At 40.7% G+C, this 144,179-nt stretch overlaps 3 protein-coding genes across 4 annotated transcripts; 2 read left to right on the plus strand and 1 right to left on the minus strand.

Moving 5' to 3' along the window:
* Positions 1–1,546: 1,546 nt before the first annotated feature.
* On the minus strand, positions 1,547–83,518 carry OXCT1 (3-oxoacid CoA-transferase 1). Its single transcript, XM_066571434.1, has 17 exons — positions 83,309–83,518; positions 79,733–79,841; positions 78,320–78,410; positions 67,167–67,302; positions 62,864–63,013; positions 61,062–61,168; positions 54,477–54,537; positions 38,794–38,901; positions 36,116–36,227; positions 35,658–35,752; positions 34,946–34,994; positions 31,715–31,787; positions 30,871–30,946; positions 16,287–16,376; positions 11,495–11,575; positions 9,355–9,456; positions 1,547–3,174 (listed from the first exon to the last, which is right to left on the minus strand). The coding sequence occupies exons 1-17, from the start codon at positions 83,375–83,377 to the stop codon at positions 3,139–3,141; spliced, it is 1,545 nt and encodes a 514-aa protein (XP_066427531.1). The 5' UTR covers positions 83,378–83,518; the 3' UTR covers positions 1,547–3,138.
* A 14,166-nt stretch (positions 83,519–97,684) lies between these two features.
* RIMOC1 (RAB7A interacting MON1-CCZ1 complex subunit 1) lies at positions 97,685–101,185 on the plus strand. Of its 2 annotated transcripts, none has more exons than XM_066571437.1 (6): positions 97,685–97,760; positions 98,036–98,136; positions 98,518–98,661; positions 99,056–99,187; positions 99,375–99,489; positions 100,759–101,185. In XM_066571437.1, exons 1-6 carry the CDS (start codon positions 97,691–97,693, stop codon positions 101,046–101,048), a joined length of 852 nt encoding a protein of 283 aa, XP_066427534.1. In that variant the 5' UTR covers positions 97,685–97,690; the 3' UTR covers positions 101,049–101,185. The 2 variants fall into 2 exon arrangements, with proteins under 2 accessions (XP_066427534.1, XP_066427535.1); XM_066571438.1 differs by lacking the exon at positions 97,685–97,760 and adding an exon at positions 97,778–97,883.
* A 179-nt stretch (positions 101,186–101,364) lies between these two features.
* On the plus strand, positions 101,365–108,631 carry FBXO4 (F-box protein 4). The gene is made up of 7 exons (XM_066571436.1): positions 101,365–101,523; positions 101,631–101,866; positions 103,488–103,708; positions 104,669–104,744; positions 105,245–105,423; positions 106,242–106,417; positions 107,447–108,631. Exons 1-7 carry the CDS (start codon positions 101,365–101,367, stop codon positions 107,534–107,536), a joined length of 1,137 nt encoding a protein of 378 aa, XP_066427533.1. The 3' UTR covers positions 107,537–108,631.
* Positions 108,632–144,179: the final 35,548 nt, after the last annotated feature.

A 144,179-nucleotide genomic window follows, 5' to 3' on the forward strand; every position in this document is an offset into this window, starting at 1 on the left:
GCACCATGTACTTTCGCTCTCTTGCATTAACACTGACACAAATAAGACACAGAACTCAAATGTACAGCACATATGACAGTCTTCAAGTACTCTTCCACACTCTTGATCAAGTGTGATCCCCAAGCTGAAGAGAAACAAATAACCTCTTGCACAGACCTTAGCTTCTTATTCCTCACAACATCCCTGTGAGGTAGGAAGAAAAACATCCCCTTTTCCAGCAACAGGAGACAAGGCAGAGAACACAGCTGTCATTCCACAAGGCAGTTAGTGGAGAACCAGAAAAGCTGGAAATCAGGAGTTCTTGGGTCCTAATTCTTTGATTCAGAAACCAAGGTGCTAAACTCCCAGACATTAACAGGTCATTAGTCTTTTTATAGCCATGTATAAACGACAACAATAGCTTCTGTGCGTGTACCAGCAAAGCAAAGTTCTATGGCAGAAGCAGTGTACACCTGATCCTGCCCTCAGACACTTCTCCTGCACTTCATAGATGTGTAAATGTTCACTGGAATAAACTAATCAGTCCTACAACTAATGTAGCATAGGTAATTGCAATAGAGCAACATTTTCATTTATAGATTTCTTTAAGACTCGCCCATCTATTTAAATGTTTGTGTTCTTTGGTCTTTTTGGTTTTGTGGGGTTCTATTCCTCTGGATAAGTTAACAGTAACTGCCCTTCCCTGTACAATAGTTTTTATAATTCTCCCCTAAAACCATCATCCATTTTGGGTACTCTATACAAGAGCTTTGAGTGAAGATGAACAAAACACCTTCAGGGACTACATCCATTCCCTCAGAGTAGCTCTTCAGAAGGCAAAGACAGGCACCTTTTGCTGTGTACACACCACCACAAGGGTCAGAACTGTCACTGAATTGTCTTCATAGAATAGGGAAGAGGCCTGTGGTCTGCTCTATTCAAAAGTGAAACTGTTTACAGTGAGCTGAAATAGTCAGGTTTTATTATATACAGATTTTTAATCTTCAAAACCTCTGTGAGCAGAACTTGAGTCTATCTCCACAGAAGAAAAAATGGTCCAACTTAACTTGTGTGGAATGAGTGAGTAACACAGGGAATACATCTAAATAGCCTAAATAGAGAAAACATGTGAAAATTATCATGCTGTGTTAAGATATCTTGGAGCACTACAATAAATGTAGTTTCAAGTCTTCGATGAAAATTACCTATCAACCAAATCACTTGTTTACATTAGTCATGAAATTAGCCCTGGTCTTTGTACAACACACTTTTTTCCCACAGGCCCAACATCAGGTCTTGCCTATAGATTCAGGCTACACAATGGCCTACTACCCACCAGCAGCCACGAGTTCAAGTCACAGTTTAGTATTATGGGAATACTTTTGTACTGGCATAATGGTGTTTACAAAGGCATTTTGTTCATTTCTTTCTGGGATGAAGGGTAGTTTGTTATGGTATTGACAAGAGATTATTGAAGAACTGTTTAGGGTAAGTGCAACTATACAACATAATACCTCCAATTGAAACAGTTTTATTGCTGCAAAACCCATGTATGGATCAAAACCAATTTTGTAGCTGCTTCTATGAAAGAGAAGCAATTAATATTTTAGAATGGAAAAATGCTGTACGAAGGCTAGTACAAGAGCTAAATATTGCACAATTTAGCTTGCCCAAGAAATGTGTTACATTCCTTCCATTACACACATTGACTATGGTGAATCCCTTATTCACTTAGTATTAGAATGCTTTTCTATGTCATGTGCTAAACATGCTTATTACATGCATGAAAGGCATTATATAAACTTCTTGTGTATCTACATTTTACTTGTTTTTCAGTCACTTAATATGCTCCACATATAGTCCTGATGTCACACATTATGTCAGGAATTATTTTAACTGAAGTGTTTTACATGTTCCTATTTATATAAATGACAGAAATGACAGAAACCATTATATTGGAGAGAACATTGTATTTTAGTAGATGTTGATTTCCAGTCAATTAATGCTCTGTATAACAAATACATATTGTACTGATTTGGTATGTGAGATCCAAAGCTGTCATATTATCTGTTTGCAAAAGTAACAAAATATAAAAATGATTTTGTAATTAACAGGGAAAATAAGGCCTTCATCAAAATTACTCTGAGATAATGTCTTTTCATTTTGATTGTCTCAAGATATGATGAAATTGGGTTCCAAACTCTAGATTTTTCTGGTGCCTTGACTGAAGTGGTGCATATTGCTTTTACCCTTAACCATCTGTATTCCCTTCAGAAGACTCTTCAAAATGTCCAAACCTTCTCTTCTCCTGTTTCTCTATGAGGCACTGAGAGGACAGAAACTATATTCATTTGCCTTTGACTGGGAGCTGAGGAGAAGCATTATATCTGGAGAACAAGAGCAGTTCATGTGGGAAATTGTGCAGCTACCAGTTGCCTCCATGAGGACAGACACTTTTTCATCTTCCTCCTTCATACTAGCCCCTTTCTAGTTTGTATGACTGAAATATGAAGGGTCACAGTTGGACTTTGGGAGGTGTAGACCTCTCAGTACCAAAAAACACACACTGTGGAAACAGCAGATATATTTAGGTCCCAATTATTTCCACTGGTTTAAACAATTTTGTTACAGACTGATGAAAAGGTTCAGGAAAAGGAATGTCCATACTCCCAATATCTCTCTACAGATACATATATTTGTTATAGACCACTCCAGAAAAGAAAGACCCACACCTTTACAGGAGAATGGACGTGGTAAGTGCTATAGTTCCAGAGCAAAAGATATCATCAAACAAAGAGGCAATCATAAGTTTTGCATGTTGTTTTTTTTTTCTAATTCTGTGTAAAAAAACCCTAGCATTTGGCAAGAGACTACAAGGCATTTTTTTTTCTTTTTTACAACAATCATTAACATTTCACTATAACATGATTCAAAACTTAGAGAATATATTCACCATTCCATTAAAGCTGGTAATGTTATGAAAGCAGAATACAATTAAACATTTAGTCAAGCCTGAGTTTAACTATCTGGAAACTACTTAGAGAGCCCTTAAAAAAAAAAAAAGTAAAAAAAAAAAAAGCAACATTGCAAGACGGTCATCAATTTATTCCTTTTGGAAACAGGCCTTCTGGCGAATTTAGCCCAGTCTGTAATTCGCAGTTAAATCTGCCTCATTGGTATTAGTTTCGGTGAAACCTAGCAAAAAGAAGGGGAAAAAAACTCACAAAAGTTGTCATACAGGTAAGATCTAGCAGTACAACCCACCATTCACTTCCACCTGTACCTACTATATACCACTAAAGACTTGAGGCATTGTACTTATTTAACCTGCCATATTTGCATATATTAGAGATAAACACCACCACAACTAAATTTTCTGATGCAAGAATACAAGATGTGTGTGGTGCTAGTATCCAGACTCGCAGCTTCATTTATTTTGAGATAGGTTATTGGTGTAAGGATGCAAGCATATTAAACTTGGGCAGATGAATCTGTACTTGCCCCCTGCAGTCTTCTGTGCAGTTATGTCAATCTTTTGGAAGATGCATGTGAGCAGGGGATACGCAATGAAAGGTACACATATGCAAAAACACTCTGCAAATATTGTATATGGATACATTTGATGGGATTGTTTTATGATGATATCAAATTTATATTTCCTATTTTTAAATGTCCTTCTTCCATTCACATTCAATTTTATTTGCTCAATGATTATATAGTTAATTAATTCCAATTTTGCTTTTTTCTAAAAAACCTTGCATTTTCCCATTCACAGTAATTTTTGTGTAATGACACATTTATGTATTCTATTATTTTAATTCATTTACTCACAAAATTCAATTAGTGATATTATAGGATGTACAGCAGGCCAAAAATAAAACACAGTAAGCCTAAATAGGAAGGTAGATGAGGAAAGAAGGTGTAAATAGTAACAATACTTTCTATAGCAGCAGTGGTTAACATTTGCTTGAACTCTCACTCAGGTCTACACAAAATCTCTGAGGAATAGGTCTCCACAGAAGGTCCAAGCCTCTTTAATTATCTCCTGTTTCCAGCCTGATGCCTCAGGATGAAGAGCAGAAATAACTCATGTGATCTTACTTTTTCAGGATGAAAAACAGTTCTGTGGGTAATCTGGCCCCTAGTTGATAAATGCGCCCCATGGAAGCATCACCTACTGCATCCTCCTGCCTCCTTAACCCATCTTTTTCAGCTAACAGTACTCAAGAAACTAACTCATGAAAGAATAATATATAAATGCCTTTTCAAGCATTAATGCCTCTTTCTTTTAGAGGTACAGGGCTGTATTTTCTGTGCCACTTAGATTTCTACATGATCTTTCCTCCAGCCACCATGTATCATCATTTATAACCTTATGAGACTAGCCACTGAGGAAAACTTAGTTCATGAAGAATGTGTTTACTGTATCAAATGCTAATGAAATGTTTTCAGTGGATAGCGACAATTCATTGATTTTTTTCCAAGTTGTGTGTGAACTAGGATAATAAATAGATGTAATATGTACAATGCATCAGCATTCCTGTATTAGTTCCAGAAATGTTTCAACATTTCAGAGTCCAAGTTGCTATGTGGCCCACTTTATTTGGGCTTATTTGTGCCAGACAGGGACAGTTCCATTCAAGTAAAGCTAAACACTGGAGGATGAAGATAGAAGCACTAAAATCTGTATTCTGCAAACAACAACAAAGGCAATTACTGTAGAGATTTCTATTTTTTCTGATGTTGTTGATTTCAGTACCATCAAAACATCAAGTGTTTTACATTTGATGAGCATATTCCATTAAATGTGGTGTCTGCACATCTGACGCTAACAGCTGTCATTTGTGCGTACCACTATCCACTTCAGATGGGTCTGATGTGCCATAATGTCTGCTCAGGATAAGGAAGGTGGTGAGAGCCCAGCACCACTCAGAACTGGACCCAAACACAACTTTTGCTCTACCTAAAATGTGATTAAATAAGCAGAAAAATGCCAATGAAACAAAACAGATGGTTTGTGCTTGGAAAACAAGAATTCAAGACTGAAATGTAGAAAGCATTTCAGGACTCCCTGAGTCCACTAGAGACAGTCAATCCAGCATCACTCTGTGCTAAGAGGACAGCATTTAGTAAGGGCTAAAGGGGCTTGATGCAGACCATATTCACAGTGCACAGCTTCAGAATTGCTAATGGTACCTCCTAAGCAACACAGTCTTAATATTATTTCACTTACAGGAAGAACACCTGATCTTGGAAGCTTCAAATACTTTGTTAATGTTGAACAGGTAGGTGTTCTGGGAGGAGTTTGCCTGTGTAGTCCAGTATGTGGCCTCTCAGCTGGTAAGAAGACACATGGGCTCTGGGGCTTGTTACAGTCCAAGCCTGTTAAATCTCTGATTTCCAACCCCAAAGTACCCTTTTCAGCTACACAAACAGCCCTATGCTTATTTCATTGAATTTCCATGAAGCAAGCACTACTTCAGGTTCTGATTCTGAATAAGGCTGAATCCTGTTAAGTTCCAAGTTAGTGTTCAAAAATTTAAAACGAGCCCTTAAAAAACAAAAAGAAAAAAAGTGCCTATTTGTTAAATTAATAAAAGTTGCTTATATCTTATAACACCTATTTTTTAGTTCAGAGAAATGCAAACCACAATTCTAACATCAAATATATATCTGTATATATATGATACAAAAATCTCTTCTTAATGGTTTTTGCAGCAGCGGTGATTGATCAGGAAAAAAAACCCCACAGCTTCCATGTAATAATCAACTCAATCTTGCAACAGCCTCAAAAGAAAATGTTCCTCAAAGGAAAACGTACTTCCATAAAATATAAAATCTATATCCTGTATCATTTTTAACTCAGTGGTTGAACTTGGACAGACAATTCCTTATTAAACATACACTAGACGTGGCAGATACTTTTTCTATACATTAGCTTTGAACATTTTGAAAAAACAAGCTTTAAGATTAAGGGGAAAAAAAAAGGTTGTGATGGGGATTTGTGATTTATCCTGATTATTTTTATAATCAAATACATCTGCAAAAGTATGTTCTGTCATGGTCTCATCAATGGTAAAAGGCAGTACAAGCCCAAACAGATTGCCTGCCAAGGTGATCTATATGCTAGGCTACAGCAGATCTTATTTAAGCATGCAAGATAAGCCAACATTTTGTCTTCACAGCACAGTAAAATCGAGGGCGAATTGTTTATTTTTTACATGATGCCAGTCTATAATGAAGATTGTTGACTCTAAATCATGTTTCCTTTGACATTTTGTTTTGCAAATGTTCTTTAGGAGATGTTTTTCCAAGTAAGTAAGCAGGCTGTGAAATGGAACTGTATAGTCAAATGTGTCTTGAATATGGCCATATAGACTATGAATTTCTCCTCTCCAAACAGGAGTAGTCTACATGGGCTAAGGCAGTTACATATAAAGATATACCCATCTCTTAAAATCTCATTTCTAGTGAATTCAGAGAGACATTTGTTTTAGTTCAGATCATACATGGCATCTACTGAAAAAAAGCTACTAGAAAAAGGGGTCAGCTCCTCATTTTCCCCTGATTAGCTCTGTTTCAAACTAGTAAAATATATGATCCTGCTTTTACTGTGGCAATACAGTATCACTAAAGCTCCTGTTACCGATATAAATAAACCCAAGATGTCTCATTCAGTGAACATAAATAATCACAAGCACAACTGTTACTCTTGCAAGAAAGCCTGAGGCAGAGTTTTGAAATGTGAAAAAAAAGGACCAAGGATGCTGCATTCTGAGTAACTGCCAAACACTATCCTCAAATTCCTATTTTCTGAAATTCAAAACTAAGCAAAGAACCTGTAGCTGTTTGCTATATATGTAATTCAGGCCATCAAGGGTCCAGTATTACACAACAGCAACCCAGTCTTGCTGTCAAATATTTCCACAGAAGATTCGGTAAGGATTTCAATGACAGCAGGACTGGGACACTATGACCTGGAAACATTCTTTACAGGATGTGGGAGGAAAAAAGGAAAGAAAGGGCTAGTGCACTTCCATGCCACAGGTTTAATAAACAAATAATTGAGGTTTGTGTCATGCTTTCAATCTGCAGTGCTGTAGGGACTGTGGGCACTTTTGTAAGGAGCCATAAGTAAATCACACCAACACCTGCACGTGCTCTGGCAGAGGTACATGCTTTGCAAACAAGCATTGCTTTGCAAGCATTTATGCAAGCTTTCAAGGTAAGTACATGTAAATGCATAAACTAAGAAGCATCTACATTTTTCATGCCCACAGCTCGTGATTTCATGCATGACTGCAGCAGCCGAAGAAAGCAGACTGTGCTGGAGTTTGCTTTCTGGAGAACTAGGAAATGATGCCTGTGAATTGTCCCTTCCTGATCTTAGAGAGACATCCCAGGGAACCAGACAGTGAATTGTTCCAATACCTCTCATCAACTCCTAACTTCAGGCTACACTAAAGAGTTTAAGTTTATATCACTTGTTTGAAACATTTCCAGGAAAGCACCAAGGAACAGTGGGTGGCGTTAATCTTTTCTTTGGACCTAACTGCCTTGCCCTGTCATACCTGCTGCAAAGCTTAATCTCATGGCCCAACAGTTTAATCTTATCACTTCTTTCTCTGAATTTTTTGCTTGCTTCTGCTTTCACTGCCTTGAGCATAGGCAGCTAGCCTTTACTTTGGGAAACACCACTTAATTGAATAGATATCTCTTGGTCATCTCAACCAAAAAAAAACCCAGGTCTTTTCAAACAAGCAGGTTGGAACAAGTAAGGAGTGTTTTCAGTGACTTCTGCAAACAGAAGTCCTTTGCTGTAGTTCACATCTATTTAAAAGCTTACTAAAAATTGCACTTTCAAATTCATCATGAAGTTACTCCCCAAATTAAATCCAAAAGAACAAAGCAAAGTGACTGACTGCGACAGATAAATACATATAAAGATCATTTTTATGTTTTACTTCTGGATGCTAGCTGCTTGACAGACAGATCAGGCCAAGAAAAAGAAGTCCTGGCATTATCAAAGTTTTAAAAAAATGATAATTTTTTACTAGAGCAAAGTCAGAAGCTGATTGAATCATTTCATTTCCACACAGAACTGCTGTATATGGAAGGTTGCTTCCACTTTAAATTAAGAAATAATAATGACTTCCCTAAAATATGACATGGAAAGCTAGTAACGTAGCATTGTTATGTTCAGCAAAGTGATTCTGTAGCACCTTCCTGCACTCTGCAGTTGCAGGCTACGAGTCCTTAAATCCAGCATCTTTTTCTCAGATAATTAAAGGTATTTTCAGCAGTTAACAGACCTTTATTGAAAATAGCTAAAGAGAAACACACACAATCATATTTAGTTATCAGAAATACTCTCTTATGAACACAGGAAATAAATGAAATTTCACAGGTTCATTGCTCAGCAAGTTTCCTTACTACCAAGAATATGCTCAAAGCCTTAATAAAAAACTCTCACACATACTAAATGCTCTGCAGTCTCTCAATAAGGCGCCATAGCCACGCTATGAAACTCTGCAAAAAGGAGTATTTTACTTCATTAGTAAATATTCCTGAACTATTTTTACAGCACAATTTTTACACTGTCATACTTGTTGCCCCTGCCAAAGGAGGGTTGAATTTCCCCAAAGGACTTCACAACACAGAGGAAAAGATGCTGTATTTTAAAAATTTGAAATGCTGATGTAGGGACAGGCCAAGAAGAAACTGTATTATCAACTACACATGCATTCAGTTACACTCTAGAGTGCTACAGCTTTCCATTAATTACGTAGTTTTGTGTTTTCATTAAGTAAGACTTAAGAATGAATGTGAATGTCAAAAGGCAGGGGTTTTCTGGATTAATGCAGAGCATAAGTTCAATTTGTACAAGGCAGTTCATTGATTGGCACTACTAAAACAGAGGGGAAAACTGTAGTCACTTCTGTCAAGAAGACTCACAACTCCACCTAAAGACAGCATGGAAAGTCAGCTACAGAGAGTTAGGTAAACTAGCTTATACAGTGAAAAAATAAATATTTATCCATCTTTTAGAGATGAATCAATTCCCATCTTCAAAGCAAAGAAATTTCCTTTACACTTGTCTTTTTACTCTAATTTAAACTTTATTTAACTTTTTAAACTTTACTCTAATTTAACTTTATTTCTCCATCTCTCCTGGTTTTCCTAACTTCTGATGCTTCTGACATCATCATACTATATTAGCTCCAAATTATCTTTCATTGTAAATCCCACATGTAATCTATTCAGTCCTCATGTATAAAGAAGAAACTTACTTCAACTACAAGCCTTCAAGTGATAAGTATTTGTGGAGAATATTTGTTCTGACTCCAAACTGTACCAGTTTGTACAATTACTTACTGCGAAGTCACAGCCAGTGCTTTTCTTGATATCATCTACTGTCAGTCCTTCCCAGATTTCTATGAGGGTCAATCCCTTCTTCTTGTCCACATCAAACACTGCCTGTTAAGTTAAAAAAGCACATAATTTTTTTAAAATTATTATTAAAAGAGAAAATGAGGATGTAAATGCAGTAACACTGAACTAAATGGTGTGCTGAAGTAGATAGCATTCCTTCAGTAACATAAGATGCTACTTTTCACTTTCATAACTGACTAATACAGGTTTCTGCTACATTTATTTGTACTGAGAAAGAGAATCTAGAATGTGTTAGAATATCTAGAATCTAGTACGTAGTAGAATCTAGTAGTAGTTTTGTGGGGGAAAAAGTGCAACTGTTCATCACTGCAGGAAATGTGGACCATGCCTGCTGCTCCAATCTGGTGAGAATGGGAGGTTCAAAGGAAAGGGCTGAGATGTTCTTTGCTGTAAGAATATGTCCACCAAGAGACCACAAAAGAAACAGGGCAGAGAATGTCTTCCCATTGTTTTATTTCATTTCATGGCCAGTAGAGAGATCATCTTTGGCTGACTATAAGTTTCTCCAACAGCTACTGCATAACGAATACAAATGCTAGAATTCTTAGAAGCTAGCAATGAAATAAAAGATGCCCTGCAGTATTTTTAAAAGAAAGCCTGAGAGGAAGAGGCTGAAGGAGCAAAGGCTGCTCTGTCTGATGTCTTTATAAGATATGCACTCCACCTCTGAGACTTACAAGTGCATCAAATAAAAATACCTGTAAAACAACGTGCACTTTAATAGTGCCTACCAGAGGGACATGCACAGGTTGCAATCTAGTTGCCAGGGAAACCATAAGGTCTAAAGTAATTTTCCTTAAAAATAAAAGTTTAGTAGCAAATAACCAGCAAAGCTTCAACTTGAAATGAAAGTGAAGTCGTAAGCTTGTCACAGAAGTGTCCTGAAGCCTAGTGGTCCTTTGGGCACATGAAACTGCTTTTTATAGGACTGGAAAAAGACAGCTTCTTTAAGTCCTAAAAGAAACGCAGGGCATAAGGAACACTCTAGGATGCTAATGTGGAAACAGAAATTGCAACACTATCCAAATGTTGTTGCACATTTATATAATTTCCTAATAAAGCCACAAGATCTGGTAATTGATAAATATTAGAGACATTTTGACTTGTTTATTTTCTGTTAGTCCTTGTTCCCTCTCGTTTTCTTTGCACCTTACATTTGTACGTGGCCAGTTGGTAGAAGAATAATTTTAAAAAAAGAAAACTTCCATATTTTAATAAATTTTCCTTTACTTCGTGAAGAAAACTCCTTTAGATATAGCAATATACAACCATGAGAAAGCAAATTCTTCATCAGCACCTTTGATGCATTGTACTTGATATGACAGATGGCTCACAGAGGGACTACTCTAAGTCCTTAAAAATGTAAACACCAAAAATAAAAGGAGCATGATTACAGCAAAAAACCTTAAGTCACTTATCCTTTGCTGAAAAGATCCACTAATGTACTTTGAGCAGCAGCAGTATGAGATGCTCGTATGTACTTACACTTATACTTTCCAGAATAAATTGCTTTACAAATGGAATCAAGTAAGGACAAAAGAACTAAAGCTCTGCTACAGCCACAGGTTTCTCTGAAACAGTATGTAGTATACATGAAAGAAGTTGCCAATTACCTATGTCTGCTCTGCTGGAAAAAAAAAAAAAAAAAAAAAAACAAACAAAACAAAAGGACAAAAACAAACTAAACAAAAACCTAACAAAAGCAAACAACAATGCACCTTTGCCTCCCAAGCTGTGATTACAGCCGTATTAGAAAACTGGCATGTCACAGCAAATTTTCAGAAATATTTTGGGGGAAAACAAGGAGATGAACACTTTTCATGCCTGTCATATGTGGCATCTTTGTTCTGAAGGCATCTTAGGGTACAGTTCAGTATGCTAGATGTCAAAACTTTAAAAAGAAAAATATGAGCCCCAAGACCTCTGTATCGGAACCCCAAGGCCATCTTTTCACTTCAGGGCAACAGATACTGAAAATATTCTTCAGTTTTGCTAAGCTTTGCTATTGTTATTAGGGATAGAGGAGGAAATTATTAACAAGGAGTCAAGGAAAGTACTTTACCTTTTCTGTAATGATGCGGTCAACACATTGCTTCCCAGTAAGTGGTAAACTGCATTTCTCCAGGATTTTATGGACATTTCCCTGTGTTTAACAATATACATATATCAGTTTTTTAAAAAACTCAAATATGTTCATGAAAATCACAGCCGTCGCCATTCAGTGCTATTTTAATACTCAATGTGCTCAGAACACTCTTCAAATTCACTTCAATGGCTGACTAGTAAGAATCTTACTGTACCACTGAGTGGACGCCTGAGTTTAAAAGTCCTGCACACTGCTGCTTAATAATCTGCCCTTGCTGCTACGATGAGATATGGAACAAGAGATATATGGAACCTCACTGATGTGAGAACAAAAATTAGGGAACAACACTATGGGCAACATATTTCCCTGTCTTATCCTTTATCACAAATGGTATGTGCAGGATCAGCCACACACAGAGCAACTTCAGATCCCCAGAGTTCAAGTGCAGAGTCATGCTGTCAAAATAGTAAATCCAGTTTATTTATTCATATTGTCTCTGGGAAAGTCCTTGGTTTTTTTTCCATTCTTCTTCATTTAAAAAATATAATAGTTAATAAAATGTCTCTTGATCATACTAAGTTAATGTAGGCTGCAAGAGCCATGAATGGATGCAAGGTAGATGGATCATTACTTTTTTGGTCAGTATTTGTGTTTTACAGAAGTAACATTAAGTGCACACTTCTCTCATTACCCCATGCTTTTAACTTTTTGTCTAATTATCAATTTTCAGTTATGTGTTTCAAAAGTCTCAGAGTATAACATGTCTCATTTAACCATTTAGAATCATCAGTTTACCTTAAGGCTTAATCAGGGGCCATCTCACAGCCAGTTTGACTCCTGGGTGATAACACAATGAACAATCCATGTGCTTTTGAATTTATCTTTCACTGTGAGGAACTATTTTTTCATTCCAGTTACCTTCAATTGATCTACTTTTATATCCTGTCCAACGTGGGAATGTCCTTGTGCAATCTGCCTAAGAGCCAAGATGAATCTGTGCTATTTGTAATATCTTCATCAACATATCAGATACACTTTTCAGCCATGTGAAATGAAGTGTCTCGTCATGGTACCTAATTGAGATTGAAAGGCATGGACTTATGGAGGTGACAGCCTGAATGGCTCCTGTGACCCTGAGAACTGATACATTTGAGCTTCTTAACACTTGAGCTGAAGATTATTGTATCACCAGCTAGCCTTAAAGATGAAATGCATTTCCTGATCTTTTCAAAGGTTAGACTCAATGATCTTGGAGGCCTTTTTCAACCTAAATGATTCTGTGACTTTTGGAATACATCCATCAGGGCACTGTAAGAAGAGCAAATTAAATGGAACTGCATGATTTTTACCCTCTGAATTTATTCAGATTTATTCGGGATTTGTTCAGATAAAGGAAAAGACTATTGTGTAGATACATAAAACCTTAGGTGTTCCAATCTGCTTTAAATAAAAAATTCTGTTGTTGAAGAACAAAAATGTCCTTAGTCTTCCACAACACGTTAAAATCAGAACTTTTCACAGAAAGGTATTTTCAATTCAGTGTTCTACATTTCAGTCATGCCCAAATCAAGTGCTTAAAATCAGTCTCCATTCTGTTTTTCTGAACAGTGTAGGCAACTCATTTCACAACATGGAACAATTACCAGCCTTTACACTACTATGTTTTGCAAAACATGTCAATGATGGTATGGGGGTAAGGACTTGACTTCTAAATTCTCTCAGGCAGTACTTAGCAAATGAGACATAAATGCACAGGGACTGTTTTGGCATTAAATAACAAGCTTATATTATATTATTCTTTTCTTCATGGCTATGAAAGAAGAGGTAATTTAGAAAAAAATACATTAAGAAAAACTAATGAATTTGACAAAAGGTCCATTTGCCAAGTGTCTCTCGGTGGCCTAAGCATATAGAGCAAAAATTGAAATATCCTTCTGCAAATATGCCCTCTTGGTTCCTGATAATGCTGTAATGCACAGATTTTCTGAGGCAGAGACTGTTTCCAGGCAGTGCTATTTAATTGCCATTGATGAACTCAACCTCATAAAATAGTTTAATTCTTTCTATATAGACTTAATTCCTTGAGATTTTTGCATCATTCTGCTATCATCCACAACTTTATTAGCTGGCTGTGGAATGTGTTTCTTCTTGTTTAAACTAATTTCAGTCAGTTATCCCACATTGTTTATGAGGCAGTGGCAATTCTGCATCCACCTACCCCATTTCATCATCATTTTGTGTACTTGTCTGTTACCCTTCCTCAACAGCAGTTCTTAAGCTGATGATTCTTCCACAATGCTGATTTCATGTTGTCTCATCTACCTTCTGTACATTTTGGTTTTCATTACATGTAATTTAAAATGTAATTAACTTGGGACTGAGCATATTTGTTTTTATTTTTAACATACTTCATATCAGAGTTTTAAAAGAGTAAAATTCTTTGAGTATTTATTTGAGTGGTAAAAAAGTTACTAGTTCCACCATCATGATTCAATGTAAATTATATTCTGCCTGTGCTGCAAGGACTCAGCCTATTTCTATGTTTAAAAACTGCAACATGTCTACTGAAAGGAAAAGGGCTATTAAACTCTTTAAAAACTTACTTTAATGTTTAACAAGTCATCACTATTATCAAAACAAAACAACCAACCAAACTTGGAAAGGATTAGAAGGTCCTTCACAAGATCATAAATTAGACAAAACTAGCACAAGAACTACCTCTTGCAGCACCTCTTGCACATGTCCAGTGAAGGCACTGCCCATACCCCATATCTTCCACCATATTTCCATTCATCAAATCTTGACTGTTGTTGATTTACAGGAAATTTTAATGTCTGATGGTAGAGTTCCTATTTATTTGGAGCATAAATTTACAGAAACGTCCCTTTACTAAAGAGCCAGCAGACACAAGAGACTGTCTCAGTACTTGCAAACTGTTCTTTCACTCAGTAGCACACTGGGCTTTGAGCAGGATGAAGGATTGCTCCTCTGATGCAGAATTCACAGGTAGTAAGTCTGATAAAATATTGGGTGTAAAGAATTGAAAAGCTATGAGTAGAAAATCAGCTCTGGAAGATGGAATCACCCCCAACAAAAGGTTTCTGACTTTCAGAACTGGCTTCATGGGTGCTATATTTATTTGACTATTCAAAAAAAAGGGAAAAAAAAAGGAAGAGCGCCTGAAAACTCTAACAGCAGTTTTGATCTCTAAACACTAGATTTCTATAGGACATAATCCTCACACTTGAGCAAGCAAGAAGTATCAATATGAAGACCCCAGAAGGAGGCTAGGTAATAGGAAAAAGTGTCACTTTAAAATAAGAATAAAATAAAAATATCACATGTTGTTAATTTGGCAGTGCCTTTGCACAAAAGCTGAAGAAATGATTTATGAAAATCTGTAACTGCAGAAGTGCACACTAGGCACACCATGCACAAAAGTGGACAAAGTAGGTATACATACACCAAAATAAATAATTCTATGCCTGACTTGCTCATAACAGTGAACCTATCTCCATTTTCCTTCTTTTCTTGTTTCACTACTCCTACAGACAAAACAAAAACAACCCAGCAAACAGTTTCCAAACACTCTTTTGGAAAAATATTTTAGCAATAGTACTTTTAGGAGAAAAACTGGTTTGATTATATTGAATGTGGACTCTAAGCCTTAACCAAATTCCACAGTAAGTAGACATTTAGCATAAATATTTATTCAGATCACATGAATACCTAAAGTGTGTGTCTGAGCAAATGGATAACTCCCTATGTTACTACAGTTTTTGGGAGGCTGTGTGATAGTAATGCAAGCCATGAAGATTAATTCATTTAATATTTTCATTTACTCATATATGCATATGAACATGACAACTATCAGGTTAAACTCAGCCCTGTTACTCAAAATGTGCTCCTTGAGATCACAGTTTAGTATAAATTGTGAAACTACAATATTTTTCAATATATATTTTTGTTTATTTTTAAGTGAAAATTAATTTTTCAAATCTCATTTAAAAAACACAGAACAGTTAATACATTTACTCTCACATTTACGTATTTACTACAGTTTACCATGCAAATTCTGACAAGAGATATTACTTTGGAAAATACAAAATTAATTCTTGTTGCAGACATATAATAACTTTGGAATAAGAGAAACACAATAATTTAAAAAAAAAGTAAAGATTTTTCTCCTTCAGTACATTTTTCTCCTGTGTTAGAAGTTTCAAATGCAAAGTTTCCTATGATCTTTTGGGGGGCACTTCTATCTATAGCATATACCTATATCAATGCCCTCACAAAGAAGTCTCTAGATTAACTACTTAACACATGATGTAAGGCATCTCATCATGCCAAAAAAATATATTCTATTAAGCTGTAAGTACCAATTTGACTGGCAACTTCAAAGGTAAATATCTTTCCATCATAACCATGGGAAATCTCATTTTTCAAATTATTCTGAGGCAAAGAGTAGAGCAGCAGCTACTATAGCTTCGGCAATGGCTATCCCCATTAAATTTGCATGAAGTAGCTAAAGAATATGTGTGCAGCTTTTAAACTTGAAGTTAATATTTCATTTTTTCTCCCATGGTGAATGATTCACTTACTAGAGGAAAGGACCCATATTAACCCAGCCTCCAGTTGCATCACCATAATAACAGCAAAACTGTCAAATCCTCACAAAGCAGCAGAATGGATATGTCCTTTTTTCCTGTTTATTTTTTTGTCTTTTGTGCAGCACAAAACACTGATTTAGAAAGTGCCAGAGCCTTACCTTGGCTGAGTGTTCCATGGTGACAACCACTTTGGTCTGTGCACTGGATACCAGGTCCATTGCACCCCCCATTCCTTTCACCATCTTACCCTAAAATGAAATTTTTAATGGAAATGTAATATTATTTGTTGGGTTTAGTTTTTTTTTAAAGATAATATTGTGCCTGCAAGTGACAGCACGAGATAGTCAACATTTCCTGCATTGAAAGCCCACCTATTTCATAGCCACAGTATTCAAACACCAACAGAGGGAAACGAGCTGTCTCATTCTTGGCTCTATTTGATGCATATAGGAGAAGAGTGATGAGTAGAATAAGGAGAGCCACTGCCATGGCTCTTTCCTTGAGTGTAACCAAAATCTGAGTAGTATCATCAGCTTAGTGAAAGCACTGACACTGAGAAGCAATGAATTTAGTTCCAATGGTTTTGTCCCATGAAAGCAAAGAGTACATCTATCTGTTGATGGAAATGTTACTGCTTCCTCAAAAGAAATCTCTACTTATAAATGCAGCAACAAGAACATCTGAACACTGTACATCCACCTCACAGTTTAGAAAGTCTCTTGCCACTTCAGAAAGCCATGCTTTGTATCACTATATCAGCAGTAACCAATTGGGTTTGGTCTATTCCAGATGTCTGTAGAGGTCATTTCAGAGTATGGGTAAATACATAAATGTGGCTCAGTATTCGCTTCTGTTTGTCCCTCAAAACATGGATTGCTCTCAGCCTCTGGACTCATTCTTCTGTTAAAGTGGGATACAATTGCACATGTTATCCCAGCAGATGTCTTGTGGTGTGGTGTTCAGCTACCTCTATTTTTACTTTCTGTAATGCTATGGCATTTAATCCTGCCTGCTTCCATTACCTTAAACTGGATGCATCTGATCTTGGAAGGTAAAGAGGTCCAGACCTGACACACTACTGACAGGAGATGATCAGATGTACAAAGCTCTGTGAGTATGAGCAGAGCAATCACTTTTGAAAAAGCTCTAGACCCCAATAAGTAAAGACGGCAACAACCTCACATGCCAACCAGAGCTGCCAAGGAGGAGAGAAAGGGGAGTGCAAGAGGGGCTAGTAGGAAACATGACATAAGGAGGGCAACAAGGATGGTGAAGGGCCTTGAGGGGAAGCCATATGAGGAATGGCTGAGATCAGGTCAGCCTGGAGAATAGGAGGGGACACCACATTGCAGTTACAACTGTCTTTATAGAGGAAGAGGAGGAGCAGGCACTGATCTCTTCTCTGTGGTGACCTGTGACAGCATGTGAGGGAATGGCCTGAAGTTGTGTCAGGGCAGGATTAGGTTGGAGATCAGAAAAGGGCTTTCCACCTAGAGGGTGGTTTTCACCCAGGGCACTGGAGCAGACTCCCAAGGAAGTGGTCACAGCACCAAGCCTGGCAGGATTGAAGAAGTGTTTGGGCAATGCTCTCAGGCACATGGTGTGACTCCTGGGGATGGTGCTGTGCAGGGCCAGGAGTTGGACTTTGATGATCCTTGTGGGTCCCTTCAAACTCATAATATTCTTATTCTGATGAAAATAAATTCATTTCTGCCTCAAATGGTTTCCATTTGCTTTTGAGTGGTTATACGGACAGTAATACAACATTTACTGTTACAGATATAAAACCTAAAAGGTTATGATTAAATGCCTGGAAAACTTCCTAGTGCAAAGCTCTTCTCTTGTGCTTCCTTTTATCAGCTATGTAATCCAACACCTTACAAGTATCAGCACCTAAGGTCCATGATAAAAAACATATGGAAGAGACTTGTCTCATTAAACTGCCAGGCCAGCTACTTGTTAGTCTCTAGATCATTATGGTCTCTAATGTAATGAAGGCAGTTGTATTGGTTTGGCATGGCCTGGTTTTTGGTAGCAGGGAGTCCACAAAGATGGTTCCTTGTGAGAAGCTGCAAGAAGCTTCCACCGTGTCCAGCAGAGCCAAGCCCTGATGGCTCTGAAGCTGGCCAAACCGGGCCAATGAGAGAGGTTGGTAACACCTCTATGATGACATATTTAAGAAGAAAATCAAAACAAAGTCATAAGGTTTCAGCTTCTAGTCAGAGAAGAGAAGGAGGTAAGAACACGTGAGGGAAACAACTTGGAAAACACCAAGGTCTTTGAAGAAGGAGGAGGAGGAGGTGCCAAGATTCCTCTGCAGGCCATGATGAGACCAAGGCAAAGCAGCTGTGCCTCTGCAGCCTGTGGGGATCCACAAGGGATGCAGAGATCCACCCTCAGCCCATGGAGATCCATAGGGATGCAGAGATCCATGCACAACCTGTGGGAATCCATGGGGGATGCAGAGATCCACCCCCAGCCCATGGAGATCTATAGGGATGCAGAGATCCAGCTGCAGTCCATGGGGATCCATGGGGGATGCAGAGATCCACCCCTAGCCCATGGGAGGATCCATGTGGATACAGGGGATGCAGAGATCCACCCCAAGCCCATGGGGATCCATAAGGGATGCAGAGATCCACCCCCAGCCTGTGGGGATCCATAAGGGATGCAGAGATCCACCCCCAGCCTGTGGGGATCCATAAGGGATGCAGAGATCCACCCCCAGCCTGTGGGGATCCATAAGGGATGCAGAGATCCAGCTGCAGCCCATGGGGATCCATAAGGGATGCAGAGATCCAGCTGCAGCCCATGGGGGAGTTGCCCATGCAGGAGCAGGTGGGTGCCTGGAGGAGGCTGTGATGGGAGACCCAGTGGAGAGACAGGGCCCAGCTTCCAGGCTGGAGCAGCCTGTCCTTGGAAGACTGCACGCCATGGAAGAGTGACCACGCCACAGGAGTTTTGGGAGGAGTTTCTGCCCGTGGGAGGGACTCACAGTGCAGCAGGTGTGGTCTGGCTGCTGCTCCTGGGAGCGAACCCACACTGGAGAAGTTCACAGAGAACTGTTCCCATGGGAGGGACTCCATGGCCTCACAGGGGAAGGATTCCTCTCCTGGAGCAGTGGAAGGAAGTCTTGGTGATGAACTGACCAAAACTCCCCTGCCCTGTATCCCTAGCAGTGGGAAGGAAGAAGGGCCTGGGGGAAAAGGTGTTTTAAGGGTTTATTTTACTTCTCATTATCCCCCCTGATTCTGTTAGTAATAAATTTCACTTTGCAACTAAAGTTGAGCCTGTTTTGTCCTTGAAATATTTCTCCCAGTCCTTGTTTCACTCATGAAGACTGTGATAATTTTTTTTTCCCTTTTCTCTCCTTTGCCCAGCTGTAGCAGGGGAAGGTGAGCAAGCAGCTCTTGTGGGTGCCTGGTGCTCAGCCAGTGTCAAACCACAACAGCAGTACTTACACACACACACACAAAAATATTCCCATTTCCCTGCTGTTGGCATAGTGAGGAAGAAATCACATCTCCCTAAATCTATAAACAAGCCCTTTGGCACTGTTCAGTCAGATTAATATATTTATCACATAAATTATCATTGCTACTAAATATTTCTTTGCAAATAGAAATCTGGAAAGGATTTATCTCCGTCCTTAACTTCCTGACACTGCTCAGATCATTCTCTATCCTGCCTGGAAAAACATAGCTCTCACAGAGACTGGAGTGACCTCCAACCTGCCTGCCAGAAACTCCATGACAAGATAATGCAGAATATTTGAAGATTAGATATTATCTCCACAGTAACTCAGAATATGTTTGCATTGAGGATCAGGCTATCAATACATCTATCCTGACAATGCTATCAGCTCATTTTCCAGGCCTTTTCATTCTATTAACTACAAAAGACTCACAGTGATAAGTAAATTCCAGAGGAACTAAGTGCTGATGAAGGTCAACAACAAATGTACTGCTGAAGAAACCATCATACAGAACTGAGGGAAGAGACATTATCCCTTTGTGTGTGAAGAAAGAGGAAAATGCAAGCTGAAGAGAAGGATTTCAGGATTTTAAATTGCTTCATCTACTCCTCCTCTTTAGGAAAACTTATTCACCACTACAGGGTGGTGCCTAGTAAAGCAAATCGATTCAGCATTAAATGCAACTAGCCAAGTAATTACATGCTTTTATTTTGAGGAAGATCCAAAGCATAAGAGACTTACATTGCTCTCAGTGCACCTACCAAACTCTCTGTCCTAGGTTACAGTCTGTCTTCAAGAGCTGCTGAAACCACGATGGGCATATTTTTTTCCTTATCTCCTGTTAATGGGCCCATCAATGCCTTTCTACATGACTCAGAGATTACTCCCTCTGGGAGCCGTTTCTGTTTAGTGGACCCACCACATGACTCACAGAATGATACCAACCCATTGTGAGATGCTCCACCCGGGGGGAGGAGCAAAGCATCCCCACCTGGATATAATCTGGGGTTTGGGACAGAACAAGCTGTCTTTCCGCTGGATTTTCAGAGGAACAGCTGCCTTCTTCTACTGGATTTTCAGAGGAAGACTACATCCTTCTACAGGATCACTGCTCCAACAGAACCACATCTGCCACTCCAGGAGGACTGCAGCCACCAACTGGACTGGTACAACACCCTGACCAAGAGAGTGTCAGGTTGTATTCTGACTCTGTCAATAGTTTTTCTTTTGTATTATTGCATGTATTTTGGTTTTGATTTATTTTCCTTTTCCTAATAAACTGTATTTCTGACTTGGAGCCTCTCACTGGTTTTGCTTTCAAACCAGAACACTACCATAATGTGCATTTTCCCCCATTTCCCCCCACACCACACTGGAAAAGGGGACAGCCACATTCTAAATTTGAATTAAAATATTCAAGGCTAAAAAGTGGTTCCAAAAAGACACTTCACTCATTTTTGCCCTATCCTGCTCCCTCGATTAATTTATTTAAGATGATTTTTGTTAGTTTTTAATTACAACAGTGTTGCTAGCTTAAGAAACTATTAAGAAAGAAAGAGTGGTGTCGTAGAGCACTGGTAATTTGAAGCACTTTTATAAAACCCATTTCATCAGACAGAGCTTGAAGTAACAATAAAAGATTTTTGGATTAGCCATGCACTTCTGAGAGGTCCAGTGTTGGCAGTTATTTATACAGAGAGTTGGTTAGAGAACAGACACAAGCTGACAATTTCCTTGCAACTTCTCTGTTATAATACAAGTTGGGAATTCTCCTTTTCCCATTGTGTTTTCATCAGCAGTTTCCTCTAAGTCTCAGTCCAAATAATACTAGAGTGCAAGACATGGAAATTTTGGACCTGATACTTTGGGTTTTAATAGACATCATCGGCTGTCCTGCCTTCTTTGTGTAGACCTACATAAATGTACACAGTATTAGTGAAATTTCTTATAATGACTACTTATTGCAAAATGAACTGTTTTGTTATTGTGGTAATGGGGCATCTTTCAGAAAAAGAGAGAAAGGTATGTATTTTCTCATCTATTGCATTTACATCTGAACATTATTTGAGTGGTCAAAATACAACATGAAAGACCTGAGGAATTGATTTAGCCTAATAGTCATTCCTAAACAGGAACCTTCGTATTTGTTTGGTCACCTACTCCACCCAAGACAACCTGGCATTCCAGTGGAAACTTGTGAGTACTCCAATGTGGGCCAGACAATGAAGATATTTTTCAAGAGAATGTGAAATTTTGCCTAAATGGTATTTCAAACAAGTTAGAAAGGTGCTACAACAAGCAGGAAACAATTAATAAGAAAATTCAAGCAGATAAACGGCTGAAGAAGAGCTGGATGAGAAAAAAAGAGAAAAATTCAGGAGCCTTCTAATACTCTTAAGGTCTTGAATCCACGCTGGTGCCTTAAAACCTTCCTCTACATTCCTGGGGGACGGACTTTTCTTCTGTAACTGAATTTTATAACTGCTCCCAACATTATATGAAAAAATACACCTGAACTGTTTGCTTAAGTTAAAATAATGTGATCTTTTGAGATGAACAGGTATTGCATCAACAGTACAGCAGAGCAGATGCTAATGATGAGTTCAAGAAACAATGAAAACTTGTTAAATGCATCTTGAATGCATACCATGGTAAATGCATCTTGAATAATTCCATTCAAAACTGAATATCAAAGCACAGTAAAAATGTACCCCTGCTTGGAAAGGAATCAAGCCACTTCTCTCCTAAGAGTCCTTGCCCGTGTTTCCAACTGCCCTAATACTGTATTAACAAATAACATTCAGTCTGAAATTTCTCTTTCCTTCCATTAGATAAAAAAGTACACATGCCTCACACTATGCTCAAAGTTAGTGAAACTGCTGTTTCAAAAAGTCTTACAGAAGATTACAAGTGCTTCTAGTTCACACTGCAAGGTTCCGATTTAACCTCAATTTTCAGGCATCCCCCTGAAGACTGAACAAGATGCATAGGAGGAGAGAGCAAAGATGTCAGCATTGTCTCTCCTGTCCACAGACACATATGAGGTGTCAGATATGAAAGGAAAAAAGCTATGGAAGGCGTCCTTGTCAAAGGAAATTATTGTATCATGCCAGGGACAGACACTAAAATTCAGAGCAACTGGAACAGTATAAGATTCACAGAGAAAAGCAAAAGCTAAGGTAATGTAGTGGCTACATGGTACTGCCATCACAACCATCAACTGTGGTAATGATGCAGTCAAAAGGATAAACTGAAGGCTCCTTCAAAGATCTCTGCTCTGCCCCTCTCTGCAGTACTGCTAACACACATCAGTCACACAGGTCTCCCTCTCTGCATGGACACTGTCTGCCAGCACTGATGTGTCAGCATCAAGCAGCACAGCACAGCAAAGGAGGTCGTCAGATCCATACCTAACGATCTCATCAGTTGTGGGGTTACACCTGGTTGGTTTGGGAAAGCATGTATTAGCTCAAAACTTTGTTTTAGGAAAAAAAACACAAAACAATCAGAAGGTAATATTAAAGAAATACAGATGCATAAATCTACTCTAGCTTCATAAAAATGTAGATGTCTCCTTTGCCCCTTGGTAACAGTCCTGTTCCTGTATTTAAAGGACAGGTATATTTGTAGTTGATTCTAAAATGAAAGTCACAACTCTTCAGATCTCACTTTCCATTTTTCCAGTGAAAAAGACTGCATGAAGATTGTATGAAAAAAAAGATGGATAAAGCTCAAGCATTCTGAACTATATTTCCTTGTTCTATTTTATACTGATTTTATGTCCTTACATATGTCCCTCTTACAGAATTATTGTAATTATACTGTCAACTAGGACAGCTAGATTAGATCTTACTCTGAGGAAAAAAAAAAACAGTGGGAAGTCATTAAGAGGATTTTTCATTCAGAAGAGTGGGTAATGCAACAACACAACAATAAGTTGATACTGGCAGAATACAACAAAACGAAGCACACTCTACATGCACAACAGGATAAATGTATTTTTTTAAGATACTAAAAAAACCCTAGTTGTATGGTTTTGCCATACAAGAAATAGCCTGGTTTTGAAGAATGTTAGCCAGGTATCTCCTCGCGCATACACAAACACACAGTGAAAAATAAAATCAAAAAGTAAGTCTAATTTCTGAAAGAATGGAGTATAAGTTCTTGAATGACTTCTTTTTCTTAGCAAAATGTAATAATAACTCTACCCTAAAATTTAACATACACAAATACATGCACTAATTGTATTTATATTTTATTTTTATTTTCCATAATCAGAAAATTAGGGTTGCATGAAACACATGCAAAGAAAGTTGGGCAAATTTAATTCCTTTATTCTCCCCTAAACGTAACTTGAAATAACCATTGGTAACAGATTTGAATGACAGAGTAAAATTCAAATGAATACACTGAGAAGCTGCATCTCAGGAGCAATGCAAAACAGTCCGTGACACGCTTCATTGAAATGGATTTGCTTTACAGTGATGAATGTTATTTCAGAGTAATGGGACAATTAAGTTGTCCATTTACCTTTGCATACCATTTCCAAAACACATAGCATAGCATCCAATAATTAAATTTTACTGCCAACATAATACTAGTCTCACTTGAAAGTGATGGCCCAATATCATAGTAACAGTTCTCACCACTAACCCACAGATCAGAAGTCCTTTGACATATACTTATATTTCTGAGACAGGCAGAATTTCTTCAGCTGCTCTCATTATCCAGAAAGCAGAGCTGCCACTTCCCCTACTGAAAATTTAGGAGTATGAATAAAATACCAATAGGGAGCTCCTACATTCCTTCTATGCAGTCTGAAGAGAAATAAGCATGAAGAAAATTGATAGAAAAAGCTATCAAAACTGTGGAAGAAGTAGAGCCAACACAATACACTCTGTTTCTCCTCTTTGGCTGCAGGACTTTTGCAATAGTGATAATTTTGTGTTGCAAAGGCTCTGCAGGGCTTTCAGGCACATGTTTGTTGGGAGATAAGCAGTAAACTGGTATATTACTGTAGGTGTAATTTCAAGATGTGTGTCTGCAAAAACCTAATACATCTTGATACTAAACCCCTTTCAATGTCCTATTGAAAAGTAGATTTCCAAGAAGTCTCTGGCTCACTGAAAGTCCCATCCTTCTCCTCTGTTGAAATACTGATGTAGCCCTACTCATGTCTTTGACATCAGACAACTTGATAGCATTACTGAGAGAAACTTGGTATTAATACTAAAAGAAAACAGTCATTAAGCATATTTAATCTGCATACTTTCTATTCATACAGATTTTAGCCCATTTTTAGTCCTTCACACATTTCACAGTTAATAGGTAAAGTACTTGCAATGCTGTACATCTTGAAACAAAACACTGAGTTTAATGCATTCAATGCCACAGATATACTAGGAGAACTAGGAGAGTAAGTAGACAATGTGTTAGGATTCAAAATGAAAATATGCCCTATGCAAGACATTCCTACCCAAGCAAAGTGATGAACAGGCTGCAGTAGGGCTCCTCAGAGAAGACCTACAGCACTCTCAGGCAGTCAGGGACGCAATCAGGCATAGGTGTTTTTTCTTCCAGCATTAAAAATGATAATTTTGTATAAGAAAAACTCTTGGTGTGGAGACGTCCATTTCCAGGTTTGCCACTACAAATAGCTAAAGGGGAAAATAAAACCAAAAAACCCTAATGCAGACACTGAGCTGGCTGGTCTCTGCCAATTTACCTTTACATTAAAAAACATCTTTACTAATGAGGTCTGAGTGTCCAAAACTGTGCAAAATATGTACTTTGAGGCTCTGTAGAAAAGCTACCAATAACGTATAAAATCATATTCCTAATGTCTTAGGTTATAATAACCTCTACGGACTGTACATTAAAGGATTTATTATTGAATTTGAATGGGTTTCCTCATTTCTTCTTTTCAGATAATCTTTGATAAAGCTTAGAATTTTTTTGTAATTTTATTTAATTCTTAATGTTTTAATCATTTAGGTTTGGCTACTCCAAATTAGAGCATTAAGATCTCAGGCTGCTGAATCTAAAATTTAAGGATTTTTTTTCCCAAAGAATGGTACAGATTTATGTATCCAAACTTCACCCCCTGCACAAATTACATCACTCTCTTCTTTTCTTAGTGCTACCTTAGCTAACTGCACTACCTTAGCAATCTAAAAATTAATTTTTAATTTTCCAGTTGAAGAATATACAAAGCTAAAGTTTATTTTCCTGGTTTGTATTGTTTGTAGAGAATAGGGATGCTAAATAATGTCAGGTCCTGTATCATCTCTGAGGCTGCTTGCTAATTTCTGGACGCTAGGCTTTGAGCCTGCTGCCTTAGGAAATGGCCAGCTTCTTTTGGATGTATTCTGTCTGCCCTTGTGAATTTACACAAGTCCAGTCTATTAACCACTCCTCATTCCTCTTTGATGGTGGGTACCATGTGCTATATCTACACATTTTCCAAATACCTCCAGAGATGCTGACTCCACCACTTCCCTGGAGAATCTGGTCCAATGCTGGACAACCTTTTTGGTGAGGAAAGCATTCCTAATATTCAGTCTAAACCTGCCCTGAAAACCCTTGAGGCTGTTTTGTCTTGTACTATCAGTTGCTGGGAGAAGGGGCTGATCCTACTTAGCTACAACCTCCTTTCAGGGAATTGCAGAGAGCATTAAGATGTTCCCTGAGCCTCTTTTTCTCCAGGCTAAACACCCCCAGCTCCCTCAGCTACCCATCACAAGCCTTGTGCTCCAGACCTTTACCAGTTTTGTTGCCCTTTTGTGGACATGCTCCAGCACCGCAAAGTCCTTCCAGAACTGGGCAGCTTTCCAGCCACTCTGTCCCAGGCTGTGGCACTGCCTGGGGTTGTTGTGACCCAAGGGCAGGACCCAGCACTTGGCCTTGTTGAACCTCACACCATTGGTTTTGGTCCATCAACACGGCCTGTCCAGATCCCTCTGCAGAGCCTTCCTGCCCTCCAGCAGATCAATACTGTCACTCAGCTTGGTGTCACCTGCAAACTGACTGAGGGTGCACTCAATGCCCTCATCCAGATCATCAATAAAGATACTAATCAGGGCTGGCCCCTACACTGAGCCAGCCTCAGATGGACATAACTCCTTTCAGCACCACTCCCTTTGCCCAGCCACCCACAGTTCTTTACCCAGCCAAGTGTCCCTCCATCCAAGCCCTGAGCAGCCAGTTTGTCCATAATTATGCTGTCAGAAATTATGTCAAAAGCTTTACTGAAGTCCAGGTAGACAACATACACAGCCTTTCCACCATTCACTAAGCTGGACACCCTGTCATGAAAGAAGATCAGGTTCTCAAGCAGGAACTGCCTTTCCCAAACCCATCTATCTGATGCCCTGGTTGTCCTGTATGCCCTGCATGATGGCAGTCAGGATGATCTATTCCATGACTTTCCCCAACACTGACAGGGAAGGTCAGCGTTGCTGACCTTTGCTGACAGACCTGCAATTCCCTAGATTCTCCTTCTGGCCCTTTTGTAGACAGCCATCACACCTACAAACCTCCAGTCACCTGGTACCTCCCAGGTTAACCAGGACTGCTGGAAAATGATGGAAAGTCTCAGTGAGCACATTCACCAGTTCTCTCAGTACCTTGGGATGGCTCCCATCTGATCCCATACAACTGTGTGAGTCCAAGTAGTGTGGCAGGTCAGTGACCAGCTCCCCCAAAATGTAGAGGCTTTATACTGCTTCACGTCCTTTGTTTTCCAGCTCAGAGTGCTCAGTACCTGAGGAACAACTGGTCTGACCATAAAAGACTAAGGCAAAGAAGATATTAGGTACTTCAGCTTTTTTCATGTCTTTTGTCACTATGTTTCCCCCTGCCTCCAAAGAAGGATGGACAACTTCCTTAAGCCCTCCTTTCGTTATTAATGTATTTATAGAAGCACTGTTTACTGTCTTCTGTGGCAGCAGCCAAACTAAGTTGGACTTTGGCTCTTCTGATACTCTCCCTACATAACCTCATGATATCCTTGTAGTCCTGCTGAGTGTGCTACGTTCGCATTAATGATTTACTGAATAGTTAAGCTTTTTCCCCTGCACAAAGTTTCTGCCTAGTGGAATATGATGTCATGGACATTTAATCCATTTTGTGCTTTCAGATTCATCAACTTCCAGCTGCAGGGACCCTCCACTATTGCTTCAACACTTTTTCTGCTGCTACAGTGTGTCAGCTGTATCAGTAGTCATATTAGGGTTGTTTAATGATATGGGTTGTTCAGAAATGCATATTAAAAAGACAGAAGCCTTGGTGTCACAAGGGAACATGGCAGAAGTTCTGGTGTTTTGTTTTGACCTATTCTCAGCCTCTGATAACATGTCACAACAATAATCATAGTTACTTGTGATGTCTTAGGAAGGATGGGGAAAAAATAGCACTACTCTGTGCAAGCTGCAGCTGTAGTACTTTGTAGTAAACTTGGCCCTTGCAGAAGGGCAGCAGAAACTGTTTCATGAATGCTTCTGTTCTTAGGGTTTCAAGAAGACATTAGTTGAAAGGAACAGAAATGAAGCAAGTACATGCAGGGATATGTGCAGCCAATCCCACAGCTTTTAAAACCACATGTGAGACCACTAACGCTGCTGCTTGGTAAATGCTGGGAAGCTGCCCTGCTGGCAGCAATTTCCAATATTAACTGAGACACACAGATAGGCTACAAGTGTCCTGCACTTGTGTAATGAAAGGTGGCTCCATCCAGTAACAACCAGCAGCCATGGGTTATCTGTTCTGGCCTGACCTACTCCATGATCATGACCTCCATGTTTCTCTTCAAACTCTCTTGGCCAGCTTCTCACACAGATTTATTCTGTTCCCAGGGGATTCACAGAAATTTGCCTCCTTCTCCTTTCCCTCCTCAGAAACCCTCTTGTAAGTTGGAGAAATACCAAAGTGAGGAAGACAAAAAGCCATTAAGTAGTAGTGCTTAATGGAATAAAATTACCAATAAATGCCAGTATTTAGGAAGTAACTTCTGCCTAAGCAAACAGCATTGTTTACTGCATGTGCTTAAAATATTCACACCCTCTTCTTCCTTTACTCAGGGGATTTTTCTCTCCATTAGAAGTCAGCAGATGAGAGCAAAGAAAAGGCTATAATTACTGCAGTGAGACTTCCTCAGCTCAGTTCCTAATAGTAAGTGCATGTACACACACATGCACACACTAGGCCTCAAGTGTTATCAAGCTCTTATGGGACAGAAAGGTCTGCTTCATAATGGCACTTGCTCAAAACATACAGAGCTATTACTTGCCTCTGAAATAATGGCAAATATCATCAATACAAGAATCCAAAACTACAGTGTATAAGAAGTATTTAACCAAAACGAAGTGAAAAGTGAAAAATGTTAGAACAAAATACAGCTTGAAGTTTCCTTACACTATGAGTTTTCAACAAAGTCAATCTTTGTATCATCCACACACAAATCTTGTGACTAAAAAAGGAATACATCTTGCCCATAATTAAATTTAACTGACAATAATATATCATCTTATTTACAGGAAAAGTAGGGAGACCTGTATATCGATGGGCTGTTTAATCCCATTTTTAAAATCTGTACTGTAGAATAGCAGTAACACATCAATAAAGTAGATTAAGAATCATCCATCCAACAGATCTCCATAAAAGTAACCAAAGAGAAATTACTGCTGCTTGGAAAGGCTCCTGGTGGATTTATGAAGTGTCATTGGCATATTTACTCACAAGTAAATACAGCTCACTGCAGAGTAAATTTCCAAACAGCCAAAGATCAGTAAGAGAGGAAAATGACAACAGCAAAAGTCACGAGGATCCATCTGATGTATGCTGTAGTATGTAATAACAAGGTACATCTCAAAGGTAACAAAAAGTCAAACAGTCTTGAAAGTTGCACTTTATACTTTCCTGTTTTGAAAACATACCTGTTATTCATAAATTTGGGGTTGCACAGAACTGAGAGGCAACTTCATAGGTAAGATAAGCAACACCAGATATAAAAAATAATCTTTTTGATATATATGAATGCAAAACTAAAATCACTATCTTTTAGAGAACATAAAGCACTGAGGGAAGAACATGTAAATCTGCACCATTTTGAGAAGGATTACAATCAATCTTGGCTTCAATGTTTCAAGAAATACATGTGTAAATGAACCTTGTTGTCAGTACAAAATGCTGTCTTCATCTTTTGATAGTTCAGATCTTGAAAGGCTCATTTCAGCCTAGCCATAACCCTTCTCACTCCCCACAATGACTCACACAGACACCTGGATTAGCCCTTCACATAACCCTTTCTCCCACATCTGCTTGTATGGCTCTCATGTCAGACCATCCCCTCTCAATAAAAGCACTTTGTGCTTCAGCCACTGCTTCATGACTTCCATGCTCAAAGGTCTGCTCACAGACTTCTGGGTTCAACTAATGCTTCTCCAAGAGACAAGGACATTCATTTGGGTTTTTGTCCCCCTTTAATCATCTTTCAGTTTCCCAAGGCCCTAAACACTGCTCAGGCAGATAGAAATATGTTCCATTACTTTAAACAAGGCTAATAGGGAAGTTTGCTTCTAGACATCTCTGATACATACCATATCTGAAAGTACCATATTGAAAGCCATTGAAAATATCAAACTTGCCAACAGTATGAAAGTCACTAATGTTTAATGCTAGAACATAAAGTTCAAAGAATGGCTTAATGTTATCCACTGCTTAAATAATGCTGGAATTAGCTTATATTTCTATCATTGAAACCTGCAGGTCTGTTTGGCTAAATACAGTACTATTGCTTTTTCCTTAATGTATTTGAAAGGGCAATGCTACAATCTTTTGACAGAAATACAGAAAAATAATGCAGGCTCTTTTTATAATTTTATAATGAACTACATCCTGGTTTACACTTTCCTCCAACTTACTGCTCCAGGAACAACCATACAAGAGTCGCCACTGTCAAGAGAAGGCATCACTCCTCAGCCAAAAAAAGAGACATTTGAAAGGCATGGACATAAAAGGCAGAAAAAAGACTTGCATAAATAACATTTTGCTTTTCACAATGCACAAGAATAATTTTAGAAGACTGACTTCTGATAATGGATTGCTTGGTGCCAGCAGTATGCATGAAAAATACACATATCCTCTATTTTACTACTTTTAGCTTCACAACTCCCATTCTACTTCTGCCCTTTTTTCCTTTGCCTGGTCCTCAGCTACATTTATGTTATACTAAATACAGTACACTGCCAGAAGTTCAAAAACCTACTTACAGGAATCATCCAGTTGGCCAGGTCACCGTACTTAGACACCTGCATAGCTCCAAGCATCGTCAAATCAACATGGCCTCTGGTAACAGAAAGTGTGTAATTAGCATATCATGTTCAAGTAACAGCCCACAAATCTTAACAAGCTTTTGTTCATGCTCATTACATAAATTTTAAAATGGTGGCATTTGACAAATGTAGCAACTGTTTGTAACACATGTAGTTGGGTTTTTTTTTCCCCCTAGATGTATCACTGATGCAAATGTCTCTCTTTATGCCTACCGAGCCTCAGAAACGTTCCTACTTTTGTCTGGTTTGGTTAATTGCATGTGCAGTCAATCATCTCTGAACTCGTACTTTTTAGTGCACTCCTTAACATATTTACATGCACCCATTATCTTTTCAGAGCCATTAGGATTTAGTGTTTGTTTGCATCCAAACTCCTTTCCAAAAAACAAACAAAAAACAGGTGCAGATGTTGAATTTCCATTAAGGAGGTGGAATGAGGATCACAATTGCAAGCTGAGCAAAGAAAATACACTGAGTGCAAGTACAGATTAGATACTTGGAAATGACCAAAAAATAGTAGTTAAAATGTCATTACAAATGTGTTTATAGATGGCCAGGTGGTGGTAGGCACAAACATCACCATGGTATCTATTAGTGCAGTGTTTTTTTACTTCCAATAGCTAGATTTAACCCTCTGTAAACCATAACTGATTAAGTCCATGATAATTTTACAGGTTGTTAAATGCTAACCACATTTGGAAGAAATACTTGTGAGTTCTGCCACTGATGCAGTTTATTCTTTTCCTGTTTCAAAAAGATCAGAGTTTGTGTTGTTACATACCCTCTTATCATTGCAAATGATTCATCGCTAGAGAAATAGGAAGAACCTGGAAGAACAGTGACTGTCTCCTTACCTGTAAAAGAAACAAGATACAGTATGCATTTTGTTTCTTTTACAAATGAAGTCACAGCTATTTACCAAGAAATAAGAGGTTTTTATAAAATTTCTTTGGATTCAGTACAGCTACAGCCTGGTTACACTTACAACATCCCATGTAAACCTAATCAATCCTATTGAATTGTGAAGCAGTTTGTTAGAGTTTCTAATGATAGGCTTGCCTGCTGTTTGACCACCAGCAGTTCCAGGCAAGCACCAGGAACACCAGAATGTAGGAAATATCTATAGACTTTAGCTTTCTGCTCCATTTACAGAAAAAGTGAGAAGTAACTGTCTTTTGAAACAGAGGAAGATAAAGCCTTCAGGACACAGAGAGGCTGCAAAGAAAAGCAAGCAGATCAGATTGAACTGTTTATAGTACTAATGATGAAAAATACAAAAAAATAAATGACAGGTCTAGTCTATTCTTGCTTTTTTTAAGGGGCACAAGAAAATGTGCTTCTGTGTTCTGTACTTTGCTCTGAACAATGCTTGATGCAAGCAATGGAGCACACCTGGAAATGTCTTTATTTTGACTCTGTTCAGAGCCCTTCTCTTCCTCTTCTGCCTGCTCTTTGAATCAGTCTAAGCAACAAACATTTACAGAGGGTGCCTCTGATAAGTCAGAAGAAACACAGATGAAAATGAAATTATAAAAGAAGCATGGTAAACTTGAGAGAGGAAAAAAAAAAAAACCAAAATATTTTAGCAAGATGTGACATACTGTAATACCAAAGGGGAAGGGGAATGATGCATCATTAAACAGTTTCCAGAAAACAGAGGAAAAAAGACAATGAGATTAACTAAGAGAATGGGAAAAGGGAAAGAAACTTTAATTAGAGATCTAAGATATGTGCTTTAATTACTGAACTCATCTGAGGCATATTTTATGCCATTTGTATGGAAATTAAATGGAATAGTATAGAATTAAGGTCATACAAGTGGTCATGCACACTTCTCAAGAATTCACCATGCTAACACTCAGACCTGCTGAGACAGCCTGAATTATCTTTCCCTACAGGACAGCCACCCAAAGCAGTGAGAGAGAAAATAGGGTTTCCAGGCAGCGACATGGAGAGAGAAGCCCAGGATAAGGTGACAAGGTAATGATGAGAAGAAAGACACACAGGCTTAGAACCACAGAATAATGTAAAAAGAGCACCACATTACCCACTTCTTAAAATGCTCTCAGGAGGTCAGTACTTTAAAATATTTCTGCTGTAATACAGTAGTCTACCTTTCAGTTGCAGTCAAGATATCCTTCATGTGAGACATTAAAAAAATGAAACAAACAGAAAAACCCACACATATTTCAGAGCATCACAATTACATTTGCATAGAGAAATCTGGCAAAAGCCCAAAACAGGTATATGTTTTAAAAACTTTGACCTGGACTTTGGGGCTGAGGGATCATTCCAGCTAATGAATAAGAACAAGATTAATTTCTATTTCTATGCAATTCAGCTTCTGTTTTCTTCACATGGTTTTACATATTTGATTGGAAAGCACCTAGAACGGTCCTAATCCAACCATGTGAATGTTTCAGCAATTATAGAAATAATTATATTGGTGGTAGGTCTGATGTTTGTCTATCCCATGTCCTGTTTACGGCAGCTTCAGAGGGACATGTGAAGCTGCTTAACGTCAAATTAACAATAGTACAATAATCTAATTTTCTTGTTGCATTCTGACCTGTTATGTTAGCTTCATGTCTTCCAGATTGAATCTTAAAAAATATTTATCAACTACAAATAACAATTCAAGACCATCTCAATTTCCATGTTAACGCAAAATTTTTTTCAGAGAATTTATTAAGTTCTTGGATATTTTTTCACTGTCGCTCTGTTAATATGTTCATTTTTCATATGCACCCATATTAAAACTTAAGTTCTAATATGCATACATATAATTTCACTCATAGTATTTTTTTCTTCTAAATATTTTTTTTCTTCCAGTGAATCCTCTGACATATTCCTTCATGCAGTTCTTGAAACAATTACATATATACTGGTGAAATGCCAGACTCAATTTCTTAAATAATTTTTTATTTCAAACCAGAAAATGGCCTCAGATAACTCCACATTTAAAATACAGTAACAGAGGCAATTACCTAGTGCTATGATAAGCATCATTTAGCTGAGCCAAGCAGCAAATGTTTCAAGTCAGTGAACAACTGCTGGACTGATATGAAATTAAAATTATTTTATGTCAGTGCTTTATCTCCTTTGACTTTTCAGAGTTTAATTGTACTTGCTAACAGCCATTGAGAAAAGTACTCTCTGTATAAATACATATGTAGACACCCATACATGTATTTGTATGTATGCATGTGTATATTTGAATAAAAAAAATGAAATGTGTATCTTTTCCATATGAAAAAACAAGTCTAAAATGTCAGATCTACAACCAATACCATTAATATCAATGACAAAGTCACAAGGCCTATTTCTATTTGTCACAATGCAATATTTAAGTGTATCTTTACATGGAGACAGAAAATGTACACAGGCACAACTTTTCCATGTACAAAATAGAAATCAGATGGGTGCACTAAATTATAAGAAACTTACATTTTTATATTGAATAGCATCTTCTGAGGTGAAATGCCCTAAAGCAGCTGGGCAACAACAGTATGTGAGAATTGCCATTCCCTGCTAAAAGTGGCAAAAGCAGCTGCCCACAGCAGTGCCCTTGGTGTGCCAGATGCCAGCTGGGCAGCTCTTTCCCCCTGCCTTGGCTACCACTCCCTCTCTGAATGCAAATGACTTATATTCCTGGCTGGGAATAAACCAAGCCATTATACACAGGATGTTTTAAAACATGTCCCAAACATAAATCATTGAAAACCATTTTCTAGAAGACTCAAGGAAAAGCAGCAGGAAAATAAACCCATATTCCCTTACAGGCTGCTCAAAACAGTCTCACTTCTGAAAAGGATGATTTAACCATTTACTGATGGGCCTGGAAGACAGACTCTCCCCAAAGAAGAAGACTATCACTTAAAACAAGACAAATGCATTAATATTTATTATCAAATAAAACAGGTCTCTAGATTCAAATACTGTATCAAAAGAAAAATTTTAAATTAACATGGTTATTCTTTTTCCATTAATTAAATTTAATTGAAGTATTTACCTGCATTAATCAGATCTGGATCTACTTCATTTTCAAGTGGATAGGGACCCTGACAACAATACAGATGTATGTTAAGCTTTAGAATAAAATATCTCTAAAATACAATAATTGCCATATTATTTCCAATGCTTATTACCAAAACCAGATCAGGGTAGACATGTATTTTTTAATCTTATTAAATCAGAATTCTATTTTTTACCAGAAAAACATCCTGACATTACAAGCCACAGTTTATATCGAGTAACATATCAGGTCCTTTGGACTTATTGTTCAAGGATGTTAGCATAACAAAACAATCATGAAGTGAGAAGTTTGTTTGATTTGGGTTTCTTTTTTTTCTTAATCAAAGTGACAGACATTTTTCAAAAAAAGGTCATAACTGCAACTTCATAAAGTTATATGACAGTAAAAATAATATTCACTTTAAGCTTTATTTAAAAATATGTTTGCTAAGGTTTATAATGCTTAGTCTTGCAAATTCCTGATGGTTTGAGTCCAGAAACTTAAGGACATCCTTAGCAAAGTAGCACCATAAACATAAAATGAGCATTTCCTAGAAAACTTCTCTGCAGGAGAGTGAGAATTATATGATGACATAATATAGCATATATATTTTTAGCAATATCATAATCAAGTTGGAGGCACACAGGAAATAAAACCCAGCCACAGCAAAATAAAAACACTACAATAACTGATCAAGATATATTCTTACCAAACCCAGGACTCCATTTTCACTCTGTAAGTGAACAGTTATGTCTGGACTGATGAAATTACTGGCCAACAGTGGGATTCCAATACCCAGATTAGCTGAAAAAAGGTGGTTAAGGCAGAAACACTTATTGCAAACTAGTAAATTTTTAAAAAATTATTACTATACTATGAGTAGATTAGAACTGTTCCACTCACAAGCACTTTTGTTTTTACTTAAATACCTCATATTTGTGATGAATTATTTTGCCATTTGGACTGTCTAATTGCATTCTGTCAAATCCTATATATGATAAAAATATCAATGTGCAACTTCTACTTCAATTGGGTATTAATAAAATGAGAGCACCTCAGAGTCCGGTAAAGACAATGAGCACGTTAATCAACCTGTTCTAAACAAACCAGATGGGTTTCTTATTCTATTTAGCAATCACTTCAACCTATAGCACATCTGAAGGATACCATACATGCCATCCTCAAACTCTAATGCAGCCCGTTTGATGATCCTCTCCCTTACATTGTCTCCTTTTTTTTGTTTGGCTGTTGAGTCTTCAGGCTTTCGGATTGATAAGCGCTGCAAAATAAGAAGTAATCATAAGTAAAGATTAGAATCCAGATTCTTGCTTCTCAAGACACAAAAGCTTGATTTGTGATTGCACTGAGATACTTGATCTAAGAATAAAGTTATTTATTCATCTTCTACAAAAAACCTGACCTTTTATTTTATGCATTCAAGCTTAGCTAAGCCAATGGAGTCATCAAATATTGCCAGCGACACCCTTAGAGCAAAATATTATTTCTTTGTCTGTATTGCCAAGCCTGATACATAGAGAAGTGGCGAAGAAGGCACCAAACACTAGTGCAAATACTAGCAAGTCTCAGATTCATTACCCCAGAGATACTTAAATAGATTTGTAAAATGTCAGCCAAAAATACAAATACTGCTCTCTTTCTGCATTCGTTCAATTCAATGAGCTGTTCTAGATTTATAAGGATGAAACAGACAAATGCCATTCATCTAAAGATACTGGGGAGCTAAGAATCAAAATTTTCAAACATAACACTCTATAATCTTGCACACCCCATGAATTTGTTTCCTAGTATTTTCTCATCTTAAGTTCATGTTTTGTAAATCACCTGCAGGTGAAAATGCCATGACATTTAAGAAGTTCGTAACATCTTTCTTTTAAATTATTGTCTACATAAATTATGTTCTTTGCACATCTCTCCTATGCATGTAAAATTCATCTGGAAAACATCATGTCCTGCACCCCCATATGTCTTCCTATCTTCTCCTACTTCAGGCTACAATTAACACATCAGAAAAAATTATCCTGTTACTTTTCATCACCACAAAAGAATTTTTGCAGAGTCACTTTCTCCTTAGGCAGTCAGAAACAGTCAATATAAATCCTTTTGAATTTCCCATCACCTTCCTTTTTATGCCTTGGCTATTTTCCCTAGAATTGCTTAGCTTGTGGATTGATAAAGTAGGAACACTTACAGAGGGTTTCTATACAGCAAAGAGAAGGCTGGATAGAAATTACAGCTGGTGCTAGAGAAACCACTTCTAAGCCATATTAGGCAGGAACTGCTATTTAAAGCCAGTAAGAATTATGACAGACTAGCTTCTCTTTGTTTCTTTATTTCTTATATTCTTCATCTTCCCTCACCACTTACCATACCCACTGCTTTTCTGCATACAGCCAGTTGATTTATAAAATTTAACAGAAGAGTAAATAAATCTGCCATTTCCTTTCTATACCCAGCAAGAGTTGCCACTGCCAGAATTACAAAATTGCATAATCAAAATTAATCTCTGTTACAATTTTGCTTGGCAGTTTATAATAGCTTTCTCCCTCACCCCTGCCCCCTTTTTTTCCTGAAGCATATAGGGAAGGGGGCAGATGACTAGGTAGGTATTCACCAGGTATTCAGTAGGTATTGACTAAATAGATATTCACTTATGCAGCCAAGATGCAGCAGAAGCAACGTTTAATAAATGAAAAATTATTTCTGTCATAAAAGGTAAAAAGCTTTTCTGGGAGATAATGCAGCCATTCAGAAGAAGAAAACAGGCCATTAATTGCAATCTGACCCAACACAACCAGAGGGAAAAAAAAAGGTTTGACACATCTGTTTGCAGTCAATTACTCAACACCATGCAAGATGCTTTTGCAGAATGAACAGACGGCATTAAAAAAAGAGCTTCTTAACCTTAGCATTCACAAAAGAGAATGCTCAGAGAAAAGGCCTTGTACTACTTCCTAGGACTCGTGCTTTGATTTTAATAACAGAAGTTTAATTATTAAAATTCCTTTCTGCACTTTTTTTCTCACAGATTTTTTCTCCTTGTGTCATATATCTTCCCTTCTACCAGTTTATCTAACAAACAATTCCCACCTCCAGACTACAGAGACACAGAAGAAATACAGAATTTTCAACTGCACATTAAAAGCATTGTCACATCACCAAAATGAATATAGGGACATAGCCTGAGTGTGGCAAAGTCATAGAAACAACAAAGAACAATTACATAATCATAATTTTATTGGGTGTTTTCAGTGGTGGAGTACTATTGCAGCAATTTTAATAGCTATTGACATTTTTTATTCAGACCAGAAAGGCCACCAGTTAGAAAAGTCCCTGATAAAAAGAAAAGGAACAAAGGTTTGCAGGACCTTTGCAACATATCGTAATTCAATGTACAGCACAAAAGGGACTGAGGCTGGCCCTACATGCCCACATCAAAAGCTGTCCAGTGGAAAAGAAAGTCAGATCCTTGTCTAAGTGTTCCCCTCGTCATATCTACAGCAGATGAACTGAGAGGGAAGGAGAATTTACTAGCATTTTCCACTAGATTTTCAACTGCAGTAAAGTCATCCAGGGCTACAGGCAGTTGCCCTAAATTATTCAGGACCTGAACCAGAGAGTCTGCAGTGTAAGAAAGAAGGCTCAATCCTCAGGCCCCCACTTAATTACATAAGTACTATCTAAGCTCCAGTTTTTAGCAAAACTTTATGGGTCTTTCTCACACTATTTTCTCAGTGCTAAGACTTGGTGGCTAGACTAAACACCATACAAATTTTAAATACACCCCAAGCTGAAATATGTTGTGACTGAGAAGCTCAGCTACTTACTTCAATTCTCTTCTCAAACTTCTCTCCTTGTAACAGACGATCAACATAGATTTTGGGAACATGAATGTCTTCTGGGGCAAATGCTCCTATATCAACAATTTCTTCTACCTACAGAGTAAAAAAGAAAAGGGAAAATATTTAGAAAAACATGTTCAATGAGAGGTTTTAATACCAATGAAGTTTTGAAATGAAACATAAAATTTACAGCAAATGATGTCAATAAAACTAATGAATATGACAAAATATATAGTCTTTAGAACAGGTTAACTTAGATGCTTATCTGCTCTCTTCTTTCAAAGTATATTTCTTTATAAAAAGTTGAAAGTAATTTATAATTTTACAGGCCCATTTGTATGGCCAACTTGAAGAAATAATACTGTGTATATCAGTTACATCAGAGTTGTTTGTAACTACCAAAAATTTCTGCCCAAACAGAGAAGAACAATATGCTGCTAACAAAATATAAAAATATAAAGCAGAAGTATTAATTTAGAGGATACAAACACAGAAGCTGAAACAAAAGTTTTCCATAGTGTACTCAAAACTAAAATAGAAAGCATTTGAACTGTAATAATGGGTTGCAAGAAAGAAGACAAAAGATGAAGATCTAGAAGTCCTTATAGTTAGTGAAACAGAGATTCAGCACAAAATGACACTCATCGACCTGTAGTAGATTTGAAATGTCACCTATCAGGAGGAGCCCAGACAATAGGGGTTTCCTTCCTTCTAGGCCTGAATTGGGGGTGATCTAGTTAGAGACCCTGCTACGGACAGATACCTGCAGCAAAGACTCTCAGCCATGGCTGGTGCTTTCCCTTAACAAGTCTGAGGTACACAGAGCACATCTCACTCTGCCACAAAACAGACCCTAATGTTAGTGTTGTTTGCAGTTGCACCCAGCCACAGAGAAAACACGAAATGTTAGCGCAATAGTCAAAGATAACATACAACAATCTACTACAAAGGACATAACAACGTACCCAAAGATCAAAAGACAATTTCCAAACTGCTGTATCACCAGGGATTCATTAAACTCTTAGCATTGCCCAAAGCTTAATAACTCCAAAACAAGACCTGGGGTATGGTAAGGATAAATCTCTGAACAGCTGTCACCAGTGAAACAACATTAAAGAATTTAAAACTCAGTTTGACAACCTACTGGACAATATGATCAATATTAAAATCTATAGCACATCTGATAGAAAATTACCTTCCTACGGTGCCTTGAAATGTGACAATAAACAAACAAAGAAACCAAACAATCCACCCTAAAAGCAGGAGAGGGAAAAGAAAAATTAATAACTAACGATCACAAAATCAGGTTCAGATGATCCCAAAAAACCCCCTAGTTAAAGAGATAGAAAGGATGTGCTGTGAAATCTGCAAGGCAAACATCCTACGCAAAAGGCAACAACAGCTACAGCAACACCAGCCTCAGTGCTCAAGGAGAACAGAGCCCACATCCAGAAAGCCCTTACCCACAAGATAAGGAGAGCCAATCAAATCAGGATCTTGAAAATTCTGATTTTTCATATTAAAAAATGCTAAAGTTTCATCCATCTCACTTGAAGTTTCCAATTTTATACATTCATTTTAAGATTAATATGGAGACCAAGTCAAACACCGGGTAAAATTAAAAAATCCTGAAGCACACAGCTGAAGCACACTGCACTTTTAGTGTAGTGACTACTGTCAGAACATCCTCAAAAGAGAGGAGAAGCAGGAGACAAGACTTTCCAATGAAGCAATAGGCAAGCAGATGATCTGCTACCAGCAGAATTCCCACATTCACTCTTTCTAATTAAATTTATCTTCACTTATCAGATGGAAAACTAGGCCTAGGGAATACTAATTGCTCCTGATTTGAACCTTCTCACAGAATAACTACATTTATTTGCTGCAGCAGCTGAGATTAAAAAACCAAAATCTTGGCACAATTCAACTAACTCAAACAGAATTATACTGTCAGGAAACTTTACACACTGAGTTTCTCCCCCCATAGAATACACCGAATAAATTATTCATCCAACAATAAATTGTTGGATTTTGTTTCAGTCACGCCATTCTGCTAATTGGTTTGTATTTTGTCTCTTGGGACACAGCAGTCAGCCTGATAGCTTTTCCTCTAATATTTCCAAACATTATCCTAAATGAACACAACACTGCAAACTGTATTTTGTCCTAGGGATTTCAGATAAGCCTAAGGATCCCTGACAACTGGAACACCTTTCCATGTTCTACCACTATGTGGAATAAGCATCAAATGTAACTAAAATTAAATATGTTCAAATACCTCCACAGCAGTAAAGAGGAATTTTGAAAAGGGATTAAGAATTTGCATGTGATATATGAAAAATGAATGGTCTTCCAGTTCTGCAAGTGAAATAATCAGCACGCTACACAGAAAAGGGAGAATTCAAGCAGAGGAAGTACAAACGCCATCTGAGTGCTCCAGCTCTCTCTCCCAGGGAACTGAATGATGAGGCACCATACATGGGCTGCCTGCCATCAGCACTGCCAGAGATGAAGCTGAGCCAGCTGAAGTGACACCAGGATATCTGATGGCTATGGGAATCAGCACCCTAGTGCCTTTGGCCACTGCAAGGCATTGCCCCAGTATCTTCCTAGAGAAGAATGATACTGCAAATTCAATAGGACCATCACTGGGCATATTCACTTCCCTTTCAGGTTTCATATTTCTTTATGAGTTGGCTCTGTAGATGAAGCCTCAAAGAGAAAGGCAGGAGCACATCCATATTAATAATTCAAAGGATGCATGTGAGTTTTCCTCCTGCTCTGCTCTCATCATACCTATGCTTCTGTTCTTTCTTCTCTGTACTCACTGTGCCTCAGGCTTTATTTTGTAACATACAGAAGAATCTTTGTAAACATCAAAAATCATTATGTGTCACCCCACCCGAGAGACACCAACTCTGGCAAAGCACAGAGAGGGAACTAATCAGGGCAGACCACCTCTTGTACTCTTTGTAATTAGAAAATCAAAATCCTCTGGTACCTTTTAGATGGCCTTGATCACATGTGTTCATCTTAAATCTTCATTTCATCAATGAACAAAAAGACAGAAAATGTTTACATCTTTGTAAACATTTTGTAAAAAATAACTACGAGAGACCATGAGGTCTGACTTCCCTCTTCTGGGACGGCTCTGATGCCTGATTCAAAAATCCTTTCATTGCCTCAAGAGTTTCACAGTATTGGAGATTTCTTCCTGGGGATAGCGTTCTTGCAAATCTTCTCTGATTGCTGACAGTGGAAGGAGGATGAATGAATTCAGCCCTTCCTAAACACTGGTTTATCTGTAAGTACACCCAGAACATAAAAGCTGTTTTCCACTATGATTCACAAGAGCCTTCTGCCATTCCTTTTTGTATCAGCATTCACAGAGGCAGTGGTTCTTTGCTTCACAATATCACTTCCTTCTGTAATTTACATCTACTTTTCCCTTGTAAAGCAATTTTAATTCCTTTTCCTTACAGAAATTCAGCTATTCTTCTAGTTTTATTCCAGAATTTCTGAAGGCTTACAGAGAGAAAAAGGGAACCTTGATAGATATGGAAGTAAGAAAAGTAAATAAAGTAAGAAAAATAAAAACTATGGTTCTTTACCAAAAGTTGATAAGGAAATAATAATGACAAACTATTTATGCCAAAACACTCAAAAATAAAAAAAGCCTTTTATCTATTTCTGCAGCCTAATTATGTACTTTATGATATGTTAAATATTTTCAGCTGGTTTGGTTTTAAATCTCAGTTTTCCTAAAGCTAAGCTTTAACCAAAAACTGCAATTTCATTCCTTATTACAGAAAAAAAATCAAAAAACATGTGCGTATGAAAGAAAAAAAGAGATGGGGAGAGAATCACAGACTAACAAACCTATGCATTTTTAAGTAGCTTATTTTTATACTAACTTTATTAAGTCTCTCTATCACTACCCTAATTATCTTAGTTCATTTCAGTTCTTCAAACTGAAATAATAATCATTCCTAGCAGAACATTAGTAAAATAAAACATTACAATTGGTTAAATGTCCAAAATAACAAGAGGAATGAAAGAAAATTTAGCCACTTAGATGCTCAAGACAAACTCATCAGTACACGTCATCAGTTCACTACTGGAAGAGTCAGGATGTCAAAAATTCATTGTAACATTTATAAAATCTTAAAAAAAACTTAAAATACAGAATAAGGGCTGTAAGAATAAATTTTATGTGTCTGCATTCAAGATCACAGAAAACTGTGATCAACCAACCATTCATGATGGTTAATGACAAAAAATAGGGGAAAAAGTTAATATTAATTGTTTAGACTGAATTTCACAAATAGCTTTGATATTTTAAAACTGTGAAATATACTCTGAAGACAGTCCACTCGAAATTAAGAACACACCATACAAACTTTCTTAACTACAGAAAAAAGCAAAGCAGGTTACTACTGAGTTCTGCAAGCAGGGAGAGGAAACAGAAGATCTTCTGAGTTGAATTCTTTCCTTTTGTAAGATCAGATAGACCGTGAAAATTCTACTGTCAAAATCCTACAGTAATGGAATGACAGCCAGTCAATATCCATACTGCAAAAGAGACTTTTATAACTTTAAAATCAAGCAACTACCAAATAGCCTTATAAAGGCACATCTTGATCAACAATTACCACATTAAGGTCATATTAGACTTCAAACAGATGTTTTCATAACCTTACTGAAGGGCAGGGAACAGTAAAAACCTGTAAAGTTCATATTTGTCAGAGAATCTTTCACACAGTGAGCCTGGTCTGGGTCTCACTGAAGCTCCACACTGAAGGTCTGCTTAGCCAAATAGCCCTTCTTCTTAGCAACAGGATCTTAAAAGGCAGTGTGGTACTTCTGGTTATATTCTCCCAGCTGCCAGCAATGTGCCAACTGCAGGATGTCCTCAGTCAGAGGCTGGACATACATCACTTTCCTCATAGCTTCTGATGAGCCAGGAACTAATTGTTCTCTTGAAACCCAAGAGACTCTAATGATGCATTTCTTAAATTTGACTATTATGTAAAAGATTTCTTATTACCTATTGTAAATTCACTGTGTGCTCCCTTCTCTGTGCCATACAGAAATAGCACACAGGAGTTGTTTATTTGTCTGTTTCATGCTGTTGAAGATCTTATGTACCTTTATGTTTTCCTTCTTTCTAGTAGACTGTTATCCTCTGTAAACACCACAGAGAAAAACAGTGAGATCTGTTGCCAGTATGTTGTATCTGATGATTAGGAAAGCAAAACTGACATAAATCTCCTACATTTGTCTTCAGGTTTTTCGTCATGTGGCTACAGATCCTCCTAAATCAGGAGCCCCCGCTAGAATATACTCAATTCACATTTGTTTTCTCTGCTCTAAATCTCCTCAATTATCACCTCCACTTGTAGTTGCCTCAGGCTTAATCTCCTCTCACACTTCTCTGCACCTGCTCCCTGTTTTCTCCAACGGCCCCTTCCCATTGCACGCATTTGACATCTTCCTCCATGCTGTACTGCTGACAGCAGAGAAGAAAACAGACAGCAGTAAATTACCAGCTCTAGATCCTCACAGACAGCAGCTCCAGGATATATACCACAAAGAAAAGAGGATGCATGCTTGATTATCTGCAAAGGTTATGTATTTGTAAAGCTGTGCGCATGCATGGAAGAATATGAAAAATTTAACCACCAGTCTCTGAAGAGGTTCTACCACACCCACAGAACTACACTTCGGAAATTTTTGAGCTAGTCAGATATTAGCACAGCAAGGATACGCAATAGTCTTAACTTTCAAGAACATGTTCAAAGTCTGAAGAAACTGACATTTCTCAAAGAAATTCTTCCATTAAATTGATGGGCTTGCTTGTTTGATGACTTGCACTAATATGTCTATATAATTCTGTATCCACTAAAAAGTCAAAATGAAGATAGCTGTTTTCTTACCTCCTTAAATTCACTCATTTGCATTTTATTCTATTATTTTATGGTAAAATTACCTGAACTGAAAGCATGAGAGATTACTTTAAGATCCAGCAGTCCAGCAGCCCCAGCATTACCAATCAAACCAGGCTCCTACAGCAGGCACACCTAGGGAGTGATTCTTTCCGAAACCCTGTGGTTGCTCTGATATAAGTCATCAATAACCTCCTGCTGGCTGTGATCACATTTTGTGACTTTTCCTTTCTTGATGAAATGAGGTGATAAAGCACCCAATTTGTATTCAATACCTAGGTTCTCAACGCAAAATAAAACATAACCATCCATGTGGAATATATACAAAATCATCTCACATCTGGAGAAATTTTGGAAAATTGTTTTTTAGATTATGTATTATGTAATTATTTTTCAATCATAGAATTAAATAATGGGAGAAGAGCCAGAAGACAGCAAACAAAACTCCCACAATCTGTGAATATGGTCTTCATTTGCTAAGGGCCAATAGCAGAAGAACCTGTTTAATCCATACTCAGCTGAATAAGAGGACTGACCTCATCCCAAATACTTCCACTCCAGAACACAAAAGCTGCTAACAAATAGTAACTGCACTGGAATATAATTTACCATTTTTGCAAACAAAACATATGTTGCTTTAAATACATTATTGCTGTACTTTGTTACTTATTTTCAAATTGCTTTAGATTGACAGTCTTTGAACTTATTAGAAGGTAAAAATAAATAACTTACTTTTTTATTAAAATTAATCACATTTTACCTGCAATAATTGAACTCCCAAAAAATCCCAACCATAATCACAACAAAAGATTTGCTTACTCACATCACAGAAATGACAAATGGAAAGAGACTAGAAGAGCTCTCATACCCTACACATTCCAAGAAATGTAACTTAAAGGTCAGGAGATGATAGATTTAAGCTTTACTTTCAAAAATAAACTAAGTGGAATTTAAATACTGAAGTGAAAAGTAGAAAAGTAAAATAAAAATTAAGAAAAAACCCAGAGATTTCATTGCACTATCAAAGGTGGGTTTTGTACTTTAAAATCTATTTAAGTGCAACCAAACCCCACTCAGATTCAAGGAATATCTCTAAGGATCAGACCAGAGCATGCTCAGCAGGAGATACATAGCAACGTAATACTAACATAAAACAATGCATTAGCAGCTGATTTGTAGCTAATTCTGTTGCTGTTTCTCTCTGTTAAGAAAAAGAAGCCCTGCAGGTATTTCAGTAAAGGTAACAAAAAGTTATCTTCATCCGAAAATGGCGTGTTCTATGCTTACATCTATAAGGTCTCCTTCTTTCAGATGTTCATTAGAGACTGTGGTAATTTTCAAAGAGTTCTGGAAGCTACTTGACATGCTACTGCTTTGCTTCTCAACAAGGAATTAGTGTGGTCCATTTCACCTGCAGAATCATAGCAGATATCCCAACCTCCCAAAAGGATATTCAAGATAAATAAACTTCTCGACAGTTTTGAGGAAGAAGTTAGTCAGGGTACCTTTCAAGGGAAAAGTTTGAAAGAAAGAAGACAATTGATGTGGCCTAGACACTTTCAACAGACTACAGAAATATAAAGAGAATGTCAGTAACATATTCTAAGAAGAAATAAAGTTTTCTTGCACTTAATTGTTATCCTTCCTAAAAGGTGCCTGGAAAAGAGAGCAATAGACACATATGGAAATTAAAAAAACCCTAAGAATAAAGTACTTTATAAAAGCACTTTATTATTATTTGAAGCTGGCAGAAACATTTAAATCAGTCCTTCAAACTATAAAAATGGAATTTTTTGCTTATCATAGCCTTACAAGAAAATTCAAATTTCACTAGAAATGGTGAAAAATTGTCTTGAGCACAAGTGCCCCTTATCCCACTGCTAATAGAGCCAATTGGCTACATACCTTTCCCATTCTAATTGGGATTATTTCACAGAATCATCTGAGTCAGAAGTGACCCACAGGAATCATGGAATAAGTGAATGGCCCATATGGGGATCAAATCCACAACTCTTTGCCTTTCTCCACTTCTTTCAGCAACAAGAAGACTGACAAAATACACTTGACTTATTCCAAAGGTTAAGGAAAAGGAGGAGTGTGCTTGTTTCTCTGTAATAAAATCCAGGAACACCTGTTCAAACATGGAGTTGCTTTAAGATTTGTTTAGTTATTGCTTACTCCAGATGAATCAGAAGTTGCAAACTAAGGATCTTAGTTTATATTCATGGGAATATAAATGAAAGTGCATTTCAACACACCAGACACCCTGAGTGCAAGTTCTCTATAACAGAATTTAACAACATTTTGGGGAGGAAACTAAAAAGAAAAAACAGGAAGACTAGGAAACTGTTTAGGACACAGAAAAGGAAAACTACTCTGTTGCCCTTGTTCATTCTTTTACCATTGCCTGCAGTCATTATTTTACCATTGTCACACAGAAAAATCAGTATGATTTAAGTCAAGTCAGTCTTGGTATCTCAACCCATTACTTCTCTTTAAATATTCACTTTTTTACTGAGTAACTCAATAGCATTTGCAGGGGATGGATTCTGAAAGAGCTAAAAGGATGCTGCTAACACCTGAGCTACTGATTCAATTACTCAAAAATTTTCACTCCAGCAATAGTTATGAGGCTGCAGCTTTTCAAATCTCATTATGTTGATGACCTGAAAAGATACATTTGCTTCATGTCAGAACACAATTTTTTGGAAGACTTTCAGTTTGGATGTTAAATCTTTCTCATTCTATGCTAGAAATCTTCATCAGAGATGTTAATAGCACAGAAAACAAATTAATGCTTTAAGACATCAGGATAGATGCTTGTAAATTCTTTATATCATGCCTAGAACTCTCCCATATTTTCAGTCCTATAATAATGCACGATTTTAAATGCAAAGACAGTTAAGTCATTGATTGATTCACACATCTTATGCACAAAGCAGAGCTGAAAATTTAGAGCATTTTAAATTTAATTTTCAAATTCTCATAATACAAGACATGAGTACTGTTAGTGAAATATACTTCAAATGCACAGTCTATGAGGCTTTCTATAAAATGTTATGAAAAACCCTCTAAATTCAGCTTTAGAAACAAACAGAGGCTTTCCATCAGTTTCTCCAGCACACTTATTTCCTGGCAATCTCCAGTATCTACTGATCAACTGCGAGCTTCCTTTTTCTTGTTCTTATTGAATGTCATATTTGTTCTTAACATATGTGACAAGGATAAAAGGAATTTTTTTCATTGAAGAATACATTCACATCTGCAATGAACTTATCAAGCTGAATGCTGAGATACACATTCAAGAAAGTATAATTTAGAAAGGAATAAAATATAAGAGACAGATAAAAGGAAAAAAACAAATTCAATCTTCCAGCAGTATATTATAAGGAGGTAAAATTACCTGAACAGCAGTCAGCAACAATTTGATCTGCTACGAATTTTAACTACTTAATATTCACTACCTGAGCAACAAAGTGCCAAATCTGAAGCCATTTAATTAGACGCTATATATAAAAGAAAAGCAATTGTAGGAAAAAAGACCAACAACCAGGAAATAAAAGAACAACAGCTAAAAAACCAACACAAAAACCCATCCAAACAAAAAACATCCACAAACCCCACATTGCAAAATTAAATATCAAAGGAGTTTATTCCCCTGAAAATCATAGAATAGAACAGTCACAGAATATAATAGGCTGCGTTGGAAAGCACCCATTAGGATCATCAAGTCAAATTCCTGGCCTGGCAGAAGACACTCCAATAATCACATCATGAATCAGAAAGATGTTAGCTAAACGTGACAAGAACTACCATATGAACTACCTTCTAGCCCAGTACTACCTATATTCCAGTACTTTTCTAATAATTATAAAAGGGTCTGCGCCACAGCTGTACAAATGTTTTGTTGTTCTATTCTGTTTTTAATAAGCAGAAAACAGAAGCAAGAAACAAAATACAATGAAGAGAAATAAAACCAACAAAAGAGTACTCAAGTCTGGGAGTGGGATTCTTTTTGGGAAACTAAAATTGTTGTGGCAATGGTGTGTAAATGTTTCTAGGAGCTGATTTTCCAAAACAATACTGATAGTCCCTGAATTTCAACTCCAATCCTTTTCTGATTTGCTCTTTAATTTACTATGACTGGCATCATTATAGCTGCCAAACTGGTTGTTAACATTGTTCAGTACTGCAGGAGAAAAGGCATTAAGCTCTTCAGCCTTCATTGTAATCCGCACAGATAATTTTAGTCCCTTCATTGAGTGGTGAAGTATTCTTGGTGTCCCAGTCAACTATGCATGTATTCTTATAAAGATTTCTTGCTACTTTCAAGTATTCTTTATTTTGTATTGGGCAGGATATTTCTTAGAAGCTTAAGCTTTTTGGTTTGCTTTGGCTTTGTAATGCTTAGCCTCAGACATCTGAGCTTGGATCTCACTTTCTATCATGTTTCTTTTCTGTGTTTGAGATTACAATGATTGTGATCAAGGTTAAACTCCTCCTGCTCTTCCAATACTTCCTCCACATTGGAAAATTTTATTCTCAAGCTCATTAACACAGTCTTTCCCTAACGCCATTTCTTCTTTGCTATACCTCCCAGAAGGTTTCATCAATCCAAGTCTATGAAATCAGTCCTCCTAAGAGACATTCCTGATATTTTGCTATTTTCCCTTCTATATTTTTGAAGAATCATGAGCTTGTATTTCAAAGTTGCACTCCCACAAATGTTCACTCAAATCTTTCAACTAAGATTCGTCTGGGAAAGGTTATTGTAATGTCTATACATAGTATTTGGGTTATCTAAATTTAGATCCACAGGCATCCCTGACTCAGGATTTAGCCAAGGCCTAGGCAGGTAAATACACTTATGCAGTCAAAAGCCCCAACTAACTACCTACATATTCAAGATACAAAGTTTTCTATGTTTATTTTATACACACATACACACATACACACATATATATGTACACACACACATATATATGTAATGTATTATAGGAGCATATTATGGCAACTAGAATTCTACTGTCACTTGTGCTAAAACTAGCTGGTAATGTGGCAGGACTAAGTTCAGTGTCCATCCTGTGACAAATGGGATTCTCAAAAAAAGCCTTTCTCCCACTGCAGATCCATGGGACCCTCCCTCACAACCATTGCTTAAGCACACACAGATTCATCATTGAGCAGTTAAATAATAGCAACAAAAGCTATAGCAACACAAAAGCTCAGTGGCTACAGAAGGACTTTAATTCTACATCTGTGTCTACTTATTTCTATTTCATTCCATTCTATGTCTGATCTGTGGTTTGACAGAAACACACACTAATGTAAAGTCTGTGCCTGTCCCAAAGCCATCCTCTACCAGGCTTCACTTTTGAGTTCCATGGCTGAAGCATCCAGGTAACAAAAAGTTTCTATTAGATGATTGTTTCACTTTAAAGTGGTACTTATAGGTTTTTTGTAGTACTAACTGTCACTGCGCAAAAATCTTGAAGAATTTTTCAGAAAAGAGCTGTGCATGTGAGGGAAATTTTGCCATTGTTAAAGCATTTGGAGGTATAGACATACACACAAAAAAAGGTTCATTTCAAGTTTCCTCAATAAAACCAAATGCCATGATTTAGCACAGATAACATGATACAAATAGCTCATTTCAGTCTGATTCTGTCCCTTAGTGCCATGCAGTTCATTGTACCTGAGAAAATGGTGCTCACTGATGTGGCTGTGTTGTTACTAGGCAACCAGAGATAAAATGCAGGGCTTAATGATTTTTATTTAATGCATTTTTATGAGAAAGTACACTCTCTTTTTTTCCCTCCCTTGCTATTATTTGAGGTGTAAATGTTATTTACCCAAGGAGATATATTTAGCCATCTGCTGTGATCTGAACAAGAAAATTATTCAAACTGGATATTCAAACAGCCAGTCAATAAATATTTCTAAACATATTGACCATTACCACTACCAAACACTTCCACGGTGGCAGTGGCTGAGATCTCAAAACACTTCACCAATGAAAAATATTCAGTAGGTCTCATAGCAGAGAATAAAAAGAAAACAGATAAGAGCTCAGGGTCATTTGGGACAGTTACTGACATTTATGTACTCTTCCGTGGCAGAAAGTAAGAGCCCAAGCCTATATCACCCTTTCCCATGTTATCATGACACCACATCTGGCAAGGTCACACCATGTGGCTTTGTGTAGCCCCAATTCCCTCCAAAAAAAGAGGTGTCATGACCAAAAGCCCCAGTGGGGCTCTGCTCAGAGGTGTCTCTACAGGGAGATACACATGTTAAGAAGCACCCTGTTATCACAGCCCTAATCCCAGGAGTCTAGGCATACATCCAAGAGGCCTCCTGCAACTCCAAGCTGCCTCGCAGTTCATCTCCCAACACAAAATTCTATGGCTCTGTAGAGGGTCCTGACGGCAGTGACACCTCCTCAATTCAGTTTCACCTTCATTCAACAGTGTTGGAAGTGTTACCACATCTATAACATCACACAACCTCTCAAGTTTTTTCACAGGCCATGCTCTTCCTTTCAGTCTTTACAAGGGCTGGTGGCTTGTATGTAACTTCTGACCATTGAGTTTCTTTTGTATTGGCCAATTTCTCAACTCTCCCATCTTTGCTACAGGAGCAGGAAAATGTTTATAGCTCTGAAAAAACAACCTGAAAGCCTCAGGCTGAGTGTGTGCGTGAGAGCTCAGGTTCAAACAAAGCTACAGGTCTGGCTGCATGCTTAACTTCTGCAAGCTGAAGCGAGAAGCAATGAACTCCCTGCATCATTTCATTTTTATTTATAGATAAAGCCAAAATAACTGATGCTACCAACATGATTGCTTAGCATTTGTCTCTGCAAAGGCTTAACTTCCAAGTAACAGGAATCATGCAATTCAGTGGAAATTTTTTTTGACCTTTAATAATGGGTCACCTTCAAATTAAAGTAGAAATTCCACTGGACTTGGCACAGTTACATTTTTATAGACAGTTACCTGTTCCTCATATAACCCATCTTATTTTCTTGATAGCAGATTCTATTCCCTCTCACTTAGATAAACAAAAGAGATGCATGCAACAGTTCAAAAAATTTGTGTAGATCAGTAAGCACTTGTTGCATTTAATTAGAAGCTTACAATCAATGTATTTCTGATCCCAAAATGAGTACTGATTGGCTACTTCGGACCATTTCCCTATTCAAAATAAACAAGGCTGAAAGTTTAATCTGCCATTTTAAAAATCAGTAATTCTTCACTGTGTGTCCCAAATATAACAGGTAACAGTCTGACTTCCTCCTTCTTCAGACACCTCTCTGCGCAGCCAATCTTGCTTCTCACAATACAGGAGACTTTTTAAGCAAACAATAGCTATCAGTCTGTGAGTCTGAGAAGTGGGGGGTTTTTATCTCTTATCTCTTTTTCTTTTCTTTTATCCTTCACATCGACAGAATTTGTCTGCCTCTGAATTGTTACAATTATTAAGTGTCTGTCTGTACTTCAGATAAGAGTGTGTAAAACACCACACAGACTAAAACTAGAGAACAGCATTAAGTAAAGAAAAAAAAGTCCTTCACTGTGTATGCATGTCAGATTTCACATCTCCCCAGGTAAACTTTGCAGGACATGTTAACAAATGTAATTGATTCCCAGTTAACTTCCTGTTTTCAACAAGTTCACAGATACATTGAGATTGAATTTCCAGTAGTTTATATTTCATTAGTATCTTACTATGCCAAATGCCATTCCATATTTGTATCAATGATCAGAAACTAAAGTAAATCTCAGGAAGTGGGAAAACAATCCTAAAACCCCAGTTAATCACTTTATCTTTGAAGACAAGCCTGACCTGCAGCTATTTTGATGAAAAGGAGCAGAGTTGGCTTCACGTCTCTACTCCTAGGCACTAGAACTGTCCGCTTAAATTCAGTTAAATGTTCAGTCAGTTACAGAAACAGAGCTGGGAAAAAGCACCAGAATCTGGAAATCCCTCCTGCCAAGACAGTATCTGAATTACTACTCTCACAAACCCTTTTCTTCTCCCTGTAAATGGGTTTGAGAATTTCAATCTTCAGCCTTGACTAACTTTAACTAAGGAGTCAGGCAAAACTCAAATTTTTAGTTGCCTTAGTTCCCTATTGATGAGCTAAGACAGCTTATACTGCTCAGTACTGAGGATGTACTAGACACCATACAGAGGTATTTCCTTCTGATTCCCTGGGTTTTAACTCTTACACCCAAACACAACATTCTGAATTCCACTTTTGAAAGAGTGACATTTAGAAGTTAAGTCAAGGATGGTTCAAAATATTTGTCCTAAATCTGTGGTTTTGTATCTTCATCTAATTTGTCCATAAAAAACAGAATTGCAAAGTAATATTAATAATGCATCTTGCAAAAAGATTGACCTTTTTATTAAATGGTATTGAAAATGCAGTAAGACTCACAGTGGACACAGTTCACAGCAGATCTACTAACAACTGATAAATGGAATTACAGCAAGAACGATGTCACATCAGCTGCTCACTGACAAGAAAATTCTACCCTATCTTACATGGATAGAAGAGCAGAAAGAGAGAAAGAGATGGAATGTAGGTGGAAGGCTTTGATCTACTTAAATTCTTTAAATGCTAGACTGAACAAGGTATAAAGGACAAGTGTCTAGAAGAAAAGATTCTTTATTTAATTTTTAGATAGAAAAATACTTGAAACCTTTCTTAAAAACAAAACATGAGAATCTTTTGCTGTATTGGCACTGTAAGTCGTGGCAAATATCATGGTATTTTTTGTGATAGTTCTGTAAGGCACAAAGAAATAAATGAAGTTCCCAAATGTATTATCCAGAGATGCTTATATAACAAATATATTTTCCAAATAACATCTCACAAACAAACAACAAACAAACAAAACCCCCAAGCCAACCCCCAAACAAAACAAACAAAAAACCCTGAAGAAATAACAGCCTCTTCCATAAACCATTTACTAGAAATAGTCCAGAAGAGTTTGTCTTGATCTTACTGCCAAACTGCATTTAGCTTTTATTAGGCATATAAAAAAACTTAACAGAGAGTGAAGAAAAAGCTAAGAGAGCAGTCTATCTTTTACATATTACTATGCCTTAGCAACTCTCCAGGCATCAATATTTTTTCAGAATAGGCTGTTTCATGTTTTTAAATATTATCATTTTAGACAAAGAAGAAGGGCAAAAAGATTGGAAGAAACTTCTAGATCAGCTAGCTCATCCTCATTCTCAAGACACAGCCAAATGTCTGTATCTCATTATGGACTGATATTTATGTAATTTTTTTACATTTTAGAGACCACAACTGTGATAGCTCTGTGGTTTGCCTAATCTCTGTTGTTATGTACTTGATTTTATTTTCAGTAAGTTTTGCATTAAGTCTTATGTGAATCTTCTAAGCCTAAGCCTAAGCCTACTCTTTTCCTCTTTCATCCACGTATTACTTTATTTAACAAATTTGAAGGCTCTTGCTTTGTTTCCCTTTCAAAGGCTGATCACAGCAAACACAAAGTCCTGACCAGCATCAGTTGTACAGCAACAAAGGAACTGCTCACCAAAGCAGAGCACAGTGCCAGGAGAAGGCAATCCAAGAGGAGAGGTTAGACCAATGACCCTGATTTGAAATCCCCCCAGCCTGTCTCCAGAATACTATATAAAATAAAAGGGTATGTTGACTATAGGGCTTACTATATTTCAATTCCCTACCTCTACTACAGTGGTTTTTGCAGCTTTGCACATAGGTTGGTTGAAGTTTCTTGCCGTTTTCCTGAAAAACAAAACAAAACAAAAAAAAAGAATAAATATTTAAGGCCATAATAGTACAATGAAAGACTTTTCACAGATAAGCTACTAGAGGAATGTCTGTATTTTAAGCATCACAAAGCTTTTTGCCAAATAGATGAAGAACTAATTAAAAAAAAGTGTAAGGGAGAAAAAAGTATTGTGGAATTGTGTAAGATGCATCTGAAATGAAATCATGTTTTTCTACATTAGGAAGTATTTATTACAGCTCTTTCAACTTTAAATCAGCACACTGTTTAATTGAAATTTGGTATGTTACTGATATCTTTATTTATTGGATCCAAAAGCAGCAGCAAGCTGGACTTTGTACAACACCATTATTTCACTGCACAAAGAATGAAATTAATCTCCAGAGGGGACCAGTACCAGGCCTAACAATCTCTCAAGTAAACTTTCCTAACCCAGACAGGGATTTCGGATAGCACTATACCCGGTAGTAAATGTAATCCAATTTTCTTAATTAAAAAGCAACAAACAAACTAAAAAACCCACCCAAAACCCACAAAAAAACAACCAAACAAAGAAAACCACCAATAAAGTGAACAAGATAAAAAAACCCAAACCTCTGCCACATTTTGGCACTCGCTCTAAGACTCTGGCATTCACCCTAAGTATTCCCACAAAGCATTTCTGTACCAAGGAAAAAGAACGTCTAGAGAATAAAAGCAACACTTAACATGTATACCTTCATTGGCAACTGCACCAAGATCCTAGGAGCACAGGGGAAATAAGTGACTTATGTCAGCCACTCCATGTGTTTTTCAGAAAACAAACAAAGCAGCATGGCACATTTAATAATTAAGAAATACTATAAATGCTTTAGTGGTGTTCCACTGCTAGCTTCTCAGCATTTTCCTCTGTTAAAAAGCAGAATTCTTGAAAATTTTTCTTCAAAATCCATGAAACCAGGCTTCAAAACAAGATAAAACCTCCTTTCCCACATCGTTTTTCCACAGAAACACTATTTTCTCCCTGACCATCCGTATTTCACAGACTCACAGAATCATTTAAGCTGGGTAAAAGCCCTTAAGACGAAGGAGTCCAGCCTGCAGGGGCTCTCCCCCAGCCTCCCTCCCTTCCTCCCCCGGGGCCAGCACCGTGCCCGGCGCCGCAGCCGCTCCGAGCCTCGGGGCGCTGCTGCCACCGCCTGGCTCGGGGGCAGCGCCGAGGGACGCGGCCAAGGCCCGGCACCGCCGGCAGCTCGGCCGGGATCCCAGCACACATACCGACACCATCACCGCTATACCCAAAGATACCTATCTTGGGCAAACCCCTTTTTATTGGCAATATATAGCAGCTGCGAAGCCTCTAACAAAGGGTCAACCCTGTCCCGGGGGCATCAGGCACAGCATCACCAGCCGGGCAAGGGAGGGATTATCCCACTCTGCTCTGCACTGGGGCAGCCTCACCTCAAGTGCTGGGGGCAGTTTTGGGGGCCACAACATAAAAAAGATACTAAACTGTTACAGATTGTGCAAAGGAGGGTCACAAGGATGATGAAGGGCCTGGTCTGTTCAGCCTGGGGGAGACTGAGGGGGCACCTCACTGCAGTCTTCCTTGTGAGGGGAAGAGGAGGGGCAGGCACTGATCTCTGCTCTGTGGTGACAGTGACGGCCGAGGGAATGGCCTGAAGCTGAGTCTGGGAATTGGACATCTGAAAAAGTGGACATCTGAAAAAAGTTTTTCACCCAGAGCGCAGTGGTCACAGCAACAGCCTGACAGAGCTCAAGAAGTGTTTGGACACCGCTCCCAGGCACAGGGTGTGACTTCTGGGGATGGTGCTGTGCAGGGCCAGGGGCTGGACTTTGACGATCCTTGTAGGTCCCTTCCAACTCAACATATTCTGTGATTCTATGAATATCTTCTTCCCATGGGTCTTTTTGGTGGCTATACAGACCCAAAAGAAGTATGTAACAATAAGAAACAAAAGGAAAATACCCCACAGTGTGAATTTATACTGTCCTCTGAGAGACAAAAACAATACTAGTTAGTAGTGATTCGGGAAAAACTCCCCTAAACTAGGCAGAGTAGCAAATGAGAAGAAAAATAGAGATAGAAAAACTGAATTAAAATAGCTAAAAAATGGATACAGATGGGGGAAAGGAAGATGACAAAACTAACAATTCAATATTTCATCCCATGTAACTACTTTTCTGAGCCAAAGACTTTCTCTAGATTGTAGGGGCTACTCTTGCCAGTAAAAGAAACTGATATAAAATTATTTTTACATCGGGAAAAAACTAAAATAAAACATTTCATAATGTTAATTTGACATTAAGAAGAGCTAATGGTCTCTAATCTGACGTAATTTATAAAAGCTTCTGCCATTTAAACTGTTCTTGAGTTAGGTAAAGTTGTTTCAGAAGCAGCAATCTTTTACAGGATCAAAGGCTTTATTTCTAAAGAACACACCATCCAGAAGTTTTATGGGATCAAAGGCCTTATTTCTAAAGAGCACATCATCCAGAAGAAAAAAAAACAGAAGCACTACACTACACTTATTTTCCAACACAGAATAATGTTAATGAGATAGCAGTAGGAAATTCAAAAACTAGCTAGACAAATTTGCATTTTTATTTTAAGAAAAATTTCTGGACATTTAGATTCAGCAATGTCTACATAACATTCCATTGTTCCACTGGATTTCTAAGTCACCCAAAGGCATGACATCTTTTCTCCCAGAGGCAAAAGATAGCAAATTAGCTCATAGCAGACTAAACCAACAAAGTACATCCACTACGTATCCAGTGATATGAAGATGCAGAGACACCTCAGGTATGAGCTGAATTTAGAACCAGTTGAAGAATGAAGAGATGGCCTGACATGACTCTCACAGAAGAGGCTCTGACTCAGGTCATTCCTTCAACATTTCCGCTTCTTTGTCAGTAGTCTATTTTCATCACCAACAAGCCACGTATTTGCTTGTAAAGCCGAGGTGCATGGGGTTAGAACAACTAGCAGAATGGGACCAGGTGAAAAGGGAGGGGAGCCAAAGGAGACAGACAAATCACTCTCCATGATATTTGAAAAGTCATGGCAGTTAGGTGAAGTACCAGGTGACTGGAAAGAGGGAAAGATGATTCGCATCTTTAAAAATTATATAAAGGAGGACCCCAGGAACTACTGACCCGTCAGCCTCACCTCTGTGCCTGGGAAGATCATGGTGCATACTCCTAGAAGGTGTGCTAAGTGACAGGGAAGACAGGGAGATGATTTAGGACAGCCAGCAAAACTTCATTTCTGTTAGCCAAGTCCTGCCTAACCAATATAGTGGTCTTGTATGATGGAGTGACTACATCAATGGATGGGAAATGGTTATAGATGTAATTTATCTGCACTTCTGTAAAGCTTTTGACATGGCTTTACAGCCCCACAACATCATTGTACCTAATGTGGAGAAAGATAGATTCGACTGCATAGTTTGGTAGATGAGGAATACGTTCAACAGTCACACCCAGAGGTTAATGATCAATGGCTCAGAGACCCAGTGGACATCTGTGACAAGTGCTGTCCTTCAGGGGTCTCTACTGGGACCAGGGTTATTTGATATCTACAATAATGACACAGACAAAGGAATCAAGTGCATCCTCAGCAAAATTAGCAGATGACACCAAGCTGAGTGGTGCTGGTGACACTTCTGAAGAGTGAGATACCATCCAGAGGCACCTTGACACTTCTGAAGAGTGAGATACCATCCAGAGGCACCTGGACAAGCTGGAGAAGTGGCCCTTGGGAATCTGATGAGGTTTAACAAGGCCAAGTGCTGGTGCTGCACCTGGGCTGGGACAACCCTGGTACCAGCACAGGCTGGGCATGAACAGCCCAGAGCAGCCCTGCCCAGAAGGGCTTGGGGGTGCTGTGGGTGAGAGGCTGCACATGGCCCAGCCATGGCACTCACAGCCCAGAGAGCCAAACGTGTCCTGGGCTGCACCCAGAGCCCCGTGGGCAGCAGGGCAGGGAGGGGATTCTGCCCCTCTGCACTGCTCTGCTGAGACCCACCTGGAGCACTGCATCCAGAGCTCGGGTCCTCTGAACAGGGAGGACAGGGACCTGCTGGAGCCATCCAGAGGCTACCAAGATGATCAGAGGTATCACACAAGGAAAGGCTAAGAGAATTTGAATTGTTAAGCCTGGAAAAGAGAAGGCTTCAGGGTGACCAAATTACAGCCTTCCAGTACCTGAAGGGAATCAACATAGATGGACTTTTCACAAGGCCACGTAGTGACAAAACAAGGGAAGATTGCTTCAAGTTGAAAGAGGGGAGGTTTAGTTTTGATATGACAGAGAAATTCTTTACTGAGGGTGGTGAGGAAATGTAACAGGTTACCCAGAGAAGCTGTGGATGCCCCATCCCCAGAAGTGTTCAAGGGCAAGCTGGATGGACCTCTAAGCAACCCAACTCAGTGAAGTGTCTTCCTGCCCACAGCTGGAGGCTGGAACTGGATGATATTTAAGATCCCTTCCAAACCAGGCCATTCTGGGATTCTCTGACTATCCACAGAAGCACTACCTGATGCTGTCCCTAATGAGCCCCAAGAGAGGTTAAGACCTTTCTTAGAAAAAAGCTAACCATTGTTCAGTGGTGCAGAATAGCTCACTCACCATGAAGATGCCTGAAATGAAATCCACCACAACATGCTGTATGGGACAAAAGATCTAGGACCCATGAAGTAAAACTTTAAAAAAAAAAAACAAACCAAACAGTTTTAAAAGCAGCTTTCTAAAGAAGTTGGTGCCATTCTGAATTCCAAGAAAACAGCATAGCTTGATGTATGAGAATAGGAAAAAAATTAATGCCAGCCTGTGGTCCAAGTAAGTGTACCTTACGTACACTTATACTTACATCCTCTAAATTTATAAAAGCTCTTAGCTTGACAGTGATTAACAGTTTGGCAGACACACCATTGCTACTGGCTTCACACTGTCACAGGAAACAACTATGAATAGTACCACACTGCTGTGAAAGTGATAGCAGACAGCAACTTATAAGATGACCCTATGTTTCTCTGTTCTATGTTATCAGATAATCTTGTCTCATCCAGAAACAGAATAGGTCACTGCTTATCATAAACATGTTCCTTTGAGCTAGCAATATTCTGTATGGAATAGGACACCAGATGATGATCAGTTTCCATCTTCAATTAGTTACAGTGGAAGGGAGGAGTCAAGATTTTTAGTTCTTCACTCCAGATAGAAGTAGTATCTGTTATCAGCTGTATTGTGTGAATGTGGGAGACATAATGAAGACTTCTGAAAGGAACAGCAAGAAGGAAAGGCAGAGAGAACAAGAGAACATAAAGAAGAGGGGAAAAGGAGAACACAACCAGTCTTTCCATGGAGAATGAAAGAACTTTTGAGAGGTATCTACTACGCATCAGTGTGCATCAGTAGAAAGATACAGGATAAAAGCACAGAGAGTAGTGACTCAGGATCAAAGACAGGGCCAAGGGGGAAGAGAGTTTCCTGTATTCAATGTACCAGACCCTAAGGAGAGCAGTTTAGCAGTCAAATTCATCTGCACACATACAAGAAAGGTCAGCTTTCAATCAGAAACCATATTGTCTTGCCAATGGGCAAGTCAGGATGCCAAGTGTTGGGCAAAATAAAAACTGATTTATTAATTTTCAAGTATTTTAGTTTAGTATTAATTATGTGGCTATATATATATATATATACGCATAAAGAAAAGCATTACTTTATGGGTGTTAATTTATACACATATTTTTCAGTTGTTTTTCCAACTCCTTGTTTGTTCCATACAGAGTCTCAATCAGCATGTGCTTGTAATAATCTGCACATGATAACTACAACACTCACCTTTTCATCTGCTAGCCATAAGACAAACAAAAACCAGGCATTAAACATAAGCAAACCTCTCCCCTGCTTCAGTTCAGGACAAACCAGAACACAAACAGAGCAACTCATATAAAAGATTTTCCCAGTAGTGCAACACCAAACTTTTCATTGCAAAGATGTTTAAATTCCTATGATGCCTTTCCCTACACCACTGAGATGAAATAAACTTTAAACACAGTTTTCTTTAGACAGAATCAGGCTTCCCATCACTGACTGGCCAGAAGACTGACTCAGTTTCCTTCTCTTCTGTTGTGCATGAACCTGTACTTCTTGGGTAAGCCTTTAATTGCTCAAGAAAAAGGACCTAAACTAACATGAATATTGAAGTTATTGAATATTGAAGAACATACTAAGTTTCTCAGCAATCATCATAATGACTTCGGTCTGCTGTGTCTCATTTTTAACTATGAATGCTTTACTTCATAGCTATGTTTGAATTCTCAAAAGTCATTAGAAAAAGCAATTACATTTTGGTGTTTTATAGCAGTGTAATTTGACAGTAGGGAAAGGCAATATGAAAGAATGTGAAATCAGTAAAACATTATTTTGCCATAACACAGGAGACAGGACTCTCCTTCTCATTCATTACCTAAACTGTAAAATAATCTTTTCCCACCAGTAAACAAGTCATACCTGAAAATTATGTTGCCTGCACGATCAGCCTTCCACGCCTTCACAAGAGCAAAATCTCCTGTAATAGATTTCTCTAGAATAAAGTGACGGCCATCAAACTCCCTCACCTATAGAGAAAAGTCCAAAATTGAGATGTAGGTTTCTTCCAACAGATATCACATGTATAATAATACTTATTTTAGGGCTTAATTTTGCAGACTATTATATTTCAGCTTCTTTTTGTACTCTGTGAAGTTTTTACTGAAAAGCTGTATGATAACAGAGAGGCATGGAAACCCCAATTTTATCACAGGCTATAAACCCCAGTTTTATCATAGTGTCTCTAGGGAAACATCATGAGAGTCCATATTCCTCCAGCTCCATCTACTGGAATTAGACATGCTTTGTCCTGCACATCTACCAGCTAATAAAAAACTGAAGTGCTAAAGCAGAATAACTGAAAAAGGTCAAAAGCACTGCCCACCACCAAATCCAAAATTAAGTCAATTCAAGATAGACTACTCAAATCATGTCATCTAACAGGCTGAGTTTCATTTGGTTTTCCCTGTATTAATGACCAATATTTGGAATGAATGATACTGTGCCTGAAGCCAAAATATGGAAGAGGGACAGAACTAGTCTTTCAATCCTATATAGAAAGTTGAAGGACCACCTCTGTTAACAATGTAGAAGGTAAGAGTATACACAAATATTACTTGAGAGCTTTTTAAAGTTGCTGAAAGGGGAAGTATGAGAAAAATGTATCAGATGTCAGTCTGCCAATACCATAAAAGGAGATCTGAGCCTTTATAAAATGATACTTCTGTGCAAAATGGATGTCAAGAATGGAATCAACAAATCGTGCTAGTCATGTTATTAGCACTCCATCATTATTAGACTGAGGAGAGTTAGGGAGATTTTCCCACAAATGTCAAAACAAAATAAGAAAAATGTTATTAAAATTATAAGCTGTTTATTGAACAAAACATTGCTCCAAATGGTAAGACACCATAATGATGTATGCAGTAAAAAAATTACGGGAATATAAAAGATTAAGACAATGTATAGCTACTGCAAATAGTCATGTATAAAATACATGAAAACCATAGGTTCGGGTGGAATTACCTTTACCCGAGAAATGCTCTTGAGGTGAAATTTAATGCTGTATGCAGCCTAATGGGAACACACAATATTAGTCCCACCCATTTCTTCACGAAACATTATGACATTGAGACATCTCTTCCTTTCTCCAAATTCTACATCCAATTTCAAACTGAAACCCTTGTTTCTCCCTTGACAGCCACAGTCTTTTTATTTCTTTGCAATTTTAAAAACTGAGACTAAATTGCATTTCAAATGTTGGGAAATGCATTTCCTGAAATTTGTGTCAACTGAGCTCTTGCCATTTAACATGAGAATGCCCCACTTCTTCTAAGGCTGAAGCTCCATGTGCAGCTGCAGGGCTGCTTACTGCGTAGTGCAGTATTTAAGGAGCACCTGCCCTACCTAACAGGTTTTACTTTGAACTTAGTTTGAATACACAGCAAAAGAATAGCCATGTGAAGGCAGCAAGGCAGGCTTTCACTTGGACCAGGTCTTGATGCTAAATCACTCTAGAACTGTAAAAACTTCTTCAACACATCACAGAGGACACCAGTAAGCAATGGAAGCAAAGCTAATGTCTCTGGTACCACAGACATCCAGTTAAATGAGTACAGTAAAGTTAAACTTAACTCCTTCCTAAACACCTGTTTATCTTGTAAATATGTTGGAAATTAATTTTTCAATGCTGAAGGCTTCCTAATGGCGATCAGACCTCTTACCTCTCTTGGCTGGCTGGCAATGGCAATGGTGCCATCTGTGTTGTACTTGATGGGCGCACCCCCTTCCTGCACCAGCGTCCCATAGCCAGTACTGGTGTAAAATGCCGGGATTCCTGCTCCTCCTGCTCTAATACGTTCAGCAAGTGTACCCTATGGGAAAACACATTTAAGAAATCGTCATTTGGGAACAACAAATCGAATTTTGATGAATGGCTTGCATTAACTTTATTTTATATCCTGTTCATTCCTTCTGCACAAAGTAGACAGGTGTGATCACCTATTTCTTCCTCACGTTTTAGCTTTCCCATGTGGGACTAGTACTGGATATGGAAAGAAATGCTTGACACACAGTCATGAACTGCTCAAGATGACGCTGTCATACAACCACCTCCCAAATGCCAGGGAGCACTTGGCTATGTCTCCTCTCTTTCAGTTTTTTTCACAACCAATTCTTCCTTGTTTCCCAACCAATTATTCTTGAGAACAGTACAGAGTTATTTTTCTCTTTCCTACCCAGCTACATATCCTAGAAGATTTTTTTTCTCTAACAGATGTACATTCTTCAACATTCTAAGAAAAATTTCAGAACCCATTCCTAGTAAACAGCCAAGCATGGCAGACTGAGAAAGAAAGAGGGAGTCCAGTAATTTGGGTTGCCCGTGCCAAGAATACCAAAAAGCAAACAGAGCAGTTTTTATACTCTCTTTGACCACCCCGTCTGCACTCTTCTCTATGTCCAGCTATAGTATATGTCCAGGATGCTAACAGCAAAAATTTCTCATTTGCCTTAATTATGGACTTATGGACAAAGATGTGTGTTTGCTTTTCATTAGTGTCATTTCCTACATTTTTTATTAATATTTTCCTGGATTCAAGGTAAGACAAAAATATCATGGTCAATTACCCAGTTTAATAGATTTTATTTTCCCCAGTTACCCTGCAAGAAGCACAGTGGCCTCTGGTTAGCTTTCAAAATGGTGTCAAGAGGCAGACGCAAGCCATGCAATGATACAGAGTCCTGTGTTCTAAGAAGCCTTATCGTTTCAAGATCTCACCGTGTTGCACCTTACTGTGCAACAATAATACAAAAGTCTCCCACTTTGCCTAAGGTTTACCACACTATTTTAGGAGAGACTATTTTTCTTGACATAAATATTTCAAATCCCCACATCTCTTAGCAGGTAATTAATTCACCTTACTGTTTCCCCTTATATGTAGACGCATTATTTCCATGCTGGATCTACATAACTTATCTCTAGTCCACGGAGCCAACTACATGTCTAAGGAGTTCATGGTCACCCAGGTGAAAGTACTGAACATTAAATAGGAAGGAAAAAAATACATTGTGAGATTTGTGACATTTGAAACATCAAACATGACAAGTGTATGGCTATTTTCAGGCCTGCTGACTGGGTGTAAAAGGAACTGTTCCACTCATGTCTGTAATTCTAAGAAACATTCTCTCACAGCATCCTCATAGGCAAGCTCAGGTAGAGTGGACTAGATGAGAGGGCAGTGAGATGAATTGAGAACTGGCTGAATGGCAATCCCAGAACATTGCAATCAGTGGCACAGGATCTAGTTGGAGGCCTGTTACTGGGGTGCCCCCAGGGGTCAATAGAGGGCCCAGTATCGTTTAACTTTTCATCAATGGCTTGGAGGAAGGGCAGATGCCTCCTCAACAAGTTTGCTGATGACACAAAGCTGGGAGGGGTGGCCAATACCCCAGAGAGCTCTGCAGCCCTTCAGAGGGACACTGGCAGGCTGGAGAGATGGGCAGAGAAAAACAATCTGAAGTTCAGCATGGGAAAATCCAGGGTCCTGCACCTGAGGAGGAGGAATGATCCCATGCACTGTACAGGCCAGGGGCTGGCCTGCTGGGAAGCAGGTTGGCGGAGAAGGACCTGGGAGTCCTGGTGTCAATGAGCCAGCAGTGTGTCCTTGGGGCCAAGGCCAGTGGTGTACTGAGGTGCATCAAGAAAAGCATCCTAACAGGAGATGGGAGCTTCATTGTGGGAGCTGACTCTGCCCCTCTACTGAGCCCTGCTGAGGCCATGTCTGGACTGCTGTGTCCAGTTCTGGGCTACTCAGGACAACAGAGAAATGGAACTCCTGGAGATGGTCCTGGAGTGAAGAGTAACAAAGATACTTAAGGGAATGGAGCATCTCTCTTATGAGAAAAGGCTGAGGGAGTTGGGCCTGTTCAGCCTCGAGGTGAGAAGGGACCTTATCAATGCCTGTAAGCATCTGAAGAAAGGGTATCAAGAGGAGGGACCAGGCTCTGTTCAGGGGTCCTGAGCAACAGGACAAGAGACAAGGGACAGATGCTAATGCACAGGAATTTCCACCTGAACATGAGGAAGAAATTCTTTACTCTGACATTGACCACACACTGGAACAGGCTGCCCAGAGAGGTCATGTAGTCTCCTTCACTGGAGATATTCAAGCACCATCTGAACACAATCTTTGCCATGTGCTCTGAGATGACCCTGCTTGAGCAAAGAGGTTGAACCAGATGACCTGCTGTGGATCCTTCCAACCTGATTGATTCTGTGATTCACAAGAGATGGAGCTCAAGATACCAATCTTAACGAAAACTTAACACAGTTGTTTTTCTCAGACATTTATATAAATAGATGTTTAAAGCCCAAATTTTATGTGTCAGCTCTGAAAATGCCACACACTAACATGCTGTAGTCTTTGAAGTTAGAACACCAACTTCACAGAAGCTGATCTCGATAGAACATAACTGATATCAATGATTTTAGGATCTCATTGCATTCATGCTATTTGGGTAGCTTGGCAGTGCTAAAATAATTGAAAATATGGTGCTAAAAAGTAAAGTTTTAAATTTGCTTATAACAGTATACAAAGAATAATTTTGCTAAGAGTTAATGAACAAGCCAAAAAGGGTTTTATCTCACAATGAATGAAATCTCCGAATTTGATTCCTGCCCACTAGATGGCAGGCATTGCACATGCAACATCCCCCAAACCTGCCACCAAGATGGGAACAGAGCAGCTTCTTGACTTCCTTCCCTTTATATGGGGCCACAGTACTGAGCGTATTTTATGCCTTTTTCTACCATCTCCATATGTGAGTGTATATATTTATACATATTTATATATATATTTTAAAGCTTCATATGAATATAATCTATTAATAATTGATTCCATTAAAGGAATTCACACAAATAACATACAGTCGGTTCTTAGCAGATGCATGACCCTAAGGTGGTATATTGGCTTTGCAAGGTTGTGGTAGCTAGAGGAGTGGTTTCTATGAGAATATGCCAGAAGTTTCCTCCAGTGTCCACAGAACCAGTGCCAGCTGGTTCCAAGACTAAGCCCATCAGCAACAGTGGTAGTGCCTCTGGGACAGCATATTGAAGAAGGAGACCCTCTTGCACAGATATAAGTGTGCACTCCCTCTGCATCCAGGGCAGAGAGGAGTGAGAATATTTGAGAGGAACAGCTCTGGAGGCATCAAGGTGACTGAAGAAAGAGGGTCAGGAGGTGCTCCAGGTGCCAGAAAAGAGAATTCCCCTGCAGCCCGTGGCAAGACCATGGTGAGACAGCTGTGCCCGTACAGCCCATGGTGGGCCACAAAATCCACCTGCAGCCCCTGAAGAATCCCACACCCGAGCAGGTAAATGCCTGAAAGAAGGTTGTGACCCCATGAGAAGCCCAGGCTGGAGCAGGCTCCCAGCAGGACCTGTGGCTCCAAGGAAAAAGGAGCTCATGCTGGAGCAGTTTTGATGGCAGGACTTGTGACTCCGCAGGGAATCCACATTGGAACAGGAAGAAGGTAGGGTTGGGGTAAAGTGTATGTAGGGGAAGGCAGTGTTAAGATTTGGTTTTACTTCTCTTAGCCCACTCTGATTTGACTGATATAAACTAAATTAAGTTCCCCAGGATGAGTCTATCGTTCCCAAGATCATAATTGGTGAGTGATCTCTCTCTTTATTTATCTCAACCCATGAGTCTTTTGTTATGACACCTGTCCAGCTGACGGGAGTTGAGAGTGAGGCTTTGGTGAGCACCTGGCATCTCTCTCTTTACTTATCTCAGTCCATGAGTCTTTTGTTATATTTTCTCCTCCCTGTCCAGCTGAGGGGAGTTTAGAGTGAGGCTTTGGTGAGCACCTGGAATCCAGTCAGGGTCAGCCTACCACAGATGGCAAGCGTCTTCTGCACACAAGCAAAACATTTCGATTGCAAAAGAATTTTATAAGAGCACTTAGGCATTATTCTACTCAATATTTTAAATTAAAAGAACCCACTCTCCTAGAGAAACTCCTTACCTGTGGTGTAAGCTCAACTTCAAGCTCACCAGATAAATATTGGCGTTCAAATTCAGCGTTCTCTCCAACATATGATGACACCATGCGTTTTATCTGCTTTGTCTGAAGCAGAAGACCAAGTCCAAAATTGTCAACACTGTGTAGAAAATGAAAAAAAAACCAGACAAAACAGTTTTATTGTAAAAAAACCACTTGATAAGCTGTAATGACTTAACAAAAAAAGGCAGAGTTATCTCCCCCACACATAACAAATTGAAGACAAAAAACAAATTCCAGCCTTTAGAGGGTAAAGCATCAGCTACAATTAAAATTTAATATTTCAGTTTCCAGACCTCATGTCTTCCAAGGCACAGAATACACCCAAAAAGTTCCAGTTAAAGTAATTTCACATGTTAGCAGCTGAAAAATACCAGCTTGACAAGTGGTGTTATTTTACATATCCACTCCTTTAAAAAGCCTTACCAAATTACTAAAAAGTCAGACATGGCTTTGAGTGAATAAAGACATATTTTTGTTTACACTTCTGCTCACTGGGAAAAAGAGAACTGATTGCTTAGCAGCCCAAGGAGAAAGGCGCATTGATATTTCTAATGCTAGTTATTATATGAGGTAAGAGAATTTTTGTACTTAAATTTTCTTATAATAATAAATAATTAAATCTCTTACTAAATAACCACCTACTCCAACAAAGGATTTTGGCACTACAAACAAGATCTTCTTGTCTATGTCAACTGAAACTGAATGCCAGAGATGCTATACAACATTTTTCTTGTGCCAATGCTTCCAAAATTCTGATATCCTTCATTATGTTTGTATGCTATACTGTGTACTTGAATATATGAATACTGTTGAAAACACCCTTCCAGAAGAAGAGCTCCAAACTAAGACCAGATTTAAAAACTTTACTATTATGCAGTATTCATTTTCAAATATAAAAGTGGAAATGCTTGCCAGCCATAGCACAGCACTGCAGCACCAGTGCTGCAGGTGAAGGGAGAGGGGCTGAGCGAGCAGGACCAGCACCAGCTCTTCCTCTCCCACCACAATACTCAGAGAGCTGCATGGACAGACATGCAGCCCCAGTGCCTTCGCAACTGCATGCATCATGAACACTATTTTAAGGTTAGGACTATTTTAGGAGGCGGCCCACTTCAGTGCATACTCAAGCACTTTAGAAACTGGATGAGAGGAAGTGAAACAAGCTTCTCTGACCTGGTTCTCTGAATTTATTCTATGTTCTCTAGATACAAAAAAATGCGATTTATTATAAAAGCTTGCTCCACTCTCCAACTCTGACCGATTAAAAAAAAGTTAAAAATCTAACCATGATGCAACTTCCAAAATGTTCTGGTGCCAAAGCCTCGGGACTAAAATGTGCGTTGCCTAGAAACAACCCGTGTTTCTAACCCACCACAAGAAAAAAATCCTCCAGCTTGAAACTACAAGAGCCAAGAATAGAGAGGAAAGAGGAGTCTTGTGGGCAAAAGAGATTACAAAAAAGAATAAAAAATTTAAAAGCCAGAATTTCCTGTATAGAATAATTCAAAGAAGGACAATTCCTCTCACATGAAAACTATCTGACCCTTACATCTCATTGTAAAAGGTAGTAAACAAATGTAAAAGACCAGTCAACACCTGATGGCAGTTAAACAGGTTGGTGTAATTATGGCACTGTGTGGCAAAAGTGCAAAATTGAAACAAAACTGTACAGTGCTTTCTAGTGCAAGAACAAGAGGAAGCTTCCTGAACTGCTTGCAAGCCAGAGTTTGCAATCTCTGTGTATCATTCAGGTGGTTAACACTGCTCTTTTCATTACAAAACTTGGAAGTTACCAAATAGAAAAAACAAATTCTGCATGAAGACAATGAAATACTATGTGCATTGGTGTAAGAAAGGATGGCAAGAGAGGGCCAGGAGCAGATTTGTAATGGTTAAAGAAATTTCTCCTTCATTTCACTAAGATCCATAATCCTTGCTCCTACATTCTCAGAAGCAGCTACTGAAGCATATTGTCCTTAATAGGATTTTGCATATCATCTTGCAGGATTCCATGTGGATACACTTGATTTCCTGATCTACTACTGTGAGGTATCTTCTATCAAATGAAACTCTGTAGTTATGAAGAAATTAAACAGAAAGTTTTACAAAGGTTATCCTGTCACACTCATGCCAAGTTGTTCTTCACCTCTTAAGTCACTCTTTCTTACTCTTCTCAAATGTAGCAAATTTGTTCAAAAACAAAATTGCTGTGAGGATCTGTTATTGAGCATACAACAAGATCATATTTCCTTAGCACAATGAGAACAGGAATTTCCCCTTTCAGAAGTCATGCACCAGGAGGTTCTGCCTGCCTGGTAACACAAAATTACTTCAACTCCCACATGCACTTAATCTTCAGAGCAACAGCACAAAATCCTGTTGCCATTACTCATATAGGGTTTTTTAGATGTACATTTGAAAGAAAATACACTGCCATCCATCTCTTCTGAGGATGCAATCTGTATTTAGGTTTCCAGCTAAAATAACCCTTTTGCCTTCATATGCATCAGTTTTCATGTCCCTTCAAAAACCCATTTTGAAGACTTCAGCATATTTCATGTTTCCTATGTTTTTCTCTTACATGTCAACGTCCCAAGAAACACACATTTCACACAGAAAACACTGTTCTCACTCTTATTTTCCCTTTGATTTTCATGTGACATCTCTATCCAAGATTACAACTTTCAAAAATCCTCTGGTTTATGGATACTTCTTTCAATATAACAGTTCTATGGCAATAGTTATTAGTTCGCCCTTACTGTCTTTTGCTGCTTTCTTGATCATGTAGTTTTAAGCAAAGAGGCTTTTGAACTTTTCAGCTTTGATTATGTTTACCCTCAAAATGTTACCTTATAAAAATTTGCCTTGCAGGCTACACTCCACCTATCAAACAGCAACCATAGAAAGAAAAAAAAAAAGAATCTTTACTGAGTGCATGAAAAGAATATACCCCATACACCTATTTCACAAGCCGGATTCAGTCCTTTACAAATGAAAACAAAGGCAAATGCAATAAAAATATGCTGCCCTAGATAGGAAGGAAGAAGGTGTGGTAGAAGTTGACATAGTTGTTATGAGTGCAGTCAGAAAAGGGAAAGTACACATTAGTGCTAGACACTGAATGCATTCTTTCACCTTCAGATATGTTTGGATTTCTAGAAGTTTGCCCATTCTGTATTAAGATGAAAAGCGAATCAATAGAATACATGAAATGCATATAGGAAAAGAGAACAAGGCATTCATTAAGGATATCAGTGACCCAAGTTACCCCAAATTATTGATATAGACAAGAAAATTAAGGAGCTCTGATTGTCTAGCAACACGTTCATTCCAGTTGTTTTGTCCCTCTCAGACCTACAGAAACTTCCTGAAAAAAGCTATGTCTGCCTTTTCTAATTTAAAAAATTCACCAAATATGACTCCCAGACAGATCTAGCCCACACATCTCCAGTGTACTGGAAGTAGTCAAAGGCAACATGTCGGTATTTCACTGCAGATAAATAATAATCTGCTGCTCTCAGCCCTTCTTCTTTGGTGCCTCAAGCATAACACATTCTACAGCATCACAGGAAGAAGACATTACCTAAGTTTCCAAACTGATAAAAAGCCTCACACACCAACAAGGCCTACACAGCCTGATGAAGCAGGAAATAAAAATTTGCATTCTTAAGCAGAAAAAAAATGGCTACTTGGAATGTCACACACTCTGGCACAAAACATACAATGGCTTATTGTTGGGGGGGTTGTGTAAAAGGAAACATCACAAGACAATTACAACTCTCCCCTCTCTCTGCCTTTGTAAAGATATTTATTTGTTTCTAAAACATGTGGGTGTGGTCAGAACAGACCAGCTGCCTTTACTGGATGGAAAGCAGCATCAATTAGAATGAGGGTCTCCTTCTAGATTTCTTAAAGAGATAGCTTCCTCTACTAATTGTTCAAAGAGTCTTCAGAAGCTGATATTCCTGGGAGATTACACATGACCAGAAATTGTTAGTTATGAAATATTAAAATGAATACATCGAGTTTTGGAGAATTAAAATGTGTTGATCAAGGAACTAACATGATGCACCCCCTGATCTTCCTCCTCTCGTAATTTGGTGACTGGAAAGATAGGAAGGTAAAACTACACCACCCCTGAAAACTACAGATTGAGAAGGAAAAGCATGCAATAAGAATCCTGTGGCAAGGCTCCACCTCAGGCAGAAACCAAAGTTTCTGCAACTAGGTGTTGCTGCCAAAAAATGCACATAAATGGCTGGTTCTACTGCAGGAAAACATTTTATGTAAAGATACCAGTCAGCTTCTGGAGATAGACAGACAGGCTTTTTAGGTATTCATCAGCTCCAAGTGTTACATAATGAAGCATGAAACTTGATAACAGACGGACCTGTTCTAGAGCTAGAAATTTTCTTGGCAATAGGCTAGGGGTGAGGAAAGGAACCAATTTCCTCTGACATTCTCCATGTAGAAGATGAGAGGCTGACTTTATTTTCAACTTCACCTTTTCAGTCTTCAAAAGGATTTGCTCCAAGTTACATGCAATTATGCCTTCTGACAGATCCACAATTCCTAAGGAAGACCAGATATGCTTCCCAACTAAAAGGAATGCATCAATCACTGCCTGCATGGCATTTCTTAGTAGCAGAGACTACTTTCAGGCTTACAGGGGTGCCTGACTATAGCATGTAACTTTACCAACAAGAAAGTTATGTGGACAGAGGTACCACTCGCATTCTTAGGGACACACATTCTTAGGTCCACAAAAATAAAGTATAATCCTGGCTGCACCAGAAAGATCCTTAACAGCCTTTGTGCAGAAAATTAATAAATGTATACTACATGGTATTTGCTGGAAGACACTGAACAAAAGTGCAGGCACACCCAGGGCAAAATTAATGCAGATAATCATGTAACAGTTCTTTATAGCTCATCTTCCCCAATCTTACAGCTGGCTTATAACAATGACACTATGTCCCACCATAATTTCCCCATCTGTAAGGCCACTAAAGAGCCGGCTTAGATGATACTGTGTTTCTCCTTCTCCATCCCTCACTTCCCAAAGGGTACCAAGAATGAGGAGAACAAGGTGAGAAATAGGAGTTAACAAACAGACAGAGAAAAACAGATTCAGCTCACAGAAAGGTAAATATTCAGAGATATAAGGCTTATTTGCCTTGTTGTTTCTTGACTTTAGCCAAATATCTTCACACTGTCTTCAGCAACCTTGTTTTCCTAGGATATTTTCCCATATGTCTGATTGCAAATTGCTAAATGGAAAGCAAAAAAGAGAGGATGAAGCTCTCTGAAGAAAGAAAAAAGAAGCTCTCTGTAGACTGAAAAGAGAGGTGGAAGAGAGAAGTATGGGCGCTGCCATATGCTATGGCAGTCTTGCTCAGGAGCCTATGAGAAGGAGGGAGGGAAGGAGGGAGGGAAGGAGGGAGGGAGGCCAGGGTTGTAGAAAATCACAAAGCCCTGTGTGCAAACTGGCATTCCTGAGCCTTACTCTCCCTCTACTCCTTCTCTGCAGTGTCCACATTGGACCCTTGTCCTTCTGCTACTGAAGTATTCTCATGGGAACTCTGTCCTCTCTGCTCTCATAGCTTCCTTTTGAGTCTCACAGCAAAATGGCAGTATTGTTCCTCCACCATCCTCCTCCAAAAATGATGCTCTTCTGCTGTGACAGTGATGGGTGCAGGCATATAGGCCAAGTCCATACAAGGCAGAGATAATTTCTCCAGAGGAGAAATCCCGTAGATTGCATGGTTACACCAGCAGCAGTCTCCCCTCTCTACATTCCTTTCTGGTATGAAATGGTGTACTGTGTTTTATAATAACAAGTCGAACAACCCTATTCAAAATGTCTAAAATGTACCATATTTTTCCTTCACAGAGAAGGTATATCATATAGAATTAATCTGATAAATATTTAAATTTCATCATGAAGGCATCGTACTTCTAAAAGTCACCTAGCCAAAAGATAGGTTTAACTTTCATTGTCATTTCTACAACCAATTCCTCAACCACGCTGAGTGCTAATCTATTCTTTTTCTCATTTGTCATCAAAACCAGAAAGCTATCTCCACAGCTGATTTCTCAATAGTTCCAAGTAGTACAAAGTTAGAACAATCTGCCCTGCCAAAATCGTAGATCACCTCCACACTAAAATTAGCTAGATGACTTAAGGCAGATTTTCAGGGATTTGCAGTTCAAACAGTGTCAGCAATTTAACAGCTGTAATAAAGCATCTGATTAGATTATTTTTAAAGAATGCAGACAATTAAAAAAAAAATCAAATAATCAAATTCACTGAAAATATATAGTCTCCTGATTTTGGCAATTTGCCATGTGCAGGATTTTACATAATTCCACTCTTCTCTCTCTACCAAGAGAAGTAAGAATCACAGGTGGCCTTCTTTTTCATTTCTGAAAATATATCTAATTTGGGATATTTGAAGAATTTCTTATAAATATACAAAAATGACACACACACTGTAAGACACTCTGAGCATCACCTTGATCCCATCTCTGTGTACATACAAGCCTCCTTTCCTGTTCCTCAGACATTTTCAGTTACCTTTTAACTTTCTGAAGCAAAAGATTATCTAATTTGTTCCACTAAAACCACTCAATATTTAATACTATATGGAAAATACTTCACAACCTTCTGTGAATTTAAAATGCAATTTCCACATGATGGTATTTTTTTATATACATTTACATTTGAATATGTTTTTAATAAGTGTAAGTAATATTAAGACAGACAGACATACATATAGATAGATAGATATTTTAGTAACAGTAACAGTGGAATTAAGCCACATGTTTTTCTTACATTACATTTAAGAAAAACCAGGGAATCCACAGCAAAGATGACAGACACATTCTTGTTTTAACAGAAATGTACTGTTCAAAGCAACAACTGAAAAATGAGATAACCTTAAACTTTACTTTACAGAACATTTATCAAGCCTGTCTTAAATCCAAATTATTTAATTGCAAAGAATATAAAGATACATTTTGTGCTTTAGAATATGGGGTGCAGTAAGTTTACCACTGCATCTGATCCCACAGACACTGTCTTTTGAGGATTTGGGAACCACAAATAGCCCAACCCATTAGGAAAACAAGAGTATTGTGCTTAACAGAGCTAAGTAATGGCACTCAGGCACCATGCTCAAAAGTGCAAATGCTTATCTCAAAGTCATCTTTTCCTTCCTAATGCCTAACATTGTAACATTAAAAGACCTTCAAAAAGAATACAGAGACCAAAGGTTCAAAAAGCTGATAATGCCTTTTAAGAACACAATCTGCACCAGTGATAATCTGACAGATGCTGTCAATCCCCTTTCAGATGATCGCCCAGGTGATAAGCAATTATGATCTTAACTGTGACATCTCTATTTTTAGTGTAAGTGAAAACCTTTTATTCAAAACTACTGCATTCAAAAAGGATGCATTTTTAAGTCTCAAAAACAGACAAAACCAAAATTTGATAAAACAATCAGACCACACACACAGTTATCACAAATAATGGACTTCATTTTCAATCTGCAAAATTCAGCCTATTCAGGTGGTGGATACAATGCTGATTTTAGTATGTGATTATAGCCAAAATTATTTATCCATTTTATTAAGCACAATTAATTAAAAATAATAATTTCATGCCCATTTTTTTTAACTTTCATTCAAAATATTTGGCTATGTTTATAGTTTTTGTTGCAACACAGGGCCTGAAATAACAGGTAGCCTGCATTAGAAAGTCTTAGCTGAGGCAAAGCTGAGCCTAATTTTGGCTGAGCCAAAACATCCAAGTCCCAGGTTCCAAGCAACTTCCAATCAGAATGCAAAAAGATACCATGAAGTTACATGGAGATGAGAAAAACAACCAAAAAGGTAAGGTATACTAATCACAGCTATGTTGGGAATTTACTGAATCAATGTTTAAAATGAGATTTTTAAAATTTATTTATTTATCCATTCATTTACTTTCATTTATTTACTATTTTAAAATATTTTTATTTATTTTAATACTGGCAAATGTAGGATGAATCAAATTAAAACAAGAATGAAGAAAATCTGTAATAAAATGGATTTTGGTAGCCTACTGAGACAGAACACACTCAATTTAAAGGGCTTACAAAAACACAGTGTAAATGAAGTATTTACAGTATGAACAACATAAAGAAAACAAGTTATAGGAGAAGGTGTGAGAGGATGTATTTTAGAAGCACACCTATCTGTCAGTTATCTTGCACTATTGCCCTGGGTTCACAAGCTTCAGTTTCCCCTGCAGCAAGTTGTGTAAATACCAGAGGTACTGGATATTTGAACTGCTTCACTTTCAAACACTTTGCCTTGTTTGGCTTGGCAAAAGAGTAACTGCTCTTAAAGGTGCTGTTTCGATGGCCAGCACACAGCATGAGCACGGGCATAATGTGCAGCAGCAGACAGAAAGCCGAGCACCCCATCACACTACTGTACAACCTGTCATTGAAAAGCTTTAAAGAGGCCAAAAACAGGACTTCACTTGCCAGCAATTACATGATTTGAACAAGTTTTTGCAGGAGGAATCTCCTCCCAATTACACTGCAGTACAGAACAGTAAGTAGTATGTGAACTTGTGAACATCCTACTCCTTTAATGTTGTTTCCAGATATTGCCAAGCATTCTAGGCTCTGCTGAACCTTGTTTCCAGCTAGAAAAGTTGGCAAGAACACCTCAGGACTTTCTAATTACCGCTTTCCCTTAGCTGTAAGCGAATCGCTATCTCTACTGCTGCTATTTTAGTTATAAACAGACAGCTCTGTAACATTCCATGGTTCTCACATATTGAAAGGCATGTGACTTAATCCATGCAGCTGCACCGCTCTCCAGAACAGGCTGTCTGTCCCCGTGCACTTGGCTCCTTCCCTGATCCAATTACAAGCTGCCTGCTAACCCCTGCAGGACAAGAAAACCTTACCACAACCAATTACCTCCTATTGGCTGGAAGAGCTGGAGAAAAGAAAGCAGCTGCAGTCAAGAAACTGAAACACAGCCAGGCATCAACTGCAACACAAGGTCACCAAAGAAAAGCACACTAAACCACATGGCAATTTGAAAGTGGCAAATTACTCATTCCACAAAGTGCCTGATACCTCAACATTACAGGAACAATTGACCTTTTGAATACGACTGCTGTAGGGTATATGACTGCTGTGCTCCTTCATTTGTAAAAGCATTTATTGGTGTTCCAATATTTGATAATAGATAATACCACTAAACTTTTGGACATGGTATTAGAAGATGCTAAGAAGATGCATGATATTAGAAAAGCATGCTTTTTTACCGGCTAATTAGAAGATTAGAAATTGTATCAATTGCTGTTATGAGAATTCTGACTTCATTTCTGACAACAGCTATGTTTTAACCTGGTTCCCAAACACTACCATACTTTAGCAGGCTAAATTCCACACAGTAGGAATACAGTAAATACAAAGATAGACTAAACAGTTATTTTATTATTAATTAAATTTCAAAGTAAATTATACTGTCCAACAGAAGAGTAAAACTTGTATTTTTACCAACTAGACTTTAAGAAAAAACTCTAGATGCCCTTGTAACAATTTTCAAACTGTTACACTGCTCTGTAAGGAACTCTCCAGGCTTTCATGAATGTTATACAAAACTAGTTTCAAGAGAACAGGAATTAAATTTTGCTTTCTTGCCAGCAGCCAGTGGAAATTTTTTCAGAAATCACTTCCACCTCAAAATCCAAAGAACTTTCAGGAAAGTTAATATTATTTCAACATAAATTAATTCTAACCTATAATATCAGCAATTATATTCAGAATGCAATACAAAATGTCTTCCTTTTCATCCTATTGCACAGTGCTCCTCTTTCTACTTTTTCTCATCTTTTTCTCATATTCAGACTTTCACCTCCCCTTCAGGAACATCTGTTCAACCTCTCTATCTGCAAATATATGTGTGTTATTCAAAAATAAGACTATGAGGAAAGTTAATGATCTCTACTCTAGAGCTTGACCTTTCCACACAAAATTATTTTTCTTTCTTTTTCTTTCTTTCTTTCTTTTTCCTTCTTTCTTTCTTTCTTTCTTTCCTTCCTTCCTTCCTTCCTTCCTTCCTTCCTTCCTTCCTTCCTTCCTTCCTTCCTTCCTTCCTTCCTTCCTTCCTTCCTTCCTTCCTTCCTTTTATCATCCAGCAGAAATTGTTTCCCACAAGATTCTAAGGAGCTTAAGCTTGACTGTGTATGTACCAAATACCAAAAAAAAAATCTGCTATCCAATAAATGTGCAATTAATATTTTACATATTAATATTTTTATTTAATTTAATTTATATTTTCATCAATGCACTTCAACAGAAGTGGTTGTAGTTATTTCTCTATATGGGGATCATTAGGTATTGTGGAGCTTACATATAACTATATTGTATTATAAGGTATTAGGTATAAGGTATTAGGTATTGTGGAGCTTATTATATAACTATAATGAACAGTTTGTGTAAAAATTAGCCTGAATGAGAAGATGAGAAATTATACAAGAAAGAAGTATTCTCAATTTCAACCCCACATGAATTTCTTAAGGGGCAAGCATTTAAAAAAATAAATCAAAAATCTGAAGACTCATTAAAGAGACTCTCCATTCATTCATCATAGATATTCTCTGCTGGTTTTGTGTTGCTTGGAATCTTTTTTAAAATAACAAATACAGTAAGAGGGTCAGAAAGCACCAAACTGAGTTTAAAAAATATATACCTATTTGGAACTTCACAAAAAAAATACACACAAAATCACTGATACTTAAAGCCTCTCAAGACTTTCCAGTTACAGTCAACCAGTTAAATATACAAAAATTTAAATAAAAAAAATATTTATAGTAACATAACTGCAACTCTACACCATGACAATTGGTCCTTGACAAAGTCAAGTATACACATAGTACTGAGCTTCCTGGGCTCCTTCCAAAAATAACACTTTCGAACCAAGCTGTCTGGTTAATATAAAATTATGATGGTGAAAAGAAAGATGTTTTTAATATATATCAGCCTTTTCACATAATTGGAATTTTTAGTCTGTACTTATTAAACCACAGACATATGAATACCTACCCTGCATTGTTACTGACTGCTGTTATTCCCTTTACCCCAGTCTTCAGTAAACCCCCAATGAGGTTTTCAGGAATCCCACACAATCCAAAACCTACACAAAATAAAAAAAAAATAATTGATTATGTGACAAGTGTTTGAAAGAACACAGAATGTTCAGAAGTAAGGGAATTAAAAATCTTTTCTGAGAAGCTCTTTAGTCAACTAAATAAATCAACACTTGCAGAAGACTTGCCCTCTAGTACTGGAATCTCCCACTCAGAAGACACTTCCCAGTTTGGAGAAAGCTCTTTACCCATCAGAGCGGGCTTTCAGGGAAGCGCTCCAGGGCCATGGCTCTCCGTATGTATGTCCTCAACCCAGTACCCATTATTCCTCCTTCTCTTTCTACCCATTCAACCTTCCTATCTTTGCTGCACATCCCATAGCTTAGCCTGTGTAATTAGGTGAAAAAAGTCTAGGAGTCTGAACACCCTTGGGAGGATATCTGCCTGGAATCACAAAAATCTAGATCTCCACCAAGGCACAAGAACCTCACATTCCCACCTATTATGAGAGACTCCAGCACCTCTAAAATGAAATACCATGTCACACTACAAGCACTACCTTTTCACAGAATCACGGAATCAATTAGGTTCTAAAAGACCCCTGAGATCTTCAAGGCCAACCTATCTTGGCCTTAAATCCGCCTTCCTTCATGAATTAGCAACAACAAAAACAAACATAATTCCTGAAGAAGGAATTTTGCCTCATTATATATCTCCATTGAAGTGTTTTACAATCTTACATTCATTCCTTCTGCAATATCAAAACAACTTAAGAAATAGTTAAATCACTTTTTTTAAAATGCAGATGGAACAGCATGAAATTGTGGAAAGCATCGACAATATATAAAAGATCAAGTCACAGTGAAAGTTAGTATGATGCAACTTCTTGACTCTTCTGGAAATGCCACACATAAGCATTAAGTGTAACATAGATAAGTATTATCTTCACTTCCTAACACAGAAACAGGTTAGGCAGTTTGTTGAAGGTCACAGAGACCCAGAGACTGTGCAGACAAAGGATACAGAGTGCAAACATAAAACAATCAAACCATATGCAATGATAATGCTATCCTGAAAATTCCCAAGGTCATTTTCTGGATTCAACCAAATAGAGTCCAGTTTTTGGTTTTTGCTAGTCAGAAAAAAACCCTGTTTTTCTGAGGTTTTTTCTCCTTCCCTATGACACAACCTGGATTTTCTCACTGAAGGAGTATGCCCTTCATGAGCAGAGTAGGAAACCACTTGTTTAAAAAATCATGCAATTCCATGGATTCTCAAATTAGTTAATAGTAAAAGAAACAAGGTAAATGAGTAAAAAGTATCTCATTAACATAAGATGCTTGCAACCATAAAGAATTTAAATATTTACCACCAACAAGTATAGTTGCCCCATTGGGTATATCTTTTACAGCTTCAACAGGATCAGTGTAAAATTTGGTGTTGCGATGACAGCTGGTAGAAAAATAGCACCCACAGATCTGCAACAACAATAAAAGAAACAAGTGAATGAACAAAAGGCATTAGCTTTGTAATGAAGACCATGCCTCTGTCTAGATAAGGGGGAAATAGATACAAAAAGATATTGCTGCTGTAAATACTAAGGCAGAGTAGGGGGGGGGGAAGGGAGAGCAGGGGTGAGAAGGAAGGGAAGTGCAGGTGTCAAAAACAAGAGAATTCCATCCTGAATTACTGACAAATTGTGCCTTTCTGAGAACAGATTTACAAATGCAATTCCTCAGCACAAGTTGGAGCCATCCACAGACTCCTTAAACCTATATAGTGCTACATTAGCTTCAAAGGCATCCAGACACTAAACATAATCAGAAACTGCTGAAAGAAAGACAAAACCACCACAAAATTTGAGTGGAAGCCACAGAACAATAGGAAGGACAGCACTGTACCAGCAGTATGCTAAGCAGGGACACCCTTCCACAGAGTGAACCTTCCCCCAGTTTCCTTGTGCAGTCTTAGAACTTTCTAATGTGGTCTTAGAGATCCTCATGTTGTTGAATAAGTCCATAATCAAGGAGACTCCAAGAAATGCATGAAATATGGAGGGCAAGAGGGAAATCAACATAAATCCCACCCCCAAACCTGGACCTCACAGGGCAAAGCCATTACACAGTAGTCATCATATGTATGCATGTACTGTTATGTACTAAGACCACAGTTACCTTTTTTTTTTCTTTAATATTTACCACTAATACCATGCATTAATACTACTCAAGTATTTGTTCAGGAACCAGAAGAAAAACTGATACCTAAGTCACTATGTTGAAACAGTCTCAATAAATTCAGAAAATCTGGAAGCTAAAGTAGTACCTACTGGTGTTTCAAATTCTAGCTTGATAGCAGGAGTGAAAAAAATATATTGTGAAAGAGAGAGAAAAATTAATAAATAAACAAGGTAATCTCAACACTTTGAAGACAATAGTCCAGTTCTTCCCTGAAGAGTTCTTACCTTAAGAGTTACCTACAGTTATAACAAGGGCAACAAATTTTGGCTCAGTTTCAATATTACACAAGCTGTTCTCTTTTTATAATTAAAGCTGCAAGAATTTATACTGAATATTAAGAAAACCCATCTGAATGGAAGCTTACCTCCTTCCCAGTGGAGACCCTGATGTTCCTCTGCTTTGATGGGCTCAATAAAAAAATCAGTATGTGGGTCATAAGAAACAATGTCATGTGAGAAAAACTGCAAGAGCCTTCTGCATGCCAAATTAAACCCTGAATGTTTCTCCAATGATCCATGGTACTTGAAAAGTCACAGCGTCAGGTGCAGTCCCTTAAGGAACTGAGGGAAACATTGTGCCCACCTTTAAAAAGGATAAAAAAGGAGGACACCAGGAACTACCAACCTGTCAACCTCACCTCTGTGCCTGGGAGGGCCATGGCACAGATCCTCCTGGAAGCTGTGCTAAGGCACAGGAGGACAGGGACATGATTCAGCACAGCCAGCACAGTTTCACTGAGGGCAAGTCCTGCCTAATCATACTAGTTACCTTCTGTGATGGAGTGACCACATCAGTGGACAAGGAAAGGGCTATGGATTCATCTGCACTTCTGTAAAGCCTTTGACACAGTCCCCCACATCATCCTTGTCTCTAATTTAGAGAGAGATGGATGCGATTGCATGGATTTGGGGGATGAGGAATTGGGTGGATGGCCACATCCAGAGGGGAGTGGCCAAAGGCTCAGATGGATATTGGTGACACATGGTGTTCCTCAGGGGTTCATGCTGGGACCAAGACTGCTTAATATCTTCATCAAAGACAAAGAGAGATCAACTACACACTCAGCCAGTTTTGCAAACCAAGCTAACCAGCGCAGCTGATAACCCTGAGGGATATGATGCCATCCAGAGGGACCTGGAAAAGCCAGATGCTGGTGTTGTACATGCATCAGGGAAACCCCAGGCCTGAGTACAGACTGGGAGAGGAACTCATTGACTAATTGGTGCTGCTAGTGGGTGAGAGGCTGCACATGGCCCAGCCATGGCACTCACAGCCCAGAGAGCCAAACGTGTCCTGGGCTGCATCCAGAGCCCTGCAGGCAGCAAGGGAGGGAGGGGATTCTGCCCCTCTGCTCTGCTCTGCTGAGACCCACCTGGAGCACTGCATCCAGCTCTAGGGTCCTCTGAACAGGAACAACAGGGACCTGTCAGAGCAGGTCCAGAGGAATAAGAAGAGCTGGCAGCTTTAGGAATTCCAGTCCAACAGGGCTGCAAGAGGGCTTGAGGGCCAGGGCTGGAGGGAAGCCAGACCTCTGCTGTGTCCCTGTACCCACGCATAGGAAAGTAGTTCAGAGGCCACGTGGCACCTTTTCTTTAATCTTCCCGACTGTGTGCCACAGTGGTGAACAGAGAAGCGTGCATTACACAAGTGTGCATTCGCAGGTGGGATGTCTCCAATGAGTGTATCTGCTCTTCTATCCTAAATATGGTCCTCTCCTCATCCCTTTCCTACCCACCCGGTGTTTGAGAGCAATGGGCTTTCAGGGACTTGAGGCACCAGCGATCACCTATGCTTCCAGCACACCGAGGCAGCAAGCTAAAACCTCAGGAACTGGCAGCAATTCTGGCAGGTTTATGGAAGTAACATGGGGACTGATGAGCTCCTTCCTAGAATAATCAGATTTTAATTATCTGGAAAAGCAAAAATATGACATAGTAAAACAAAACCTGAAAATGCTAAGATTTGTCCATTAGGATATCAGGAGTAGTAAACACATGAGAAGGTGAGCTTTTTCAAATAAAATAAATTAAGAAAGGCCACAGAGACAGTTCTGGCTGAAAAATCAAAAAAATATGGTTTGCTATGGTTACATGTGCGTTGGAAACCATTAAATCTGCGAGATTTGGCAGAAGCTTCCCATAGGAAGGGAGCAGCACGGCTGCACAGCACACGTTTCTGGACAGCAGTAGATGGCGGGGCTGCCAGCGAGCTGTGCGCATCTGCTGCCCACCTCCGGGAGGGGAGGCGGGGAGAGCAACATGGCAATACAAAGCAACACACTGTAACTGTGCTGCCTTTTGAAATTATGGGGATCTGAATTAATAATAATAAATTAAATATAAAAACAAGACCAAAAAACCCTTAAAAAGCCAACTCTCCTTGCCAGCGTCTCAAGGTCACCGCATCCCCACCCGCCGCCGGGCCCGGGCCTGCGGCGGGGCCGCACTCTGCCCTCCCGCCTGCTCCCGCCGCCCGCGGGGGCTGCCGCGGGACAAGCCCCTCACGAACAAAGCCCTCTCTCCCCCGCGGGGCGGGAAGCGCCTCCCCGGGGCCGCAGGGCGGCCGCCCACCCGCGGCTCGGCTATCCCCGCCACACACGCCGTCCCCGGCGCGGGCGGCTGCGAGCGCGTTGCCCGCCAAAGTCACCCGGCGGGCAGGGCGAGGCGGAGGGGCTCGGACCCGCCTTCCCCGCCGCCCCTCACCCTTACCTCAGCCCTGCGTGCGGCGGGGAGCATGCGGCGGCCGAGGGGCGGCAGGAGGAATTTGAACGCCGCCATCTTCACGCTGCGCGGCTGTCGGGGAGCGGAGCGGGGTCGGGAGCCGGGCCGGGCTGGGGCGGCGGCTGCGGGAGCCCAAGGCGGGACGCGGGGAGCAGGAGCGGCGGGACAGCGGAACCCGCGGCGGAGGGAGGGCGAGGGGCTCGGCCCTGACGTGTGCTGACGTCGGTGCGCCCGAGGCGGGGCCGCCGAGCGAGGGGGGCCGGAGGGTTGGGTGCCTCCGTTGTCCCCTCTGCCGCCGGCTCCGGCGGGACCCGGGAGAGCTGTCCAGCCGCCCCGCGCCTGTCGAACACAGGCAGCCCGACCCGGGCGCTGTCCCACGGGAGGGAGCAGCCCCCACTCCTGTAGCTCCACTGATACCTCCGCTCCATCGTCAGCGAGTTTGTTCATATAAACCATCAGAACCCGCGCAAAACACAAGTGGGCAAACTCTATCAACCAGCGGCACACCAGTCTTACAATGCTACAATCATTTCAGCAAACAAGAGCTTTTCCTGGTTTTCTTTTCCTTTTCCTGTTTTCCTTTCCACGATTACTACAGATGGACAACTCAGATGTGCCATCTCAGCCGTTTCCCCCATAAAGTTAAGGTGGATTAAATTTCTGTGTGGTGTGACCAAGGACTAGCAGCACAAGACTTAAGCAAAGGGCAGAGTCTAAATGGTTAAGTTTCCTGGGAATAGTGTCAGGGTGACCCAGACTCCAAAAAGCACACTGTCTCACAGAGCCCGGGACGCTATATTTGGGTGGGAAAATGTTACTAGAATAGATGCATACTTGTTGAAGCAGCAGCCACATGATGTGAACTGCTGGCCCTTTTGCTGCTGCTGGAAGAAAAGTTCAAAATATGCCTCTGCTATTATTTACACTTCCTAAAAATACCCCTAATGATCAGTGCATGCCTTAAAGATGTCCAATTCAAGAGAAAGATTCACAGAAAAAAATGTGAGAAGCTGTTTAGAGGCAGGAAAAGAGAAATTCTCCTCACGCACATGACAGGAGGTCACACTTCTGGCAGGTCATGCTGACCCTTGTCTTGTTTCCAGGCAGTTTCCAATGCAGCTGCCAGCGTCACTGTAATTTGCCATTGTGGTAATCAACATGCGGAAGGATAAGCTACAAGGAAAACAAGGTCTTCAGAGTATGCTGCTGGTCTACAAAATGTTCCTGCAGAACCCACCCATTTTATTCAGAACACTGGTCCCCCCTTGCTGCTGCTGGCCTGTGGCCTGCCACTCTCTTATAAGCATTTAGAAAATTGCTGGTTCCTGTACTTACAGTTCACATAACAGGCAAACCTTGCAGATACCAGTGAAAAGTGGTGGGGACACCTTCACTATTGTGAAGGTTTTCAGTAGTTTTCTAGTTATTCACCATATTTAGCTAGTCAGTTAAGTTTGGGATGATGCCCGGTGAAAAAAACTACAAATTACAGAGACATAATAAACTAAAACCAAGATAACAGCACAGCTTGTATTCTTATGGGACTAAGCATTAGTATAAAAGTTTCACTGGATTTCTGAACCTTGGTTCTACCTAAATCTTACATAAGCAAGTAAATTCCTTAAGTCATGTTTCCTTTCTCTAAGCATGGAAAAACTTGTCTAAAGAAAGTTTATTCTCTTCAGTTCAGTAAGCAATCTTCCTTTCAACCAACAGAGCGCATTGTAGAATTTATCAAAGTGTTCAGCACTGAGTATTTGTTATATACCAAACTAGCATTTATTTTGCATGGAGTTTGCACTGTTTGGGATTCCAACAGTGCTCCTCCTTGCAGATTGAAGGAAAGGGGCTACCAGTATGCAGTAGGTATAGTGATGAGTATTAATACCTCCTTGGAACGTCTATTATGCAAAACTCCTTGCTCTACTTACATAAATTAGTTTATTAACTAAATTTTCCTTATCAGATGATACAGATTGTGTTAACCCACTTTCTAAAAAAATTGCAAAGTTCACATGCTTTGGACTGCAAGCATTTTATTTTGGCTTAGAAAAGGTCCAAACATTACTGTAAGAGTGGATAAAATAATTTCTTTTTTCTGTAGTAGCTTAGAAAGGACAGTAGATCAACCTTTACTTAAGATGTCTTGAAAGCTCTTCATACAGAACTACAACTAAGCAGCCAGTGTGAAACAAGTTTCTAAAAGGATCAAGAATTTTTCAATATATTATTTTTGTTTGGTGAAGTGAATCACATGACAGCAGTAAATGTGAGTCAAAACACTTTCCAAATTCAACAGCATTTACAAATGAGGAGAGTTTTGAACCCTTGGTGCCCAAAACAAGTCAGCAGGTAGACATTCTGGAGCTACCACAGGTTAATCATTATATACACTGTATAACACCAGCTTACTTATACTACTACAAAGCATAAGATGTCAAAGTCAGCATACCAATACAGTGAAATAATATTGTCCAAAGAAGCCATCAAAGAGTGAGCAGGTAGTTCAGAGGTTTGATTTACCTGCACAGGGGGAAGAACTGGAATTCTGAGGTAAAGAACTTAGTATTTCTTTTTTTTTTTCCTTAAATTAATTTATACTTGACCCAGGCTTTAGTTAATTAAAATTTAGCAATTTACCTTTCTTTTAGACCCACTGGAACTTGACAGGAAGATTCAGTTAGTGAGGCATGCAAGCCATATATGGAGCCACAGAGAAGGGAAAGCTCATTTAACTATGCCGCAACTAGAACACACAGACAAAACCTAAACTTATCTTCAACATGTTAACAGGTGTCAGTTCTGAAACAAGAGTTCAGTTTTTCAGTACTTTTGATTATTTCTCAAAATACTAAAGTATTATTTATATTATTCATTAAAGAGCACTTGCAACTCATCTTTGAGTCATTTGATTCCCTTGATTTGGGATGGCAAGTCAACAAAATCAAAACATTATTTCATGGCATCCTCACATTCTTGTGAGAAGGGAGTGCTACAGGGAAAACAAACAAAGAAAGGAAAAAAACCTCATGATACCGACCTAAAAGCATTAAATAATAACAAATACGATGAGAATATGAAAATACTTATGAACTCTGTGTAATACGTTCAACCATTTTAAGATCAACTCATAGCACTTACAGAATATATGACTAGGGGAAGACAAAAGGGCTGCTACCTGCATGACTAATGATCACACTAGGAAGCCATGGGAACTTAAAAATTCAACTTATTTACAAGATTTCAGTGAAAGGAAGATCAATACAAAAAAATATTTACTAGTCTAATTAAAACTATATATTTTAAAAGTCAGCAGGGATTAAACCAATCTAAGTTCAAACATAATTAAATATAAATACAAAAGACAAAATTAAACTGGAAAACAAACAAACAATAACAAAACCTTCCAAACCCTAAAAGGCATTTTCTAGATGGTTGTGGAAATGTAAAGCAAATGAGAGAAGCAGAGAGCCAAAGTTTTTGAAGGGAACAATACTTGAACCTCCTGAGGAATCTCTTTGCTAACTTTCCTTTTATAGTCCTAAACTTAAGGTAGAGAGGGATACCAAATAATTAAGGGATAGTGAAGCTACATAACAAGGAAGAACCAACACCCCTTTGGCAAGAGCAGTTCTTTATCCATGAAGGACTTCTTTAGCAGATTATAGTAAGTCCTCAAATATTTTTGTTCCAGTGAATATTGCAGTAGAATACTAGAGCTCATCTAATTAAGATTCTTTTTTTAAATTTAAAAAATTTAAAATAAAGCTAAAAAAAATCCAAACCAAACAGAAAACCCCACTAACTGTATGAGGGGTTCCATGCAATGAAAAGCAATCTTAGGGTTTTTGGGTTTTTTTGTTGCTCGTTTCATATTTGTCCAGATTTCCTTATACCAGACTCATATTTTGGGTAAAAATTTGCCCTACTTTCATATAAATTATACAGAAGCTTCTATATTTTGTCAGACTATCATATCATTATCACAAGCTAAGAGAAGCAATTATGCAGAACTTTTTAGAAGCCACTGAATATTTTATACTCAGCAAAATTTGAGAATTAAGTTACCACAGCAAATTATTAACCTTGACAGCACTTGAGAAGTAGCCACTGAAATATCAGCAGTTAAATCAACAATTGAGTAGTTACTGCAATTTGGTAGTCTTAAAAAATGGCAGAATTTCAAACTTTCTCCCCACTGCAAATGCTGCATCTCAATTCAAAACCACAGTACTTACAAGGTCTAATTATACAGCACTTAAAATTAAGGTATCATTTTTCTTTAAACAGAATTACAGAGTCTGTTACTCAGCATGATCCCTGGCATTTCTATTCACAATTATATATTGCTCATTTAGTAACTGGTGTTAATATTGTCTAAATAAGTTAAGCACAATAACCTTTTTACAGTGACAGTCAGTATGTCTAACAGGATAAGTGACTTATCATTCCTTTACAGCAGGAGTGAGGAAACCTCAAAATGTCTATTCAGCAGGTATTTGCAGACATCAGCTGCACAAGTTCTTTACGTTTGTGTATTTGATATTTATGGAGGATGGTATAAATGCCTATTCAGAAAATGCTACTACCCTCTGACTCTTCACATTTGTCAGGAATTTTCTGGTGCAAGAATGCAACAGAATTGGAAAGTCTTCCCCCCCACACCCTCTGATCAAACTGAAACAATGGGGTTTTTTACACTCCATACCAATGGTGCTATAAGGGTAAACACAGCAAAAGTAGCTGCAGAAACAAGAAACTGTAAACAGGAATCCTGAGCAGCTCTCACAGGACAAGTCAGTTCATGTTTGGTAGTGCTACTGTAACAGGCTTTTCTGCATTTTGCAAGGCAACGTTACATTAATAAGCTGCAAAGCGTTCTTTCAAATAAACTTCAAGAGCAATGGAATGTACTATATAAACAGAATTGAGGTAGACTTTGTAAAACTGCTAGTAAACCAATTTATTCCTTCCATTTAATACACAACATATAAAATGAATACAGAGCCTTAATAAGATTATGCAAGTGTTCTTTTGCAGAGGTTATACACAGTAAACAGATCACATGCACACACCCCATCCCACACCTCACTGGTGCTATACAATAAGACTACAAGGCCAAGCTGCCAGGGCTGTAAATTAAGAAAGGCAACACCTGCCTGGTCAGCAGGTTTTGCCTGCAACCGTGGTTTCCTCTTTGAAACTTGGACTTTGACATCTATTTCATGGGTGTGGAGCTAAATTAGAAAGCACCACTTCTTGTCTACAAGAATCTAGCATGCATGTTAAAAACTCATGCGTGTAGTCTAAGCCCTTGTAATAACTTTATCATCTACTGACAAGGGAGACAATTCAATGCATGCACTGAAAAAACCAAGCGCCAATCCATCTTCCAACTGGTTTGGATGCTAATTGTTTATCCTAATTCTTCCAGTCCATCCAACTGCAGAAGAGCAGCTGTCTAGGGGTCAGAACAGCTTAGAGTGGGCAGCTCATCAATGGCTTGGTTCATATTCTCAACAGTCCAAAACTTGCATGTCTAAAAACAGACAGCCCTTTACATCCCATTTCTCAGTCACAAGCGAATTAACAGAATTAGTAAGAAAAATAACAACTTGCACACAAGATAAATGGAAAAATATGAAACTTTTACTGTTAAATTTTTTGGAAGGTGAATTAAAATGAACTCCTACAATTCACTTCTCTATCTTTTTAGAAGGCCTCTTAGACTCCTTGAGTCTTAGAATACCATGTTTTCATTCAGCCACCCCCTGGTTTTGGTAAAGTAAATCTGTCTGATCTTAAAACTGGTTCTACAAGTACACACTCAGAAGGAACTCTGAAGGCTGCTAAGCCTAAGCAGCAGATTCCCTGCATTTACAAGCACACAGTTGCTTGTTGAGAAGCTCTTGGGCTTCTTGCTCTCAATTTCAGCATATCTAACCATCTCATCAGAGATAGATAGTTTCTTTCTGGGGCCAGTTTGTTTCTTTGATGAAGACATCCATGCTCTGGTTTTTGAGTTTTGTAGTTTCAGTAAACACAATCATTTCATATTGCCATCAATTCCATGAGATGTCCTGGTTAAAACCTGGACTGTACTGAGCGCGTTGGTGACACCCCGTGGCATCCTGCTGAACTCTCTGACACAAATGGCTTCGAGGTCTTTAACATTTGTCTTCTCAGTACCAATGCCAGTTCTCACTTAAGACTAGCAGTAGCAGGCACCAATGAAGTGCTACTTCTGTAGCAAATTTGGCATAGAGAACATTAAGTAGCAATGGTAACCAGTAAGATTGGATTGGAACTAATTGCTCTGGGAATGGCAAAAAGGTCTCAAGACTCCCATATAATTTTAGAATGCATAATCGCATGACTAGATTATATATCCAAGTGATAAACATGATAGTTTAGTACATTTATATTGTAGCACAATTGTAGTATATTTGTATTGTTAATAAGTTCAAGCAATCACTTGAAGAATTTCACTTAGCTTGCCAGTTATGCACAGCAGGAATCAGAAAATCTGTTAACAATCTTGAATTTTTTGTTTACCTCACAGGGTAAAACCTTGACTATCATTATCATAGTTTGCCACTTCAACAGTTGCACACTGTAACAGAGGAATTACCTTTGACAAGATTAGGTCATCAAATTCAGTATGTTTGTATTTATTTTCTTATGACTTTGGAAGATGGGGTATTTAGTTGAGCATAGGCTCAAGAGGGTACTCTTGGCAGTTCCACTCACAGGTAGCAGATTTCCAGCAAACCAACCAGGAAGGGCAGTGCATCAATTTGCATAGCTGAACATCCAACTGTAGTACTGGAAGAGGGGTCAGGAGGCTTTTAACATGGATGAGCCTTCCAACCACAGTAATCTGAAAGATGCAATCATGTAAGCACAATTTAAAAGTCAGTATCATATAAAGTGAGAAGACGTGTCAAGAGACCCAAGTAGCTGATGAAACTAATTTTCTTCCAAGAGTAATGCTTGCCAGACTAAGGCATGACATCTGTCTCATGTACATTTATTCTTATCCACTGCATGATCCTTTCAGAAATGTTGATTGGTTGGTTTGGGTTTTTGCCCTCAAGACAAACCCCAGAAGAAAAGAAAAGCTTTAGTGCTAAGTGTTACGTAGATTAATACAACACCCCAATTAGTGGATTTAATTTTGCTATGATCCAAGGGAATTAACTGTATAAAACCTCTTACAAAGGCAAAAAAAAAAACTTCAGTAAATGCCAAATAAAGATTCTCTCTGTGGATGCTACATGTAACAGTTTCAGAACGAAGCTACAGTCTCATTTTACAGATATTCAGATCAGCTGCACACTAGGTCTATGCAAGAAATGGGCAGCATTCAGTCAAACAAGAGAGTTGATGCTCTGAACCAAACCATCACACTAGAATTAATACAATTAAAGATGGGAACATGTAGTAACTGACAAGAGTCTGTTTGACCAAAGAACATTACTTCTGAGTTTGCTCTAAGTTGACTGTGAAATAATACCATAAATTACAAACATTTGTAACATTTGGAGACTGTGACAAAGACTGTTGTAAGCAAGTTCTCCCGGACCAACACTGACAGACAGAAGGTAATAAACGAGATGTGGCAGGCACACCATTCTGCTGGATGAAGGCCTACAGTGTACACACCATTCTTTGTTCATTAACCATGTAATAGACAAACCCAGGTTTCCCTGCCTGTTGAAAATAAACCATTTCATTACTTATAGATCTTCTTGTACAGAAGATTTATGATTCCTTTTTAAAAAGAAATTTCTTCAGATCTCTCTCAAACAGCAAGTTCCTAAATGTCAGTCTTTAATGCTGCCCTCTTCTAGGAAGGTCACTTTAAAAGACAGCAGTTCCAACATCAAAGTTCAGTGCTTGCCACTCTAACAACCAGATATCAAATTGATAAATTACCTTCTATGTTCAGAACCTATTTCAAATCCAGTACCACATTGCTCCAGTGGCACTGTAAGAAAGCAGCAGGTTCATATTTTGTCAGGGCACCACCTAAACTATAAATAAAATAGAAAGCAGGTAGAACAAAGAATAGCCATATAAGATCAGGTAAACAGAAATATGACACACCTGCAATTTCTAATCATTGGCATTCATATGCCTGTCCAAAATAAATACATTTCACATCTACTGACACAAAGGTAAAATTCCATTATAGATCACCCTTATTCTCTGATTTTTTGTTTGGCATGGACAATATGAATATCAAATGCTTTCACCTGGATATACTTCAGACTACATAGCCTAGTTTTAAGAGGGATGACTGAATTTGATACTGCCCTTTATAATGTCATGAATAATGACATTATGAATAATCCCATGATATTATTCCATATGACTCTAGATTCTGGAAATCATTTCATAGTCCTTAATCCCACAAACATGAAATATTTAGTAATGATTTTCCACTTCCTTAGCATTATTCTGAATAAATTCCAGTTTTACTCCCCTTCCCTGGTGATTTCAAAGCCATGAAGCAAAAGTTCCTTTTTTGGAAAAAGGAAAAAAGTTTCTTTTTTGAACTTGAAGAGTGTTAAAGGCGATTACCGTACTATTGACCATCAGATATTATTAGAGATATTATTATTTACAAGAAACACATGAAGATAACATACGGTAAATAAAGACCTCTGTTTCATATTTTCTGGGCATAAAAGCAAATATTTATTTTGCTTATATTCAGTAGGAGAAATATCTACTTCAAGTAATACAGTGAGGAAAGACAAGTGGTGGACCAAATATTCTGCAACACATTTTAATAAATTTAGCTTTACTCAAGTATTTTTCTAACCAAATCTTCTTGTACTCCTCAACTAATTATTCATGCTTGCAAAATAAGGGCAAATATTTATTTTTGAAATCACAGTAATTCCGTGCCATTCTAAGATGCTGTACCCTCTTATAACTTCTGCCATTTTCTACAGGACTTGAAGCATGCTATGCTGCTTTATTTGCTACAAACTCAAACTAGCCAAATACATCTGTATTAACATCCATGATACTCTCCTTATAGTTTAAAACACAACTTTGACCACATACTCTAAAACTGTCAGGAATCTGCTAGTTAAGGAATAAATCTAAAACTTCTGAGTCTTGTATGATCAGGCCTGATCTAATCTTTCTATCTTTCTAATTCCACTATTTTTTTTTTTCATGACTAATAACATCCATCTCCACACAATCTTTTTTTTTCTCTTTTTTTTTTTTTTTTTTCTTAACATTAGGAGTCTGTGGTGGTACCAGCTGTAGGTTTCTCTTTTTCTGGATTGAAGGCACTTGAGACAGTAATTCGTGTTGGGACTCAGGTGTTAATTATTTCTTATCAGTAAAACAATCTCACTATTGTGAGTCTGCCAGCTTTTCATTAGAAGGCACAAAATGGCTAACAATCTCTTGTTACAAGGTCTTTTAAGACTAAACTATCCAATTAAGAACTGACACCTGGATTATTTTCCCTTTTAACCCAATAACTGCTCCCACAGAGCCCACAATGCAGACTTTTCTGCCCAATTACAAAATGCCACCCAAACCCAAGAAGAAGAAGGAATAAGAAGCATGAAGAAGAAACCCAGGACGACGCCCTGTGCCCTCCATCTTGCTTCCATCCACAATGTACTAAAAATCCCAAAACCTAAATTTCTCACCAAGTGATACACCTACACTACTCTCTATAATCTATTTCACACTTTTGTGGATTCTAATCTATCTTGAGGTCTAGGAAACTTTCTCCATGAATGAGGGTCAAAGTCAGTGCTCCCCTGGGGTCAGGGCACCCCAGAGCAGACAGAGAAATATTCCTGGTGCCCTGGGTTTCCACAGGTCAATTCATAATCACAGCAAGCAGTAAGGAATCCAGTGATCATCAGGCTTTGTAACCTCTGGTCAGAGGACTGGTTTGTGGAAACAAATTGGCTTTTTTTCCAGAGAGCAAAACGGTCAGCAGTCAGAAGGGGTGACTCACAGGAATCTGCTCCCTCCTAACCAGGGAGGGGAAAGTGCTGATCTCCCCTCTCTGGTGATCTGCATCAGGACATGAGGAAATGGAATGAAGCTGCTCCAGGGGAAGTTCAGGTTGGACATTAGGGAGCTGGACTTGCTGATCCTTATGGGTTCCTTCCAGCCTTAGGTTATTATAAATATTACTTATTTTAAGGGTCACAGTTTAAGAAAATTTGCACAATGGAAAAGATCTTGAACTTGCTAATAATGATAAAAATTTATCAATTACTGCTGTGCAAATCTGCATTTCTTAGATGACACTGTATTTTTTATTAAAGCTAAAGACATTTCCCTAGTTTAAATAACATTAAATACACAAAGGAACAACTCTCTTGTGTTTAAGCACTGTTTCTTTAACTTGCAATATAAATAATATATGTCCTAGAGCTACTGAAGCAGAGTAACTATGTATATCCAATACATTACTTATCCTAGTATGTTCCAAGTTTTCAGGTATTTGGAGATGTCGAGCTAGCCCAGTTTCACAGTTACATACATCAAGGCAGTTAGCAATTGTTGATGGAATACCACAGGACAAAAATAATTCCCAAGCGTATCATTACCACCAGCCTGTTCTCTAGCACCATACACATTTACACACACACACACCAGAAGGACAAGAGCATGTGGTTTGGAAGGAAAGAAGCTACAGAATCCTATGTAGCAATCTACAGAATCTACTTTAATTTGCACCATGTATACATATATGCACATATACATAAAGATTAATCTATATACAAACCCAAAATATCAGAACTATAGCGGCAATTGCCCCTGAAGGACAAAATCATGCTAGCTTTCCCTCTTCCATCAACCACACTGTTGACACACAACAACAGTGTGTCTTCCTGTTGTTCTTCCATCAATTTAGGAGCAGAGCATGTCTAAACAGCAAACACCTTGCCCCATCCATATTGATAACAGTACCCTTAAAAACAGGTAGTGCTAGGCACTGAAAGAGCACAAATCCCACCTGAATTCCCTCACCAGAGATCATTTTATCTTTACTGTTCCCTAAAATATGAAGTGAACAATTTTTCTGCTTCAATGTAATTTATGGTGTCACTCAGAGTTTCTTTTTAAACATAGAAATATTCAGAAAAATATTTGATGCCCCTTCATGTGAAGCTCTAGAAATTTGAATGCTACATTTCCCAAGCTCTGAGAAAAATGGTGAGAGGTAGCAAATCCTGAACCAGTCCACTCTCCTTGAAATAGCGGACAGAAAGGGATTTCATTCAAACAGGTTCTAAGCAAAAGCAAAAAATAAGGCAAATGAGATCACCATTCCCTCAAATAATCAGACACCTTGTCTTTCACCTTCAGAATGGCGCATGGTGTGAGGAAAAGGCTGGCACAGCAGCTCCATAAACTACAAAACAGAGCCTGGGGGTTTAGTGCCCAAGGGAATACAGCTTGGGGAAGGGATGGGCACAAGGCTGTTCAGAGCCCAGTCCAGGCAGGAGAGAGGCAGAGGCTGCCTGGGGTGAGGGCTTGCCAGCTGCAGTGAGGAGGCAGCACCCCATGCTGGTTCAGCCTCCCAACCCTTTTCCAGGCTCTGTAGTCTCTCAGTTACTTGCCCAGAAGTCCTGTCCTCTCTGTTCCTCACAAACCAGCTCCCAGTGGGAGTATGTGGGGTTTGAGAGAAACAAATGTCAAGAAAAATGCCTCTAGAGATGTCTTCCACATTTCATGATAAAAATCAAGTTGGGGGAAATAAAAAAACAAACACTACAAATATCCCAAGAGAATTGTGTGTCACCACCTTTTTTAATCTTTGTAGCAGCTTTTATTTTACTAGCTTGGTATTAACAGAAACATACCTCATTCATCTCAGCAACTGATAAGGTCAAAACCAACTTCACTGGATATTTACACAAAGAGCGGATAACAATTTCTGGGAAAAAACAGTCACTGCATATACACATAGCTTTTAAAATGGATACAACTAAAGTAAGCTGCAGCACTGCCTGAAGCACAGGAAGAAAAAATACCACTTCCTTTATCAGATGAGTCAACATACAACCATTTGGTGTTTTGTTCTAGTTTAGGTTGTTTGGGGCTCTTTACTTTTTATTCCTTTTTTTTTTACAGGAGACATCTTGAAGGCTAAGGGCTGATGTACCTGTCCACTTGACTAGGTATGAAAAAAGCAACAATTAAATCATAACTGGGAATTGAAGAGGAGAGGTAAGGACCAAGCAAGCAAAGGATCTGAAGAAGAGGATGTCTCAATTTCACAAGCCTTTTTCAGTCCCCAAGCTGATAACATGGAAAGTGCTGTATTTCACTTAAGGCATGAAGCACCATCTCCTCTACTCACAGGTTAGCTACCAGAATACTTTTGGTATTCTTAACACAGCTGTTACTTTGATGAAAAATTGCATCTGAATATCAACTATGCAGGAATGAACAATACCTGCATATCCAATCAAAACTCTTATTCCGTCTATAAATCAAACCATTTTAGGAAGAAAACACAATTTTTCTTTCGAGGTTCTCCTTTTTTTGTTGTATTTAATCTGTTTGGCAACTCTTTCATAAGACATAAGACAGATAACAGCAAAAATAACTCTGCCTGTAAGCAGACAGCTTTTCATTTCTAAAGTACTCCAGTAAGCGACACTTTATTTTCAGGGGATGCAGGAAGGGGAAGGCTTGGTGAGTTTTTGCTTGCTTGCTTGCTTGCTTGGTTTTTTTAGGTACTTTGGGGGAACATAGGCAATGACAGAATGAACAGCATATGACCTCAAAATGGGAAAATGTCTTTAGTCAATTATTCTTTCAAAATATTCAAGTTGACAAAATTCTCAATATTGTGTGAATTTGTTTTACATTACTAGAATAGGCACTGTGCGATTGGCTTTTTCCAGGCAGGTAAAGACATAGAGAAGGCTAGGGAAACATTATCATAAAATGTAGCACTTTTATAACTAGACAACACCAAGTATTTGATGATTGACTGTCAGATAGTAGGAAGATGTTTTAAAAATAAACGGAAAACTTACAGTTTTCCCATCATATATGCAAACTCTATTATTTATGAAGTTCAGAAGAGAATTATTAAAAGTTGGACAAAATGTTGGAGCAAGTGCTTCACTTATCTAATCAAAGGTATTTAGTTTCAGGATTATTTAATGTATTTTCATGGCTGTACTTTTGCATTTTAAGTAAACAAGCGCTAAAATGTATTTTAAAAAAACCACCAAAACTGTTTATTGGAAATTAAGTGTGGGCTTGATCTTTGCTGCCTTTGTTTCAGTTTGTTTTATGGACAACACCTATTTTGCAGTGAGGCTGGAAAGCATTCATTGATGGGACAAAACTCCATTCAAATTTTTGCGGTGGAAAAGGACCTGGGGGTGCTGGTGAGAGCAGCTGAACATGAGCCAGGCTGTGCCCAGGTGGCCAAGAAGGCCAATGGTATCCTGGCCTGGATCAGCAATGCTGTGGCCAGCAGGGCCAGGGCAGGGATTGTCCCCCTGTGCTGGGCACTGCTGAGGCCTCACCTAATATCCTGCTCTGGGCCCTGCAATTGAAGGAAGGATATCGAGGTGCTGGAACAAGTCCAGAAAAGGACAGCAGAGCTGGGGCAGGGTCTGTCCTGTGAGGAGCAGCTGAGGGAGCTGGGGATGTTTATCCTGGAGAAAAGGAGGCTCGGGGTGACCTTATCACCCTCTGCAGCTGCCTGACAGGAGGCTGTGGCCAGGCGGGGGTCGGCCTCTTCTCCAGGCAACCAGCGACAGGAAGGGAGGAAATCGTTTCAACCTGTGCCATGGGAGATCTAGGTTGGACACTGTACTGTTTCACGAAGTATTTCACAAAACACATCACAAAACGTTGTTTCAAATCGCTTCACAGAGAGGGTGATTAGAGCTTAGAATGGGCTGTCAGGAAGGTGGTGGAGTCATTGTCCCTGGAACTGTTTAAGGAAAGACTGGACACGGCACTCACTACCATGCTCTGGTCGACATGGTAATATTCGGTCATAGGTTGGAACCTCTTTTCCGAGCTGTAAAATGGTTCCGTAAATTCTGTAAACACAGGGTCTCTCCCCGGGGGACGGACAGGGCACTGCAGACGCCACACCCGTCTGTTATGAAAGACCTTTCACACCCACACAAGCCCAGAACTGCAATCCCAGCCAACAATGCGCGCAAGGCGGGCGGGCCGGCCGTGTCCCGGCGGGATCGGGGGCCAGGTGTCCCGGGCCGGGTGCCCCGGGCGGGGTCGGGCGGCAGCGACAGCTCCGCACCCCGCTGTCCCGGAGCCGCTCCCGCCCCCGGGCCCGCGCTGCTGCGCCTGCGCCGAGGGGCCGGGCGCGGGCCCGCCATGGCGGCGGCGGCGCTGCGGCGGCGGGTGGCGGCGCTGGGCCGGCGGCTCGGCCCGCCCGGGGCCCGCGGTGAGCGGGGACGGGGACGGGGACGGGTGCGGCGCGGGCGGCCCCGAGGGCATCTTCGCATACGGCGTGTGCGCTTGGGAGCATCAGAGCCTGGCCGCAGATGCCTTAATTTAATCATGAAAGGTGCGGTCTGACAGGATAACTGGCCTGCTTCGGTGCTGTATTATTATTATTCAGCCGCTCTTGAAGATGCCCCAAGGATGGATGAGAAAGCCATGTGGAAAAGGAGAGTGAGCCCTCATCGGTGCTAAGGGAGCTTTGTGTTCTTCCCTCAGATACGTTCTTAGCGAAAGGCTCTGCTAATCTGGACAAGCTGAAGGATCTTTGCAGCGAAGGGAAAGAACATCCTTCCACGCTTTTTCAGCTCTATACCCAGGTACATTGTTATGGACATCAAACTGTCTTTCAAGAAAATGTGTGTAGCGTGTGGGAGACGGTTTGGTGTAAAAAAGGAGGGTGGGGCAGAAAGGCGGCACAGTTACTTTGGGGTGTGTGGTGAGCACAGAACTGCTTCTGACTTGGATAACTTGGAGTCGTTCGTGCTGTTAATTTTAGGGACAGAAGGGGGTTTGGTTTGATAGTCACCATCACCAGGCCTTCAATACTTCCACCTTGCACCTTTTGTAAACTAAATGTTAAAAAAAAACTTCGAATCGTAGTGGTTTATAAACTAACAAGTTTTCTGTGTTACAACACACATCCACTTGATTATTTTGACAGTAGCATTTCTGCCTTGTATATGTTCTTGTTTTCATAGGCTGTCCTAGACATTACGTATTTTGAGGAAAACCAGCTTGTGGATGAAGATTTTCCAGAAGAATCTGCCTTGCCAAAACTTAAGGAACTTATTTCTGTTCTTTCAGAACCAGAGGACCTAGTGAGGGAATGCGGCATAAAAGAAGTGAGTAGCCGGAGGGCGAATTATTTCATTATTTAAAAACAAAAAATCTGAAATGGGACATAGTATTTGCATTTTTGATGGGCAGAATTTAAAGTATTTGGAAGCGTTTTCAAATCTTTTTGGTATTTAAATAGGGATTCCTGAAAATATCGTTTCAAATGCCTTGTTGTGTGTTCAGAATTTCTCTGGCTATCATTTAATGATTCTACAGGCAGTTAATACTCCTATTTGACCTACAGTGATAGGTTAGGCTAGCCTTGTCTCTCTGAGTGCTGCTGTCAAACACAGTTCCTGAAATAAGAGATTTACATAGTGTTTGCATGTGTGCCAGTGCATATAAGTAGTTCAGGTGGTTTATTTTTGTGTTAGACCAGTTTGTTGGACTTTATTTCAGCCCATCAACATCCTTGGTGCAGAGTTGTTAGAATGTCTTTACTGGAGAAAAGGAGCCCTGCTTTACATGTATTGCCACACAGCAAAAGAAAGGAGTGAATGGGTACGAGAAAACATTGCCACATTTAAAAAGGTACAGGAGATGAAAATGTTCTATGAGCTTTAAAGTTTGACTCTTGACTTTTAAAATATGGCTGGTTTTTTGTTCTGATTTTTTTTTTTTCTTTAATTGGGATTTTGGGGCTTCCTAGGAAGAAGTATTTCCGTATATCATTAATTTAACGAGAACTTATTTTTTCCTCATTTTTAACTGTACTCAGTGTCTTAATGATGGAGTTCAGTACTTGATGAAGATGCTTAGCTTTAGATGCCCTCTTCAGCTAGATGAAGATATCTCACTTCAGGATAAAGACACAGCTAGATTACTCAGTGAAGGTAAAAAAAACTCCCAAAAAATAACTCCTAAAAACCTTTTAACTTACTCTTCTTAATAACTGCTTCACTTTATGAAATGCTTCTTTGCGTGTGTTTATTGTTTGACTAATTTATGTTCAAGACTTGACACTTTTTAGAACAAGAAGATAAAAAATGAGGCAAATAAGCAGGCAAGAATGCCCCCCCTTCTTTTTAAACTCATGAATTTTAGGAGGTGTCAGCGCTCATTTTCCCAATGTTTTATGAGTGCACTGGTAGGAGGTGAACTGAGGCAATGAAGGTTTGATGCACAGTAGTGTTTTACACTGGCAGTGTTTATACACAGTATTTTATTGTGAACCATCCAGTTCACCATTGTCAGATGTTTAGGGCACAAATATGACTGCAGAGGGTGCCAGAGGTTCACATACTGATCTTCCCTTTTAGCTCTAGGACAGCAGGGGTACAAACACAATTACAGACTTCATGCAGGTAAAAACTATATGCTGAATTGGTTAGATTTGGCAAATGTTCTTTGTCACCACTTTATGTAGCTTTATGTAAGTTTCATTCCTATTGAGCGTTTCTAGGAGGATCTGAGGCTGCATCAGTGTGATGCAGGTAGGGTGATACAGCAGGGGGGGATTTGTAAGATAAACCAGCTAGTGCTGAGGACATGGTGTCCACATTGAGCACACTCAAAACCAGCTCTACTCTGACTGTAGCAGGATATGCAGCACCTTCTTGTTTAATTTAATCTGAAAGTGGCATTGCTGCTATATAGCTCCATAATGTAAAGTCAAGTTGTGGATTTATTTAGCAGGATTTTTTTTTTTTTTGGTGAAAGACACATGTGTGCCTTTGAATTCAAATACTAATAAAGCTGCTCTGGTTAATGTGAGTTAAGATGACCTCAGACAGTATCTTTTAGGCTTAAACTGTGGGGAGGCACAGAAATACTCCAGAGTTAATATGTACAGTCATGCCTGTGCCAAAGAGGCTGTAAAGAAATACTGAAATTCTATGAGATAATTAGGCAAACAAAACTATGGAAATAATGTTTATATGGCAGTCTTAAAAGATTTTAACATTATGGAGGGCCAAATTGGACAGAGAAATGAGCATGGTCTTGATCCATGGTTTTCTTCTGGGCGTTATATATTTATATAATGATATACTTATACTGTCTTTTTGGAATTTTCTTTGCCATTGTTACTGAAAAAGAATTAACAAGCTGTGTACTTTCCTATAGTAGAATAATAAAGTACTTGATCTAAATTATTTTTGCAGGTATATTTAGTGACACTCACTTACTGGCAATGATGTACAGTGGAGAAATGTGCTACTGGGGACTGAAACACTGTGGAGAAGGGAAGCAGGAAAGCCTTGAGTCAATAGATCCTGTGTCTAACGGTGACTGGGGCAGCAGATCACAGAGCATATCGCTGGATTTCCAAGAAACGGGGAGAAACATGCTAACAAAGTATGTGGCCGTATGTGAGGGACCCTTAAAAGGTCAAGGGTGGAATACAACAAGTGCAAAACAAATGCTGCATTACTTTGTGAAATCTCACAACTAAGATCCACTGCGTTGTCTGTGCTAGAAGAAAACTCGTGACATAAGAGCACACTCTTCGTCACTGACTTATTTTCTTTTTTTTGTTGTTGCCAACCGAAATGTATACTTCCGTTGCATTAAAAACTCGCATTCCAAGGACTCCCGGACCGCGGTCCAAAGTGCAGTGCGGTGCTGGGGCGTGGGTGCGGCAGCCACCGTGGGCAGCGCCGGGGCCCGGTGCCGGAGCGGGGCGCGGTGCCAGCGAGGCCGGCGGTGCCGGAGCGGGGCGCGGTGCCGGCGGTGCCGGAGCGTGCGCGGCGCTGCGCGGGGGCGGTGCCATGGCGGCGGCAGCGGAGCCGCGCGGTGCCGGCCTGGAGGCCGCGGTGCGGGGCGGGCTGCGCCTCCTCCGGGCGCGCTGGATGCGGGGCACCGCGCCCGCCCCGCTGCCGGCGACCCCGGACGGCGCGGGGGGAGAGAGCGCCCTGCAGATGCTGCCGGTGAGCGGGGCCCGGTGGGGGGGTGGGCAAAGCGCTGCATTCTCACGCCGTTCTTCTGCACTGCTGAATGCGGGAGTCCTTAAGCCGCTGTTCTCAATGGTTTTCAGATCGACGTGCAGCTGAACATCATGTCCTTCCTCTCGCCCCAAGATTTGTGCCGCTTGGGAAGCACGAGTTGTTACTGGAGGGCAGCTGTGCAAGACCCGTTGTTATGGAGGTATTTTCTCCTGCGGGATCTTCCCTCTTGGACAGCTATTGATTGGAAATCACTTCCAGATGAGGAGATTTTTAATAAAGCCTTTTCAGAGGTCAGCGACAATGCACTGTATGATTACATGGCAGTGTAAGTATCTCCATATTCTCTTACATTACTTTCAAGTGTGCCTACAGCAGTAATATTCAACCCACAGGTATGTTTCATATTTACAGAAATAAAGCTCTGCTGTAAGCTGCTGTTTAAATGTTGATGTGTCTCAAATCCATTGTTTATTTTGGAAATACAATTTCCTGTTGCTCTATAGTCTGGTCAGCTCTTTCTGTTTGGAACTCAACAAGAATGTAAAACATTGTAAAAAAGACAACGGTAATGCTGTAAAAAATTACAGCTTTTTGTAAACTATATGTCTGCTGTGGCACAGAAATACTGCTTACTGTTGATCTTGATAAAGAAGTGTTCTTTGCTCAGTGCCACGGCAGTTATTTTCATAAAAGTACCAAGAAGTCTTCAAACTACACCAAGTGAAATGAATCTTCATTGTTTTTCATGTTATTTGGAAGACCTAATAATAAAAAAGTGCACAGAATGTGCACAGAAGAACAAGTTGTATTGTTTTAGGTCCAATTGTCAAAGGCTGTAAGACAAAGACTGATTTCAGCTAGTATAGGTGAAAAGCATAGCAACACAATAAATATGTTTGGATGACTGAGAAGAACACTTAAAACAAGTTAGTTTGTGATGACTTCCTTTCTAAACTTCATTCAGTTCCCTTGATTTGCAGTAGTGGTCTGTAGATTTGTTTGGGATTTCTGATTTATTTGCAGTTACATTTTCCAAAGGTGGTCCTTAACACATTGCTTTGTGGTAAGTGCACTAACTTCTGCAATTTCTGTGCCCTTCATCCTCTTCTAACAGGTGGGAACAGTACCCACAGAATTTGACGTGCAAAATATGGACTGATTTTGAAATTGGATTTAAATCTGTTTAGGTCTGAATTACTAATTTGAAACCATCTGTCACTGATTTCCATTGTGTCTGCACACACTGAGCTGTTTTGCTGATCTCAACTGAAACATTTCAGTGTGGGTATAAAGGAGCCCACATGTGATGCTTCCTTGAAGTGGTTTGTTCAGCAGCAGCCTGCCATGACTCCGGAAGCAAACTGAAACTGCTGCTCTAGGATGCCTGTTTTTCTTCATCTCAATTACCAGTCCTTCCATGCCTTCTAGCATCCACACCAAACGAGCATTTAAGTTTGCAGACAACACTTGTCTCCTTCCACAGCTTGCATGCTCTCTAACTACAGGGAAAATGTTCATTTTCAGGTGGTTACTTGTTACAAACACAAAAGAGTTTAATTAAGGTTTAAAATGCACTCACAAAGCTAATTTAAAAATTATATTTTTAATGTGACTCTTCTGCTTTGATGTTATTTTACCTATATTGTGTATTCAGTGAGGATGGGGAATTCGCAATTCTTAATTTATTTTTAAGTAAACTAAAAGATCTTTAGATAGAAGTGTACTGAGGTCCAAAAAGTCAGTATTTGGACTTAAAAAGAATTGATGGTTTTGCCTGCTTTGTACTGGTGCTGGAAATCCTCAGTTTAGAACTTTATAATTTTTGACCTACACTTTGAGTTATACCAGAAGCAAAGCATAAGAAATGTGGGACCTAAATTAATTTGTTTGATTAATGCCTCTTTTGTATTTTGTGTTTAATTTCTAGTTGCATCTATTTTAAACAGATATAAAAGGAGCTGTCCTCAGGGTAGAAGAAGTTTGAAATCGAGCCGTCCCCGGTATGGGACTGTGACTTCCTTTTTGCAATCACTGGTCACTCAGGCAGAACCTCGCTTTGCTATGTTTGGGCCAGGTTTGGAAGAACTGGACAACTCTTTAGTACAAAAGATGATGACATGCCCAGAAATTCTGCTGGTAGCTGGCCTGCCTCAGAGACAAATTCATGGTAATGATGGTTTTGGCTTTTGGCCTTCTTGTTTTCTAAAAAGATACAACACAAAATACTGAGAAAGAAATGCAGAAAAGGAACAATTTTTTTGTATCCTTAAAATTCAGTAGAATCATGGTAAAAGCAAACCAATTTCTGATGTGTTCAGATGGATAAATGCAGCAAACATTTGGGACAAGCTGATAGCTTCAGTGAATTTATGATTAAATTTGGACATTGTCTGAAGAATCATTTTGCTCCTTGTACTTCTATTTTCATCCAAAATTCCATGTTACTGCTGCTGTTGTGATCAATAAATGCAGACAAGCCTTTCTTTCAGTACTGCTTGCAGTAAGTGGCTAAAAAAGACCTTGTCTTTGATGATTCTGTATTCTGATATGAAATTATGTAAATTTTACTTAGAAGAGTTAGAGGAGCAGGTGAGGGATTTTTTATGTTTTAAAGAGTAGCTTTGAAAGTCTAATTTGACTTCAAGCCAAGCCAGAGACAAAAATGTTTTACTCTTTAACTAACAGTTATTTCTTCACAGCAGAACTCAAATAATAAAATTGCATTTATAGGAAGCATGACAATTATTTTAGTGGTTTTTTTTTTTTCTCTCATATGTCCTTTTCAATGCAGCTTGTCATAAGCAGACTGGAGCCTTTTCTATGCCAGTTTCTCCTAATAAATACAAGTCTGGTTCCTTTCTGTTTTAGATTTCTAGCTCCAATTCTAATAATCAGAAATACGGAAATGGTTTTAATACCTTTGACTAGATTTTCATGAAATTAAAAGCCTGATCAATTGGACCATGTATAAAGTTTAATTGTAAAATAGTAAATCTTCTACCCCTAAGAGCAATATCTAGGTTTGAATATATTCATTTTGTAGCACCACTGGAATTTTTGAACTACCACTTAATTGTATTCAGTAGCCAAATAGCTGTAATCTCATAGATTCATTTTTTCCCTGTAGGAATTGGATCAGGAGTCAGTTTTCAGTTTAACAACAGTCAAAAATTCAATATTGTGACATTGTATTCCACCACAAGGTAAGATAAGATCTGTTCTCCACCAAATGAAAAGTACAGTTTCTAATTTATTTCAGAGTTTTCATATTTTTGTCCTGTGACTTTCATATGCACTTTCTCATGCATGGATATCCCTTATAAATTGAAGTTTCAATGCATGCCTTTGTTTTTCCTTTCTTTTTTCAACCACTAAGTTTTCTCATGGAAGTAATAAAGCTTTTCCAAACAGTATATGTACCAAAGGTGTACAACAGGCACATTGCAGGTGCGTCTATCCCTCTTAATACCTTGGTTGAGTCCCTTTGGAAACACTCCATGAACTCGTCCTGGAGTGTATAGCATCTTGCAGTTTGCCAACCATCTCTGTGCACTCAGAAAGAAAGGAAAGCAGGAGGGGGCAGGGAGACATGAAACCATTTTTCTGGCTCAGCCCATTTTCCTGTCCCTTTCCTGCACTGCCTAGACTTTCAAGATTCTCTTTTGATATTCTCAGTTAACCTGACTACTGAAATATCTTTCAGTGTGGAAAGGAGGAGAGCAAGGGAGGAGCAAGCTGTTGCTGTGAATAAGATGTTTTACCAAGAGAACAGCACAGTAGGGAACCAGCAATCCATGCACTACAGTGTAATAGCTCAAGTGAGGAAGGTGTGTGAAGTAGTTGATGGATTCATTTATGTTGCTAATGCAGAAGTTCATAGAGGTAAGAGGTTTCTCTTTATTTATATTTTGTGAATAACTGGTGTGTTAGATTACAAAGAATATGCAATGCATCAAAATCCATGTTCTGATCCTTTCAAAATCTGCTGTTTCTTCATGTTGAAGAGGTCTCCTGTTCTAGACACTCTCATCAACATGTTAGGGATTGTGGCCCCTTGTTTTGTTTATGGCACATACTGATATGGTTGCTATCTAAATTACATGTGGGAAATTACATGGATTAAAAAACAAAAAAAACCCGATGGGTATGTATAGGAGAAACTTGAAAATACATTGTTTGTGCTGTGGAAACAACCTTCACCAGGAAAACAGTAAAAATGCAATTAGTCTAAATCAGTTTAGTCCTGTGAGATGATAATCCAATAAAAATTCCGGTAGTTGTCTTTACATTCATCAGCTTTGAACGGAGGAAAAGGGCTATCTCAGAAAAGAGGCAAAAAACTTTGAAGGGATACACTAAGAGAAAAGTGCATTCAGTAGGGAAAGGCTGCTGACTGTGCAGTGTGTGGGTACTTCTGAATGGCTTGTTGTAATTTTGATCTCTGTGAGGTACTCAGAAAACACTCTGATGTTAGGATTGAAATAGGCTGCCATAGAATCTACGAAGATCTTTAACATCTAAATATCATCAATATCTGTGTAACATAAGGGCTGATGAGTAAGTCTTGTGATAAGCAGAACAAGATCATTTGGCCCTTCCACCCCTCTGTCTAACTGCCTCTGAAATAAAAAAATCCCAAAAACGAAAACACCTTTTTTTTGCATATACTTAAGACTCATGCATTAAAAATTATTTCTTAGCACATGATCGTCAGGAGGAGCTGGCTCGTATTTCGGCAATGATCGATCCAGCCCTCGGGCCTCCGAACAGACCTCTGCTGGTTTTGTCCTGTGTGTCTGACATTGGTGTGAAAAGAATTCCATGTGTTTACGTGGCACATCAGTTGCAACTTAATCTGCTGCATCAGCCCTGGATGGTACTTGCTCTTAAACCTTTATTTTCTGTTTCTCTGTGGTTTAAATTTAATTTAGGCTCTCAGGTTCCTTAACTATACCTACCTAAGCAAGAGTGCAGCTTTCAACACTAACACACAAGCTTTCTATTCAAGTGAAAGATTTCATTTCTTTGGTGTTCCAAGATGAATTATTAGCCTGTCTGAAGACAAGAAGCTTAAGTGACTTGCCCAAAAACACACAACAGACTTAAGATGGAGCTAGAATGTAAGGAAGGACAAATTATGGTCTTGAGGGGAGTAAGGAAACTTCAGTTCATTTAAATCTGAATTTCCTAAGTCACAGCCTTGGACACAAGATAGATTTTTGGGACATTTTTAAAAGACTGTTTACTATCACTCAGTTGATGTCTTCAGTTTTTGACAGATCAGTTTTCTACGTAGGATGTGAGGTCTTGAACCTGTTTTTTTTATGTTTGTCAAGGACAGTATCTATCAGCATGGTTCAGCCAGAATGAATTTTTGTTGATGTTGTGTAGCTGAGGAATAATTTAACCAGAAAAAAAATCCTGATTTGAGGTAATTCCTTTGTTTTCATAAGGAAAATGTTTATAGGCTTTTTACAAAACATACCATTTATAATAGCCACTGGATAGGATATTACAAAATCTCAGTGTTAATGATGCGTAGAAGTCTAAAGCTCTAAAGTGGCAATTTTGCTTTTAAGATTAACAAGAAGATTTTTCAAGTGGATTGCCATCTGTAAAGTAAATGTAGTCTTCCAGAATGGCTGATGAAACAATTGAAAAAAACCTCACCTCTGATACTAAGAGTGAAAGCTTTCTTAACATGAAGGTGTTTTTTTGTTTATTTTCTTACTTTCATAAAACCTTTTTTTGTCTAAGGGATCTTTACAGTAGTGATAAAAATTTAGATTTGATATGAGTGTTTCTGACTTTACAGATAGACACAGAGTGATATTAAAATACTGTTAGATCCTGTTAGCTGTTACCTCTAATACAATAACTTTTTCTTTCAATTTTATTTTCACAGATGCAGGACACTGTAGCTGCAACTTTAGATGGACTGCTAAATGGAATTGAGTGGCTCTTGGAAGAAGCAAATTGTAAAAGTGCTCAGTAGTAGGATTAGGCATTGTTGCCCTGTATAAGCCTTTTGGTATTTTCCCTTTCAGTTGAAGTAAGAATCTTGTCCTTTCTGCCAGACTACTGTGAGAAGGGAAAACTAATAAGGCAGACCTGTATATAGTTCACTGCACACACTCAAATCCTTAACATTTTTCAACTATATTCCTGAATTAGAAGTACAAGTAGAATTGCCTTGATTCTAGCTGTGACAAAGAAGTGATTTGGAGGGACAATCTGAGTGTTTTGTTATTTTTCTCTCCTTTCAACTAGAGTACAATCTTTTCCAATATATCTGATGGTCTAATATCTTTTATAAATAAATATGTAACACTACATTAGTTTATCAGCACAGCCATATCACACATTTAGTAAATATATTCAGTGGAGATCTTTACAGTGACACTTCCCTGACCAAAGAAAACATACTGCAGGTTGTACAGTGGGAGGTTGACAGAAAGACAATAACTCTTGAATTTAGAAAAGTGAGTTCCCCTGAATTTTTCTAGAAAAAAGTGCCTAGACAAAAATAGTGGGGGGAATTTTCAGCCCAGACCAAATTTCTTAGAAGCAAACCAACACTCTTGCATGTGGATTGTTGTTTCTTTGTTGTGATCTTACTTAAACGAACCACAACAGACTTCAACATCTTTTTCTTTCTGTTGCACTGAAAACATTAGCTTGAACTGGATATTCCTCTGATCCCATGAACAAATGTTAAATAGGATCAATCAGGACTTTATTGCATACACAGACTGTCAGGTTTCCCAAACAGTTGTGGCCATTTGCAGATATGAATTATACCTTTCTTGAAATTTTCTATGCATTTGCAAATAGTTTTATGAAAAGCAAAGCAACATTTTAAAGCTGGAAATTGTGTTTCCATATAGATGTCTTTCGGGATAGTCGTCATCTTCCACCTTTTCATATTTTTACTATTGGATGAATGTTCAGAAACTTCACTTAGATTTCTTGCCAGGGCATTTATTTGCTTTATTCTGGGCCTTTTGTTTTATTTTCTCCTATCATCATGGAAATTCAGGTGTCTCGTAGCTTTTTCTTGGAACCCAAATAAATGGTTGCATAACACACATACAGCTGTAATTGCCCTCAATCTGGGATACTTGAGTGATGATCGACACAGCCATGTCAGAAACATTCCATTTGAGAAGATGTTTGGAATTTTTTAAAGAACTAGAAAGTATCTCCTTTTTTTCATCTTTATGCACAATTAATCCATTTTCCCAGATTTTTTGGTGTGTCTTAATCAGGGACAGATGGGAGTTTCAAGGGAAAATCCAAAGGAACATTACAGTGAAAATTCTGGGGTTTATCTTTTTTTTTTTTTTTTTTTTTAAATAGTGTATGTGTGTTTTGCCCTTTAAAATAGAACAGATCCAATGGATTTGAGTGTTCAGGGTAAAATTCCATGCTTTGTGACTGAGTGTATGTGATTTTCCTCCTAATCACATTAATTTCATAGTGGTCTGTTTGTAGGGGATTGAATGCAGCAACCTGATTCTGTTGCTACTACGAACATGGAGGGGTTATGGAAGATCCTCTTTCTACTTTCTTCATCAGGAATAAATACTTTTTTAAAGAATGATATTTAGAGTCTTCCTGTGTGTGTTAAGCCCCTTACATGTGTGTTGTCTATAGTCATTAATGAAGAAGGTTATTGTATGTTACCAGTTTAATTACGATAACTCACTGTCATTTCAAAGGGTTAGGATAATGTAGGGTATGTAGTTTTTCTGAAAGAGCATCTGTTAGATTAACTTAAAGCTAGAATACCTACCAGAATTACAAGTTTTAAGGGTGCAGTCTAGAAAACACACAGTGGGCATGAGAAGTCCATGCAGTGATGGAGCTCCATGATTAAATGCTGTGGTGGATCAGCACAGGCAAAAGGAAGATGAGCATGTACACTGTTCAAAGGAGCAGCTGAGGTGCACAGAGATATGCTGTGGAAGAGGCAACCAGCTTGTTGAGCATACACAGCAAATAGTTGCAGAGATGCACTGCCTTTTACATTTGACAATTCCTCCTATTTCAATTCCTGAGTCTGCTGAATTTAGAAGCATAGAAATCATTTAAGCTTGGGACTGTCATTGTTAGAAAGTCAAAAATAGTTGTGTATGGAATATTAGAACATGACTTAAGTGTATCTTAAAACTTCGTAATGTAAAAAGAAAACTACTTTTCTAAAAAAAATCTAATTGGTTTTGTATTTATCAGAGTAGATGTAATGGTGATGGGTTTGTGAAAAATCAAACCAGGGTCTGCATCCCAGGAATCTTGCTTTCCTAGGGATGAAGGATTCTAAAAGCACTAGACAGAAATTGCTTTTGTACCCTCTGTGGTAGGATGTTTATTTAAACAGTAGACACAAAATAAGAGATTAAAATGACAATATATGTGACTTTATAAGAAAACTCAATTACTGGACTTCACCTGAGCAACTTTCAAACAAAGGAAGTGGCCACGAGGATGCTAATTTTCAAATCTTTGAAAATTGAATAACAAAATGCCTGCTGCCAGCTCCAGAGCAGTGCCTGGGGGCACCTGTGAGGCTCTCAGGACAGAGGCAGCACACTGTCACTGGTGAGATGTCTTGCAGGTTATGATGATGATGGAGCAGCCCTGGGTCTAAGCAGGAGTGTCAGGACCCTTCTAGCTGCAGCTTCAGAAGGAACTGTGGCTCTCTCTGTGTTCTGCAGGATGGCATTGCTGATGTGCATCAGCTCTGATGCTGTCCAGGCGCATCCCTACACCCTTTGCCAAAATTGCTCCAAGTAATCAGTTGCACTTGCTGCTCAGAGATGCAGGAAGCAGGCACAGTTATAGAAAGACCTATGGGAAAATCGAAATGCTTTTCAAAGGCTCATAGCCGGGGAATATGCTGCCTCTTAATCTGGTGGGTATTGTCAATATCACTTTGTATGGCAGCATGAATATCGCAGCTGAAAAGATGGAGTTGCTGTCAGAAGACGTATGGAAATAATTGTTGGCATTATTGCAAAGTGATTGGTGTCTGTGATTTATGTGTTTTTCATCCCACTCTAGCACTAGTGGTTCCGGATAAATTGCTTTCCTCAAATACAGGAGCAGAGAAATAACATTCTTTGTTCAGTTACAGAACATGATATAGCTAGAGCCTGTACTTAAACCTCAGAGGGTGTCTGAAAAAAGGCTGCCCTCAGTTGTCTTAGGAGGATGAAACTGCAATCAAGAAGGTAGGTAGTAGGCATAGAGCAGAGACCTGGCAAACAACAAAACATGATGGGTCTGGATAAGGGTAATATTTAAGAACCAGTGAGATTAGATATCTCCTGCTGCAGCATTACCGCATCTGTGCTGAGCAGCTGTTTGCAGGTACCAGTCTGGGCGTTACTGGCCAAAGTTCCTGAGCAGCCATTCTCTTAGGAAAGGGTCACTAAGACATTTAAGACGCTGGAGGAAGGAACCTCCTCCAATGTCTTAATGACCCTTAAATGTCTTAGTGACCCTTTTCTGGATTCTCTCTGGTTTCTATCTCACATAGTGCAGGCTTAAAGCTGGACACCCTGCCCCAGATTCAGAGCTACAAGTCCTGGGCACTTGCCCCCAACATAGCCTTCATCACTGTGTGGCCACACTACTGAAGCCAGGATCCCTGGTCCCTCAGGTGCCCTTTGCAGAGCTGCTCCCAAACCAGTCACCTGTCCTGCACATGTGCACAGTGTGCTCTCTGCTGCAGGCAGGGCTTTGCATCAGGAAGTCTCTGAATCACCTCTTAGCCCACTGAATGGGCTAGCAGTATTCTCACTTGCAGTGTTTCTGGCTGTCCTTGCACAAGGAGCCTACTGTCTCTGGGAATACCAGCCTGCATGTGACAGCACACAGAATCAGTCACCTCATGGGAGAAAAAAGGCATTCAGTCTTTTTCAGAAGGGTGAAATCAATCAAGCCATTTGCTCCATCAAAAGAAAGTTGAACAATACTAGTCTTAGAGTATCAAAATTAATTCCTCCTTAGTATGCATACTACTGGTAGACAAGAGCTGTAAGTATATGAAGCTCTGATACAGTTCCAGAAATAGATTTCACCCAGCTCTGTGAAGTGTTTCACTCTGAAGTAATCCTGATGACAACCCAGAAAGACCTACTGTATTCATTAAATTATTTAATACTACTCTTTACAAAGTGATAACAAAAAAATCACAGCTTTCTCACATAAGAATAAAGGAACTTCTGTCATTACACAGTAACTGAGGACCAAGGGCTGTACTGCTTAATCCGTAGGGCTTTGTTGATAAAGGAATATCATTTGGGTGTGGCATCTCTCATGTCTTCCCCACAAACTTAAATTACAAACACATTCATGCCTGATACCACACATTCCATAAATGTGAACATAAAAGGGCTACTCATCAAGAACAAAACCAAGCCTTTCTCTCTATTTGAATCAAATAATCTTTTGCAGAAGGTGTTTACACAAGGTTCCTAGGTGTAACTAGAAACACCAGTTGCTTAGAACTTTCTCTCATAAGACTGATGGTATTAACAGCCAATTCCCTTAGAAATTCAACTGGCTTCATCTTAAATTTTGTGAAGATTTAAAACAGTATTCTTGCCTTTAGTTCATATGAAATAGGTTAAATCTGATCTGCATATGTGCTGTACATTAAATTTGGTGGGATAAATTAAATTTTTTCTTGACTCTGAATAATGAGGATTTAATTAATTACCTGAGAATCCTCTGATTCTCAGATGACTATAACATTTACACATCACACATCCAGACCTTTGGCAATATAGCATAAGGATGCACTGACACAGCTATACATTAAGCTTCTTTGAAAAACTACAAGCTATTTGCAAGAAAATAAATGCAAATTACACATTTAACTGACAAACAATATTAAAAGAATCCCATGGGGTTTTATTTTCAAAATTAGAGAGTCAAAATTTGTCAAAATATATATTATTGAAAGCAAAGAACCCAGTTATCTAAGTACTGCTACATTTCTCTAAAACAAGAGAGGAAGCTGAGTATAATCAATACATGGTTGAATTATGTACTTGTATTCAAGCACTTTTCAGTCTTTTGTTGAAAAGAATTGCTGCTGAGCTAATATCAATATCCTTCTTTTCAGTGGAGACTTGAACTGCTTTTAGGTTCACTATAACAAAAAAAATCTACCAAGGATTTATGTTTTCCAGCTTTATTTTTACCACAGCTATGGAGTTAATATAAATAAACTGATGTACATACACACATTTTGATCCCCCACTATTCTGTGATCACTTGTTCCAGTCACAAGTAGCTAGTAACATAGATATAAACTGAAAAATAAATTACTGAAAGGACATATTGCTGTGAAGATTTTTTGGAGTGTCTTGGTATGCCTGAAGGGTTAAATAGTTTGAGAGCCCCAGCTGAAAAGGAGGCATTGGAAACTGCTGCCACAATACCCAACAAGATTCATGGCAGGCAATTAAAATCAACAGCCATGGAAAATTCTGGCTAACATATAACCTGATACTGATGTTTCCACAGTGCCTATTGTCTATGGGTGTCCCTACTGCCACCTGAGTGACATCCTCAAGCTAACATGCTGAGCCAGCTCCTGTCTTATTTCTCCCACAGTGGTACCTTCCATGCATCTCTGGTTTCTAAGCATTCCAGCACAGCAGTTTCCTTCCTGCTCTCTAGTCTGTGCACCAGATTATATTCATTGGCCTGATGTGTGATTTGCTGAGCAGATAATTGTGAACTCAGGAGTGGGAGAGAATGCAGAATTGTGCTTCAGCTGGACCATGTGAGATCCTGCACTCAGAGGTGCAGCTATAGGTGAGGAATCCTATCCTTATTCTAATCACTTTCTGGGCATATAAATTTACCCCATGTTTGAGCACACAGAGTTGCATACACCAGAAGAAATGAAGGTCTTGGAATGTTTGAAACACAGAATCCACAGAATTTCAATGGTTATCACACAATATGCAGTGAAATACATGAAGTCTGATCTTGCATTCTTAGTGAAAATGCTGCTTGGATATTTCTGTGTATTTATATGCTGCTAATTTGGTTTTGGTTTATGCACATCAAAGTGGAATGAAGATAACTGGATATTGGAATATCAGTGTTGTCACAGTATTCCCTGCAATGGTGAGAAAGCTCAGGTTGTTCCTGAATGGGACTTACAACATACCCAGGGGCTGTCAAGCTTCATATTATCTGCATGCAGGTAGAAGCTAGCACAGCAATTAGGGCATCACTCCTCAGAACAGATATCATTTTCCTCATGTCTCTGAAATACCTAACTAGACTGCCTACATTTGAAAGTTGTATCCAACGAGATACTGAATTCAGAAAAAATTAGCTGTTCTTGAAAAACTGCAAGAAGGTCCAACCTTATTCCAAAATAAGAGTACTTTGTTCATTTGAAGTGGGTCAAACTATGCCAGAAGTACATACCCCTTTTCTGGTTAAAGAGCACCAGCACACTGGATTTTTACTCTGGGACAAAGTATTGTAAAACAGTCCCAGAGTAAATTCACAGAAGGGAAGCTTTAAATGACAATGTCCTGTAGGATAAAAAAATACTGTATTTCCCAAATAGAGATACAATTAGCTAAATCTTTGAATTAAGTCTTTCTATTTCTTCCTGGATCATTGTTTGACACAGTGTGACAACAAGGCCTCTGTGAAACACATCCTGGCCTCAGCAAGCTGTGGGCCATGCTTGCACAGGACTTTAGCTGCAGCACATCCCAAAGAGATGCACTAGGGCAGTGATTGTACCTTGACAGCACTGTATGGTTACAGCTCACACTGTCCATCCTAGCTGGCAGCAATCCTTAACAAGGAGTGCATAACAATGCAGCCTCATCTCTTCTGAGGTTCCAGACTTTCCAGTCTTCTTTCACTTCTCTGACTGCTTTTCACATCTCTGTTTCTTCAGTATCAGTCATTTATATAAGGTCTTTGCATTGGCCATGGTTGGTTAGTCTACCATCTCTAGCAGATAGATGTATCATGTACAGTGAATGGACATGAAATATATTTTCCTGGCCCATAACACATTTGTTTTTCAGATATTCTGAAGCAGTTATGATGTCTTAGAATTTATTAATACTTATAATTTCTCCTCCTTGTCCTTTTTTGTGTGGCTGTCTCTTTTCTTTTTGCACATTTTAAAAGCCCAGCTCATCTCTTTATGTAGGTGAATCTTGGTTTCTCTTTATCAAGTTCTCTGTATTCTCTGAGAGTTAATTTTTTAAAATTTCTGCAGCACCTACTGTTCTCAGACAGAGGCATGGGAGTAACTTGACCAAGGTACTGTTCAAACAAAAAGCAGGAAGATAGATCTTACTTCAGTGCAGTTATTTAACTGTAAGGTAAGAAACACAGGCAGATAAAAGTAAGTGGGAGTGCTTGGATTGGATGAGAGTGGGTGACTTAGCACAGTAATACAGGCATCACAGTAAAACAAAACTTTTAAGAATTTTTCTGTATTTATGCACTTCTTTTCTGATGTTGGTTTAGGTAAACAGTGATCTTCCAAGTGTCTCAGGATTGTCCATTCCTTCCTACCCTCACAGTGGCTTCTTTAATTTCTCTAACAAAAACTGATTGTGTAAACTCTCACTACTGTTTCTTTCATTTTATTATGAAGAATCAAAGACTCTTTTTCCTATTATATCACTAACTCATGGGAAGTGAAAAGAAGCTGGAAAATCTATCATGTGAAAATACAATTTACTTAAGTCTGGTAGCTGAAAAATATATTTAGAAATGCTCTACCTGAATAGCACTTTTATGATTTCTACATCCCACTCTTGATGATCATCATTTTCATACACTTTGAATAGTGTACTACCCTTGAAAAGGGTTTGTGAGTTTCTGGGCCATGCAACAATTCTGTTGGCTAATAGGAAATAATAAAAATTGAAGCTGAAACCTAAAGTGAAAACATGAGCTGGGGACTGGGGAAGATTGCAGTCACTTAGCCAATGAGTATTGAGCAGCTGTTGTGCGAAACATTGTATAGAAGCATAAATATGACAAGCTTGCTAAATAAAAGTGGAATGACATGTAGCCATATTGGTGTGATTGTTGTTACCCAGCTGCCTCTCTGTGGGACCTTCTTCAGAGGAAGAGCAAACAACAGCCTGGAGATGGCACCAAAGACCCCTACAGCAAATATTAAACTGTCCCATCACCAGATCACAGACCAGACCAAGTGCCGCACCACACCCTAGGTAACAAGGCTGCTACTTCAACAACAAATACTAAATACTAAGCAGAACTCTGAATGCCCCCTTTCTTGTACTTTTCTCCTTTCTCTGCCCCAAAAGCCCCATCTCCCCCTCCTGTACACCCCAGGCTGTTCCTCTCTCCCTCGTCATGGGAGACATTTAGGTAAGTAACGCAAAGCTTCCAGCCACTAGAAAGCTGGACACGCCTCTGCAAAAAACACATGTTAAAGACAAAAGAAACCTGGAAACATCCTCGTTTTCCTTCCAGCCTGGGAACAAGCAACAAGCCCGTCCCAGTGGAGCGGTGGCCGGGAGATAGAAAACGCCCAGGCTAGAGAGGTAGTGTCCAGCCAGCCTCCAGCCAGTCGGGCACTGCCCAGGCGCGAGATCCAGGCCCTGTGCCCAAGCGGTGTTGCGCTTGAGGGCGAGTGGCCGCAGGTAAAGAACTCCAATGCTGCAGGGCACTGAAGAAAGGGCGACTCACGGCTTCTTGGGAAAGGAGGTTTATTGGAAGGGGAGGTGACGGGTCGGGGAGCGGAAGTCGGAGCCCCGAGGCAGGGAAAAGCCTCAGGTTATATAGGGAACGGGCGGGGTTTGGAACAACAAATCAGGAGAGGGGTACAGAAGTTACATTGAAGACTGACAGTGGTGAGGAGCCAACAGGAGACAGTTGCGGGTGGGGCCCCGGCCCCTGAACCAATCACCCAACACCTCAGCCAGAAGCTCCTGCAAAAAGAGGCAGGGGTGCTGGGTGACAGGCAGGCAGCCAGGGGAGGGGAACACACGAGATACATTGGGGAAACCATGACAACCTGGGAGGGGTACAGAGACTGACACAAAACTGGAACTTTCGGGCAGAACCGTTAACACAACAACTGAAGGGAAAACTGAACAAACATAGAACAAACCACAACAGCCCAGCTCCTGTCCCAGCTGGGGCAGGCCAGGTAGGCTATGCTGCAGGGCAGGGCCCCTCTCCGGGGAGCCCACCGGGCCCTGTCCCAGCCAGGCCGAGCCCCAGCAGCTGCCAGGCCCTGGCCTGTTGTGGTGTGCTTTTCCTTAATGGTTTGATCCCGTTCCCTCAATGTTGTTGGTTTTACCTAAGTTGTGCCCTCCTACCCAGTTATCTATCATATCCTATGACCTGCCCCTTGTTCAAGAATGTTCCCTGTCTTTCCTCCTACCACTTTTTAATCCTCCCTTGTCCCAGCCCCCTGCCTGGAAGTCCCCTTTGGAAATCCCTCACCTTTGGTGCCCCACTGTTCCATGTGACCTGTTCTCCTCCCTTTGTTTTCCTCACTGGTCTGTGAATTGTAAACCCCACCTTGGGTTCCTCCCCAGCTCTCTTGTTCTTGGTCCCCAACCCTAAACTCCACCCTCACTCTGTCCCTTAAAACTCATTACCCAGCCTGTGTTATAGGTCCTTGCCTCTGGTCAGCATTTGAGTTAATGAATCCTCAGATTTCCAAGCAAAGCCTGTCTTGTCTGTCATCCACATTGATCTGCAGTAACTAGTTGGGGATTCCTGGGCCCCAGGGGAATATCACCCCTTGTCAATGTGTGCATCAGAGTGTGCCACGTGACACTGGCTGAAGCAGGGCCGGTCCATGGCTATTAACATCTTGCTGCCAAGTCCCCTCCCTGCAGTGTGGCAATGCACAAGGCTGCATGTGGCTGCAGCCAGAGGCAGCCCTGCAGCCCACGCAGAGTGGCCCTGCGACTGGAATTGAATGCAGAGAAAACCAAAGAGCAGCCACGCAGCCAATCCTGACACAGCCCCAGTCGCAGTTCCCACTGCAAGCACCGAGTGGCCATCTGCAGGCCCCGGGTGAGATGTTAACTCTTTCAGTGCTTCAGTGGAAGAAAGGAAGAAGATGCAAGCATGTAAAGGACCAACATGAAAACAGTGAAGTCAGTGAAGAAGTAGTCAAGTCCCAGACGGGAGCAATGAGAAGATGTCTTGATCTTGGGGCTGAAACAGTCTTGCAGAGCTGTGGAGAAAAGACTGTTTCCCTGTACCACATGAAAGTCATGGGGAGATAAAGCGTTCAATTTGATATCAAGCAAAGGCCTCCATGCCAAAGTAAGCAGATGTTAAAATAGCTGTGATCCTATGAGAACTTTGAATAGAAAAAGAAAGAAGAGTAGTCTCATGCCCCCAGGAGAAGAAGAAAAAGAAGAAGACCTCTGATCCCAAAGATGAAGATGATTTTAGAGCTAGATAATGAGAACATTTGCCTTTGAACAGCTCACCTTTCAAACAGTACCCCATAGGTTGACAGGGCCCATAAACGCAGCTGTGGGAAAAACTTGTGGAAAATAAGAGGGAAATCACTATTGCAGATGTGCCCAGGTGGCTGCTATTTGTGAGAGCCATGAGAGAACAGGTTCTTTCTTGTGTAGAAATCTCCATAACATTAACGAGAGGGACTTCTCTCCCTAAACGAACTGAAGAAAGGCTACTCTAGAGGCACTATGTTATGTTGTGCATTGGTTGTATAAGTTGTTGGTTGGACTGCTCTGTTTTCCCCTTCTCTTGTAATGGTTCTGCCCTGGTTCTCTCTTCCCTCCCTTGCATTGTCAATCACCCTGGCTCCTCCCCAGTTACCATGGAAACCAATGTATCCTTTCCCTGATCCCTCCCTTGTGCCCTGTCTGTCACTCGGCGACCCAACCCTTCTCTCTAGAAGCTTCCAGCCAGAACGTCGAGTGATTGGTTCAGGGGCCGGGGCCCCTCCCTAAAGTTATTCCTGTTGGTGTATTCCAAAAGTCAATCTTCTGTATCCCACTCTCCCCTGCAATCCTATTTGCTTGGAGACCAACCCCACTCCCATTTCCTCCCCTCTTTATAAACCCTTGTAACCCCCACAGTCTCAGCTTCAGCTGTTGGTTCCTCTGGGGGTGTTGCCGGGATTCAATAAACCCAGATTCACCCCAGCTGGAGTCCACTCTCATTTCTTCTGCTGATTGTTGCTGCGAGCTATGGTCCTGAACAAGGTAAGAGCCTTATACGCTCTCCTGACCTATAGAAATCAGGAGAGTGTCCTACAGCTGCTAGTAGTGCTGGTTGGCTAGCCAGGATGTCCTGAAGGGACAATCCTTCACAGCTGCCACTTCATTTGGCGCACAATGTGCGGCAGCTGAGAACAGATCCCACGGACGAGGCTTGCAGACCCTCTGGATTTTACCCCTTGGATTCCTGCAATAAGTCTCCTTGACAGTCAAGCTACCTCTGTTAGTGCAGACTCCTTTTTGTTGGGTGGTGCTCCCAGAGGATTGGTAATGGCAGCTCCTTGCACCAAAGGAGTGATTCCCCCAGCAGAAGCCGTCACTCCTAGATTTTCTTTGGCTCTCGTCAGAACATGAGTCTTTATCTTTCTTTCTCCCTGTCTTTTTACTAAATTTTTAGACTGGTGCAGTGCCTGGTTCCTCTCCTTGTGCCCACTGGCACTTTGCTGTGCAGCTCCCCTTTTTCTGACAGGGGCTGGTGTGGGGCCTTTCCTTTTCTTTTTACGTTTTTCTGGGGTGGTGGATGGACTAGGGTGGTGGATCGCACCAAATAACATCTTTACCATAGGTGCTCGTTTCTCTGTGGCTCAGAGAGTTTACACCCAAGTTGCAGGGATCCTTGCAGGGGGCAGTGTTAAAGTTCACAAAAAGGAACTTAGAAAGATAGTTAAATGGCTGTTTTCCCAATTCCCAGAAGTTTCCCCCAACCAAATTTACTACCTAGGCTTCTGGGATGCTGTTAGTGACAAATTACAAGAATCTGCCAGACTAGGGGACTCTTCTCTGTTAAAAATTACATTTTGGACCTCACAGATTAGAGCCGTTTTAAAATCTAGTTTGGGACTGAGAAAATAGCCATCATCACAGAGTTTAATCCCCAGTTCTCCCTGTTCCCCCGGTCCTAGCCTTTTTGTCTCTCCCATTCATTCTAAAAATGGGATTGTGAAAGGAGCAGTTCGCTCCAGCAGAGCGCAGGGTTTTCACCATCCCCTGGCTCCCCTTGAAGTTCCCAATCCCCCCGCCTGAGGAGTCCTGGCCAGAATCCCTGGGATTCCTCCCCTTCCCCCTCTCACCCAGTTAATAAATCCCCATCTTCCAAATTCTCTGTTCAGTTCTGTCTCCCCACCCAAGAACCTACTCAAGATGGCTCCCATGGAGCACAAGATGGAAGAAGCCACATAGCTTTTCCCGCCTTTTCCCCTCCTTCATCCCACACCCTCTTTCCTCCCTCTAAAAACCCTTTCCTGTCCCTAGACTCCTACCATTACCCCTCCTTTCCCCTTTCTGCTCCTCTACCCACGGCTCCTCCCATCTCTTCTCCCTCCTCCCCAAGCCCCACCTCTCTATCACACCCTTGGGGCGGGGACAGAACCATCACATGTCCCCGTCCAGTCCTCTAGCCACTCCTCTTCCCCTCCCAGTTCTGGTTCCCACACTTCGGCATCCAGGGGGGAAGAGGCGGAGAGGTGGGACCTGGAGCTGATTCCCATCCCTTCAGCAGCTCTGGTCACTTACCATCCAGAGAGGGAGGGGAGAGCCCAGGCCCAGTGGACCCCATTCCCCCATCATATTATAAAGGAATTGTGCAAGGCCCAAAACGATTTCTCCCGGAAGAGTGAATACTTCCGGGGGATCTTAAGGGCCATGCTTACCGAATCCGAGGTCACCCCTGCTGATCTGAGGTGTCTTTTTTCATGGTTGCTGAACCCCACTGAGTTTGTTATGTAGGAGGTGGCATGGAAAAAGGAAGCAATGGGGATCTTACTTATGCTTTGGGATAACCCCTGCACTGCCATGGATTTTAGTGGGGGAACCATATCTAATGATCATTTGTGTGGAATGGGGGATTGGACAGATGGTCAGTCCCAGGCACGATCCATCCTCCCAGAAGTCTTGCGGGAAAGCACCAGAGCGGCAGAAAGAGCATTCTTTTGGTTGCGGTCTGCAGCATCCCGCTTTACCTACTCTCAAATTATTCAACTCCCCAATGAACCTTTTGTGTCTTTTGTCGAACGCCTCCACAGGGCTGTAGATTTGCAGGTGCGGAGCAAAGAGGCCAGGCTTGAGATTCTCACTGAGGTGGGGTCTGGCAATCCTAATACAGCATGCAAGGCTGCCATCTTCAGCTTGCCGCTGGATCCTTCTTTCACTCTGCAGTATATGTTGGAGGTTTGCGCCCACAAGGTCACTGTGTCTCCAGAAGCACTCTACGCAAAGCCCCAACACAACCCCCAGAGAGTTGCTGCTGCTGACATTGCAAACACTGCTGCTGCTGATCCAGCCCCACCATCCGCCAATCACCAGCCATGCATCCCAAGGCTGTCCCAAAAGCATTCTGCTCCTTGTCATCTTTGTGGAAGAACGGGACATTGGATGCCGGAGTGCCCCCTGAGGCTTCAATTTATCAAATTCAAAAGAAAGCAAAAATCTCAGGGAAACTCCCATCAAAAAAACTAATTTCTGAGCGCAGTCCCCCCCTGTACCAAGACAAAAATGAGGTGGGCTCAATACCATCTTGCAGGGAAGGGAAGGGAGAAGACATCCCTAAACAGGACCTGCCTGTGTCCACAACTCAACCAGATTTGACCAAACCGGACTTGACCTGTTTAGAATGTGTATGACCTAGACCCATTTTAACCACATTTTCTCAAACTACCCCTTTCAGATTGCAGCTCATGGAGCCACTTCATTTGAGGAATTCTCATTTCCACCTGGTATCTGTGTGCCCAGAACATCAAGGTAATTGGGATCGGAACAAATGGAGGTATGTCGTTGTTGGAAACACCAAGTTTACACCACTCGACATCAACATAGTCCTGGGTCTCTTAATATCGGACCCAGGGTGGTTTTCTCTCAGGCTGTACTGTGTCTGCCCTCCCACCTTTCTGCCCAAAGGTCAGGTCATAGCTCAGGCCATTCCAGTGCCTGAGCTGACCTGGGATCCAGAACTACCTCACCCACATCAACAGAACACTCCCCATATGGTAGCCTGGGCCCAAGTTTTGGGGCAAGAGAAGCCTCGAATCATCTGCAGTCTGTTGAGAGGTGGGAATCATAAATCATTACGAGGGCTTTTGGGCACAGGGGCAGATGTGACGATTATTCTCTCTCGGCAATGGTTGTCACATTGGGAGTTGCAAGATGTGGCTGGTTGCGTTCAGGGTGTTGGAGGCATGCAATTGGCAAGACAGTCTAAGAGTGTTGTACAAATTAAGGGGCCAGATGGGAAATTGGCATCTATACGGCCATTTGTTTTAGAGTATATGGAACCCTTGTGGGGAAGGGACCTTCTTGCCCAGTGGGGAGCCAGAATTGACCTCCTGATGGCTCCTCAGGTTTTTCGGGTTGCGGCCACTGAAGAGCACCCTACCCAGAAACTGCGTTGGAAAACGGATACACCAGTATGGGTAGAACAGTGGCCGCTCAATAAGCAAAAACTGAAGGCACTCCAGGAGCTCGTTGAGGAGCAGCTGCTGAAAGGTAATCTGGTGGAGACTGTGTCACAATGGAACTCCCCAGTCTTTGTCATCAAAAAACCCAATAAAGATAAGTGGCGACTCCTTCATGAGCTCCGCCAAATTAGTAATGTCATCGAAGACATGGGTCCTCTCCAGCCAGGGATGCCATCCCTGACGATGCTCCCTCAAAATTGGCATTTGGCAGTTGTGGACATCAAGTCGTGAACATTTGCTTCTTTCAAATTCCCCTGCACCCTGATGATGCCCCACATTTTGCCTTCTCAGTTCCTACCATCAACCGAGAAGCCCCCAGGGAAGCACTACCATTGGCATGTTCTCCCTCAAGGGTTGAAGAACAGCCCTGTTATCTGCCAATGGTATGTCGCTTCCTTGCTGTTCCCAGTGCGTGCAGCCGTGAAAGACACCATAATTTTTCACTACATGGACGACATTCTAGTTTGCGCTCTGACAGATAACATACGCACACGCTTGACCTGACAATCAGTGCATTGATTGCTGCAGGGTTTGAGCTCCAAGAGGACAAAATTCAGTGGATGCCACCCTGGAAGTACCTGGGCTTAGAGATCAGCAGGCGGACCATTGTGCCGCAGAAATTGGTTATTAAAAGTAACATTAAGACCCTGGCAGATGTCCACCAGCTGTATGAGTCTCTGAACTGGGTAAGGCCTTGGCTAGGCATTTCAACTGATGACCTAGCCCCCCCTTTTCAATTTATTGAAAGGAGGAGAGGAGCTTAGTTCTCCTAGGTCACTTACCCAGGAGGCACGGATAGTGCTGGAGAAGATTCAAGAGTCTATTTCTGCCAGGCAAGCCCACAGGTACCAACCAGGTCTGCCATTCAAGTTTATCATTTTAGGAAAATTGCCACACCTCCACAGAGTGATTTTCCAATGGGACATTCCATCTAAGGACAAGAACCAAGGCTCGAGAGATCCCCTCTTAATCATAGAGTGGGTCTTCCTCGGCCACCATAGGTCCAAGAGGATGACATGGGCACAAGAGCTGGTGGCAGAACTGATCCGCAAGGCAAGATCTCTGATCAGGGAGCTGGCAGGTCATGATTTCGGCTGCATCCACATACCTATTCAATTAAATTCAGGCCAATTCAAAAAGGGTATGTTGGAACACCTGCTCCAAGAGAATGAGCCCTTGAAATTTGCATTAGACAGCTACACTGGTCAAATCTATATTCATCAGCCAGCCCACAAAATTTTCAATCAGGATGTTTGGTTTTCCCTGTCATTAAAAAGTGTTCAGAGCCAAACCCCTCTAAAAGCCCTGATCATGTTCACTGACGTGTCCGGAGCATCCCATAAATCTGTGATGACTTGGAGGGATCTACTTCAAACCCAGCGGTGGGAGGCTGATGTTACCGAGGTAGAAGGATCACCTCAAGTAGCTTAGTTGGATGCAGTCAGGGCTTTCGAGACGTTCTCTGAACCATTCAATTTAGTCACAGATTCATCTTATGTTGCAGGTGTAGTGTCCAGAGCCGAAAATGCAATTTTGCAAGAGGTGTCCAACATGCCCCTTTTTAACTTGCTCTCAAAATTAGTCACCTTAGTCTCCCACCGAGAGCAACCCTTCTTCGTGATGCATGTCAGATCACACACAGACTTGCCAGGGTTCATCACGGAGGGCAATCAAAGAGCTGACGCCCTTGCAGCCCCAGTTCAGATGGTTCTGCTCCAGACATGTTCAATCAAGCTAAGATTAGCCACCAGCTATTCCACCAAAACACTCCTAGTCTTGTTGGACAGTTCCAACTCACTCATGAACAGGCTAGGGCGATTGTGGCCACATGCCCTCACTTTCAGTCCCACCAACTTCCATCTCTTAGCTCCAGAGCTAACCCCAGCGGTCTATCTAGTTGTGAGGTGTGGCAAATGGATGTAACGCATATTTCATCTTTTGGTAGACTCAGTTATGTCCATGTGTCGGTAGACACCTTCTCCAGTGCTGTCTATGCCTCAGCCCATAAAGGGGAGAAAGCAGCTGACACGGAGAAACATCTTGTGCAGGCTTTCTCTGTGTTGGGCATCCCCAAGGTCATCAAAACTGATAATGGCCCAGTGTATAAATCCAGGGAACTCAAGAGCTTCTTGCAGCAATGGGGAATAGAGCACAAGACCGGCATCCCCTATTCCCCGACAGGCCAAGCCGTGGTGGAGAGGACCCACCAGAGCCTAAAGAGAGTCCTTCAGCAAGAACGCATGGCAGTGAAGGTGGAGTCCCCACAGATCTGGCTCTCAAAAGCATTGTTCACTATCAACTTCCTAAATTGCTCTTTTGACAACCTCAACCCACCCATTGTTAGACATTATAAGCACCGTGACCAGCTGCACGTGAAAGCCAGGACTCCAGGCCTAATTAACAACCCAGAGACCTGGAAAACAGAGGGGCCCTTTGACCTTGTCACCTGGGGAAGAGGATACACATGCATGTCTACTTCCTCGGGTTTGAAATGGACTCCTTCTAAATGGGTCAGGCCCTTTCTCTCCAAGAAAACACCGTTTGTTGGAGTTGTGGCACAGATTGAAGAGGCCTGTTGGAGGAGGAGGCACAAGCCCTTTATCCAAGATCTAGACCTCCTCCCTGAGCAGGACAAAAATTTTTAATCTATCTTCTAAATTTATTTCTGTTTCTTTGTAGTGACCCTGACCCGATGGCTCCCATTCAAGCCACTGTGGTCACTTTTTTGTCACTTTTATGGTCCTTTTTCCAGCCAACGGACCAATGGGTCGTTCCCCAGCCCAAGGCCAATGTCTGGCAGACCCTTGCGAAAGTCCTCGGCCAAGATCATATTTGCCTCAACATCACAGTGGCACAAGACCCTATATTGTCTTGCCTTGTCGGGATCCCTCTCCTGCCCAATGAGTTTCCCTCTCCCCTTGCTACCTCCCTTGCTCCCTTGATGCCCCAGAAGATTACCTGCTCTCCTGGTTTTGACCCTTGATCAGTTGGAGGAACGGAATCCGGGGTCTAAAACCTTTGGATTCCAAATCCCTGGAATTAGAATTGCTTGGCTTTGCCAACGCCTCACTCTGTGTTTAGTTTAGGTTCACCCCAAACTCTCCAAATAAGCTTTTTCAATCAGTTTTACAGCTTAAGAAAGAATACACTGCCAACTCTTGGTGTGAGGTAGTCACCCAGATTGAAATGGCTTCTACCTTTGATTACAAGCCCTTATCCCTTTCCCGTGGTGTGTTCTTAATTTGCGGAGACCGAGTGTGGGCAGGCATCCCCTATCGTCTTTAACAGAGGCCCTTGCACTTTCAGACGGCTTTCACTGTTTACTTCCAACAAAACTCAGATTAATAATTGGCTAACTGTGGGAGAGGTCACAGGGAGGATGGGGTGAAGATACCCTGGGAGACTTCAGCCTGATTGTCAATCAACTGTGGTCCATTCCCTGATTCTAGAAGGTCCTCTGCTCTTCCTTTCCCAGTTGGGTCTCATCATAGGACCACCCTCCACCCCCTCTCTCATTGGGGTACCCCTTGTCACCCCACCTCAACTCCTCCCCTGACTCCCCTTCCCATTGGATACATGTATCCTAACCTCGCCTACCTTCCCCCAGTTATAAACCCTGGCCCCACCCTTGTTCTGGGCTCTGCCACTGGCTTCCCTTTGGCAGTGGTTGTGTCCCTGCCCCTCTCCTTGCCCTCACCTTACCTGGACCCTTTGACCTTCCTGCAATAAACCCTGTTGGACCCATAGCCGTGTTCAGAGCCCTCCTTCATCGTCTGGTCGTGTGTACGTCTTCTGTCTTCTGGGCGTGAGAGCAAGGTGGGCTGGGGGAGCTGGTCACTCAGACGAAGAGTAGACAGCTCTCAACTGCACCTGCCCAGGAACAACACCACGATCTCACAGCTAACAAATTTGGCTGAATTTGGCTCGTCCCAAGAGGGATCTCAAAACCTTGACCCAGAGTGTGACTCGGAAATTATCCATTGGTCAAAACCAAAAGGAGTTGCAGTCACTGCGTTTTTGCCCTGGGTGTCCGCAGCCAAAGCTCTGGGTGAATTGGCCCACCTAGAGTGTTGGGTGGCTAAACAAGCCAATCTTACGTCAGCCGCATTAATGGACCTCCTATCAGATGAGAAAATCACAAGGAAGGTGACCTTAAAAAATAGGGTGGCCCTCAACTTCCTCCTCCTTCTACATAACCATCAGTGCGAGGACTTCGAAGGCCTTTGCTGCCTTAATCTAACATCTAAGGCTGAGGACACAAGAAGTGCTGTCAGAAAAATGCAAGATATGGTTCACGACATCAAGAAAGAAACATCAGACTGGCTATGGGACATTTTCTTGGGATGGGGCCTCTTGGGTTGGGTTGGGTCAATTTTGAGAACCATACTTTTAGTTTTTTAGTTGTAATTATAGTTTTGATTGCCTCCTCCATCATTTGAAAAATGAGAGACTGTTAGGCAAGCTGTTGCCCCCTCTGAGCGTGAATCAGGTGATGAGCCCAGGAGAAGAACAGCCTACAAATGAAAAATGATGGGCTTCAGCCATTCTGAGCCACCCTTGGTTTGGAGACATTTATCCCAACTCTGAGTTTAATAGCCAAGTTCAGTTTACCTCATTTTAAATTCTTGATAATTTTTTTTAAACAAAGAAGGGGGAGATGTTATGTTGTGCATTGCTTGTGTAAGTTGTCGGTTGGACTGCTCTGTTTTCCCCCTCTCTTGTAATGGTTCTGCCCTGGTTATCTCTTCCCTCCCTTGCATTGTCAATCACCCTGGCTCCTCCCCAGTTACCATGGAAGCCAATGTATCCTTTCCCTGATCCCTCCCTTGTGCCCTGTCTGTCACTCGGCGACCCAACCCTTCTCTCTAGAAGCTTCCAGCCAGAACGTCGAGTGATTGGTTCAGGGGCCGGGGCCCCTCCCTAAAGTTATTCCTGTTGGTGTATTCCAAAAGTCAATCTTCTGTATCCCACTCTCCCCTGCAATCCTATTTGCTTGGAGACCAACCCCACTCCCATTTCCTCCCCTCTTTATAAACCCTTGTAACCCCCACAGTCTCAGCTTCAGCTGTTGGTTCCTCTGGGGGTGTTGCCGGGATTCAATAAACCCAGATTCACCCCAGCTGGAGTCCACTCTCATTTCTTCTGCTGATTGTTGCTGCGAGCTATGTCCCTGAACAAGGCGAGACCTTAGACGCTCTTCTGACCTACGGAAATCAGGAGAGTGTCCCATAGCTGCTAGCGGTGCTGGTTGGCTAGCTGGGACGTCCTGAAAGGACAATCCTTCACAGCTGCCGCTTCAAACTGACTGAAAGTTTAGGTACTGTTTCTTTACATTGTCAGTGGGAAAGAAAAGGTCATGGGGGGAGGGGAAGTATTCTCAAGGTTTTTTTCTGATTCTCAATACTTTTTCTTTTAGTTACTGTTGATAAATTTTTCTTTACACCCTTGTAAATTTTTGAGCCTGCTTTGCCTTTCTCCTAATCCTATCTCACAGCAGGAAGTGAGTGCATTGGTGATTAGCCAGCACTGATCCCCCCAAACTCTTTTGTGTGTTGGTCAGAAAAATCTCAAAATTGGCAAACAAAATTGGCAAACAACATCTGCTGGGCTAAGTGATCTCCTGTTGGATGAGGAGACTATCAGGCATGCCACACTTCAAAACTGAGTTGCCTTTGACTTTCTATTGCTTGCCCTTGTACAAGCTGTGAAGAGTTTGAAGCGCTGTGCTTCTTCAACCTAAGCACCGACAGCAAAGGCATTTCCACCCACATCCAGTGGATCCAAAACTTACTCCAAGAACTAAAAACCGAAAAGGAACCTAAGTGGTTTGAAGACCTTTTTGGACACTGGGATAGATTGCCTCCATCTGAAAAATATTCTTTAGATTCTTTTAGTTGGTTTTTATTTTTTTTTTTTTTTGGTGCATGTTTAGTTGTTTTAAGGCTTTACTCATAAGGTCTCTGGGGGAAGCCTTTTTATTAAATAAAGAAGGGGGAGTTGTGAGGACTGGAAAACCAGCCAGGGAAAGGCTTGCCACACTCCCCTGGGGAGGCGATACCTAAGCCAAAACCCTTTTGGTTGTGGCAAGTAGAAAGATGACTCCCAGAATCCTTTACAGTATCATGTTAATCCCTTGTACCCCATTGGCCTGTCTCCTTTGCTCTGTCCCTGCACCCTTACCCCACTGGCCCTAGTGTTTTGTCCTACCCCTCACTTTCCCTATATAAACCCATTTTCCCTGGGACCTCAGGGTTCTTTTCCCTAGTCTCCTTCTCACAGTGCCCTGCTCTTAATAAAGGCTAGTTCTCTGTGGAATGCCATACAATCTCCCGTCTCTCCTTTCTCCGCATCGCCCAGAATAAGCCAAAGCAGAGCATCACTTGCTGGGCTGAGAGCGGGATGTGCCTGTGCCCCAGAGCCATTCCTCGTAGGACGCTTCCTCAGGAAGGCTGCAGCACCTTTACCATCCGTCCGCCATAATAGGCAACACCTACCCCGGCAAGGTCCTTCTGCTTGTCCCTATCTTCTGGATGCCAGTAAGAACGCTGGCACTGGATGCGTGGTTAGTAGCCCAGCCCAATGAGAACATCTAGGTCACCCTCGCAAAAACTCTTCAGCAACACAACATGTGCCTGTCCATGGGGAGTGCCAGCAACCCGCTGGCCTCATGCCTGGTAGGGGTTCCATTAAAGCCCAGCCAATACCCCTTCACGGGGAAGGAACCTGACCTGGTGGACACCTGGAATAAGTGGACAAAGATGTTGCCCCATGCACCAGAGGAACCAAACCCAAGAATTGGAGCTTCTGGGATCCTCCAAGGCCACCTATTGTGTTAGATTCTACTACAGGCCTTCAGGCAAACCACGTCCCATGTCTGAATATAAAAATCAATCTACCACAAAGATGTTTCACCTAATAACAAAATTTATAATTCAGTTAATTGGTGCAATTACACAAGCAACACAGTATCTGTGTTCTCCTGTTACCCCAGAGTGCTCCCCTGGGGAGTGTTTCCGATCTGTGGGGACAGGGTGTGGGCAGGAATTCTCTCCCATCTGCAGGGAGGTCCTTGCACCCTTGGCCAGCTTACCATCTTTACCCTAAACTCAACATTAATCCACGACTGGCAAAAGAGAAATTAATTGTCCTGCTAAAAAACAGAGCTCACTCAATTCAATGAAAAATTGTAATAGTGAAATTGTTGATTGGCCTCATAAAAAGAGGGTGGTGATGTCCCTTTTTCTACCCTGGGCTGCTGCTGCTAAAGCCCTCAGTGAGCTTTCTAATCTGGAGTTTGGCTTAGTAAGCAGGCTAACCTAACGTCTGCAGTGCTAAGTGACCTTCTGTCAGACAAGGAGACTACCAGGCAAGCCCTCTCCAAAACTGAGTGGCCTGTTAGAGAGAACTGAATTGATTTCCTGCTGCTGGACACAACTGCAAGGAGTTCAACAGGCTGTGCTGCTTCAACATCACTTCCCACACAAAAGCATCCAGATGCATATCCAGAAGATCCAGAACCTCATAAAAGAACTCAAAGAAGAACAGGACCCAAAGTGGTTCAAAGACCTTTTTAGACACTAGGGACTCAAGGGATGGGTTGCCTCCCTTTTGAAGAACATACTTTGGATCCTTTTAGTTGTTTTCATTTTTCTGTGTATGTTTAATCAGTGTAAAACTGTGCTTGGAAGGTCTCTGGGGGAAGCCTTTTTATTAAATAAAGAAGAGGGAGTTGTGGGGGCCAAAGAACTGGCCAGGGAATGACCTGCTGCACATCCCTGCAGAACCGAGAGGGTAACGAGAAAGATTGCCGCCAGAGGCCTTTGCTGCAGTATGTTGGTTTCTCCCACCGTATTGGCTCCTCCCCCTTGCTCTACACTTGCACCCTTACCCCATTGGCCTGTGTGTTTTGTCTCGCCCCCTGTCTTTCCTATATAAACACATTTTCCTTGCTTCACCAGAACTTTTGTCCCTGGCACCCAGAGGGTCCCGCTCTAATAAAGGCTTGGTCTCTGTGGAACACCATACAAGGCTCTGGTTTCTCATTCCTCTAAGTCACCTTGAAGCTAGACCACCAGTGAAAGCGTGGACGTGCCTGCATGACCAGGACGTCCTTATCAGGACACTTCTTAAAGTAAGGTCAGCACTCCAACCAGCACCTCCGCTGCAGCATTGGGACACTTTCAAGGGTCAACAGCCAGACATTCACAGGCCTAAAGTTCTTTCTCTAACAGAATTCTACATATAATCCTCACTATTTCTCTCTTTATGACAATAAGGGAGATTGTCACTGCTGCCTCCTTAGTTCTCTGCCTGCTCCAGAAATGACAGTGGATGTATTTGTCACAGAACAAGAGAAAGCACTGAACTAAAGAGCTGCTGCTGGAGTGACACACAAAGCCATAAAATTACAGAAAGTTTGGAGTTGGAAGCTAGTTCAACCTGCTTTTGAAAAGGGGATAATAATAAGCCAGAACAGTGCACACAGAAGTCTTTGTATTTCACATTGTACTGCAAAAAACACTCCCAGCACTTAAGAAGGATCAACAGTAGTATGTTAAGAGGTAACTCCATACTATGTCTACAATGCTCATATCAATTATTGTCACCTGTTTGCCTAAGCGTTTCCCAAAAACTAAAACGCAACTTGAAAAGTTTGAAACTGGTATGCCTTCTACTAAATGTAAAAATGGCAGAGTGCAGCAATGCTGGGAACATTTGGAAGTTTTTTATTCAAGTACAGTTGCTCTTACATGACTAGCAGAAGAATTTGCCGTAAGAAGACATTTAACTACTTTATGAATACCTAACTATTTCATGTTGATTACTAGTGGTTTAAGCCATGAGTTGCATGTGTTCCACCCAACTGAGTATTAAGAGCTTTAAATTAACTGTGAGTAGAACTTACTAACATAATTGCAAACAAATAAAGACAAAAAGAGTTTTTACTGCTTTTTCTTCCCACACAGAGATATCTTACACAGTATGTTAACTCTGGTTAGTTTAATACTATTTGGAATTTGATAAGGATATGAATAAGATGAACTGGAAGACAGAAGGGAGAAAATAATTAGTCAATCCTTCTCATAATGGAGGAAGAACTAAAGGAATATCTTACCTACAGTAGGATGATTGTTTTGCATTTTGTTATTCTGCTATTTTGTTATAACCTTTTAGGCATGGAGGTGCCCTACGACACTATTTCCGGGAAAGAAAATATATGCAGATATCAGACAAGAAGCCTGGTGCCTTTCTGGCCTCTCAAGTAAACCCTCCTTGTTTTATGTCTTTGGATCTGTAAAGAAACTCATCACATGAATGTCAAAAGTCAGTGTACCAGTCATCCAGTTTTGTTTAATATCTTAATTGAGGATGTGGACAAGGGGATGAAGTGCACCCTCAGCACATGGATGACACCAAGCCGGGTGGCAGCACTGATGGAGGGCAGGAAGGCTCTGCAGAGGGATCTGAACAGGCTGCATCAATGGGCTATGGCCAGTGGTAAGAGAGATGAAAAGGTGAAGTTCTACCTCCTTGGGTAACAACAACCCCAGGCAGCACCACAGGCTGGAGGCAGAGTGGTTGGAAAGATGCCCAGCAGAAAAGGACTTGGGGGTGCTGGTCGACAGCAGCTGAACATGGGTCAGTGTGTGCCCAGATAACCAAGAAGGGCAATGGTGCCTGGCCTGGAGTAGCAACAGGCTGGCCAGGAGGACCAAGGCAGTGATCATCCATCCCTCTGCAATGTCAGAGTTCAGAAACTTCAAGGTTCTCTTTCCCTTTCTGGAGGCCTTCAGAAATTCTAAAATAAAACTAGAATACCTGATTTTCTGGAAGGAAAAGAATTTCCATTTAAAAATGAAAAGTAGATGTACATTACAGAAGGAAGTGATATTGTGAAACAAAGGACCACTGCCTTTGTGAGTGCTTGATACTAAAAGGAAAGGCAGAAGGCTCTTGTGAACCATAGTGTAGAATAGGTTTTATGTTCTGGATGTACTAACAGATAAACCACTGTTTAAGAAGTATGGTGGTGTGTTTTTTCTTTACAGGTTTGTAATTGTTTGTTCCAGTACTCCTACGCAAATGGTTTGTCTCTGAGTTATATCCTCCCACCTCCCTTGTCCATCTTCCCAAAGATCTGCTCTTCATTACAGCTCTTTCTGTGTCCATCACTGTAACCCTGCCCTCCTTCCCTGTCTATCAGGAAGACCCTGCCTTTGTTTCCAGAACTTACCCTGTCATTTGTGTATCCCCTGAGATCCCATTGGTTCACTCAAACTGTTTTCCTCCCCTGTTACTCCCTGTTGGTCTGGACATTGTATTCCCCACCTTGCACTCCTCGCCAGGTTCCTTGCAATTGGCTGAAGTTTGTATCCTCCCCTTGTACCCTCTCCCACATATAAGTTGATGTAAGCCTGTGTTCAGTGCCTTTTCATCCCTTGTGGGGTGTGATTTTTCTGTTACAAGTTCATAATGGTTTGTTCGGGTTACCTCCATGTATATTTGGCTTATCCCACAGTTGTACCTCCCCATTTCCCTAGCCATCTTCCCAGAGACCAACCTCTATCCTGGATTCTTCTCTGCCAGTTAGTGTGATCCTGCCCTCCTCCCTTGTCTGTCATTGTAGCCCTGCCTTTATTCCTAGAGTCTTCCATGTCAAGCCTGCATGCCATGAGATCCCATTGGTATGTTCAAACCATTCTCCTCCCCTGTTGCCCCTCATTGGCTGAAACACAGTATTCCCCACCTTGTGTTCCACCCCAGGTTTCCCGCAATTGGCTGAAGTTTGAGTCCTCCCCTTGCACCCTCCCTTGTATATAAGTTGTTGCAAAGCTGTGTTCTTTGTCATTTGCCTCTGGTTCCTCCCAGGATTAAACCTCTTGGGAACCCATGCAAGTGACCCCTCTCATTCCTTCACCTTGAATCTTAGATGTGGTTTGGAAATAACAGCCGCAGAGAGCAGCCTTGCAGTTTCTGGGTGCCAAGCAGCCCTGCTCACAGCGCTACCCAGACTGGCCTTTGGGCAGATAGGGAGCAACCACTCTTGGCATGTGCCAGGAGACAGGACTAACCAGAGGGCATCTCGTAATGGTCAACCATGTCAGTCCCTGACCTTTTCTGGGAATAAACCATACAAAAGGTCCCTATTCTTTACCCTGATCCTAGGCGTGGATACAGTCAGTGCTGTGGAGAGCAGCCTCGTTGCTGTGGCATTGAGCAGCCCTGGCCGATCTCAGTGCAGTCTGGGAAAGGGCTAGCTGGAAATTCACCCAGTACTTGTCTCAAGGAAGGACTGTATTCATTCATCCTCCTTCCACTGTCAGCAATCAGAGAAGATTTGCAAGAACACTATCCCCAGGAAGAAATCTCCAGTACTGTGAAACTCTTCAAACACTGAAAGGAGTTTTGGATCAGGCATCAGAGCCTTCCCAGAAGAGGGAAGTCAGACCTCATGGTCTCTCATAGTTACTTTTTTAAAAGATGCAAACATTTTCTGTATTTTCGCACATTGATGAAATAAAGATTTAAGATGATCAAGGCAATCTAAAAGGTACCAGAGGATTTTGATTTTCTAATTACAAAGTGCAACTTCTTACAGAGTGCAGCTTCTCAGGTTGCTATTTGAAGACCTGGGTAGGGGCCAGAAATCTGGCAGAAGAAAAGCTTGTATTCCCCTGGAGGGCCAACCCCTAAGCTACTGACTTAATTAGGGTGAGCAAATACCATCCCCAGAGGCCTTTGCATTTCTGTGTTAATCTCTTGTTACCCACTGGTCCTTCCCCTTGTCCCCAGCCCCTGAACCCTTACCCCATTGGTTACTAGTTTTGTCCCACCCCTTGCCTTCCCTATATAAACCCCTGTTTTTCTCAAGTTTGTGGAGCTTGTGTCCCTGGGTCCCTTTGCAAAGGGCCCTGCTCTTAATAGAAACTACTACTCTGTGGAATACCATAGAGAGCTCCAGTCCCTTTCTCCAAATTGCCTGAAAATGGAGGCCTAAGCTTAACATCACATGCCAGGCTGGGAGGACATGCCTGTGCCTCTGACCTGTCCTTCTTAGGACACTCTTCAGGAAGGTTGCAGCACTCTTACCACCCCCTTGCCACCATGACAGATCTGTGCCAGGCAATCCCATCCAGAGCCCAGAGAGAAACAAAAGAGTGCCTGTGTGCCCTCTTCTCTCCAAGGGACCCAGTACATCACCCCATGCATGACCCTTGGGCAAAACACACAGGTTCCGTTATGTGGGTTTTTGTTTCTTAAAAACACAGCGACACAGACTGCATGTATTGACATACAGGAAATTTAATAAACATATACATGTATCTATATAAACCACCTAGGTCACCTAGAACACCTGTGAAAAGGCACCATCAGATAAATGGCACCGCAAGAGGCAGGCAGAGTTGGGGGTCTGCATCTGTGATCTTGTGCAGTTGGGCAAGCTTTGCCACAGAGATCTCTGGTGACAGGCGGCAACTGTTGTTCAACTTGTTGGCTTGGGATCTCTTGATCCCTCCTCAGAATTCTCCTCATTCTGCTTCACCTTTAATTTTACTATAATCTTTGCTATCCCAAAAAGAGTAACTGTTGGACTCTGTTGATGCTTCTTTGTCTCCCTGAATCCTCCTATAAAAATAGATTTCCGGGAAGACTCGTCAGATATGAGATAAAAGCACAGTTGACTGCATGGCAGAGCTTTCTGCAGAGCACTGCCAGGAGATGCCTTGGCACTCCAGTACAGTGAAAACATTTCATTACCCAAACCAGAAATAAATAACTCAAGGGAAAGGCCAACTCACATATTTCTCTTCAGCAGCTGATACATGACTATGTACCCAACCACTACTGCAAGCAGAAGCACAGCTGAGACTGCAACAGATGCTAGGATGTAGTTCTTGCTGAATTCCCACTGTCCAGGAGTCTCAACTTTTTGCCCAGAAGCTGACCCTAGCAGGAGAAAAGACAATGTGAGAGACAATGTTTGTACTCTGCACTAGGGATAATCGCACAGTCTTGAGTCAGATGCCCAAGGATTATTGTCTTCAGAGATGGGTTCCTCTGACTCTGGTGTCTTAGCAATAGGGACCAAGAGGGATCCCATAAAGTTCTCATAAAGAGCCCAGTGTGTGCCAGGGAGCAGCAGATTGCCCCTGTCTTTTACTCTGGGCTGCAGGCCAGGGCTCCTGCAATTCATCCATGGGAGGGATACAGCAGAAATGCTGTTCTTTTCCCAAAAGAGCGTATCCCATGCACTCACTTCCTGAATGTCTCTCATGCTGAGCAGGTGTTCTGGTATCCATGACTCCTTCTGTTTCTTCATCTGAGCCTGCCACACTGTTACTTCCTCCCATAAGATACATCTTCTCCACAGTCTTGTGATCTGCCTCTTTAGAAAGAACATGGGGCATAAATAGAAGTCATTGTCCCTTACCAAGAGCACAGTGCCATGGCCTCGGCACTTTGAGAAGTGGCAGTCAGGAGCCCGCTGTCCCCAAAGACAAAATGAATCCACAGCTGGATTCAGCAATGCAAGAAGAAAATGCAGACCCAAACCACCCAAGACTTAGTCAACCAACAGAAGGAATTCTTTCAATTAAAGCATCATGATTGAGGTGCAGCTTCAACCCATCCCTGACTCATAGGTCTACGTCCATGCTGTGCTGAGTGTTAGGTGAACACAAATTCAGCAGAGGCCTTTTCCCAACATCTGGATGCCAATGTCTGCACACAGCAGCTCTGGCCAGTAATGGTACAACTGCAGCAGCAGCTGGAGATGCCCCTGGCAATCATCTGGAAGCACAGCTGCGATCAGACGCTGTGCTGGACCCTCTCTATGGCTCACTCCAGGAGGTGTGAAATGGAGTGTCCCTGCAGCAAGACTCTGACTGAGCACTTCTGGCTGTCCAGGATATAGCACATCCATAGAGGAACAAAAACCTCAGCTTCCCAGGTCCCAGGGTTAACAGAGTGGGATATACGAACCGGATGCATCTTTCACCAATGCTCTTAGAAGTCCCTTTGGAACCACAGGTATCTTCTGGTAATCCTTCCCTATATTAAATTTATAAAAGAACATTTACATATGAAGGTAAATTTCTCATTAATAGCACAAAGAAAAGGAGTGTTTATTCAATGAAGTCAAATACAGACTGACTACTCACGCTTGAGGTACCAGCTTGGAATCAGCATGGAATCATCGACTTGAGGAGCTGGAGGAGAACCCTCTCTGGACTGACCTACAACAAAACACACACGAGAATATACTATCACATGCACTGTCCTCAAGGTCACACCTCAATTCCTGGATGTGGAAGGTACTGACAGGGTACACAGAGGTGGTTCAGTATTCTCACAGCTGCAGGGGGTCTGGCTGCCCTTGGAACACTGAGCTGGCAGCTCTCACATGAAGTGAAAAGCCATGGCATGCCCACACAACCGTGTCCAGCCCTGGAGCCAGGCTGGAAGGCTGGATAACCAGTGGTGAGTGATGATAACCAGAGCTGAGTGATGGATAACTGGTGCTGAGGTTCTGGGCCTGAACTGCCCCTTCCCACTCCTTGCTCCTTAGGAACCTCTGCCCATGCTGCACCCTAGAGCAGCTGCAGCCCCTCACTCCTCCCCTGGTGTGTCTGCCTCACTGCCCACACCGTGGTGGCCTCCTGGCTCAGCCAGCCCTAGTCCTGGCCCCGCTGCTGCCAGCCAGGGCTATGTGCTGGCCCCTGCCTGCCTACCTGCTCCGTGCCCAGCTCTCGGAGCACTCTGGGCATTCTGGGCTTGCAGGGCCAGGAGAAAGAGGAGCAGGAGGTAGTGGCTCAGGACCATGATCCCCCCTGCTCGAAACATTCTGCTGCTGCTGCTGCTGCTGCTGACGCTGCTGCTGCTGCAGTGCTGCCCAGAGCGAGCACTGAACAACACAGTGGAGCTTTGGAACTTCAGATCACACAGAGCTCTGTGACCTCATGACATAGTGGTGTCTCTGAACTCCCCAATCTATGCCCATGTTGCCTCTGAATTCCTGGACCTCCCCCTTATTCTGCATAGGGATAGAAGGAGAAAACAGAGAAGGGTTGATATATGCTGGGAGGCAGCAGTGTGCAGGGGAATGCAGAGGCAGTCATGTCTTATTCCGCAGAAATCCCCATCAGAAGCCCTCTGTGAAGGCTGCTGTAAAAAAACCCAAATGCAAGTGTCTTTCTTTGGTAGTATTTTTGTCGGACAGCCTTCTGGCAAGAAACCTGCTTTTCCCATTTCTTCTGCTACAGTTTCATCACCTTTGATGGCAGCAGCACTGCTTCCATCCTCCACTGTCAAGCAAACATGGGTGTGCAGAGCTCACGCTTCTCCCAAGTGAGCCTGGTTGATTTCCTTTCCACTTCCAATCCTACTTCAAGCTCGCTAAAGGAGCCCCGCTAACTCCTGAGCCAAGATCCTTTTTCCCTTTGAGGCAGATGTAGCCCTTTTGCCACCATCAGGCCTGGTGTCCTGTAGAGTAACCCACGGTCAAAGCCCCACACTCCTGCTGGCAACACCAGGGTGCCAGGGATTAATCTCTAGAACCTTCCTGTGTCTGGGTCACTGCAAGTGGCACAAGTAAATACCACATGCGCCCCAGATCCCTCAAGCCGTCATCCAGAGGCTCCTGTGACTAATATCACGTTCCTTCCCCTCTGTATCTCACACAGCCTGGCTCCAGCTTTCTGCTCCTTGATCCTCTTTGAGCTCTCTGGGAAGGGACTGCCACATCCCCCATGACCTAAGTCACCATCTCAGGTCTCCTTGATGTGCTCAGCACTGGACAGCCATCCTTCCCAGAACATCCTTCCCTCTTTGCCCAGACCTTCCTGATCCATGGCAGCATCCCAAATGAGCTCGTAGAGATGGTTTTGCATGCGACTCCTCACCAGCGTGTCCTTATTCTGGGGCAGGAAAGCCTTGTTTATGGCCACTGCTGGGAAAGCAGGCTGAGGCTGGCACAAACAGGTCCTGCACTGCAGTGCAAGTTTCTCAGAGCTCCTGTCACAGGCCCAGCCCTGCTCCCAGCTCTGTGCATTCTACCCCACCGGAAACAGCCACAACAGTCAAGAACTTACTGCATTTGGAAAGAGATTTATTTATCAAAATCACAGAAACAGTCATTGTCCGCTAATACAAAGCATCACTATCATTATCCCTAGAAGTATCACTATCACTAAAATAAGCCTGGTCCTCTAATACTAAGTATCACTTATCACAATCACTATCACTAAAAGAATCACTATCACTATTGAAATAAACAGGGCTGGAGACTTTTTCTCCTCTTAATGCCTTTATTAAGAGTGATTAGCTCAAGGTTGGGAAGCTCAACAGGTCGGTGGTCGCCACTCCCAGGGTGACTCGGAGGACGAGGAATGTGCAGCTTTGTCCACTGGGGGCAGAGCTGGGGGTCCCGTCCTCGCGGGAGTAGTGGGCGCAGCCCGTGCCTCCCCACTTGGCGTGCCTCCAGCCAGGGTCTTGCCCTCAGCCGAAGTCTTCACGCTCAGGCTGAGGGGCCACAAAGGTTTTCAGCATCTCTGCAGGCTCGGTACTCTGTTGATCACGTCCAAACATCACTCTAATTTCTTAATTCTGTATTGGCTCGTTGTTTTGGGGGTTTTTCGGTAAGTTTGGCAGAGTTCCTTCCAGGGCATGCTGGTCTAGAAGCTATTTTGCATTCTTCTGATGCCGCCCCCCTCCCCCCATGTCCCCTCCCCTCACTGTCCGGGGAGAAGGACAGCTTAGCCCCAGGCAGGATCTTTACCGATACAAAAGGAGCAATTAGTTACAACAACCAGTGATTACAATAACAAACAGCTAGAACTTCACTTTAGCAGAAACTGGTTTGACTGGTTTTTCAACTCTTTATTTTTTTCACAAAAAATAAAGAGACATTTTTATTTACAACAACTATCACTATCACTACCACTATCATTATCACTATCACAATCACTATCACTAATCGTCATCATCAAACATAAGATGGCAGATTTTTATTTACAACAATTATCACTATCACTATCACTATCATTATCACTAGCACTAGCACTATCACTATCACTAATCGTCATCTTCAAACATAAGATGGCTGATTTTTATTTACAACAACTATTACTATCACTATCACTATCACTAATCTTCATCTTCAAACATGAAGTATTCCTCCAGGTACTGATTGCAGGGGCACCAGGACGCTGTGGGCTGAGGTGACTCCAAGGAAATCCAGTAGGCAGGTGAAGTAGCCCCCTCAGCCAGAGCACAGTAGGGACAAGTTGTCAGAGGTGACGGGTCTCCGCGCATGTTCTTGTACAGCTGGGCAAGCTCTGCTGCAAAGATCTCAGGAAACAGGCGGCAGCTGTTCCTGAACCCGTTGGCCTGGGCTCTCTCGACGCTTCCTGGTCCATCTCCTGATTCTGTTTCATCTCTAAGCAGGCCACGGCTTTCCCAGGAAGAGTCCCAGTCCTGTCCTGATGCCTCTTTGTCTTCCTGGGCCCTCCTGTAGAAACAGATTCCCAAGAAGACTCCTCATAGATAGGAATTTGGAGCACAGTTAAACTGCACTGCAGCAGTTTCCACAGAGCTGCCTGGGCACTCCAGCATGATGCAAACACTTCATTGCCAATGGCAGCAATGAATAACTCACATGTCTCTCTTCAGCAGCTGATACATGACTATGTACCCAACCACTACTGCAAGCAGAAGCACAGCTGAGACTGCAACAGATGCTAGGATGTACTTCTTGCTGAATTCCCGCTGTCCAGGAGTCTCAACTTTTTGCCCAGAAGCTGACCCTAGCAGGAGAAAAGACAATGTGAGAGACAATGTTTGTACTCTGCACTAGGGAAAACCCCACAGTCTTGAGTCAGATGCCCAAGGATTATTGTCTTCAGAGATCTCTTCCTCTGCCTCTGGTGTCTCAGCATCAGGGACCAAGAGGGATCCCATAAAGTTCTCATGGGGAAGTGCCCAGTGTGTGCCAGGGAGCAGCAGATTGCCCCTGTCTTTTCCTCTGGGCTGCAGGCCAGGGCTGTGTGCTGGGCAGCTGCAATTCATCCATGGAGAGCGCTGCAGGGATGCAGCAGAAATGCTGCTCTTCTTCCAAGACAGCAACGCCCAAGCACTCACCCGAATATTCCTCAGGCTCAGCAACTTTGCTGGTGTCCTGTATTACTTCTCTGTCTTCATCTGTGCCTGGCAGACTGTTACTTTCTTCCATAGGGAGGGTCTCTGGCAAAGTCTCAGAATCTGTCTCTACACAAAAAACATTGGACACTTTAACCAGAAGCCACTGCCCCTTACCACAAGCATGGTACCATGGCCTGGGCATTCTGGCAAGTGGCAGTGAGGAGCCCGCTGTCTCCAAAGACAAGAGGAATCGACAGCTGGATTTTCTACAATGCAACATGAAATGCAGACCCAAACCACCCAAGACTTAATCAAGCAAATGGCCCACAGAAAGAATGCCTTCTGGTTCATACTCATACTTGAGCTCCAGCTTCAACCCATCCCTGAGCCTGAGGTGTGGCAGGGGCAGCCAAGACTTCATGGGATATCATTTCTGCCTCCATGCTGTGCTGAGTGTTAGGTGAAAACAAATTCAGCAGAGGCCTTTTCCCAACATCTGGATGCCAATGTCTGCACACAGCAGCTCTGGCCAGTAATGGTACAACTGCAGCAGCAGCTGGAGATGCCCCTGGCAATCATCTGGAAGCACAGCTGCGATCAGACGCTGTGCTGGACCCTCTCTATGGCTCACTCCAGGAGGTGTGAAATGGAGTGTCCCTGCAGCAAGACTCTGACTGAGCACTTCTGGCTACCCAGGATACAGCACATCCATAGAGGAAGCAAAAGCTCAGCATCTCAGGGTTAACAGAATGGGATATACCAACCAGATGGGGCTTCATCCAAGGCTGTCAGGAGCTCCTCTGCAACATCAGGGAATCCTTCAGGGAATCCCTCAGGAAACGTGTCATAATTCTTCCCTATGTTAGATTTATAAAAGAATGTTACAGCTATGAAGGTAAATTTCTCATGAATAACACAGGGAAAAGGAGTGCTCATTCTTGTCAAGGCAGTAGAGACTGACTACTCACGCTTGAGGTACCAGCTCGGAATCAGCATGGCATCTGCCTCCAGCTCAGGGGCTGAAAGAGCACTCTCTGTGTCCACAACTACAACCAAGCACACACAAGGGGTTACCATCACATTTACTGCTCTCATGGTCACACCTCAATTCCTGGATGTGGAAAGTACTGACAGGGCACACACAGGTGGTTCAGTATTCTCACAGCTGCAGGGGGTCCGGCTGCCCTTGGAACACTGAGCTGGCAGCTCTCACATGAAGTGAAAAGCCATGGCATGCCCACATGACCTGTGGGTGTGTGAGCCCTGGAGCCAGGCCTGGAGGCTGGATAACCAGTGCTGAGTGATGATAACCAGAGCTGAGTGATGGATAACTGGTGCTGAGGTTCTGGGCCTGTACTGCCCCTACCTATCGCTGGCCTGGGGTATATGTACAAATTACAAATGGGATGGACTTCTGTGGAATGTGCCTTGAGCTGTTTTATTTTCCAGCATCACTCTCATTACATGGTTATGACAATGGGAAGATGCCATCAGCTCACATCCCAGGCAGCAGACAAAGAACCTAATGTTACAACTTAGTTTATAAGTTTTTTTGACCAATCACACAAAGCAAAAGCATATTGACAGTAGTTCTATCTAATAAGCACTAATAAGCACACTATAAGCAGATGTACCTTTGGTTGAAACAATGTCTGCTTATTTCAAATGCAACACTTGCTTGTAAGCCTTAAAACACAATGCACAAAGCTCCATTATTAAGCTTCAAACTTCCTAATATCTTGCTAGATAAACTTTTCTGTAGCTTCTGGAGTTATTCTAGACAAGCGTTAATACACAGACTATTGTTCTATTTGTCCTTGCTTTTCTACTTTTTAAATAATTTTTCTGCTGACCTATCTCATGGCTATTGCTTAGCTCTAATCACAGTTCTGCTGTCTCTGAGGCCTGCCTTTTGCAGCTTTCCCAAAACCCTCTGATTTTGTGGATTCCCACAATTCTCTTGGTTCACTTAAAAAGAAATTTTTCCAATCATGTCGTTTATTACTTGTTTTTTGTAGCTTTACTATAATATTTCTGCTTATTACTTACTTAAAACATCTCTTTGCTTGCACTAAGCATTGCTATATCACAACACAGCAATTTAATATTGCTAAAGTCTAGTCAGTTTAAAGGGCATGAATTATACTTGACAATAGTTACAAGTTATTGTTTGAAAAAATCTTGACAGCTTTAAGGTTTTAATTTAAAACTTTCTTCTATGTCTATACTTTCATTTACTATCTCTGTGAGATTTTGATAACTCTCTGTGAATCTATTGCTTACTCTTTTTTCTTGTAGGATAAAAAGTTCTTTGATAGCTTTATCTATGATTTGTTGCACACATTGAAGTATGCAAGATATTACTACTAGTATAATTATTAAAACACTTAACACATAGAGACTTATTTTGCAAAGTTCCTTTAGCTAAGATACAAATACACAGACTATGGTTCCATTTGTCCTTGCTTTTCTACTTTTTAAATAATTTTTCTGCTAACCTATCTCACGGCTACTGCTTAGGTCTAATCACAGTTCTGCTGTCTCTGAGGCCTGCCTTTTGCAGCTTTCCCAAAACCATCTGATTTTTGTGGATTCCCACACCTTCCCACCTCCTTGCTCCTTAGGAACCTCTGCCCATACTGCACCCTAGAGCAGCTGCAGCCCCTCACTCCTCCCCTGGTGTGTCTGCCCCACTGCCCACACTGTGGTGGCCTCCTGGCTCAGCCAGCCCTAGTCCTGGCCCCGCTGCTGCCAGCCAGGGCTATGTGCTGGCCCCTGCCTGCCTACCTGCTCCGTGCCCAGCTCTCGGAGCACTCTGGGCATTCTGGGCTTGCAGGGCCAGGAGAAAGAGGAGCAGGAGGTAGTGGCTCAGGACCATGATCCCCCCTGCTCGCAACATTCTGCTGCTGCTGCTGCTGCTGACGCTGCTGCTGCTGCAGTGCTGCCCAGAGCGAGCACTGAACAACACAGTGGAGCTTTGGAACCTCAGATCACACAGAGCTCTGTGACCTCATGACATAGTGGTGTCTCTGAACTCCCCAATCTATGCCCATGTTGCCTCTGAATTCCTGGACCTCCCCCTTATTCTGCATAGGGATAGAAGGAGAAAACAGAGAAGGGTTGATGTATTCTGGGAGGCAGCACTGTGCATGGCAATGCAGAGGCACTCATGACTTATTCCGCAGAAATCCCCATCAGAAGCCCTCTGTGAAGGCTGCTGTAAAAAACCCAAATGCAAGTGTCTTTCTTTGGTAGCATTTTTGTCGGACAGCCTTCTGGCAAGAAACCTGCTTTTCCCATTTCTTCTGCTACAGTTTCATCACCTTTGATGGCAGCAGCACTGCTTCCATCCTCCACTGTCAAGCAAACATGGGTGTGCAGAGCTCACGCTTCTCCCAAGTGAGCCTGGTTGATTCCCTTTCCACTTCCAATCCTACTTCAAGCTCGCTAAAGGAGCCCTGCAAACTCCTGAGCCAAGATCCTTTTTCCCTTTGAGGCAGATGTAGCCCTTTTGCCACCATCAGGCCTGGTGTCCTGTAGAGTAACCCACGGTCAAAGCCCCACACTCCTGCTGGCAACACCAGGGTGCCAGGGATTAATCTCTAGAACCTTCCTGTGTCTGGGTCACTGCAAGTGGCACAAGTAAATACCACATGCGCCCCAGGTCCCTCAAGCAGTCATCCAGAGGCCCTGATCTCCCTCCTGCTTGTCCTCGGACACCATGAGGTACTGCCATGGGACACACAGAAATGTGTCGGCTGCTGCAGATTACAGTTAACAAGGGTGGACTTCTGGC

Source organism: Molothrus aeneus, unplaced genomic scaffold, assembly GCF_037042795.1.
Source record: "Molothrus aeneus isolate 106 unplaced genomic scaffold, BPBGC_Maene_1.0 scaffold_526, whole genome shotgun sequence".
NCBI classification, from domain to species: Eukaryota; Metazoa; Chordata; class Aves; order Passeriformes; family Icteridae; genus Molothrus; species Molothrus aeneus.

What these genes read in the sequence shown, in the direction of transcription:
- RIMOC1 (XM_066571437.1), top strand. Translation starts at nt 97,691, where the DNA reads ATGGCGGCGGCGGCGCTGCGGCGGCGGGTGGCGGCGCTGGGCCGGCGG. An exon ending in TTTTTCAGCTCTATACCCAG is followed by an intron (nt 98,137 to 98,517) that starts GTACATTGTTAT and finishes TTGTTTTCATAG; the next exon opens with GCTGTCCTAGACATTACGTA. An exon ending in ACATTGCCACATTTAAAAAG is followed by an intron (nt 99,188 to 99,374) that starts GTACAGGAGATG and finishes AACTGTACTCAG; the next exon opens with TGTCTTAATGATGGAGTTCA.
- FBXO4 (XM_066571436.1), top strand. Translation starts at nt 101,365, where the DNA reads ATGGCGGCGGCAGCGGAGCCGCGCGGTGCCGGCCTGGAGGCCGCGGTG. An exon ending in GCCTCAGAGACAAATTCATG is followed by an intron (nt 103,709 to 104,668) that starts GTAATGATGGTT and finishes TTTTCCCTGTAG; the next exon opens with GAATTGGATCAGGAGTCAGT. An exon ending in TGCTGCATCAGCCCTGGATG is followed by an intron (nt 106,418 to 107,446) that starts GTACTTGCTCTT and finishes TTATTTTCACAG; the next exon opens with ATGCAGGACACTGTAGCTGC.
- OXCT1 (XM_066571434.1), bottom strand. Translation starts at nt 83,377, where the DNA reads ATGGCGGCGTTCAAATTCCTCCTGCCGCCCCTCGGCCGCCGCATGCTC. An exon ending in TTGCCAGCCAGCCAAGAGAG is followed by an intron (nt 61,169 to 62,863) that starts GTAAGAGGTCTG and finishes TTTTCTCTATAG; the next exon opens with GTGAGGGAGTTTGATGGCCG. An exon ending in TCCAGATCTGATTAATGCAG is followed by an intron (nt 31,788 to 34,945) that starts GTAAATACTTCA and finishes TTTCTTTTACAG; the next exon opens with GTAAGGAGACAGTCACTGTT.